Source organism: Hoplias malabaricus, chromosome 5 (assembly GCF_029633855.1).
Source record: "Hoplias malabaricus isolate fHopMal1 chromosome 5, fHopMal1.hap1, whole genome shotgun sequence".
NCBI classification, from domain to species: Eukaryota; Metazoa; Chordata; class Actinopteri; order Characiformes; family Erythrinidae; genus Hoplias; species Hoplias malabaricus.
Window position 1 is genome coordinate 22175601 of NC_089804.1, and position 144179 is coordinate 22319779.

At 41.2% G+C, this 144179-nt stretch overlaps 8 protein-coding genes across 14 annotated transcripts in view; 4 read left to right on the plus strand and 4 right to left on the minus strand.

Moving 5' to 3' along the window:
• Window positions 1-2064: 2064 nt before the first annotated feature.
• Window positions 2065-19630, plus strand: raf1b (Raf-1 proto-oncogene, serine/threonine kinase b). 5 transcript variants are annotated; one of them, XM_066670777.1, is made up of 18 exons: window positions 4289-4578; window positions 7293-7378; window positions 9520-9743; window positions 10055-10170; window positions 10250-10352; window positions 10520-10677; window positions 11590-11682; window positions 13295-13448; window positions 13581-13605; window positions 13707-13813; window positions 14053-14170; window positions 14331-14415; window positions 14617-14793; window positions 15615-15661; window positions 16051-16166; window positions 16819-16950; window positions 17480-17614; window positions 17927-19630. In XM_066670777.1, exons 3-18 carry the CDS (start codon window positions 9543-9545, stop codon window positions 18065-18067), a joined length of 1908 nt encoding a protein of 635 aa, XP_066526874.1. In that variant the 5' UTR covers window positions 4289-4578; window positions 7293-7378; window positions 9520-9542; the 3' UTR covers window positions 18068-19630. The 5 variants fall into 5 exon arrangements, with proteins under 5 accessions (XP_066526876.1, XP_066526874.1, XP_066526873.1 ...); XM_066670776.1 differs by having other exon boundaries at window positions 4289-4574; XM_066670779.1 differs by lacking the exons at window positions 4289-4578; window positions 7293-7378 and adding an exon at window positions 2065-2189.
• Window positions 19631-20791: 1161 nt separating this feature from the next.
• Window positions 20792-26949, minus strand: mkrn2 (makorin, ring finger protein, 2). The gene is made up of 8 exons (XM_066670783.1): window positions 26825-26949; window positions 25496-25624; window positions 25232-25389; window positions 24697-25019; window positions 23973-24187; window positions 23602-23712; window positions 21915-22059; window positions 20792-21743 (listed from the first exon to the last, which is right to left on the minus strand). The coding sequence occupies exons 1-8, from the start codon at window positions 26848-26850 to the stop codon at window positions 21594-21596; spliced, it is 1257 nt and encodes a 418-aa protein (XP_066526880.1). The 5' UTR covers window positions 26851-26949; the 3' UTR covers window positions 20792-21593.
• A 477-nt stretch (window positions 26950-27426) lies between these two features.
• mkrn2os.1 (MKRN2 opposite strand, tandem duplicate 1) lies at window positions 27427-31735 on the plus strand. Of its 2 annotated transcripts, XR_010802613.1 has the most exons (5): window positions 27427-27748; window positions 27823-27869; window positions 29026-29188; window positions 29506-30387; window positions 31617-31735. XR_010802613.1 is itself a non-coding variant. In XM_066670784.1 (4 exons), exons 1-4 carry the CDS (start codon window positions 27495-27497, stop codon window positions 29729-29731), a joined length of 690 nt encoding a protein of 229 aa, XP_066526881.1. In that variant the 5' UTR covers window positions 27427-27494; the 3' UTR covers window positions 29732-30845. The 2 variants fall into 2 exon arrangements, 1 of the variants encoding a protein (XP_066526881.1); XM_066670784.1 differs by lacking the exon at window positions 31617-31735 and having other exon boundaries at window positions 29506-30845.
• mkrn2os.2 (MKRN2 opposite strand, tandem duplicate 2) lies at window positions 31553-33212 on the plus strand. Its single transcript, XM_066670785.1, has 4 exons — window positions 31553-31755; window positions 31826-31875; window positions 32172-32340; window positions 32774-33212. The coding sequence occupies exons 1-4, from the start codon at window positions 31553-31555 to the stop codon at window positions 33030-33032; spliced, it is 681 nt and encodes a 226-aa protein (XP_066526882.1). The 3' UTR covers window positions 33033-33212.
• A 282-nt stretch (window positions 33213-33494) lies between these two features.
• tsen2 (TSEN2 tRNA splicing endonuclease subunit) lies at window positions 33495-40059 on the minus strand. 2 transcript variants are annotated; one of them, XM_066670780.1, is made up of 12 exons: window positions 39968-40059; window positions 39220-39410; window positions 38996-39062; window positions 38848-38887; window positions 36857-37433; window positions 36377-36451; window positions 35697-35747; window positions 35446-35584; window positions 34876-34912; window positions 34434-34545; window positions 34179-34268; window positions 33495-34080 (listed from the first exon to the last, which is right to left on the minus strand). In XM_066670780.1, the coding sequence occupies exons 2-12, from the start codon at window positions 39403-39405 to the stop codon at window positions 34021-34023; spliced, it is 1434 nt and encodes a 477-aa protein (XP_066526877.1). In that variant the 5' UTR covers window positions 39406-39410; window positions 39968-40059; the 3' UTR covers window positions 33495-34020. The 2 variants fall into 2 exon arrangements, with proteins under 2 accessions (XP_066526877.1, XP_066526878.1); XM_066670781.1 differs by having other exon boundaries at window positions 39220-39407; window positions 39968-40052.
• Window positions 40060-46710: 6651 nt separating this feature from the next.
• Window positions 46711-75345, minus strand: pparg (peroxisome proliferator-activated receptor gamma). Its single transcript, XM_066673083.1, has 7 exons — window positions 75205-75345; window positions 65459-65962; window positions 64364-64533; window positions 59879-60017; window positions 54120-54319; window positions 50531-51014; window positions 46711-48599 (listed from the first exon to the last, which is right to left on the minus strand). The coding sequence occupies exons 2-7, from the start codon at window positions 65958-65960 to the stop codon at window positions 48352-48354; spliced, it is 1743 nt and encodes a 580-aa protein (XP_066529180.1). The 5' UTR covers window positions 65961-65962; window positions 75205-75345; the 3' UTR covers window positions 46711-48351.
• A 14807-nt stretch (window positions 75346-90152) lies between these two features.
• syn2b (synapsin IIb) overlaps window positions 90153-144179 on the minus strand; it is an 80546-nt gene continuing 26519 nt past the window's right edge. The window contains exons 2-13 of the mRNA XM_066670334.1: window positions 131884-131941; window positions 129655-129746; window positions 126012-126168; window positions 125227-125316; window positions 113170-113232; window positions 112670-112812; window positions 112258-112332; window positions 110766-110868; window positions 103111-103263; window positions 102274-102340; window positions 94529-95204; window positions 90153-93989 (exon numbers count right to left, since the gene is read on the minus strand). Coding sequence (XP_066526431.1) covers window positions 93860-93989; window positions 94529-95204; window positions 102274-102340; window positions 103111-103263; window positions 110766-110868; window positions 112258-112332; window positions 112670-112812; window positions 113170-113232; window positions 125227-125316; window positions 126012-126168; window positions 129655-129746; window positions 131884-131941 — 1807 coding nt within the window. The 3' untranslated portion in view covers window positions 90153-93859. The remainder of the gene's footprint in view (window positions 93990-94528; window positions 95205-102273; window positions 102341-103110; window positions 103264-110765; window positions 110869-112257; window positions 112333-112669; window positions 112813-113169; window positions 113233-125226; window positions 125317-126011; window positions 126169-129654; window positions 129747-131883; window positions 131942-144179) is intronic.
• On the plus strand, window positions 115566-125219 carry LOC136696171 (metalloproteinase inhibitor 4-like). The gene is made up of 5 exons (XM_066670335.1): window positions 115566-115807; window positions 119726-119823; window positions 121641-121755; window positions 121932-122056; window positions 122154-125219. The coding sequence occupies exons 1-5, from the start codon at window positions 115684-115686 to the stop codon at window positions 122349-122351; spliced, it is 660 nt and encodes a 219-aa protein (XP_066526432.1). The 5' UTR covers window positions 115566-115683; the 3' UTR covers window positions 122352-125219.

Genomic DNA, 144179 nt, shown 5'->3' on the forward strand with positions numbered 1-144179 from the left:
ATATAAATATAGTTTACCTCTTCCACTACGCAACACTTAAATTTGGCATTTTTAATCACGGTGTTTAATGTGGCGGAGAATCAGTAAAATGTGCCATAACCTTTGCATAGTCTACTAATTGTTATGTATTTTGTCCAATATTTTACATCCAGTTCAGACCTTTATTCGTGTATTAATTCATCATCTGTAACCACTCTGTTCTGGTCAGGGTTGGGTTGGGTCCAGATCCTACCTGGAATTATTGGACCCAAGGTACGTGCTGGAACAGGGCACCAGTCCATCACAGGGCATTACACACACACAACTAGTCACCAAAAAAAGAAAGAGCATTAGGAAAATGTCTTTCTATATTTTTAACACTGAATATCTAAGTGTTTGCAGTCTTTATGTGTCTTTTTCATATACGGTTCGGACAATAATTATTATTATTATTATATTTCGAGTGTATAATATATTATATTATATAATATATTTCGAGCCAATCCCAGCGCAGGAGGGGCGGGGACTGTCTAAAAACGGGTGGGGAATAAAACACGCCTCGATGAGGTTCTATTCAAAACAAATGGAAACGTAAACAAACGTCCCTTAAAGGCGGCGCTGTTGTTGTGTTGGATGTTTCTCGGTGTCTTTACATTTTGATGATGCGAGTTTATCTGAGGGAATAAAGCTAATGAAAAAATGATAGGTGATTTAAAAAATTGTAGGTGACTGTATTTGACAGAATTCACTGCTGTGTGCTGGATGCTCCTCAGTCTCAGAAAACCTCGGTTCTGTTAGGTTTTCCCACCTACTAAATTATTCATGTGAAATGTTGGAGCCTCTAGGATGATGTTCTTTAATAAATGATGATTACTCTGCGCTTTAAATCCCTGAAACTTTTTACTAGCGTCAAAAGTGAATCATTTATTATAATGCCCTTGTGCGCATGCGCGTATTTACAAGCACAGCGAGAGAGTGTGAGAGAGAAATATTCAGCAAAATACATGATAAAAAAGAAGCAACGACAATGAAAGAGAGGTGGAAGAGAAGAGGAGAGAAAGAGAAAAGCAGAGAGAAAAGAGAAAGGAGGAGATGAGAAAGTGAAAGGAAGATGAGGAGAGAGGGGATCATCTTACTGATGGGGCAGAATGTTTCAGCATTAGATCAATAAAGCTGGAGCTGGTGTCATCCACTGAAGGTGGCTTTGCACATTCAGGTTTTCTTTACTTCAGCTCATTGAAAATATTACAGTGAAACAAAACAGCCTCCTTAAGACAATGCATACAGTACTGGGCTAGAATTAAAATGTCCAATGGTTTTGAATATTTGAACCTCTAGTATACAGAGAGTATGAACTAACAATCAGCAGACCCCATCATGAGGAATTTACCCTGAGGAAAAAATGTAGGTTTCTTGCTTAAAATCGCTTAAGAGACAGAATTCACCGAAAATAATAGGAACAGCATCAGGCAAAAAGAGGATAAACAGGAGGGACATTTCAGCACTGGGCTCAGCATGAGATTTTATTGAGATTTCCACTCAAATTCCAGAGGAGACAGGGGAGATAAGGCTCTTTTTCTCAGGAAAAATATCTGAGCAGCACAAGACACATCTCCACCATCTCTCCATCTGATGTCTTCCAGGAGAAACTACAGACATATTAAAGAGGAACTACACAGGTCTCTTCTTTATATTTTCTTTACTATTGGATCTATTAGAGTCCCCTGTACATCAGTGGTCTTTCTAAGTGTCTGCTTTGCTGCTTTTGTAACTGAAGCAAGCTTGTGGGAACGCCTTAAATCTCAGTAGTGAGGATGTCATCCTCTCTCTCTCTCTCTCTCTCTCTCTCTCTCTCTCTCTCTCTCTCTCTCTCTCTCTCTCTCTCTCTCTCTCCCCGCCCTGATCATGTGAGCTGTGTGTGCATTAGTGATGTCCTGGGACTTGGTGAGAAGGCTTTCATTTACCTGTGATGACATGTACCTTCATCTATCTGCTCTGTGGAAGGCCATGCCTTAAGTATTTTTACCAACAAGCAACTTAGCCTTTCTCGCTCCGAGCTGCTGAAACGTTAAGAAAACTCATTTCGTTTGAGTTATAGTTCATCAGTCTGTAATTCCATGGAGTATAATGAGGACTATATCTGATTCCCTGCTCTCTTTTTTTGAGCTGGGACTATTGTGGACTGCTTCACTTGACCCTGCTTGCTTCTGGTAGGTGATATTTTAATGGGATGTTATATCAATATGCATTAAAGAAGATTAAAGATGCACTCATTTGCTTTTGATTAATTAAATCTTTGGTTGTGATTGGTGATTAAACATACTATCAATATTAATTTGGTAAAATGATTTTCCCCCAGTTTAATTAGAGAAAAACATGTGAGTTTTGCATAGTACCTCAGCTGTTATTCTATTTAAAATATCTTTTTCTGAAAATAATTGTTACCAATGGACTCTGAACTAGAAACTTGAATTAAGCAGAGCACTGTAATATTTGTCTTGTATTGGATCAAACACAAAAGCCAGTAGCTTTAGTTATAATAAAGATATTAGACAAAAAGAAGACTGATAACATGTTTATTATAGTTGTAAAATGATAATGGCATCCATTCAGAATTAAAATATTTTTATTTTTATGTTTTTGATGTATTTATAATTTATTTTTTAATTGTAATTCAGTTGAAATGCTAAAATTGTGCTCCTGTATTTAACTGTGGAACTCAAACAAAAATATCACTGTAAATGTCCACATTCTTGTAAATGTGAAATGTGGCATTATAAAGATTTAAGAGAATTAATTTATGCACTAAATCTGAGCTGCATGGCCATGGTGGAGATGTCGGTCAATGGCCAGCTGATGGCACTATTAACTCTAACTAATTTTTTATTTATTTTTTATTTTTTGCCTGGACACACAAAAATGATTTTAATATGAAAAAAAAAGTAATTGAATTTTATATGAAAACACAATTTAACTGGAGTTCAAGACACTGGGAGGAGAACAGAAATGACCAGTTATATCAGCTAATAGGTGTAACTGCATCGGAAGCCCATTCTTGTCAAGTAGAGGAGATAAGAAATAGGGGAAATTCAGTATTTTTGCACTTCTGTTTTTTTTTTCCAGTACTGTATCATAATATTGTCTTAGCCTTTCTGAGTACTGACTACATAATGAATGAGAATGCAATCTTGCAAACCACTGCACATTTAAACACTCCATTATTGTACCTTTTATTGCTCGATTTAATACAAAATAGTGCCAAATGTATTCACTCACCCATTCAAATTATTGAATTCATGTGTTGCAATCACTTCCATGGGGTGGCATTGTGGTGCAACAGGTAATGTCGCTGTCAGAGAGCTCCAGGTGCTCTGGGTGACTGTCTGTGAGGGGTTTCCCTGTGTCTTCCCGTATCTCTGTGGGTTTCCTCCACATGTAAGTGGACCGGCAGCTCTAAAGTGTCTGTGGGTGTGAGTGAATGTGTTAGTGTTTGTCACCCTGAGAAGGACTGGTGCCCCCTCCAGGGTGTGTACAGACGGCTTCTACAAACATTTGGTGACAGAACTATTTGCTCTCAGGAGCTCAGTGAATTCCAGCATGGTTACCATGAAAGGATTCCACCTGTGCACAAGTCCAGTCGTAAAACCTACTTGCTATTAAATATTCCAAAGTCAACTTTCAGTGGCATTATAACAAAGTGAAAGTAATTAGGAACGACAGCAAATCAGCCACAAAGTGGTAGGCCAGGTGAAAGATGACAGAGCAGGGTCAGCGTATGCTTGATCAGAATGTTTTTGTTGTTGTGGTTTGCCTGCTTGGCCACTGGAGGTCGTCTTGGCTAATGCACTCATACATGAGTGAGGATTTGTTAAGCGTGACATCTGGAGGGTGTTCCACAAAGCAGGATTTCCTTGTTACCACAAAATTTTAGCCCAAACTCAAGTCTGCCCAATGGGAACAGAACTGAGGGAGATTCCTATTGGTCAGTCTGCAACGTTAGGATTAAGGTAGCTGGTTAACTGAGAAATTCTGCTTTGTGGAATACCCCCCCCCCCTAGTGGCTAGTTAGGTGATCTTCAATAGCAGACCGGCATTCTGATAAATTTGCCTAGATCAACTTTTATTAAACGTCAACACAACATGCCAAATTCCAGGGGATGTCCAGAATGAATTTATTATGATTTTAAACGTCATAAAATATGTTTAATTTGATGTACACAATGCCACAAGCAGAGAAAGGGAGAAAGTTAATTTCCCACAGTTCCCTGCTTTACTGAAGCAGAGTTTAAAATAATGGCATTCTCCAGAGCAGTGGCGTCACTCCGTGTGGTCATAGAGGAGTTGCTGAATTTAGGGATAGTTTTTCTTCTGTTTTCCTGTGCTGCCAACATCACACGCCCCCAAATAAGCTTTACGGTCACTTTAATTCTCACAGAGGTTTGCAATGACGAGCTGCCTTCAGCTCTGAACCCTCAGCAGCGTTTCTGCTGCAGCTGATGTTTTCTTGCTTTTTTTTTTTTTGCATTGGACGCGTAAAACCACACCAGAAATGAGTCTGCATGCATGATTCCTCTACGGGTGCATCTCACTGGAAGGTAGGTAAGGAACTCATAAATGTCTTACACAAGAAGTGCATCTTTCTTACAGCAGAAGATAAACCGCATGCATTTTCTCCTCGACACCTGTGACACATAAAGCAACTCTAGAGTGTATGGTTTTACTAAAAGTAAACTGATAGCCTTCACAGATACAGTGCTCTAGTATTTACGTTTAGAAAATGCCAGTAAAATCATTACTGTAGGTTTTTCACATGAAGGTACATAGAAATGTCCTCTTACGTTATTCTAATTTAAGTTTCCCAGGCTTCTTTTACGAACTTTACGTTCCACCTTAACCGGAGGCGCAGAGTCTTTAACGCCTGGCTTTTTAGTCATTCATTCCTTTTCACCTCAAATGCTGAAACAACTGCATTAATTTCTCGTCTTATACTTCAGTTTCTTGTTCATACTTTGTGTTCCACTTTAAATGCTACGTCAAAACTGCACGCTTTATGATGAACTTGAGAATTTGACTGGCGCACCATCGGTTAGTGCTGCACCATTTAAGGTGGAATTCAAGTGAAAACTTAAAAAAAAAACCCTGACTTGTCACTGCACCATTTTTAAGGTGTAATTCAAGTGAAAAGTTGAAAAAGTCTGAATAGCCATGGCACCACTTAAGGTGGAACGGAAAGTTCCCAAGCGAACGTTTCTAGTTCTCAGTGTTTAGTGAATAAACCTTGTGCTCAACGGTCGGTAGTGCGGACGGTTATAATTTGTTTTAATGGCGACCGTTAAAAAGGCGAGTACAGTCGTTTTCCAAACGTATTGGGTATATGTATATAACATTTATGAGTATAACTATATTTATAGAACTTTTTTAAGGAACTGATATTGCTTTATATTTTTCATCGTGCCATATGTGATATATTGTGTGTGTGTATATATATATATATATATATATATATATATATATATAGATGTTTAATATTTTTACATTTGCAGAAAATAAATTAATGTTTAAGTCCACTCCCTGGTGTTGAAGCCCTTATTTTTCCTTTAAAATATCAATAGACATATAGTTTGACCCGAGGTGTCCAAGCATTCTGACCTCAGTTTCATTTAAAAGCTCTGATTGTTGGGAAGTAGATTGGACCCAATGTGCTGAAGGCACAAAATGCAGCAATGTACTTGCAAAAGAGTCCCCCCCCCCCTTAACTTCCCCTGAGGTTTCAGGTATTATTCTACTTATAACTACTAGGAAGTAGAGCAAACATTAACTATTTTAGCCCTTGGCATGACGCCTAATGTTGAAGTGGTCTGAAAGCTAATGGGGGCATTAATGTGGTAGAATGGGATTGTGTAAGACAGAGCTTTGTTCTGAGGTTTATCAGGGTTAGTATTGTCAGCTGTGAATGAGCAGGACTCAGCATGCAGACCCTTTGTTGTTGGCTTTATTTTCACTCAGAGGTCAGTAAAAATTTACATTTGGTCACTGTCACAACTTCCAGGAAAAGCAAACACCAACCCAAATGTTTAATGTTAATGGATGCAATTTTATTTCCTCTAAAATTGGTCACATTTCCATTGCTCCCTTCTACATTTACTACATTATTTTAGACAAAGACAAAAAAAACACATCACTATGAAGAATACATAATACTTTTGCTAACACCTAGAGGCCTGGATATATTGAAGGTTATATCCAGAATGATGATGAATAGATAAATGGAAATGAATAATATATAGTAGATAATATAATCCCCCCCCCCCTCTATAGTTACTATTTTGAAGATACTTGTCTTTCATTGGACAGCGGAGCTAAGCGGGTTCATTCAGGGACTCCAGAGTAGTTTGTTTCTTCACATTATGTGAAGGGGTGGCACGGTGGCGCAGCAGATCTGAAGCGAAATTATGCTATCTCAGCCCTTCTTAATCAGATGTTATTTCACAGTCTTGGTTCTTTATTTGTCTCTGAGATTTCAGATTGAACATCTCCATCTGTCCTCTGCTGTCAGCATTGGACAGAAGAGTCCGGTCCTAGTGAGAACCGCTGAATCAGTGCCACCTCAGGATTTTCTGTGGCTTTTATTGTTTACAAATGGAGAGTGAGTAGAGTACATAGTGTACATTTAAGCAGATCTTTTCTGCTTATCCTTAAGCCTCTGTTGTTGCAGAACGTGGAATTGGCCTGGACTAAACATGAGTGGAGCCTGTAAGCTGACTGTATCCAAATGTTTGTAGACATCACTTACAGTGAGTGAATTCAGTGTCTTTATGCTGTGCTAACTGCTGAGTCACCAATGCCAAGGGTGTGCTAGAGGGGTGTAAAGACCCCTAGCGGTGGCCTGTGAATCAGTGATCCTTGGCATGATAGAGCTCAATTCAATACTCCTCTCCAGTTCATACCAAACGTATGTGATCTAGGACTAATCTTCCAACACGACTAGGATTGGTTAGAGTGCTCATTTGCATATTGCATCCTCCTGCATGAGTCAATATCATGATAATAATTAGAAAGCGCAGTATTGTGCAACTTTGTAGTTGTCTGATACAGTAGAAATCATGCAATGTTCTGATTTTGGTTACAGTTTTAAGACAAAACATTTCTTATAACACGTGATATCATTCAAGGTCTGAAGCCAGCAGTGGAAACAAGGAATGAATAACTTCCTTCTAAAACTGCACTATGCCCAGAGAAAACATTCAGCAGGCGCTAAAAACATTTCCCCTCGTGCACAAACTGAAGTGAAGATTTTCTCTTTATTTCACCAGAAATCTGCTGGGTCAGATTTATCGTTTAAAGCCCTGACTCTCAGTGGAAGCACAAGCTGATGGAAAGATCAACACTGTGCCTTTTGGTGAGTGTACAGACCAGCTGAGCAAGTTTTATAAAGAATGATGCATCAGCTGTGGATCTGCAGGCTGCAGGGAAATTAACTATACAGTTGTGCTTATCATGGCCTCTCTTTCATTGAAGAGTGTGTTTGTGGTATATTGTAATATGTATAAAAACTGCATTGGTGAATCAATAATCAGAGTAATTTTACCTGGAAAAATATCAGTTTGTTGGTTTGTTTTTGTTGAAGTTCCTGAACACACCTCAAGGTTGTAACATTCATGGGTTTAATTCTTTGATTTCATTTCCCATACAAAATTGTCCTTCTGCCTTTAAATGGTGCATCAGTCACATTCTGGAATCATGATGTTGCAGCAGAGACATGTGAATGTTTTATTGTAAAAAATATGCTGTTAATTATGAAACAACACTTAATATTATTCAGAATGTGTGATCAATATTATTGTATAAAATGCTATATATTTCAGCTATATATCTTTATTGCAGTAAAGGAAACAGACATCGAATTCTGCAGATTTCTTTTTTGTTTTTGCTCATCTGAGTACAGAAAAAATTGAAAGTGTAAGAAAGAAACCTTCACTGCACACCGAAACATCTAGAAAACATTCTAGCCCTTTGTTTTCACTTATCAGATATTACCATGCTATTTTAACCATCTCTACCTGATAACAATCACCTTATCAACTTTTCTCGTCAAGCTCGTGGCAGCCACTTGATGATTAAGCGCTCTTTCATTGCTCTGCACTTTTTACACAACTGCAAGGTGACACGACTGGATTAATACTTCACTTTCAGACAGGAGCGCTTATAGACCTGTAGAGGGAAGGATTTGAGTTGGGAAGGGTTTTGTGTGTATTGTTAAAACCTGATTTCAGTGTGACCCCTAAAGTGGGTTTTGTGGGTTTTGATACATCAAAGTTGGTTAATGAGGACCTTTATTTTAGACAGATATTTACCAACCTCCTGAGGCAGCGAACACATTTGCACTAAATGTAACTCATTCAAGCCCATGTTTTTGAATTTAGAGACTAGGGATGCGCCGATCCGATATTCAGTATCGGTATCGGTCCGATTCTGGCCTAAATTGCTGGATCGGATATTGGAAAGGGACAAAACATGCAATCCGATCCATTAAATATATAAAAAAATATTTTTTTGGGGGGGTGAAATTTGCAACATGCCGTAAGCCAATGCAGCACTTTTACATAGGACCGGCAGGCATCACATGATAGGCAGATTGTTGTGAGAGGCCTGTAAACATGTCAGCAGTGTGGAGTTACTTCACAGTCAACGAAGAAAACAGCAAGACCGCCGAGTGTAATTTGTGTAATGCTACTGTCTCACGAGGTGGTAGCAGTGTTGGGAACTTTTACACCACGAACATGATTAAACAGATACACCACGGAAAGGAGTACACGGAATTTATCAAGGCCTCGAATACTAAGACGAAATCAACAAACGCTGCTGGAAAACATTTTTTTTTCAAAGCAATTATTTTTTCGGAAAGTGGAATTAGTGTGTGTGTGTGTGTGTGAAACAGAGAGAAATTCCTAATCATGCATGAGTTAGAAGCCAGTTCCAGGGAGTGCTCTGTAAAAAGACACAGATGATAATTAAAACAACAAATTCTCTGTTTTCAATGCCCCTTTTAAAACCATGGAGAGCATTGCACCGCCACATTATTTAGACATTATTATCTATACTTTGTCTCACCATAAACTATGCTGCAAAAACGTTGGGCACTTGCTGTGGAAAAAAACAAACACTTTTGGTTCCCTAATGAACCTTAAAGTGAGCAAAAATAACTATAAATGTCTGCATGGTGTGTGTGTGTTTTTGCAGAATGTATTGTCAATTTGAGCCAGTTTGGATCTGTTTCTCTTTTTTTTTTTTAAGTATTACGGAGCTAGCCCTTGGCAGGTCTCTGGGTAGTGAATGTATAAGTAGCTGTAACGTCTTTTTTTCCATGCTGTTTTCATATTTACACAATTAGTTTTTGTTCATACCTTCTGCTGTTTTCCGTCCAGTTCCCGTCATTTGTTTTAAAGTGAGAAGCAGTGGAATCACAGGCTTGAATTTGTAGTGAGTTTATCTCACTTTCATTGGTGGCATTTATTTAGGACATGATTGTATCTTGTACAGATTGAGGTCTGCTGTCCAGTCTAATGGAGCACTTTCAGGGGGCCTGGAAGACCCTGAGTAATGGGTTTGGACTGAAAGACTCTGTTTTTGACGACACCTGCATTTCTCCCACCATCTCCAAGAGCTTCCCTTATCAGAGACGCTCATCAGACGATGGAAAAATTCCAGATTCCTCCAAAGCAAGCACGATCCGTGTCTATCTCCCAAACAAGCAGCGCACTGTGGTGAGTTGGGAAATAGTCTGCACATTTTGTACTGATGCAACTTATTGATATGAGTGTAATCAGTGATTTGAGCCACTCTAGGGCACACCCACTGTGGACACAACCTGAGCATGAAATGAAAGGTGGAGGCTCCAGAAGAGCTGAACACACGTTAACCTCAGTGTAAAGACTTGACTAGAGTGGTACAGAAGCTCCTTCAGCTTCTAATGGTTGCATTCTTTGCCTTATAGTAAACAAAGGAGAAACTGTGTGAATTAATCACTAATTGACATTTCTTTTTATGAGGCTTTGAGATTGTTTGTGTTCCTCAGGTGAATGTGAGACCAGGTATGACTCTGCACAGCTGTTTATTAAAAGCTCTTAAAGTGCGAGGGCTTCAGCCAGAGTGCTGTGCTGTATTCAGGCTCCATCCAGAACAGCCCAGAAGGTAAAATGACTATGTTTACAAGATGTTTCTTTGCCATATCTGATGCTCGGGTATCAATTACTTATTTTCTTAATTTTAGCAAGAAGTCCCGTATGGACTGGAACACTGATTCTACCTCACTCATCGGAGAGGAGCTGGTGGTTGAAGTTTTAGATCACGTTCCTTTGACCACACACAATTTTGTAAGTTTTTTTTGAAGCACGTACATGAACATTATAAGGCTATATGTGTGTGTATATGTGTAAATGTGGGGTATTTGTGTTGATCCATTCTTCATGAACGTTTCACAAAATGCAAAGAATCTTTCCTGTGTTTCACTTTTCTAAAAGAAACTGTCAACACTTCACAGGTACGCAAAACATTTCTGAAGCTGGCTTTTTGTGACATATGCCAGAAGTTTCTCTTGCATGGCTTCAGATGTCAGACGTGTGGATACAAATTCCACGAACACTGCAGCACAAAGGTCCCCACCATGTGTGTTGACTGGAGCAACATTCGCCAGCTCCTGTAAGTTTGGGGTTTGTTCTAATGACGAGGGAAACTGAGATGTTTTACGCTGTGAAATCGGCATCCTGTGGTCAAAATTATATATATGATTCTGAATTAGGGTCCTTTATTAAAAGCTAGGGCATGAATATACATCTGAGAAATAATTCGATAAAGAGAGATTTAATTAGACTTCATCTACATTTACACAGAGCCATATGTAAAGTTTCCCATAGGAGCATAGAACACTCTGCCTTGGATCATACACATTTATTCACATTATCACTGTAGATCAGCGTCTGAGAGCGTTCAGAAACGGCTGAAGTGTGCTCATGCTTATATGACCTCTGAGTTAAACGCATACCTACAGAGTTTATTATTAGGAATAAAATTCTGATGTGGTCTGTGTGTGCTACTGTGTTGTAGCAGTTTCAGACTGTTGATGCTTGAACCTATCAGCCATGTGCATGTGTTTTGCATAGAGACTCAACTATTTCTGTCATATACTGAGTTTGCAGATCCCTATCAAATGTGAAATTATGAAAATTATGAAAATAAGCTTGGCCTGACACAATGGACTATTCTTCAGACGATGAAGTCACTGGCTTCTTCTGTTCATGCTAAAATCCTGTTTAAAGCGCCATTATAACATACAGTAATGGAGGTGTGTGTGTGTATAAAGCAATACATTAATTTTCAATCAATGTCTTTTATTATCGATTTAATGATCATGTAAAAGTATCATAAACTGTAGCCGTATCAGTTTCTTTACTGTGATGCAGAATGAAGTAATATACTGCTGTGCAAGTCGTTTACATTTTTGCTAATTTATATTCAAGATGATACATTTTAATCCATGATTTTAAGTAACCCTTATAGCCCCAAAGGCTTGTAAATGTGAACATCCTTTTCATCTTTCTCTTCCTCCCTCAGGCAGTTCCCCACTCCTGGAGAAAGTGGAGCTCCATCCCTCCCTCCTCTCTCCTCTCGACGCATGCGAGATTCTTTGTCCAGATTTCCTGCCAGGTTTGTGCCCGTTTCCTCTTTTCCTCAAAACCAACAACACTTTTTCTACTGATCCTGGATGTTTTGCGATATGAAGAGCAATCAAACATTTTTTAAACATTTCTTGAATTAAACGTTATGGACCTACTTTAAATGAAGCAACAGAAATTCATAAATGGACACAAGCTCTCAGGTTGGAGCTCATTTGGGAGAATTTAAATGAATAAAATGGAGTGGTCGGATGATCTGGTGAGTTTGGATAGGGAAATGAATACCTCGCATAGTGAAACAAAGACACACTATATCTCTTAGGCATAGCAGTGAATAGCGCCCTCTTGTGGAGCAGGTTTTAAAGTAAGAGTATGTCTGTGAGTGAGTGAGTGAAGCGAAGGAATTTCCATTTGGTGCATCATGTGTAAAATGCAGTGCCTGGCCAAAAGTTTGTGGACACATTCTCAACAAGCATTATGTTTGAAATCATGGGCATTCATCAGGAGTTGGTCTCACTTTTGGTGCAGCAACAGTCTCTGCTGCTTTGAGAAGGCTTTACACCAGAAGCTGGGACATCTATGAATTTGATGGCAGCTCCGAATGAAGCTCCGTGATTTTAGAGAACACAGTTCCACAGATTCACAGCCCTGGGGCTCTTGAAACCTCTCTAGCCGACTCTTGGCTAGAGCATAGTCTAATGGTCAAAAACATGAATTTGTTTATAGTGCAGTCATGACCGATCAGAAAGAAGGTTCACTATATGGGCAAATGTTTGTAGACAGAAACTCGCCCATTGTTTTTCCTGAAGTCATGACTAGTAATAGGGCTTTGGGGGTGTTTGTGAGCAGCAGGTTGCAGATACAAGAACATATGCAGTGTGGATATTAACAGTACAGAGGTGACAGGGACTTCTGAAACTTCTTCTGGAAAGGAGGCGCGATATTTCTCAGGGGTGTGTCTGTTAAACCAGAAATAGCTGCTTGGAAGTTATTCACAGTGGCCATTACTGAGCGCATCAGGCAGTAGAAAATGCATTAGCACAAATTAAAGGGATTTTATCTTCCATGCTACAGATCCTGAAGATCTGACGTCCTCCAGAAGGCCTATTAAAGCTATTCCATTATACGTGTGTCAGATAATTTGTAGAATAAACTCTATATGTCTAAAAGTTTGTAGCCACCTGCTCATACAATATATATCTCCTGAAATTAAGAGTATTATGGGTTGTTTGTCCAACTGTGTTACATTAACAGCTTCTATTCTGAGAAAGCGTTACAGTAGATGATGCAAAATTGCTTTGAGGCCCTGGAGGCAAGCGCTTCTCAATAAGAGAGTTAGTGATGTCTAGTACTGATGGTGGATGGTGTTCCACTGCTCCACAGGTCAATACTTGGGATACTTTGCCCTGGGCTTTATGACCTTAAGCTTATGTGCAGCTGCTCTAGAGCTCCATTTAATCTGTCTGGGTTTTTTTTTATTTTTTTTTTATTCCCACTGAATGTGACATTATAAATATGTTAGAAATGGCATTAACATGAATTTAATCTCAACTTTATTCTCTAATAAACAAGTACTTTTGAATGTATAGTGTATTTTACATAGGAACCTTATTTGAATAAATTTTTTCCCCGTTCTATTTCAGCACTCATCACAGACACTCCACTCCTCACGCCTTCAACTACATCACTCCAGTCCCTCCACCTGAAGGGTCACTCTCTCAGAAACAGCGCTCCACCTCCACCCCAAATGTGCACATGGTCAGCACCACACTGAATGTAGATGGCCTCACTGCTGAGGTACTTCCCTGGATGGATTTTCCATCATACGGACCCTTTAAAACCCCAATTATAGAACAAAACGCATCAAATACTAATCAGTAATGAGCTCTAAATACATGTTAACGTACATGGTATTTGTTTTATTCACAGGATTCTTTAAAAATGCAAGACTCAGGTGAGAGGTTTATATAAATTTTTTAAATGAGCATTTTTATATTTCGAATGAGAAGTCTGGTTGTCACGTCTTTTAATGTGGTCTCTGACTCTTCCGCACAGGGAGCCCCCACAACCTCAGTCCCACAGGGTGGTCTCAGTCCAAAACCCCAGCTCCTGTCCACAGAGAGAGAGCACCTTCATCCAACACTCAGGAAAAAACCAGAATTGTGAGTCTAAATGCTTTAGCAGTTCTTTTTCTGATCTTTAAAGTGTGGGGGTTTTTTTTAAGCATGAAAATACAGGTCCCGGTCCTGGTCCATTCAAACAGCTCAGAACAAACACCTTCACTATAGGTCAAAAATATCATTTTCAGTGCTTTCCATGTTTTAATTTCAGAAGTTTGTTTATAGTTTGAAATGTAACAAATGTCTGTATAATTTATTGTCTTATCTAATGTCTCTCTCAGCGTCCCAGGGAGAAGAGGGACTCCAGTTATTACTGGGAGATTGATGCCAGTGAGGTGGTTCTCCTCTCTAGGATCGGATCCGGTTCATTTGGAACCGTCTATAAAGGGAAGTGGCACGGTGAGTTCCTGACCTTTTCAGACAAATGACTACAAAGAATCCCCAAAGGCTACAAAGAATTGGACCCCAGTGGAGATTATTGAATCCTCCTCGACCCCTCACTTGATTCTCAGTGGAGCAGTTTTTTTTGTTTGTTCATTAATAAATGCTCCACTTTCAGGTGATGTTGCTGTGAAGATTTTAAAGGTGACAGATCCTACCCCTGAGCAGTTCCAGGCCTTTCGCAACGAAGTGGCAGTGCTCAGGTGAGGGGAAAAAAATAAAGAGAAAGAGATGATGAGGATGTATTTTTAAATGAAAAATGAATTGGGAAAGAGTTGGAGTGACCCCAGTAGCATTTTGTTAATAATGTACACGGGGGACAGAATAAACCCCTGGTCAAAACCCCTGGTTAGATATTTTAGATAAATCCAGTGTTTCATAACTCTCTAATCTATCTACTGCAGAAAGACAAGGCATGTGAACATCCTGCTGTTTATGGGCTACATGACCAAAGAAAAACTGGCCATCGTGACCCAATGGTGTGACGGCAGCAGTCTCTACAAACACCTTCACGTCCAGGACACAAACCTGCAGATGTTCCAGCTCATAGACATCGCCCGGCAGACTGCACAGGGCATGGAGTGAGTTTGAGGGGCTTTAGAACAATAAAACACATCAGAGCTGTTAGAAATGCCATCACTGCTATGAGAAGACCTCGTACCTTTCTGACACCAGTTGTGCCTTATATATATATGGTTTGAAATGTCGTATTTAAGTTGAGGTACTCTGAGGTAGCCTTGACACACAGTCTAAATACACTTTGTTTTGTTGTTCTACAACTTGACGCTGATCAGAATAAGTATTTATTCAGGGTTATGAAGGTTTATGGTGGTGCTCCTTAAAGCTTATGTACATTTCCCGTAGCCTTATAAATGATGATCTACAGGAAAGTGATAAATGCTCTCCTGTAATATTGCCGTTTCAGAGAATGCCGTTTTCTACCCTGTCCCATAACGATTAGTTCTATTTAAACCTGAGCTTGGCTGCATGAATATTCATCAGAGTGAGTTCAGCGCACTCTGAGAGTCACTGTACAAGTTAATGAGCCCAAGAGCCATCGCTCAGTACGCCTCACTCATTTTTAATTTATTTATTTTTTAAATCATCTGTCTGAAGCATTCACGCTTGTCATAACAGTTTACATCTGGCCTTTTTCTGTCCCATCAACAGCTGAATTCACCTATTTTTAGATATGGGACAAGAGTTCACTGAGGCTCTAAATAGGGGGTGTTTCGTATGTAAACATGGAAGCAGTTTTTTTGTCAGTGCTCTGCTTGTGGTTAAAAAGGACCCATCTGATGGGAATTTTGCACAATGCATAAAAAAAAAAACATGGCTTTGCAGAAAAGAGCAACTGTGTTTCAAGGTTCACAATGCTTTTGTTTTTCTTTTTTTCTTCTAGTTATTTGCACGCAAAGAATATCATCCACCGGGACATGAAGTCCAACAGTATCCTTGAAAAACAGAGTGTATATAAAAGGGTTGTGTAATGTAGTAATTTGTTTAAAATAATAATAATATGCATTTATACACCTTTACATCCCTCTATCTCTCTCTTAGCTTTGGGAATCATGTGCAGCTCCTCCACACTTCTCTGTGGAGAGTATAGACAATGTCCACACCTTAAAATGTGGTTGAATTCACTAATTATTAGTGGTGACTACAATCCTTTGAAAATGAAGTATAAAATAGCTTCACAGCTTCAGTGTCAAGCAAAAGAAGCAAAAGTTTGACACCGTAAGATGCTGATAAGACCCGTGAAGTCCAGCCCATCAACAGAACATTTCTAATGCAGTGTATTCTGATCAGATCTAAAGCACCTTAAGAGGACTCCCTAGACATCTTTTTACATGATGCATTAACAGTGAAGATCGGAGACTTTGGCCTAGCTACGGTGAAGACGAGGTGGAGCGGCTCTCATCAAGTGGAGCCATCAGGATCCGTGCTGTGGATGGTACGAACAAGAACATCCCGTTCCTGCAGTAGATGAAGCCATAATCTCAATTCAGATTAAATATGAATGCAATAGGAATAATACATGCAACACCTTTAGAAATGTATTACCATTTTTAATACATAGAAAGATGAACACTTCATTAGTATATAGCCGACGTTGTTGTTTATACATGGGATAAAAATAGAGTTAAGCTTTAAAGAATTAAGATATCAGCATTTTAACAAAACAGTTAAACACCTAAAAAGGAATCAGTGACTAAATAATTTACCTAAAATATACTTAAGTATTTTTTTTTAATATTTGCAAATTTATTATAATCTGTAAACTATCCAGGGGCGGCACTGTGGCGCAGCATGTAGTGTCGCAGTCACACAGCTCCAGGGACCTGGTAGGTGGATTGGCGAGTCAAAAGTGTCCATAGGTGTGAGTAAATGTGTGAGTGTGTGTCGCCCTGTGAAGGACTGGCGCCCCCTCCAGGGTGTGTTCCCGCCTTGCGCCCAATGATTCGTGGTAGGCTCTGGACCCACATTCATGAATGAATGAATGTAAACTATCTAAAGAAATAGAATCCTTCAAAAAACAGATTTAATTAAATGTAAATGTGCGCTAATGACTATGTCATAAACACAGTCTCTGTAATTAACCCCAGGCTCCAGAGGTGATCCGTATGCAGGACAATAATCCGTACAGTTTCCAGTCGGACGTTTATTCCTATGGCATCGTCCTGTATGAGCTGATGACCGGAGAACTGCCCTATTCCATGGTTGCGAACAGAGACCAGGTAATCTCACAGAACTCTAAAACAACAATGAGAATCATGTACTGAAAACCACTGAAATACCACTGTTATTTTACACACGGTCAGTTTCTGATCTTAATATTAGCATTATAATAATTGCACATGTATGTACAGTTCGACAGGTTTTTTGTTGCTTGTCTCTTTGATTATAAATGAGCACATCCTTTACAGAATCTGTGTGTAACTGGGCCGTCACTCTGGAGCCCTGGCTCTAAATTTAGGTCATATCCCAGAGTCGAGTCAGACTTTGAGACCACACTGAGGCCTCAGCTCAGTTCAGTTGTTTGCCACAGAGTGGACTCCCTCGCAAATTCCAGCAGAAAAACCACAAACTCATGGCCCTGGCCTTGCTCTCATTGTTCCCCTGAAGCCCAGGGGAGGGGGCAGAGGTTTTGGCAAAGAAACCGTTTTCCCCTCACTGCTTTCTGGTGAAGATTAGCCATAATCTGAGTATAAACATTAAATTAACTGGATTTGTTTAATGGAATACTCTTCTCTCTCTGTCTCCTAGATCATATACATGGTAGGAAGAGGATATTTATCTCCAGACCTCAGCAAACTCTACAAAAACTGCCCCAAAGCCATGAAGAGGCTGGTGGCCGACTGCATCAAGAAATCTAAAGACGACAGGCCACTGTTCCCTCAAGTAACCATCCTCATCTTCTCTGATTTAGTGACATGAACACTGGAAAAACCTGCCTGGTTTGTTTTAGCGCCATCTTAAATGGCCATTCCAGCCTATCACTAGTGGGCCTTATGTGTGCAGCTCACTACACCACGCAGCATGCATTATACAAATGCATTTTCTTGCTATAAACATTTTTAATGTTTAGTATCAGTCAGAAATGACCTCTTTTACAAATCAATCAGCAAAAATACCCCGTCTAATTCTGTGAGACTGAAAAAACGTAGCATATCATCGCTGTCAAACTTACACCTCATTCTTCATTTCCTTCAGATTCTGGCGTCTATCGAGCTGCTACAGCACTCTCTTCCCAAAATCAACCGCAGTGCCTCAGAACCATCCCTCCACAGAGTCTCTCACACTGGGGACTTCAACGTCTCCACACTGACGTCCACCAGACTCAACGTCTTCTAACCTGGACACTCCTCATACTCCCGAGCCAAAGTGCCACAGCTATGACTCTCTCTCTCTCTCTGGAAACTCCTATTACGTTCAGTCACACTTCATTGGCTTTGTTTCATTCTGAACCACAGTTTAGAGTTCAGACTGAAGAATTTTCTCAGGCTTGGTGGCAGGGGTGGAAATACAGCTTGTGCCTTGATTCTCAAAAAAACAGGGCTTTAAAGATGCGCCTTGTACCAGTTCTCGTCTGAAACATCAATTTCATGAAGAAAAACTTTAAGGGTGGCCTATGTTTTGCTTTGTTGGGACAGAACGGAGAGAGGGGCCCGAACGTTTGTGTGTGGTGGTGGGGGGGTGTAACGAGGATATTTTAGGATTAAATAGATTCATATTCTCAAATCAGTCTTCTGCCAGTATGTAAACAACCCTCAGTGGAAGACAGACTGTCTACAGTGCAGACTCCACATGAGGGGGTTAGTTTTATAGCGTCCCAATGAATACCATCACTGATGTAGTCCTGTTTCATACAGTGATTAGTTAAAAAGTAACTATAGATATCATGTAAATAATACTTATTGAAATTCACTCTCATGCTCTGTGCATTACAAATAAAGCCTTTTATTTTGACGCAGATATTTCCATGTATTTAAGAAATGAATTCCGATTCAAGCAACCCAGGATTGTTTTTAGTTAATGTTTCTGAAACATTTCAGTGACTGTTACAGCTACTTCCTCTCTGTTACTGTGAACTGGATTTAGACGAGTTCTTCATTCTTCAGATGATTAGGCTTACGGTTGTGCGCCACTCTCCACTTGAGCATGTTTCTGGATTCACTGAGCAGAAGTTTGTAGAAGACACTAGCTCATGCTTTTCAGAATTTCAGGTACTGATGGTGGTTGGTTTTGGATCCCAGCATCTCCCATAGGTACTGGACGGAGCTCATGCCTCAACACAGTCCCACTGCATCGAAGCCCAATGCTAAGTGGCTTTTCCTCCCCTCGTGCTGACACTCCGCCTTGACCATCCTGACTTTAGGCTCATGTGCAGCTGCTCTAGTGTCCCATTGCATTTGATGCCGTCATTTTATAGTAAACGAATTCACCAATTAATAAGGGCTGTCTACAGAGGTTTGGACGATACAGTGTCGCGTAATCGTTTAGTCTTTATCAGTGATAATGATGCACTTTTCTTTTTAAATCTTCATCTCTGTACTTTAAAAGTCTACAATGTAGCAAGCTGTATATTTTTTTGTAAGTGCCAACTCCATGGCCGTTCGCATTTGAAGGTGTAGATGTACAGTTCAAATTGACGTTTTTATCAAGTCTATGTACAGTCCAGAAGGACGTTTATTAGAAATGGTGTTAAGTCTAGAAGCCTTTGTGGCATTGGTTATTGGATTTGTTCTGATTTTCTGAGGCTGTAACTATTCTTAAAATCCAAGATGAGAAGATATGGCTGAATGTTAGTGCAGTTATTGAGGATGTTCATCTATTTTTTGAGTGGTTATTTTGTTAGCCAAACGGCTAACACACACTTAAAAGACTTAATGCTTTGTATTTTAATAAAACTAAATTAAACACATGGTGTCGTCGGAGATCTGTTTCTTCTTTTCTTTTTGCGTGTTTTGCAGCAGGTGTCTGCCACCTTGTGGCTGCTGTAAAAACTACATGTATTCTGATGCTTAAACTTTTCTGGTTGTGGTAAGAATCCATAACGTGTGACTATGAATATTTATAAGTATGGGTGGAGGACATGGCAAAAAAAATTGCTTGCTATTTACAGGAGTTAAATAAATTGTATCCCAATAATGCCAGCTCTACAGAAGATGGCAACTTTTAAGTTGAGGCCATTTCTATTTATCGGTTTACTGCAAGGTTTAGACAGGGAGTGGCTGACCTTTTCATTGTTTTTAATTATTTTACAGAAATAAAAATGTGTTGTGCTGCGAGGGAAGAATTCTCTCAGCTCCACTGACCACACAGGAGCAGTGTAGTGCTACAATCACAGACTAGATTTATCCATTGCTCTGCATACTTTGCCCCTTCCATTCTCTTCTTCTAATGTTCATATTATAGCTGATAAGCATATATTCTCCACAAATGTACATATTTAAAAAGAAAAAAAAAAATCATTCATTCATTGTCTGTAACACTTATCCAGTTTAGGGTCGCAGTGGGTCCAGAGCCTACCTGGAATCACTGGGCGCAAGGCGGGAACACACCCTGGAGGGGGCGCCAGTACTTCACAGGGCAACACACACACTCACACATTCATACACACACACACACACCTACGTACCCAGAGGAAACCCACGCAGACACAGGGAGAACACACCACACTCCTCACAGTCACCCGGAGGAAACCCACGCAAACACAGAGAGAACACACCATACTCCTCACAGTCACCCGGAGGAAAGCCACGCAGACACAGGGAGAACACACCACACTCCTCACAGACAGTCACCCGGAGGAAACCCATGCAGACACGGGGAGAACACACCACACTCCTCACAGACAGTCACCCGGAGTGGGAATCAAACCCACAACCTCCAGGACCCTGCAGCTGTGTGACTGCGACACCTACCTGCTGCACCACCGTGCCGCCCAGAAAAAAAAATGTAATTTAACACAAACCTTTACATATATTTGTGACTATCCCAAGGTTAGAATACGATTAGGAAACAGAGCTCACAGCAGAAGAATCACATGCATTCTGTCAGCTCCAATTTGACACTTCTATGACTCAAACAGCTACTCACTCACTGCTAGTTTATTAAAATCTCACCAGTGTCACTCAACAAGACAAAGTCAGAACAAAAGAATATGGTTCTTATCAGGTGCCTTCAGCTTGGTGTACACCAGATGGACAGAGCTCGGTTCTAATCTTCCTGTGTTCAGGACGACGATACCATATCTAAACAGTCCTAAAAACATTTACCAAAGTTCATAGGTAAGGAATGAGCACTTACAAGAAATGGATCTTTTTTCTTTTTTTCCAATATTGCATTTTCTCCACAAAAATAGTAGAAGTTGTGTCTTCGTAAACTGGACTAAGTGCAACAATTACAGTATGTTTTGCTTTTTTTTCCTTTATACTTTTTTTAAATACACAATATTTGTTATACACACACTACTCAAGTGCATTCATGATGTCCCAGGTCTCTTTTTCTTTTCTTTTTTTTTTCCTTTTCTCCATGATACATGTTTTCTTTGGACGCATTAAAAAATCTCGGGATCCTAACACGTATCATGAAAACATAGCAGCTTACAGAAACAATACATGTGCCTTTAAATATAGTCTCACTCATCATACGACAGGTCGCTCCACAAAAATGTACCACAGGTAAAAATTTAGTTTTAGGGTTTTTTTGTTTTGTCTTGTTTTAAGAAAACCTCAAAGCATAAAGAGAAAAAGCTTTACCAGTGAGTACATTTTTATTGCCCAGATAATGTACACAGTCACCAAAGATATGAACCCCTGGTTACCCGAGGTCAGCCTATAGATGTGGATGTGTGTGTGTGTGTGTGTGAGAGAGATCAGTGGGATGCCGAGGTTCCGCTTTCCTCTCCAGCTGCAGACAGCTGCATGAAGAGTTCTCCAAGTTCGTTGACCTCATCTTCAAACTGTGGAACTCCACGGTGCTCACGTTCCTCAATGAAGTCCCACAGCCGAACGGAATTAAGGAACTGAAGGGGAAAAGGAACAGTTTTTTAAGTAAATACGTCTTCTGAAAGTATAATACCGCCCCCCGCTGACATCTCACCTGCGTGAGGACAGGGAGAAGACACTACAGAATAAGAGTCTCTAATACAGTGGTCAGTAAGTTCTAAGAGAGTCATTTTGGAGAAGAAAGTTACCCTAACGTTTCCCTCTGAGCTGAGCTGTTTTCGAGGTTTGTCTGGTTCGGCTCTGGTTCCGTCAGGGTAGGCATGCATGTAGAAACACTTCCCTCCAAACGGACACGTTCCTCTCCCCTGGTCAAAGTACTTGCAGGGCTTCTTGCTGCAAAAAAAAACCAGGACAAAAGAGTCTTTGATGAGAATACTGGGTGAATATGTTTGAGAGAAAGTTCCACATGGCGCTCCTTATAAAAAAAATAAACTTGTTCTTTTAGAAGAAAACGTTTTAAACAAGTGGGGAAACAATAAGTGATAGGAGCAGAGTTACAGCATTGAGGCTCTAATTCACAACACTGAAGGAAATATGGGCTTCTTTGATTCATCACAGGGATGACAAATCTATCTCAGAATAAACACTAAATCATTATTTTTGATGACAGGCTTTTTACAACTGTGGCTTAAGCAAAGCAGACTTTTAAGTTATTTCAAGCTTTAACGGGATCAAAAGCAGTTCACCAGTAGCACTGTGGGGAAGCCTATGGCTGACTTCTAAAGGCAGGACTGGTGGTTGACCTTTGGGTTTCTATTTAAGTGAGTGTGTAATAATCATGTCGCTTTCACCTCACTGCACGAGGAGGGTGTAACTGAACAAGACCATGGAGAACTGCCCCCATTTTCATTATTATACACAACACTGAGATCAGACTCCACAGATCTGCAACACTTAATGGATCTCCGTGAATATATCACATTATTTTAGTTACTGACATATATAAGTATGAATTAAAATGAAAATAGCAGCTTAATTTGCTTTAAAACTGACAATTTTATTAAATTGACGGAAAAACCCGAGCTCGCTACGGAAATTCTTGAATGCAACCGTGACGTCACTGGTGGACAACAGCTGAACAACACCGCAGTAAAACACCGTTATGACTGACTGTTATGACAGTATCTAGCTAAATAACCAACATTATTCATGACAATAGCCTAGCAATAAGCTAAACTCAGATTTAGAGGTACCGTTATTCTTGTAAATGTGATCGAAGTCGAACTCGAATTCATCCGACACTATAAACCTCCGTAATGCAGCTACGCAGCCGAGTATAATCTGAGCCACCGAGTTTAGCAAGTCAAGCTAACGTTAACTAACACCAACTAAAACAGGCGAAGTGAGTGTCCTTACCCTGTTTACCTCCATGTTACAGAGGCTCTTGAACACCTTTCGTTGGTGTCCTTACATGCCCATATTGTTGGAAAAGCGCCAGTGAAATGAGCTACAGATAACGGAGTGAGCGGATGGTCCTTTCCAAAGTGCCCGTTTAAAATTGACAAATTTAGTCCATTTTCTGGATATTTTGGGATCTTTGGGCCATTTGTGCACAGATGTCCCACTGTACATTGAATGATTGCAGCCAAAAACAACACACCTTTTCATCATTTTTCATTAAATTAAGTGCAGCTTCTAGAGTTGTTGTCCACCATCTACGTCACAGACAAGACGCCTATTAGAGTTTCCCAACTCTAATAGGGGGGGGGGACCAACGGTCTTTTAAACCTTATTCCTTGAATTAGTAAGAAATAACATGTTTTCTAACTATCAATAAACACAAGTTAGGAACTCAAATTCCACTGTATTTATTTGTTTGACACTTTCATAGAGCTGCTGCTTAGCCTTTAAAAAGATAGAGCTTCGTTTTCTCACCTGACTCCAGATTTGAATTCCTCAATGAGACGATTCTTTTCATCCTGATCTTCCACCCAGTAGATACTGGGAATAACAAACTCAGAGACCACTCTGCACTCTGGACAAGACCTGGACAACACCCAACAATGCATGCTTACACATTAGATAACGCAGAAAGGCTGAGCATTAGACTGCTCTTCAATAAACCATTCCCTTAATTTAAACTTATTTCCCTATTTTTCATTGACTTTTTACTCCATTAAACTTAAACTTTTCAGTGTTGTTTAGTTGTTTTTAAATGATCTTGTAAACCTAATGCAACTTAATTTTTAAAAGCAGTGTAATTGATATAATTACATTCATTTTGTCAGAAAGGCTGGGTTACGTACTTGATAATCTTGTTCTCAAACTGCTTGGCGCAGCGCCACTGTCGAATGCAGTTGAGGCAGTACGTGTGGCAGCAGCTGGAGAGAATCCCAAACCTTCGCTCAGATGGAGATGCCTTCTCGTACACCACCTCCATACAGATACTGCACACTTTATCCTGACTGTGCTGCACCGCAAACGCCTTCTCCATGTCCATCTCAAACGCCATCATACACATCTGCACAGGACAGACCTCGCGCTTAAACAAGCTTCCTTTATATAAACGTAAGACTATAGACATAGAGTCAAACTCTGAATGCTCACGATCAAGTTACTAAGTGAAAATACGTTAACAGAAACCAACATGATACAGCTGTACTAATTACAGTGCTGAGTTAAACCTTAAATATAGCATTTACCATATTTATAACACCAATTAAAATCACTATGGCAACTGATGACTGATACACAGATAGACAGAGATGAGCTGGTATTGGCCCATAATAAAGGCATTACAGTATCAGAGGTATCAGTAGCAAGTCTTCATTGATATTCTGAAAGAAATTTAGATTGTAGACTTGTGCTGAAAGGTTTGGTGATAATTGTGATTGGATTAACACATCTACAGGCGACCTGAAATATCAGATGTACTCTATAATAAAAACTACAGCCCTCGTTAATTTAAAGGCAACTGCAATATAAACAGAATTAGCATTTCAGCCCTAGTTTTCCAGTGTAAACACTCACTTTCTCATGTGCTGCTCTCTGCTCCGGGTCGTGAGGATGCAAAACCTGCAACCTGCAGATCTCACACATGTCCCCATGAAGATACGGGCAGGTGTTTCCAAAGTGACACTGACCAGCAGCAGCATAAGGACAGAGCTGGGGCTGATGGGGAACGTCAGGGAAAGGGCTGGCTGTGGCTGAACTATCCAGTCCTGCTCGGATGGCATCCAGGTAAGAGTGAGGTTTGGCCTGAGAGTTGTCTCTGTAATCCCAGCAGTCCAGAACCTCTGCACTTTCTGCACTGTAAGGCTGGCCTCTGCTCGCTACACTGTCACTGGCTAAAGCTACAAAGAGAATTGACAGAGTGAGAGCGCAGTTAGGACCCAGACACAGCAAGACAACAAGGACGAATAAACACATAATAAACATGACTTAGGTTAGCTCTGTTTTTGTTCATCACTTAGGTAAAGCATCTCTAAAATCACTCTAGTTTGAGAATAGCCTGTCTGTTACATAGAAAATATATGTTATTTAATTAATCGTCGTTTGGCCATACCTCTGTCTCTCAACACTATCGCTTTCTTAGTGTTTCTGCCAGTATTCGATGGAGGTCCGGGTCCTGGCAGAGATGCCCCTGCGCTGCTGCTGCTGCCCCTATTTGTGTGCTCCACAGGAGGACCACCCCCTCGTCCACCTGGTTTGATGTGATCATATCTGTAGTGCATAATAATACAAGATATAAACTGAATATGGAATTTACAATTCATTAACATGCAAGAGATAAGCACTTTAAAATAAAACAAATAAACAGGGTTTCTACCTGCATCGTTCACCATAAGCACAAATCCCTTTCTGGTAAAATTTACATATCGTTGAGGGCTTGCTCGTTGTCGGATCATGGGAGAACATACACCTGTTCCCCTCTCGACAAACGCCATGAATGAAGTATCTACACAGAGGAAGATAAGAAAAGAAATATTAGGAAGATATGTTTCGTTTGCTGACAATGATGTGGTGACAAACTGGTAAACAGTCAGCCATCCAACATCAAGTAAACCGTGTAGGATGCTTTCATTAATATTATTGTGTAAAAGAATGCTGACATTTCATTGTCTCTTCCTCTCGTGTACATCATGAGCAAATATGTGACCTCCAGTTAAGACTGTTTGACAAAACAAGAGCCAACGCAGACACAACCGTCATTCTCAGTCCTACACTGACACAGGTGGAGTAGTAGTTGCATGTTAACTTTTTGCGTTGGTACAAAAATTTCAGACCTAGCTGTGTTGCTGGAATTCTTAACCCGCTCATTGCCCCAGATGGACACTGGTGGATCCTGTGACCACTCATGAGGACTCCCGGGTGACTAACACACTCTGAAGAACTACTGTTCCAGCAGCACTGCTGTGTCTGATCCACTCGTACCAGCGCAACACACACTAACACATCACCACCACGTCTGTGCCACTACAGTGATGAGAATGATCCACAAACCAAAACATACCTGCTGTGTAGGGGTCCTGGAGTACAGGGTGAAAGGGAGCTAAGGAATGGTCTGTAACTAAATATCAAAACATACGTGTGTCGACTACAAACGGATCCGGTTCATCACTGAAATGAAAGACGAAGCTTTCTGATGAGATCCTGGCCAAGTTGACACTATATGTTGTACCTCAATAATAATAATAATTTAATTTAAATAAACAGTGAATAATTTGAAAGGCCTCTACATTGCTGATAAACTCACACTCACAAAAAACGTCTTCTTCAGCTTCTTAAAATGCTTAAAGTTAAATATATCTCATCAAATCTGCAGCAGCATTTAAGGTGGAACGGAACATTTCCAAAGAGCAGACAATACAGGTTTATCTAAATATATAAATCGATTTATTTTTTTTAAATAAAAAGTCAATGATATAAGCAGTACAGTTGTGTTTACCCTTTGATTTAGTAAAACAGTATATTTATGAAGCCGTTTGTAAAACGAATCAAAACAGTGTCGAATTTTGAGGGAACGCAGAGCGCTAACCGGCTGCAGCTAACACCGCTCTGAAAAGCGTCAAAGTCAACGGTGACACGTTCACAGACGCGTCCAACTCCTTCTCCCTCTGCTCTTTATACCGTTATTATATTTACCCAGCTCTTTTACCTGCAAGTGACTTGCTTCGTAGACATTTCTCATCTCTAATTTGCGCAGTTTATGTTTTATTGCCCTCTCTTACGTTCGTGTGTTACACCTAAATATCTCCGTACATTCAAAAGCGCTTTGGTTCCCCGCAGGCGTTGCCAGAATATTCGATAACAATTAATACCGCGATATTCACAACATTGTGTCCCGAGCACTTTCGGGACATAAATCATCATTTATACTGTCCTCTATGGTTGTGATTATAAAGCCTCATTACTTCTAAGTAGGTTCTTCGAGATAACATTTGTAAAAGCTTATTTCATCAGACTCTGTGCGTCATTACCTGTTTATTTTGTTGTCAAACAAAACGGGATTTTTCAGATTTGCCAAATAATTTAATCTAATACTTCAACTGGGACACACACTAAAACACTCGCGAAAGGACAATATTAACAAGGAGACAGTAAAACAGAAGAGCACAAAATCATAATAAACATCAGTTAATGTTGCTCCATTTTCTCATAATTTACTTATTAACTATGGTTGCGTTTTCAGTCTCTAGGCCACCGTAGCTTTCTATACACATGTGCAGGTAAACACGCATGAGTGTTTAGAATCGACACTCGAGGAACCGAGGAATCGAATCATTTTGTGAAGCACTCCCAGTCACTAGGGCTGGACTGGACTTCAGATGGACAGAACAGTGGTGAAGTTCAGTCACTGTGGCAGAGATATTTTTAATTTTTCAGACCAAACGACCAAGTTATCATCATTCTGTCAACAAAAACAAACTGGTGCTCGGAGAAACACGTGTCCAGTTTGTAACGAGTCTCTTGCTTTTGGACTTTTAGACGCACCTGTGTCGCTTCCATATCCTTTTACAAACGGACACACAGCTCCGTGCTCGTTCCTTCTAGGAGCAAACGACGGACCTCAGTTTTTAGGGTGAGTTTAATGAGCATTTTATTCAAGAAATATTTGTAATTATACATTATTTAATATCTTTTTTTATTTTCAAGGGAATGGAACGATACCGAGTTACACGTTGGAGTCTCAAACTCAAATGGTAAAGTTACAGCACCTTTTCAATAAAGTAGTAGCAACAATAACCTGCAGACAATTTGAATAATACTATTTTATCGAGCACCCATTGTGTCTGTATTAAACACACATCTTGTCTAGTCTCCACAGAAAAGCTTTAAACAACCCTGTAGCAGCGGCCCATGAGCCAAATACCAACAAACCCAATGCCAAGTATAGGATAAAGGGGCATAAATCCCCCAGCATTGCAGCAGGGGCAGTAGTGCTGTCTCGACTAATGGAACAGCATCTAATAACTTAGATATGAATTAGTATGGTAATATGTACCTGACCTTACTAATATTCTTGAGGGTGAATGCCATCAGATCCTCACAGCAATGTAAAGCCTTCTCACAATTGTAGAAGCAGTTGCTGCAGCAACAAGGAGGCACACTGCCTGTAAATACCATTAATTTCAGAAGTTGGATGAAAGGGCGGCACGGTGGTGCAGCAGGTAGGTGTCGCAGTCACACAGCTCCAGGAACCTGGAGGTTGTGGGTTCGATTCCTGCTCTGGGTGACCGTCTGTGAGGAGTGTGGTGTGTTCTCCTTGTGTCTGTGTGGGTTTCCTCCGGGTGACTGTCTGTGAGGAGTGTGGTGTGTTCTCTCAGTGTCTGCGTGGATTCCCTCTGGGTGACTGTCTGTGAGGAGTGTGGTGTGTTCTCCTTGTGTCTGTGTGGGTTTCCTCCGGGTGACTGTCTGTGAGGAGTGTGGTGTGTTCTCTCAGTGTCTGCGTGGATTCCCTCTGGGTGACTGTCTGTGAGGAGTGTGGTGTGTTCTCTCAGTGTCTGCGTGGATTCCCTCTGGGTGACTGTCTGTGAGGAGTGTGGTGTGTTCTCCCTGTGTCTGCGTGGGTTTCCTCCGGGTGCTCCTGTTTCCTCCCACAGTCCAAAAAAAATACACGTTGGTGGGTGGATTGGCGACTCAAAAGTGTCCGTAGGTGTGAGTGTGTGAATGAATATGTGTGTTGCTCTGTGAAGGACTGGTGCCCCCTCCAGGGTGTAATCCCACCTTGCGCCCAATGATTCCAGGTAGGCTCTGGACCCACCACTACTCTGAACTGGATAAGGGTTACAGATAACGAATGAATGAACATCACATTTTGTTCAGGTGAAATATAAAATATATATTGTGTTCTTATAGGTTTGGTCTATAACTACACTCTGTCAGGAATGCAGATGGATCAATGTGGATGGGAACAGTGTGTGTGTATACAGCTGGTCCCACCGTGGAGAGACTCCCTCATAGCTTCTTGGGATAAGGAACTGCAGCTATTTTCAGCACTTTCAGAATGGACTCCAGAGAGGTGGGTGAATTATTTTACGAGTTAACTTAAATGAATTATATGACCAATATATAGGTTGTATAATAGTTATCTAAATGTGTCGGGCAATTTGCCATGGTTCAAATCAACCCTGTCCTGACAGCCTAATGCTAAGGTCCCCAGCACTGTAGTAATATTAGTGTCTGACCACTTTAAGCTCTGCAAGCTGTCAAATCCACACAGACATGATCCAGCATCTAATATGAAGCTTTCACGGAACAAAAGAGGCTTTTACTGTAGGAAAAGGGGACAAAATCCCTATGGATTATTTGATGTAAAAATGTATTTTTGCTTTACAGGTTCCATGAGGAGAGGGAGTTTGGATCTTGTTGTTATGGTTTTGCACTGACTTTCATAAATCACATGCGAGCACTGGACAATAAGGTCTCCCTTAGCAGGAATGAATTCACCACTTCACAAGTTCTTCCCAGAATGAAACGTGCCTCAATGTACATCAAGGTGTATGAAGAAATACTTCAGAGTGGCTTTTACACCATTGAAAAAAATGAGATATCTTCAATTTAGTCAGAATTTCAATTAATTAAAAAAAAGTACCTGGTGGTTAGGGAACTGAGTGTGTAATCGGAAGGTTGCCAGTTCGATCCCCAGAGCCGGTCATGACTGAAGTGCCCTTGAGCAAGGCATTGCTGCCCAGTCACCTTGGATAGGGCTGCCCACTGTTCTGGGAATGTGTGCTCACTGCCCCCTAGTGTTCACAAGTGTGTGTGTGAATGTGTTTTGCACTGCATGTACTGGGTTAAATGCAGAGAACAAATTCCTCTGTGTGCAAGCAGAGTGGTCAATAAAGTGATTTATTCATTCATTCATTATCTGTAACCGCTTATCCAGTTCAGGGTCGCGGTGGGTCCAGAGCCTACCTGGAATCAAGGCGGGAACACACCCTGGAGGGGGCGCCAGTCCTTCACAGAGCAACACAGACACACACATTCACTCAGACACTCACACCTACGGACACTTTTGAGTCACCAATCCAACTACCAACGTGTTTTTTTTTATTTTTGACTGTGGGAGGAAACTGGAGCACCCGGAGGAAACCCACGCAGACACAGGGAGAACACACCACACTCCTCACAGACAGTCACCCGGAGGAAACCCACTCAGACACAGGGAGAACACACCACACTCCTCACAGACAGTCACCCGGAGCGGGAATCAATAAAGTAATTCTATTTCTAATTCTAAAAATGTTTTTTTTTCATATTAAAAATAAAATTGAAATAAGTAACTGCATCTCATTTCAGAGAATGTTAAATTGTGTACTACTTGAGTAAAAATGATAATGCAAAATAACTTACATGATTATGACAAGCAATAACTGCTCAGAACATTTGAAAACTTGCTATGAAAATGACTACATCATCCTGCTTCTTGCCTCCATATCTGAGAACTACTGTTAAGATTTTATGCTTGAATAAACAGTTGGGTGTCTTGATATATCCATATGTGTGAACCTAAACACCCTCTTTTCTTTTTGTGAAGATATGCCCCATCTCCTCACTGACAATACGCTACGCCATACATACGGCTGACAGCATTGTCCACAGACACACCCAGTGTAATTAGATTTGGTTATCTGATCACTAACCATTCTGCCTTTTGTTTCACTCAGATAAACCATTTTCTTACAATAAATACTCTTGTTAAACACACAGAAAAAGGTTTATTTGAACAATTTTTAATGTTTTATATTGTTAAAAAATGTGCAGCAATCACAAAACAAATGAAAACTCTGTGACAGCAGTTTGAGAACAGATGCTACAACCTCTGGCAACACCTTGCTTTCTAAGTATAACATTTTCAAAATAAATTCATTCATAGCCATTACACTTTGAACTTGGTGTCCCCAAACATTAAGATGTATTTTCATATTAAATATACCAGTCTTAAGTTGGGATGTGCATTAAAGCTAGAGAAGTTATAGATAAGCTAGAGATATTGGGCTGTGAAGTGTTAAATGAAGTAGGATTCAGTCGCATTGTTTTATTGTGCTTGTTTTATACTGAACGGTAGAAATGGTAGAAGTTCTACCAGAACATTCTAGACAGGAGGGAGAAACCCAGATCTTCACAGAGGCTGAAGCAATGTTTGTTGTGACATGTCATTTGCACATGCATAAGCATTAAGGAATGTTAAAAAGAACAAACGGTTTCTGTGAAAACGGACACTACTCTTCCATAGGTGTAGGGTTAGCTGACACCTGATAGGCTCGTAACAAATGACCAGTGGACGTCAGACTGTTGAAAACACACCTGTTGGCCTCCACTGCATCCGGACCCTGGCTGCCAGAATGAAGCAGGAAGCTGAGGAGAGAAGTGTTCTCCCTCGATGGATAAGAGTGTGATTAAATTCAGCCACTGTAACAAGGACATCTTTTGTTTCTTTGTCCCAGAGCAATGCCCTGAATGTGGTGTAAGCTTCAGCGGCAGGAGGCTGGAGGAAGCCCCCATCAGTGTGCCTGACCCCTTCTCCAACGGACACAAAGCTCCATGTGCCTTTCTCGTTGCCCCAACAGAAGACAACATCCTCAGGTATGGAATGAGTACGACCAGTTCAGAGTTAAACCAGAGTGATGCGTGAAATTGTACCTTTTTCTTTCAGAGAATTTGATGGCGGGTCAGATCTACACACTGGAATCACTGACACAAAGGGTATGTCTGTCTGTCTTGAAGATTCTTCTACAACATTTTGAGACTCGTTTAACAGTCAGCATCCAGCAAAACTGATTTTTAAAATGGTCCGAATGTTAAAAATATACTTAATACCTTTTTGAAAAAACAAAATAATTATTTTTCTAATTAATGTCGTAACTACAATGTAATATACACTAGCATTCTGTGTTCCAGACAGGTGTCTAAGATAATCCCAGAGAATCTATTTTAAAATAAATACTTCTACATAACTATGGAACAAATGTATAAAACTATTTTCCTTAATTGTTTTTAAGGTGTGGTTTATAACTACACCAAAACAGGGGTCCGCAGAGACCATCAAGGATGGGAGCGGTGCATTAGTGTGCCCTTAGTTCAGCCAGACATGTACAACCTCATCAATCAGTGGGACCGGTATCTGGAGAAATTTTCCGCTGCTCAGATGTGGGATCCACTGTGGAAAAAGTAGGTCTATATCTGTTACATTGAGGGTCAATGGACATGTTTAAGATGGTGACTGGGGAGGTCCGATCTTCATCTGAAAGGAATACGCCAACATTTAAATTTCTAAGCTCTGTTCTCAGTTATGGCAATCATTTAGAAGTATGGGGTTGTTATTTCTCAAGCTCATCCACTTTTTGCTGCACGTTCAACAGTCTGAATTAAGGCAGAAATAGCTGTCGTACTCGTGCAAATTTGTCTTTATTTTGCATCTTCTTTAGACGTCATACATTACTTTATTTTGAAGCAGCATGTAGCTACTTTTCTAAGTATTGTGTATTTCTTCCTCCAAACATCTCCTGTGGCTTTATGAATCACTGATGACTCTGATTTTTAACCGAAAAACAAACTCATCATCATTCAGAGGCTCTTTGTTTTTTCAATCCGTCCTCTGCAGCTTTGATGAAGAGAACCACAACTGCTACAGCTACACCCTGATGTTCATTAACTGCGTCCTGGCCACACAGTCAAAACGAGCCCTCAGCAAAGACGAGTTCACACAGACTTTCATCCTGCCACGGGTCAAAAGGGCATCAAAGTACAGCATGTTGTATCGGGAGATCTCCCAGAACCACTTCTACATCGTGGACAGTCCGAAGAGAGACTCGCGTGAAGGTCAGAGTGATGAAGAGGAAGAAGGAAAGAGCAAGTCCTGAACTGGTGTTCCTCGTCTAAGAAAGTTTGTTTTTATATAACGATAAGTACATTAATCCGTCTCACGTAGGACGATACGTTTAAGCTCAAGAACTGCCTACAGCAGGAGCGGTGAACTCAGGGCTAGAGACCAGCACAAGCGGGGTTTCCATTCAAAGGAGCAGATTTAAAGAAAATCTCTGAAAAGCCAGTAAATAAACGTCTATAAGCGTCTAGTTTGGACAAATGGACATGTTTGAGTCTTTATTTGGTAAGTTTTGACAGTCTTATGTGAGTTGTACATGGCTGTGTTCCTAACATTTCATAGATATCAGGCAGAATGAGCAGTGGCCCATTCAATAACAGCTGTAGCCACTAATTTACTTTCATTTACTAAAATGAATGCTATCAGAAGGAAAAGAAAAATGTCAATTTCTTTTCAAATCAAACTACCTCCACGCATAAAGAAACTATGACGTTTAGGCCTTTTTCCCTGTTGTTATTTTAATGTGCATGTTCAAAAACAAACCTTTGTCGGGTTTGGTGGTTTATCTGTGGTAATCCCGAAATATGCAGGTACCCAGCCGTACAGGACTCACAGGCTCCCTACCAGTATTTATTAAATGTTGTTTTCTCCATTGTAAGGTCTACTGCTGGATCTTGTGTTTCAATAAACTATTATTTGTCTTTACGTCTATATGTCTACACACCCTTCTTTCTTTGTGTGACAATACCCCCCCGCCTTCGTATTGACAATGAACTAAGCCCATTACATAAGGCCCACTGCATTGTCTGAGGCTGCACCCTGTCTAATTAGATTCGTCGACTGGACCACTATCGTTTTACCTATTGTTTTCTGTTGGTAATCCAAGTTTAGCCCTAGCTTAAATAAACAGCCATTATCAGATGAAACAAACACAAGGAAACTGAATTACTCAATTACACTCGGGGTGTTTTTTAACATCCAAATATATTCCGCACAGCAACTTACTGGTAAACAAGCAAAATGTTCTAAATTTCATCCTGCTCTGTTCGTTCCCGTGAAGATATCCACCTGCTTACAATAAGCTCCTGTAACAAAATCCAACCACAAAAGCAAAGGCCAAGTCAGAAAGACAGGTCAGATATAAATATATTAATGAACCCTAAGAGCGAGGGAAATATCTGACCTGAACTCTGACCCTTTTCAAAAACTCTGGTGAGGACACCTCCTCTTTCTTCAGATCTGAGGGTGTGATTATGTAACACAGCATCAGCTCCTGCAAAGAAAACCAAAAGTCAGAATATGAGCACTAGAACCTTCTGGAAAACTACTCATCCAGCTGTTCTTCAGCTGTGCCCCATCTTTCCCCCTTCGCTGCAACGCTTAATTTTATACACACTGTGTGTTTGGTTGAAGCTCTCTGCTGAAGATACGCTCTTACCTTTGAGACATTACCAGTAATTCTGCTCAAAGCAGCAAAAGACCTCCAGGTAAAGGGTCTCAGAGCAGCACCTTGGAATGACTCATCAACTCTCTCCACCACAACCGAGTAGCTGCAAATAACAATAGAAGCAGTTGTAGTAACTTGCACATGTCTCCAAAATGTTGATTAATAAATGTCTGTAGCTTTAAATCACATCAATCCATTTTCTATAACACTTTGCAAATGTGATAATTCAATGATCAAGGACACAGTCCAGAATGGATTCACTGTTTTCTATTCAGGTGGTTTGTTGATTTTGTTTGGACTGTTTTTTTTTATTCAGGTTTTTGATTTCAACCTCTTCTTCCACTCTAGGCCTAATACACTGACACAGACCCATTTATCCACTATTTCGTTCCATGTTGTTCATGTAAAGCTGAGATAAAAGAGTAACACTAACCTTGCATGATAAAACGGCGGTCCTTTCCGATAGAGCGCTGTTGAAGAAACCAAAATATTTAAGACAAGGCTAGTACTGCCTCTGGAACAAAGACACAAGTAACTCTACACTACTCCGGACACGAGAGTAGCGTGTCCGAAGTGTGGCCGAGAAGCAATGACTTCAGTCTCGTGCTCTTCAAGTTCACTGCCAAGAGTCAGTTTCCTGGCCTTGACATTCAAACAGTGGGGGAACAGGTAAGGGGATCAAGGAAAGCAATGCTTAATCCATCTAAATAATTTACCCATCATCCTCCAGTGATATCGGAAATTCTCTCGCTGTGATTGCAATCGGGTGTGGAGTTTGACATCAAGAAATGAGACACAACTGTCCAATTCCTCTGATGACAAGTTTCCCAATTCGGGTCGCTTCGCCCTGTGTTTTGTAAACATCCACTAGGAAATTTGGAAGGGCTTTTGGAAGGCCCTTTATTTACATTTTAACAGATCCAAGGATCCTATTTATTTTTCATGGGAAGCATTAGTTTTCCTGGCATGTCAGAAGTGGAACATCAGAAATGTGCTTTCTTACTTAAATCTGTCCCATATTTAATCCCAGATTTGGGAACCCAGCCTTTACTACGGAAATAGTGATAGGCTGCGTAGGTGATCTCAAAGTTGGGCTGAACTGATCGAAACAGTCTCCAAGCTTGAAGCACTGACAGGGGTTCCTGGGGAAAAAAAAAAGTTAAAATATATAATTTCTAATTTAACCATCTGGAAAATATGACATGACCATCTATAGAGCTTGTGTGTTCTCTTTATGACACGTGGAAAACTTACCCCATCGTAGTAAATTGATAAGCATCCTAAAGCATAAACCAGAAAGAAAGCCTAGAAGATAAAAGAGCATGAGTGATTAGTAATGAAAGAAAACACTCCCCTGATAAGTCACACTAAAGCTCAGTAGCCTTTTTTCTGTTAGTCTATGTGGGTGGGAATAGGTTCACTTAGGAATTTTTTGTGAATTGCACTGTCACTGCCAATGTTTTAAACTTATGATAGCTTTTTACCATCACTTAACACCAGTGCATTTGACTGGAAGGTAAAAACTACACCAGGGTCAGTAAATAACCGAACATAACATTTCTGACCGTTTGCCATGACCCTCAGAATACACCCTTGGGTAAATTCTATCTGTAATGAATTAGGTTTTATTCTTATTCATCAACTGGAGTATTAAAGTCAGCACGTTTATCCTTCAGGGAGGCCTGTGTTAATATTGGCTTGTGGCAGAAGGGGGCACGGACAAGCCACAGCTGAACATTTTCACAGCTTCATCTACTGTTTGTACTGGCTCTACGTGTTGAATTCCCTTTATTAAATCCAGCTGTGACAATACGGTTTACTTGAGGTATTTATCATGTCCTGATCTGAGTAGTAGTAGGCCACTGCAGTAGGGCCTTATACAAGATACAGCTGTACATAATGAATGCATATTAAAATGAAAGCATGTGCGTTACCTCTTCATAACTGAGCTGTAGGTATTCCATCATGTTAAAGGGGTTGATTCTGCAAACAAGCTTGGCTGTACTGACCTTGAACACAGGAAAGAATTAAACATGAAGTGCATGTGTGTTTGATAAATGAATGGAATCTAAAACTTAGTCCAATTAATACAGCTGTGAATTTGCTTTGCCAGTTATTTTTGTCATTTGCTCAATTAAGAATGAAACAAAATATGGATTTACCTAATAATGGATGCCCCAATCTGACCCTTAGAAGGCAGAGTTATCACCTCCAACAAAAAAAAGCATGGTGCATTTTTTACTTAACTATTTCTCACTCATAGCTCGCAGTTTATTATCATATCTGTTAATTATGTAATTACATTTTAAAAAGTACTGTAAATGTACGATAATGAATCTAGAATTCAGAGGTTTAAGATCAACCCCTTCATCATTCTGGCATCTCCTATTTTTTGTATGCTTGTATATATTTACCCTGGACTCATCATCCTGTTCTGGATCCCCACAGCTTCCTTCACAGGGTTCCTCCACCAGAACATATCCATGAGCTACAGACGACCTATTGTTTTCTGGATCAAACTTGGACAGGACACTCATAATCTGGCTTTCTTCCAGTTTACATCCACAGTGCACAATCCAGTCATCATGTCGTTTGCATTTCACCTTGGCAAGCGCATTCGGATCGACCTGCTCAGGTTCTTGAGGATAGAGTTTAGCTAGAGGATCATACAGAGGATCTCCTTGCCTACGTGTTTTCAAGGCTTCAGAGCTGTCTGAGTGCTTCCCTTCCTCATTCTGACCATTTCCAGTCGCTACAAAATCCATTGACTGCTCCTGATTTAAACAATCTAAAGATGGAGCCTTTGATGCTCCCAAATCTGGACTTTCCTTTTCTCTAAATTGTTCTTCATTTTCATGCTCTTCAGTTGGTTCTTGTCTTATATCCAGATCAACTGGACGTGTTAACTTTTCCAAAACTTGATCGACAACCTCTTCATCTAATCCCTGAGCCAGAAGAGCAGAGCGGGCCATTCTCACATGTTTCTGATATCTAAAACAGAAGAAAGATTGCATGTTTAAATTGACTGCACAGTTTAAAATGGCAGCATGGGCATTCATTCATTCATTATCTGTAACCGCTTATCCAGTTCAGGGTCGCGGTGGGTCCATTGGGCGCAAGGCAGGAATACACACTGGAGGGGGCGCCAGTCCTTCACAGGGCAACACACACACTCACACATTCACTCACACACACACACACCTACGGACACTTTTTGAATCGCCAATCCACCTACCAATGTGTGCTTTTGGACTGTGGGAGGAAACCGGAGCACCCAGAGGAAACCCACACAGACACAGAGAGAACACACCACACTCCTCACAGACAGTCACCCAGAGGAAACCCACGCAGACACAGGGAGAACACACCAAACTCCTCACAGACAGTCAACCGGAGGAAACCCACGCAGACACAGGGAGAACACACCACACTCCTCACAGACAGTCAACCGGAGGAAACCCACGCAGACACAGAAAGAACACACCACACTCCTCACAGACAGTCACCCGGAGGAAACCCACGCAGACACAGGGAGAACACACCACACTCCTCACAGACAGTCAACCGGAGGAAACCCACGCAGACACAGGGAGAACACACCACACTCCTCACAGACAGTCAACCGGAGGAAACCCACGCAGACACAGGGAGAACACACCACACTCCTCACAGACAGTCACCCGGAGGAAATCCACGCAGACACAGGGAGAACACGCCATACTCTTCACAGACAGTCACCCGGAGGAAACCCACACAGACACAGGGAGAACACTCCACACTCCTCACAGACAGTCAACCAGAGGAAACCCACGCAGACACAGGGAGAACACACCACACTCCTCACAGACAGTCAACCGGAGGAAACCCACGCAGACACAGAAAGAACACACCACACTCCTCACAGACAGTCACCCAGAGGAAAGCCACGCAGACACAGGGAGAACACACCACACTCCTCACAGACAGTCAACCGGAGGAAATCCACGCAGACACAGGGAGAACACACCACACTCCTCACAGACAGTCACCCGGAGGAAATCCACGCAGACACAGGGAGAACACACCACACTCCTCACAGACAGTCACCCCGGAATCGAACCCACAACCTCCAGGTCCCTGGAGCTGTGTGACTGTGACATTACCTGCTGCACCACCATGCCGCCCTAGCATGGGCATATTATAGATATTATCCTGGTTAATAATTTTTGGCAAGTTATAACAATCACAGTATATTTTTCTCTTAGTTTAGTAACTTGCAAGCGAGCATCTTCACTGGACTGCTCAATATGCCAATTCTATCATATCAGCTAACAGATATTCACACAATTATAGCACCTAGCAGCAAAGGTGAATAAAATATATATATAAAAAAGCAATCATAATTAAGAGGCTTCAAATGACCTACCTTGATAAGGTGATAACAGGAAAATATTTTTCACCTGCGTCTAGATATAGAGAATAATAAAAAAAAATTGGCATTTTATTATATTGTATTTTAACATACAATTATAAGCATAGTTTGTCAGGATGAAACCATGCCCAATAACACCCACATTCATATCGTTCTGAAATACTGTGCTCTGGTCTGCTTCTCGACATAATTCCCTTTCCAAAGTAACCCTATAAGAGACACAAAAGGCAAAGGAAAAATGTAAATTTAAAAAAGGTATATGACTATGATATGTTTATTTTTGAATATGAAACAAGACATGTTAAATAGAAAGGAATTTATTATTATAAAACAATTAAAAAGTAAAGCAAAAATATACCAGCTCACCTGTCCATACAGGGCTTGAATGTGGTTTGGTTCTTGGACAACAACATGTTGATTAATAATTTCAGCTTTGTAAACAAGGTTTATCTGAGGTGGAGAAGACTCTTCATTAATTGGAACAGGGAGTGGGCTCTCAAAGGTTTCATAAACTTTTGGCCTTCTTTTTGGGGCCTGGAACACAGCTTCCATCTCTGCTAGGAAATATTAATAATAGTAATAATAATAATAATGAATATAGGTATGAAATAGAATTTGAATGGTAGTTAAAAAGTTTACAAGGAGTAATTTCTTCAGTAATTCACATGTTGTTCTGTCCTGTCCTGTCCACTCAGCCATAGTCCCATTTACCTCCTATTCTTTGGGATATATCTTAACAACCCTTCTAATGAAAATTTAAGTTTAATTAAATTTGTAAAACTGAAGTTCAAATTTTATAGTTATATTTTAGATTATAACACAAGAAACATCACAGAAAGCTAAATGAGAATTTATATATATTAAATATTATATATATTAGCCATTATGCATTTATTAAGCGACGTTTTCCCAACTGAAATTAGGTTGGATTCTGCTGAACTATTTAAGGTGGAACGGATAATTCCAGTAAAACATCCAGCTAACGATATCCTCACCGAAAACCGCTATTGAAATACTTTCAGCAGAGAATTTACGAACAACTTTAAACACAATTTCTATACTTTTCTCTCGTATAAGCGGTAGTAAAACCCCAATTTAAGCTCCTTTAACTTACTTCATCTCATGCTAGGCTAATCTTCACTGCGTTGTTACAGTCAACACAGACCGGGTTCCTGAGCTCAACTTGGTTCCTGTCTACACCACGTGGCCAAAACTATTTGGACACACACTTTGCCAACGTCTGAAATTAAAGGTGTCACTCCGTTGTTTGTATGAAGTTTTGCTGCTGTAGTAAAATTTCATACTCTTTTATGGTATTCATCCAAAAGTGAAAATGCTAGATTATTGTAAGTTCACTTGTTTTTTTTATTTGTTATCTTATTTATTAGGGGTTATTTGTGTGTGTGTGTGTGTGTGTGTGTGTGTGTGTGTGTGTGTGTGTGTGTGTGGAAATTAAGTAAACCATGTCCATTTATTCAAATATGTCCAAATATCCTACTCTACTCACAAGCTTCATGCATAAAACCCAGATAAAAACTTTAGCAAACCTTTAATCTTCTATTAAATCAATAAAAAACATCTCTTTTCATTAAAATATACATTTTCTGTTTTTCCCAATGCCTTAAATATTATTTAGATGTAACCTTAAACCTTTCCATTCATTCATTCATTCATTCATGCAGATCTATCTCCCTGTCTGTATTTCCACGCACACTTCCAAAGCTCCCCTTCAGCTCAAAAGCCCTTTTTGCAATTGGTTGTTAGGTTTATGACATAATAAACACTAGCTGTCTAAATCCTGTCTTTCAAGACTGGCTTCGGAAGACTGCAGTTTCAAAGAGGAAATACTTAGCCATGTCTTTGACTACTTATATAATTCTTAAACTCTCTTCAAACTTCTAGACACACAGACATGTTTACAAGGTAAAAACAAACAAACAAACAATACATTTGCTTTAAAAATGCATAAAGCAGACAGAAAAGCCTTTTTTTGCTGTTGTTCACATTATCACTCTTAGTCAGAATAGTTTCATTTACTCATTTCCAGTAAAATGGGATGGACTTTTGTGAAGCTGAGTATCTTCACACTCATTCCTCTACTGCTTCTCAAGTTTATTTTTGAGGAAAGAATCATGTTTTTCCTTAGTTTCCATTTTAATCACTTATATTTAGTACCAAAGTTTTTGTTTTTTCTAGCTTTGTTTTCTGGTGTTGGTTCAGTTCTGGATGCTTCAATCAATCAATCATTCAATCAGGATTTTTTATATCAACTTACAAATCCTACAAATATAATACACAGTGCAGTGCAAAATGATACCAGACAAAAATATATAAAGCAGTGCTGTAAAACAATGAAATAAAATATTAACACAATTAACAATTAACACAATTAAACAATTAAAACAATACACAACATAGTAATGAGTTTAAAAATGGGACAACAATAAGTTAATGATAAAATATGATCAAAACCCTACTAGAATAGTTTGGTATATCACTTATTAGCTTTAGCGTTTTATTTTAGTCTACAAGGTTCTGAATAGAACAGACCAGAGCCGTTTAGTGAGATGTCCAACTGGAGGTCCAGAGTATGTAAGGTTCCAGGGTATGTGCCGATATAGGTCTCTGTTAGAATGACTAATCATTGAAGGTTAAAATGGGGTATGAATTCTGCATTCACAAAAATCTTCCTGAAATGTTATCTTGCAGCACCAGTCTTAGAAAATATATGGTTTTAAAACACAACTTGAGTGGAGCTGTGAAAATCTTACATCAGCCAGTAGGGGGAATTCTTTACCAGTAAGGCCTTGGAGAAGTGAAGTATCATAGAGGGCATCATGTCCAACACCAGTCTTTTACAAATATCACAGAGAAAGGATAATGTTGCTACATAAAAACAAACAGACTCAATATGAGAGTGTGCAAATAGCATAAGAAATATATTTGTCCATTTTCATACATTTTCAAATTAATTTCATAATTGTGATTTACATTTATACATCAACAATGCCTAGTTATTCCCCCAGTACTGAGAACTCTGAAATAAAACCTGCACTGTAAATAAACTGTAAATTGTAAATAATAAACTGTAAACTGTAAATAAATGTGTAAATAAACTGTAAATTGTAAATAATAAACTGTAAACTGTAAATAAATATGCAAATAAACTGTAAATTGTAAATAATAAACTGTAGACTTTAAATAAATGTGTAAATAAACTGTAAATTGTAAATAATAAACTGTAAACTGTAAATAAATGTGTAAATAAACTGTAAATTGTAAATAATAAACTGTAAACTGTAAATAAATGTGTAAATACATGTGTAAATAAACTGTAAATTGTAAATAATAAACTGTAAACTGTAAATAAATGTGTAAATAAATGTGTAAATAAACTGTAAATTGTAAATAGATGTATGATTATTAATAAAACATAAATAATAAATAAACATTATTAAATATTATCACACATTATACTGTATTATTATTTTCATTATAAATTAAGAAAACTAAATGAAAGTAAATGTGTAAAGTTTAATGATGAAATATAATGGACAAATGCAATTTTCACTTAATTATTTTTCACATAACATCAACATCTTCTTTGGCACTATTCAGAACCCTGAAAAACCTCACTGATAATAATGAGTAAAGTCTAATTAGAAAATACATTTGATAATCACACTTTCAGTGCAAATAAACACAAATAAATATTTAAAATCAACAGAACTTTGTTTGTTTACCATCCACCAAAGCCTCAAAACGCCTGATTAAATGTTTGGCCGTGGATGTGGACGACAAGCCAGAAAGCTTGTTTTTGTGGAGGTGCACTGAAGCCAAACCTACGAGTGAATTTGTGCAATGAGTGACCGCAACGATTCTCCGCTGGTCAGAGCTGAGAGGACAAAGTTCTGCAGACAGCCAGAAACTAAAAAAAGGCTTTGAAACTGGAGTTTCTGAGAAGTGTCGCTGGTGGAAATTAGACTCGCTCAGAGAGAAGAACGGGCTCCAAACAAGCTCTTGACTCACAGTTCATCCCTTCACTTTCTAAGAAGAACCTATAGTCTCAGGAATCTTGTCTGTCCATCCTCTTCTATATTTAGCATGCTGAAAAAAAATGTTGAAAATATTTACCATGTTGGCATGCACACATACACACACACACACACACACACACACACACACACACAACAACAACACACAAATAAGTATTTATATAGAAACAGGTAGTGAGATATTACATTGTTTTAATGTTTATATGTATCTGAGTGTATCTATGCGTATACAGGACCTACATGTATATGAATATGTAAATATATATTCACTAAGTTAATATAAATATGAACGAAATATTCCATAAGTAATCTATGGAATAAAATCTTATTTGTAACAATATAAAAGTATCTATATGTGAATATTCACAAGCTGTCGTGAAGAACACAAGCATAAGCGCGGTACACCCATAGAGTTCAGTTCTTTTTTTATTTAGAAGCTTGTCTGCAGACACTGAGGTGAACACTGTGCCCACTTCAGCGAGACAGTGCTGACGATAATAAAACCTTGTTAAATGGCACTAAGGTGATAAGTATTTCTTATGAGTGTTCAATGAAATGAAGCGTTTATGTTTGTTTTTTTCCATTGTGGTTACTTTTATAAGCTTGTTCAGTTTAGTGTGAAACCACTGTGTGGTTAGTTACAATCAGTTGTGGACAGAACAGAAGCACAAGCATGTGGCTCTGACTGACACACTATTTATAACACTGTATTTTGTCAAAAAAAAGAAAGAAAGAAAAGAAAACATCTGCATTTCCTGCAAAGTGTGGAACGGAAGGATATAGTTCTAGTGTTCAGCTCAAAAATCAATTGCAGAACAGCATCTAGTCACATTTTTACAGGAAACAATATTTAAATGAAATAAAAGCGAGCTGCAGTTGATATGATTTTTATAATTTATTTGATGATTCACTTGGGGCATGAAACTGGACCTAAATATGAATTAAACTCAATAAATACGTAGTAAAATAGCTGTAAAATGGGCAATGATTTATAGAAACAAGAAGGTTGTATTAATTGTGTATGTTTGTGTATTGTTTCTGTTTTTGGGAAAATCGAATATGTTCTTAATGTAAAGCAAATATATTGTTTCTAATTCTTAATTACAGAATGTGCTCAGGGTATTACACTTCAGAGCAGAGGTCTCCAAATTGTAGTGTTTGCACTGCTCATCCAGCTTCATCTTCAGCAATGAAGGGTGTTATATGGGTTTTTGTCTTATGTGGAGTTGCAGCTTCTACTGTTCTGATTCTGGAACGTTCCTGTGGGGATCTGATGGCCAAGGGCTACAAACGTACACGTGTCGTCTATAAGAGTTAGAGACAGATCTGAATACACAGCAGCAGGTGTTTTGCTTCAGACATCAGATGAACACCCTGAAATTCACGTGCCACATCTAAACACTCTACGCAGATGGGAGCTGCTGTGTTTGAGGAACCACAAAACACACGAAACACACAAAAGCTTTCCCTAAACCCAGTGCTATCTTTGGCCTCCTTCCTTCAAGAGCGTTTGAAGCAGGAAAATGTATTTTTTGAAATTGTTTGGCAGCGTCCACTGAGAATCTTGGCAGGGGCTGGTCACCGGAGACTTGGTAGTAACAAAGTAAGGATATGCTGACATGGCACAAAAGCACATTTAATCATCATCATCAAAACAGGCAGCAGAGCAGAGTCCAGGACGAGTCCAAGCCAAAGTCTTTAGCTCTGTCTATTCTTCTGGCCTTCAGAGAGAGAGAGAGAGAGAGAGAGAGAGAGAGAGAGAGAGACTTTCTTTCTAAAAGCAGCTTTAATGAAACAATCTCAGCTGTAGGACTTTCTCCTGTGCTTTTGCTAGTTACAGACTCCTGTTATTGGCCTAAGGTTAATTTTGGACCATCAGTAGACACCTGACAATAGAATTCCACAGAGTTCATCACATAATCTGCAGTAGCTCCAGATCTGTGGCTGATTCCCTTCACCTTGAAAATGCTCTTGATGTGTTTCTGTCTCACACCTGAGTCAAGAACATGAAAAGCCTGGGAAACAACCTGTGTCTGGAAGTGGCAGAAAAAGATAAACAGTGCTCAAACTGGACTGAATTCCACAGACTTCTGAGTACGTCATTGTTTGACTGACAGGTCAGTGCTCCGCCCAGAAATGTGCTTTATTTTGTACCTTGTGTTGCAAGCTTCACAATCCACAGGTTCAGTCAGCTTCTCATTCAGAGTTACTTACAGAAATGAAGGGTATTAATAGGAAGTTTTATTAGTAGATATAGACTTCCTTATTTGGACATGTCACTGACATCAACGGTGGCGTGGTGGTGGCACTAGAGGTAGGAACATAGCCACATAGATCCTGTGTGTCCTGGATTCAATCCTAAGGCCAATGCTGTGGTGGAAGTCACTTTGGTGTAACTCTCTGTGAGGAGGTTGGTGGGTCCTCCCTGTGTCTGCATAGGTTTCCCCCCCAAAGTCCAAAAACACAATTTGGGCGGTGGTGTATCTGGTGTGAGTGTGTGATGCCCTGTGAAGGACTGTACCCTCTCCAGTGTGTTTCTCCCTTTTGCCCAATGCTCCTCCTGAACAAAGTGAAAGCCTAAAGATCTTCAGAAACCAAGCTGCCAAATTTAAAGAGTGTGCTTAAGGGGTATGTTCTCTTCTATTGCACAAAAACGAAAGCCAATGCTGATTTGTAACTAAGCTTTGACTTTCACTGGATGACCACAAAAATTCCCATTATGTTTCTCAGTCTTACTGTAATACCCAGTGTGGTCATTGTGTGTTTAGAAATCAATAAAGCCTCCACTAGGTGCCAGAAGCCTCCTTGTCCATCTTACAGCTGGAAATGAAATCTTATGAGCGGGAGATATGCATCAGCTCTGGGAGCAGCACAGTTCAGATTTTGCAATCACACAAACAGGGTGTGTTTCCAGTTTTCTGAGAGACACGCAATATCGTGGTGATGTAATGCCTGAGAAACGGCTTGCGTGCAACAGGCTCAGTGTTCTGTCCCATTTCTGTAGGAAGACAGTGAAAAAAACATGGGACGTGTGAGGGAGGATGTAAAGAGACATTAAGGAGATGGTAAAGAGATGAATGACACACCACACTAAAACCAAACCTGTATTTTTACTCTAGGGGTTTGTTCAGTTGGTTACATGACACCTATATGACCCTTTAATAACTAACATTTACATCTTAAGTGTCACTTAACAAGTCCTAATAGTTGCTTTAGAGAATTTTAGCCCCGAAAAACCTTTAACAACTGACATGTTGGAATAAGACTTCATATATATTTCTGTAACTCTACGCCAGTTCTCATAAAAACTCCAGGGCTGCTTTAAAGTTTTTCATTCTCTAAATTTCTTACAAGAAGTCCATTTAAAGGTGTTCTAGGAAATGTACTGTATTTTACATGCACTCCAATCCGGAGTGTCTTTTCAAACAGGTTTCCTCAGGCACAAATTGCACTTGTGCTGATGCCAGTGCTTTAATAAATACGCTTTATCATGTTCTTCATTCGTTAGTTTACTGACACAAGTTACAACATTAAATAAAATCACCTTTAACTGAATTTTCTTTAATTGAAATATTGAATAACAGTTTTTAGATGTGAAATAACTCAATAATCTTATTGGCTTGTAACTCACTCACTCACTCACTTACTGAATCATGTTCAGTATCTGCTCCACCAGAGGGTGCTGTTCAGTAACTCGCATCAAAAACAGTGTCCTTGTTTTTAGAGAAAGTCAGTCAGGGCAAGTGTATCTTGAAAATATTTATTTACATTTTTATTAAACATTTTCAAGTGTAAAACATCTTTGATGAAACTATGTAAAAATCTGTCGTATTTACATACATTTCTAAGAATCAAAAAATTAAAGCTCTGAAATATATAATTCCTTTATTTTGAGAACAATAAAAAATGAAAAAAAAAAAGACATTCTCTTATGTACAAAACTGTCACAGATAACACTTTTTTTGTTGTTTATTTAGAAAAGATTTTTAAAATTTAAGACCTGGGATCATTCATTACTCCTCCAGAGTAACTATCTTTAGAAAACTACTACACTATCAAAGATTTCTGCTGCAAACAGTGAACAACCAGGACAAGGCGCACAGCCCCAAAATTCCCATTTCATGTCCGGTGACTGCGGGCAGAGCCCTCCAGGTGTGTGTGCGTATTTTTTGCTTAAAATACAGAATGTATTTGTGCTGTTTCTTTATAAAACAATCCCATTGAAGTTGTTGCTGCCAAATGGATGACACTAGGTTCTTTTCTCTCTGTCGACGGAGGCTCAGTTCCTTCACAGAAAGAGAGAAAAAAAACAACAAAGCCCTGAAAACCAAAAAACACACTGCAAAAAACGATATCTCCGCACGTGATGTGCCTCTTTATTCTTGTCAGTATCTTTAATAAATCTCATTATAAGTTTAATAAAAAAGAAGGGGGGGTTTAAAAGGTTTAAATCTCTACCTGGTGAAAGGTTCTTAAGTCACTCCTGGGTACTTTCACGTCTTTTCAATAAATAATACTTCAAACAAGACAAATGCTGATTGTGGATTATTTGCCATTCACCGAACTGAAAATGCAAGCAGCGTTTGTTAAAGACACTATTTATAAATGTTTAAATTATTTCTACCAACTGTAACTCCCATGAGATGAAAACTAACAAGCGATTTTTAGTCACTGAATGAACCGGTTTATTGTCGCTGTCCAATTGAAAACACGTATCTCAATTTTTAGCGGTTTTCACTTTTTTACACGTGTAAAATGTGGCCGTTAATCTATGTCTTTTCATAGCGGCTAATATCAAAATGTTCAACGAAAAGCAGATAAAACACAGCTTCTTTAACAAGTAACTCCCCCTCCCCCGTTCTCCTGGTACTGTTCAAGTGTCTGTGCTAAAATTAACAACTGATTTACGTGAAATATTAGACCACTATCATCATCACCATCATTTTTGTTGCTGAATCCTTTCATGGTAATATTAGACCAGCGTGGCTATAATTAATCTCAATAAAGTATAGTATATCTCAATAAGTACAGTAATGACAGACTCTGCTTTTGCTAAAACATGAATTCATAACACACGGAGGTCACAGGGAGGTCACACAGAGGTGGACGGGGGTCGTTGGAATTCACGAAAAGAAATCCGCAATATCAACATCTGCTGTCAATATCGATATTTTTAACTTTCTGAGCTGTAATGGGTATAAATCGCGTTATCTGTGGCTTACTTTTTACTGTTCTCTCTCAGAAATATAGTCTTTTCCTGTTCCTGAAAAGTTATCTCTTCTGAGATACGTGTTTTTAACCGGACAGTGACGTTATGTAAAACGTGTAATATCTGTTCACAATCTTATAATGAGAAATATAAGACACACTGCATAGATTGAAGATATTTTCACTAATTAAGACCATTTTTTGCAGTGCCATCTCTGCTAAAAGCAACCTAAGCCTAGTACAGGTCTCTCATGATCTCCTGGAGCAGAGGATGTAAATACAGGTCCATCTCCGAATCTTTCATCAGCTGCATCCAGTGGACATGGTGAGACACCAGCTGCCGGAGGTCCGTCATTTTCTGCAGCACTTTTGCAAAAAGATGCAGCGAGTCTGGGTGGTTCATCTTCAGGTGGAGCTCCATAGAGTGGAGGACGTTCTCCTGCAGCTCCTCGATGGGCTTCACGTTCAGCAAACCTGGACGATCTGTGGAGATCAGCAAAGGAGTGTTTAGATCTTGAGAAAGTATTTCAACTATCCCTTGCATGTTATATACATTAATTATTTACAGGAAATCTTTGGGGCAGCTGCTGACAAGCCTGAGGTCACCATGCCCTACATGGGCCAGAGGGGTATAACGCAGTGGAACTGTGTTCTCTGATGTGTTCCAAAACCTTTGGGATGAGTCGGAGTGGTGGTTGTGATCCAAAACTAGACTGTCAGGATAAATGTCACAACCCAAAGCCGCCTCGCACAAGTAAAGGCACAACGTTTTTTAATCCTTTAAACCCTTCCTTTAAACATCTTAATCTCATTCTGAATAATCAAAGTTCAAGGGTTAGATGCTATTAAATGGTCATGGTATGGTAACCAATAAATGCAGATGATAACCACAAGGGTTTTGAAGACATTGTGTTAATGATGAGGCAACATACGGTAATGATAATGTCTGATCTATGGTCGATATCAGACCAACATAAACCTGACACAGTTCTACGGCAGATGTTTATTCCAGGGCGAAGGAAAGACCCGTGTCATGAGTCACAAGTCGGTGGTGCGTTTTAGAAGAAAATGGTTTGAGGCAGATGTTATCAGCTGCATTTACCAAACGTATTTTCTAGATCAGCAACAGCACCTTTGTGAAAACATTTTGAAAGTCTTTGGTAACCTCAGTCTGTGGCAGATAAATGTGGGTGGCCTCATTCGAAAGAACCCCAGAGGAAAGAAAAAAAAATAGAAAGAAATCTCCCTAACATCTCTGTAGACTCTCCTTAATACCTCTGCACTTCCACCTTCATAATTCTGTAGTTCCTGCTTAACATTCCAGTGTTGCCTCCTTGAACACTGAGGTCAGATGAAGAGACAGTCGAAACTTTAGCTTGTGTTTCCTGCTGCTTAAATATTTCCCCTGAGTTTAAGTTGAGGTCTCAGTAAAATTTCACACTGGGATCAGTGCAGAGATAATAAGTTCTTCCATTTCATTTGGTGCTGTAAACAATTTTAGAAATGTATCTGGACACGAGTGTCTGATGTCTCCTTTTTGTCTGAAGCTGTTTCTCCCAAATGGTTTTAAACGGATCACCATTTAGTCTCCTGAGACATCAACAAGCAACTTTTGAGCAAAAAGCATTTCCTCTGGGACTGATGTGCAATGTCAACATTTACTAGCCTCAAACTCCGTGGAGCTGTTGAGTAATCTCTAATAGAGCTGATTATGGTGTTTCTAATATGGTATAACATTCTGTCATCCAGAAAACTTAATGTGAGTATATCACAAGACCAAAAAACAAAAAAAAAAAACAAATGCCCTACTGAAGCATACCCAGTGTAACATCATTAAATACCATTGGAGCGGTAGCTCCTGTACTAAATGTAAGTGGCTTCATTTGAATATGTTTTTAAGGGTCATTAAAGCCAACTATCAACATGTACTGGCATGTGGTGTGACGAGAGGCTTGGTGAGGTGATGATCACATGGCTGACCAAATGACACTCAACGGGAAAAAGAACAAAGCAGTTTGACCTGACTCCTGCATTTTCCTCTCTGTCATGTGGCTACATTTCTTCTCGAATTTCAGCACCTACTGTCATGAGTTAATGCTTCCTCCAGTCTTAATAGTGAATGTATTGCTAATTTAATAACTTCCCCTGCTTATCCACCTTTTCTTTTTAAACATAAGGTAATTATATTTAAAGACAACACTGTTCTGAAGACAACACTGTAAGCCGTAACAGAGTTGTGATGATTTAACCACAGCCACAAGTGTAAGTGATGTCAGATACTGATATTGGATGTTTAGTTCTGGATCATAAATGGCACTCATAACAGACAAGTGGCAGTGACATTATATTCTGTATCACATAACCCTGGTTAACCACAAAGTGACTAAACCTGCGCTGAGAGACAGATGACCCACCTCCACTGAGGATGATTACAGCAAGGAAGAGTGCCATGTCGCTGTCGTCCAGCTCCAGCATGTTGAATTTGACAGAGAACTCAAACTTGGGTTCCATCAGCTCCCCGAAGGGCTTACGAAGGCTCTTGAGGAACTCGCGGGTCATGAAGATCTGGCCATACGAGATGAGGGTGCCGTCCTTGTTCATGAGGGGCGCCATCATGATGATGAGCACCTCTATGACGCCATACTTCAGCAGGGTGACCTGGTCGTTCAGGTCCAGGCTCACGAAGCCCGGGATGCTCTTGGCGAATTCGGTGACCTCACTGACGGCCTCGGCGGAACGTGATTGGCAGCTGTGGAAGAAGCGCAGCTCCACCTCGCTCTGCAGCTCTGACTGAATGGCCGCCAGGCTCGAGTGTCTCTGCTCCTGGCGGGGAAGCTGTCGACAGTTGATGAACTGCTGCCCCTCCACCAACGATTTCATGTCATGGATGACGAACGGCTGCAGGGTAAAAGAGGGTGTTAGGACAGGTGTTTGTCACAAAAGATTTGTGAGCCTCTAGAGATTTTAGAGTTAAAAAAAAGTCAAACGTTAATGTTTAATTCTTACAGAGTAAAATGAGCTTTTTATACATTCTACCCCTTTTTTCACAAGTGAACTGCTTTTGTCTAAACACCACAAGGATCAATCACCACAGCAGTGTTCTCCCCCTGTGTAAACAGACCTGTTCAGAACGCCCGCTTTCAGCACCTGTTCCTTTAAATGGTAATGAGCTGCACACAGTTCGCCCCGACCCCGAGTGCACAGCAGTGAGGAGCAGAAGCACTGTTTTTTTAAGCTATTTTTACTCTGTTCTCTTTTTCTCAGTTTTTACTCAGTGCTCTAATTTCTCAGTGCTCAGTGTGTCTGTTTTCTCCTCTCACATAAACATGGATCCAGCGCTGTGATTGGGGAATCTCAGAGAAGGGGGTGGGGCAAATCTAAAGTCTCTGTAGTCTACATAGAAAGGGGAGTAAAATCAGAATGGCCTGTTTTAACCCATGATGTAGGCTGTCTGCTGCTCTTTTTTCAAAATTTAATGGGTTGGTAGACTCTCTATATCCTTACATTTCTATGCAGTGAAAAAGTGTTTTTGAGTACGAAACATATCACGTTACTATAGCTTCACTGTTTCACTGTTTAGCTCTGAAAGGCATGGAGTGTTTGAGTCAGCCAAGGGCCAATAAGTGCAGTAGGTGTCCTTATTAACCTGGAAGCTAAGTGCTTTATCTCTTAGTGTAGAGTCTTATTATTGTAAACTGATTTATTTTTGCTACCACCAGCACAAATGCATTAATAAGCTTTTGTTACAACAGACACACCATGTCCTTCCTCTGTCAACACCCTCCAAAATGTGAGGGTTACAACCTGATATTCATATTCAGGGAGTGGATTATTTGTTTAAAATGATGTCTGGGAAGTCTACTCCAGGTGTTTACTCTTATATTACGACAGAAAAATATGTTCCAATTATCTGAAACCCCAAGGTGACATATTTCATCTCAAACAAACACCTCTGGACAGACCAAACTGTAAAAACTCCTGCAGGAGTTGACATGCCTGTATTTCTTTATATGAAACATATAAATCCGAATTAGGAATTGTCCTAAAGAGATAAATGGATTGGAGCCAGTTACAATAAAAGCTATTTTCTGAAGGAAAGCTTGACTGAGCCAAGCCTACTGTTTGGAAATACATTGGCAAGAACATGCTCTAATGTTAGGGAAAGATTTGTCTATATTTTTCCTCCTTGGTTTTATAGCATATATCAGGGCTTTCATAAATATTGCCACATTCTCGAGGCAAGCAGATGTTTGGTATCTTTCGGCCCGTATCTAAGTCTATTCTAGTCAAAACAGCCATCGAGCGGCCTTGGTAACATCTCCGTCCAGAGAAGCATGAAGCAATATTTTTAGTTTGCCGTATATCCTCTTCAAATTTATTTTGTGTATTTTCAAGTTCAAATGACCCAAAGTTTATATCTATACTTATATAACTTGTTTAAATCATAAATAATTAAATGAAATAGTTTGTAATTAGAAAAAAAGCAGAGAAATGCTGGAAAAAGCTCTCTCAACAGTTTCTCATTTAAAAATACCATTAGCAGTCACCTATATCAGATATGTTTGCTTATCAACATCTATAAGTCAGTGGCTCTAAAAAGAGCTGAATGATTCAGAGGTGTGTTTGCTAAACTAAGATGATATTTCCTGTTTCTTTGTTTTTTTTTCTCAACACATTTGATTTTGTTAGATTAGTAAAACATAGCTTTTGTTTAGTGTTTCTGCGCTGCCAAGAAACCACTCTCCTTCCACCGTGCCTTTCTACAGTCTCTAATATTGCACTTTCATATCACTGACCTATTAACAACAGGCCTGTTTCCACAGTTTTAGCTGTACACAAATCATTATATTGACATAGATTTGTAACATATATGTTCAAATGACATTAATATGTTTATATATCATTGCAAAATTGTATATGCTGTTAAAGTGCAGCGGCTAGCACGGCTATGCGCTACTTAGTCTAGCTAGGCTAGCTTCTCGTCTTTGGATCTCCATAAAGTACAAGACAAGCAGTAATATCATTACTACTGTAAGTGGCTCTGAATTAGGGCGTCTGCTGAAGGCCATAAACACAAACAATGTCTAAGGTTAAAATCACAGAAAGTTTCATGCTGTCGAAATTGAGGTATTCTTGTCATTTGTAGCTGATAACTCGCAATCAAAAAAGTACGGGAGTTCAAGAAAGTGCATCTGCTGTCATGAGACCTGCATGAGTTAGAAACCTGAATTTCTTCCTTTCATCTTCCGAGAGCAAACTGTTCCTGAAAGCTCCGCATGCCGTCTGGTAACTACTGCACATAACTGTTCACATACCTGCATTATCTACAACCTCGTGGGGCATACCGTATGTTCTCAGTGTAGGTATGAGGTAAAATACATAAAATTTATTATATACTTTTTCTATGTAGTCACCAATATATCAATATATCTCTTAGATCTAACAATTAGGTTTTAAACTTCACTGAAAATGTATAGCATGCCTTATCATCATAAAATCACTCTCCACTGAGAAGTTCATCAGATTTGGGAGCAGGAAAAAAAAATCCTTCACAATTGAGTCCATGTTGTAGGGTGGAAGACTAATGTCCTTGAGTCCACAGTCACACACAGAAGAGTGCTGTGTCTTCAACCGAATTGTGTTACTGAAAATGGTTTAGTTTTCCTAGGTGTATCAACAAAATGGCGGAAGGACTAACACAAATATATAATTCTACTCATTGCTAGGTTTCCAGATGACTAGTGTAAAGTCCACTGCATTTCATATAACACACTGGAGGATTCTGCCAATTTGTCACGCATTTCATAATAAAAACAACACTTCCATTTGGTTTATATGTTAGATTTCAGTAACACTAAGCATGTCCACTTCCTTTTTAAATCCCCATCAAGTGGCAATCTCTATGTTCTATTTGTTAAAATTGGAAATTCAACTTTTGTGATAATCATATTTTTGTGGAAATCATGGTACATAGAAAGGCAGTATTAAAAAAAACACACTCACTGCATTGTCACTGGTCTTCCCTGAGAGGATAGCCCTGGCCTTGGCCTTGGTCAGGGGGAAGTTTTTGAGATACGACTCGTAGAGGAGTTTGGCAAGGGTCCTCAGGTCAGCCGCCTCTGGGTGCATGTGATCCATATCAGTGGAGAACTCTGCCAAGAGCTTCTCCTTCTCTGCCTGTGGCATGCGGCCAAAGCGAATGGCTGGGAAACAAGCAAACAGGCCAAAACATTACAAGAAAGGTCCCATGAAAATCCCAATATCCACTATGTTCACGGTCACTTCTAACAGGCGCACTCTGGGGATGAGTGGGTGGGATGTGAAAAAATGGGGAGTTTGTTTTTTAACTGCGTGGGTACGTTGATGGATATCACTGTGACTCGAGCCTGTTTCCTGCATGCAAATATATTCAGCTCCTTTAGGGGTTTTCAGCACTTGAAAATAGGTCACTCCACGCTATTACATAATAATCAGATCATAATTATTTGCTCTGACTTCAGAAAAAAAAAACTGAGGACTGTTATTGAACTTATAAAGCAACAATGGTCCTCACTTCTGACTTGTTGATGTACCACAGGAACAGAGGGAGGCACTGAGCAGTGTTTGTTTATTTGAGCTTGAGTTTAAGTTTATAACTAGTAGCTTCCAGCTGAAATCCAAACCTTGTAGAGCTCAAATAAACAAATGTTTATCAAATAAACACTGTGCTCTAAAGCACTCTAAATTCCGGCAGTTTTAGACTTTAAGCTTTGATATTGAAAATTGTGTTAATTATCAGATTTTGTGATCACGGCGGGCCTGGTGAGCTGTCACCACAGAAACCGCCAGAGAGAGCTCAATTTGATGAGTGAAGTCATCTGTGTGAACACACAAGGAGGATTAAGTTTCCTCATGGTCGAAACTGCAACGTCATGATAATTGCGTAACAGCTACTGAAAGGCCTCAATGAAGACTTCATTAAGGTGGACTAAGTCACATGGTTCATGACTCACTATCAGGTGAAATGAGTTTATACAGCCTCTAATTCAACAGCTCTGCTCACGCAACACCTGGCTCAGCTCCTCTTTATCATTTCAGTGTACTGAGTCCAGCAGCTCTTTGATCACCATGTCCAAAAAAAAAAATCTGGGAATTTTATGTCCTCTTTTTTGTAAACCTTTTAAATTCACTTTCGCACAGTAACACAGATCCACATTTAACATTGGTGAGAGCAAGAAAATATATTATGATTAAATGCCAGCAACAAGCTATTATTTTTTCCCCCCAAATAAATATTACATATAACTATTACATCTTCAGTTCCACCCCAGCAACCAACACTGTGAGGATGAGGACAAGCATGTTCCACAAGATGTCAGCCACTGCTTCTTTTCGTACAGCTGCTAACATCTGCCCTGAGTGCCCAGATCAGTCACATCAGCTCTGCAGCTGTGCAGTGTGATGAGTGGAGGTAAGGGCCGTCCTACCCATCCAGTCGTGTTCTCTTAGGACCCCTCTCTTTAGTTTTGTATTGTTAAATCTCCATTATACTGTTTCTGGTGTAGCGCTTAAAGTACGTATCTGTGTAATTAATATGTACATAGTTAATGTGCTGGTGATGATTTGTTTGTGTAGCGTATAATTTAGCAAAGTCTTTCCTTTTGTATACATTGTTGAACTAATTATAGATTTGAATGAATATACAAAGAGAATGCTTGGATGTAAAAAAGAAACAAAAAGAAACAATATAAAATATAATGTCAGCCCTTAGACAAACTGTAATGAAGTTTGATAATGTTTGAGCAAATTGTTTGTTTCTTCAGCCACAAAAATGACCATTTTGCAGAAATGAAAATCTGCCCAAAAAGGGTCTACACTTTCCAAATAACAATTTATAATATTTAATATATACTGGTGTAAAAATAATTTTTAACCCTTATCCACTTCAGGGTCACGGTGGATCCAGAGCCTACCTGGAATCATTGGGCGCAAGGCAGGAACACACCCTGGAGGGGGCGCCAGTCCTTCACAGGGCAACACACACACTCACACACTCACACCTACGGACACTTTTGAGTCTCCAATCCACCTACCAACGTGTGTTTTTGGACTGTAGGAGGAAACCGGAGCACCCGGAGGAAACCCACGCAGACACAGGGAGAACACACCACACTCCTCACAGACAGTCACCCGGAGCGGGAATCGAACCCACGGGAATGGAAGCCTCCAGATCCCTGGAGCTGTGTGACTGCGACACCTACCTGCTGCACCACCGTGCCGCCCTAACTGAATTATGTATATAGTATAAACATTATAGGCCAAATGGTATAATATCAATCATACAAACATTACTCCCTCTACTAATTGTTGTTATTTCTCATTGCACTGACTATGACAGTGCTCTTTACAACGCTCCTAAACTTTGTTTACTTTCAGAAGGACGTTGCATGTAGAGACACAGTCAAAGAAAAATGTCAAAAGCCTGTAATCTGGGTCTACCCCACACTGGATGAGGATAATGCCTAGAGGCAGAAAACGTTTGAAAAGGTGACGCGAGACGAGTGAAACTTATATAACTTCTCTCTCTCTCTCTATATATATATAAATATATAATAAATATATAAATTTTTTTAATGGATGCATGGAGGGGGATTCTTGGCTACATTTTTTCCTCCTCATGTGCCTGGTCTTGTTGAGAAGCCTTTTTTGTTGTGTGTGATTTGTTTTTTGATTAATATCCATCACACCTTCAGTAAACCCGCCACACCACACTCCTACTGTAAACTTTGGCACTGAGCCAAGGGCAGTGACACCGCGCATTTCAGCACCTCCATGAATCATTGATAAAAAAGAAAGCCGGCTTTAAGCCTGACCAGATTTCAGCCAATCAGGGTGAGCTGGAACGCTGCGAGAGGCACGAGGGGAGGGAAAACAATGACGGCCAATCAGAGGCCTCCAGGGCCAGATAAAGAAAAACTCGGATGACCCCAGAGAGAAACACAGGCAAATCGAGTGGAGAAAGAAATTCAAGGCGCCTAAAAAGAGACGACAATCTCAGAGTGGCATGGATCACATTCCTCTCACAGAAAAAAGACATGTAGGATGACTTTTACTTTTACATGTACTGTGCCATTCTGTTGCAGCACTAGAGACACTGGGTCCCAAAGTTTGTGGACACATCTGTCCCTCTGTCTCCACTCTAATGGGAAGTGATTATTACCCTCTACCACTTAGGAGCATCCTTTATTCTACTGGTCAGTGCTTTACTCTGGAGACTACACAAGCTGTGTACATGTGCACTGCCAGCATTGGGTGCACCTAGGGCTGGACGATAATTCAATATTAATATATATCGCAATATCATATCAGAAATAAGAAATATCATGATATAAATTTTGGTCATATCATTCAGCCCCAGGGCGGCATGGTGGTGCAGCAGGTAGTGTCGCAGTCACACAGCTCCAGGGACCTGGAGGTTGTGGGTTCGATTCCCGCTCTGGGTGACTGTCTGTGAGGAGTTGGTGTGTTCTCCCTGTGTCCGCGTGGGTTTCCTCCGGGTGCTCCGGTTTCTTCCCATAGTCTAAAAACATACGTTGGTAGGTGGATTGGCGACTCAAAAGTGTCCGTAGGTGTGAGTGAATGTGTGTGTGTGTTGCCCTGTGAAGGACTGGCTCCAGGGTGTATTCCCGCCTTGTGCCCAATGATTCCAGGTAGGCTCTGGACCCACCGTGACCCTGAACTGGATAAGCGGTTACAGATAACGAATGAATGAATGAATTCAGCCCCAGGTCCACCTAAAAGTATCAGAAGCCCCATATCCGAAGGAGTGTCAACAAACATATATATATATATATATATATATATATATATATATATATATTGGATCCCAAGCAACACCTTTATTGAAACATTTATAATAATGAATCAAATATGACTTCCTCCTTCAAGGGCACAGTGGTTGGTAACCAGCCATTTAATCATCTTGTGGCACGTACAGCTTTTGGAAAATACCCAACAATATCAGACACCACATACCAAAGCTTCTGTAATTCTTTCCATAACAGTGCAATCGCTCTGAGCATGGGGCAGTGGTGTTCTCTGGAGTAATGGAGTGCCAATATTATTTTAAAAAAACAGATATGGGATCTAATAGAAAGAATTCTGTGTCAAACCCTGACCTCACCAATGGTTATGTGGTTGAAAGCCAACAAACCCAATTTCTATAGTCGAGGTAATAACTGCAGAAATTCCTTATTAATACTTTTCACCTGGTGTATTTACAGTGACATTATCTCTCTATCAAAATCTATTCATTTTTTGGGCAAGGGATCATCCTAAAAGTGTCCGACTCAAACGTTATTAAAAGTTTTCTCACAAATCAAATTCAGGAAACCTTGTTCATCACGTATTTTTGGACAGTCACGACTCTGCAAAAAAAAAAACTGCTCTGTTCAGAATGAAAACTTTCACTGTTGCTCTTTCTGCAGTGCACCTGCCAAATCCCCTCCTGTAGCAGTGCCATAACCGTCTCAAGAGCAAGATTTTCCAGTTTAAAGACAAGGTACACACCCCTCCTGACGACACGTCTTAAAGGTGAGAGGAAATTACAGTTGCTTCGGGGTGGATACCTGAGGATGGAATGTTATGAATTTTTGTTCTCTGCCTGGTTAAGGCAGAAGGAAGGTAAACAGCTAACGTACTTCTTGTTTTATTGTTGCATTATCACATATAATTATTATTCTCAATGTCAGTGGAGATTCCAGTGGTCGTATGATGTATTTGCATAAAGCCTGCTGGTTATTACAGAGAAAGAGAGGTTTGTTAGTGTCGCAACAACACTGCCCCAAACAACAGACAGCTCGGGGACGTACAACACCCTACAACAGAAAGAGTGCTAGGGCAAGACTCCTAACCCTGCTTTAGTCTGTTGCATGATCATTAAGGGTGTCTGTGTTACAGGAGATGGAACATGGATAGATGGAAACAAAAAGGAAATACAGCTTATTAAATTAGCTATGTATAAAGCTGCAAAGGTACGCAATAGCTAAGGCATTTTCTAAAGATAATACAGGCTAGTTTTAGGCTTTAAACTGTAGCACTTGTTGTAATAGTAATGGTGGTTTTAAAGGAAGAATTAATGAAGCCTTGATAGCACAGAGACACTGTTTTGAGGTTGCAGGGGTGCGAATGTGGGTGTTACTTTTCAGGGGAAGTGCACGTTTGAATGCTGCATGCTTTCTGGCAGCAATGCCACACTCACCATGCAGGTGGAGACCGCAAAGAGGAAGCAACCGAGCAAAAAGGCAAGACACTGCTGCCTCAGAGGACACAAACCAAGAGTCTGCCTTCAGCAGCTCGACTGCAAACTGTTTCTCTGAAACAGCAGGGTCTTTCCCAGGCTGCACTTTAAAGGGATGCATCAAACGGAAAATATAGTGTCAATAAAGCTTAATGGAAATTAGAGGCCTGAAGAAATCACTTACTGCGAAGACTGACTGGAGAACTTAGGTTTTTATTGGTAGGAATGGGAAGGACAGTTGGCTATAAACCTAAAATCAGTTGATGATCATGAATTTGTGTACAGCGGTTACATTCTGTTGCCCTGCGCCTTTTAAGATGGAGCCACACATTTTAACACAAACTGGCCATTAATGCTAACCTCTTCATGCCTTTGATGGACTTAGTTCAGAGTAGAGGCCGCCCTCTCACATTTAATCAATTCGAGTAATCATAACAATAAAAATCATTAAATTTTTAGCAGAATTATTGAAATGGATTCTCACCATTGTGTGACATCCCCACCATCAGGCACTTCTGGAAGCGACAGTATTGGCATTTGTTGCGGCTTTTCTTGTGGATGCGGCAGTGGAGGTCACAGTGGTCGTAGACTAATTTTAGGCGAATCGTTCTGCGAAAGAATCCCTGAAAACGAAAAAACTAAATGTTAGAATGGATTCCCGACATCTCCGGTGTGTAGAATTTTTCCAGCAATTCTCAAAACATTTCTGTTTAAATCAGTCAATGAGATGTAAACAAGTCATTCAGAGTAATGTAAAATACAGTGAAATTACATCCAATTTATTTAAGTCCAAGTTTTTGGAGACTATTTCACACTTCAGTGTCCTGCATGTAACTCATTACCAATGTTGGCCTTAAATAAGAAGCTCATTTAATATGAAAACCTAATAAATAGTATTTAATTTAAAGCAGGCAGTGCACATATTCATGAACAAGTTTTTTCAAAAACTAGGCCTCTGTGGGGTGAAGTGTGTATATTTACGAGGAAAGCTGACTGAAATTAATAATCAGTTATATTCATTTGTCAAGAAATTGAGACAACCCTAGTTTAATCTGTAAACCTTATCATTTTAATTCCTCTTCCACTTTGCTCATTGTGACTGGAATGACAGCTCTCAGACGTGTTTAAGAAACGTGTTAAAAGACATAAACCTAGTTCCTCAAAAATATCTGTCAATCTGCTGAGAGCAGAATTTAAATGAGCAATTAAAACGAGAACTAAGATTTATATCGCTGTGCTATCACTCACTCTCACGAAGGCAAAAATATTTTTTATTTTTTTTCTTGCTTATGGTTTAACCCCACAAGCTGAGCTTAGCACTCAGTACACATTTGGTTACAACACCTAGGTCATTATTCACCCAAAGATAAGCCCAGGCCTCTCGATAGGCAGAGCTTATCTTTATAATAAACCATTAGGAGACAAGAGTATTGCTGGATTTGGACTTTGGCCAGAAATCTGACCTTAGTGGTATTTTATTTCTTCTCACGTTGTCATTAATAAACCCAGACGGCTTTGTAGCTTTAAGCTATGAGTCAACAACAAAGAAATACAGCTGTCAAACAATGTACAGAAACAGAAGAGCTTCCAGTAATTATTCTAAACTATTAAGAGTTTCCAAACTTTTCAGAAATAAAAACCTTAGGCAAGAGAAACTGATAGAAATAAGAATGTTCAATATTTACAGCTCAACATTTAATTTACTCTCCACAACCACAAGTCTAGTCCGCAAGTCTCCTTGCCTTACAACATCCTCCCCGCTAAGATTTAGGCCAGCACCTTCAAACAGTGTTCAAAGCATGCACTAATTTTCTTTGAGGAGCTTTTTGGAGGCTTCAAGCATCTGGTTCGACTCACCACCACTGTGTTCTGTCAATTCTGTCAATACCTATTACATCAAAATGTTCTGAAGTAATCTGGATATGGCGACATGGCAAAGATTCGTGGAAACCCCCTTTAACATTCATGCATTGGGGGCACCGATAAGCACACCAGTGAAACTAGAACATGACTTAATGCTGAAGCCACAAACACCTGCTTTGTCAATGAACTTTCAATTGATACGATGATTGATTATATGCTTTAATATCATTACAGATAACACAGATTGCCGTTTTAGCTCAACAGCTTACATGTAGGAAAGAAGCACTACAAACACAAAGAGGATGTTTTCCATGTACTTTCTGTACCCCATCTGTCACTTTGTGGTTAATTTTAGCAGCACTTTGGATATAAATAGTCATAGGATGTCGGGGGATAAAACTAAGGCTCCACCCAAAAATGGCTTTTGTATTTTAGAACAATTAGAGCTTTAACCCGTTTGGCTGGACATAACCTCAGGCGTTGTTAGTTGACGTGACAGAATAGACCTGAGTTGTAAATGTGGATGAGGTTTGTTGTATCAATAGAAATATTCCACTCGTTTCAACCTTCCCGTTCTTAGAAGACGTCTCAGCAGGGAAGGGGTGTTTGTTTTGCAATTTTACAGCATCGTCCCTTTACAATGGCATGGAGTCATTTTTTTTTAAAAGGGGAACCATACGACCGAAGACTTTGAAAAGACTTTTAAAAGACTAAAATCTGACACGCTCACATCTAAAGTGAGTTTTATTGACAGACCTGTTAAGACCTGTTAATGGTTGAATTTATTGGAAACTCAAGACGAGAAAAAGCCTTATGACAGGTCTCCTGAGCGTGTTACAGTAAACAATCGAGACGACGGGAGCATGCTGCAACTCTAGCAATGCTCACGTGATTTTATTCAGACATTGAGTATTTGTTTGTAGGGAAATCGCTTGAAAAACTTGGTAAATGTTTAACTGATTCAAGGAAAATTATGCTATTTTACATCAACATTTCTACTGTCAGCAGCCAAATAAAAAGCAGCACTTTCCTCATTTGAATTGGAGTTAAGCGTAATTTTATTGCAGTTCCGGATCATACAATGCTCGATGCCAAGTCCAAAAAGGTATATTTCCAATATGTAGAAGTGCCCACATGTTGTGCTTTCTAAAGGAATGGAACAGTTGGAATTGGAGTGATGTTTGTGATTCCGAACTAATCATCCAACATCAGTATTTAACGTCAATAAAACTCTAACAACTGGCATCAGATCCTTACAGAAGTGTTCTAAAATCTAGTGTAAAGCCTTGTGAGAATAAGGAGGAGAAAACAGTTTATCCATGGGTGGCATGTTTGTGAGAACTCCTGTCATTATCTGTGAGAAGTTTGGTGTGTTCTCCCTGTGTCTGCATGGGTTTCCTACCACAGTCTTTAAACATATTCTGTCAATAGGTAATAAGTGAGTGTCAATAGGTGTAAGTGAGCGAGTGAAAGTGTGAGGGTAGACTGGTGCCCTGTCCAGTGTGTGTTCCTGCTCCAGACCCACCACAACTGTCCCTGAAGAGGAGACATTGGTTACAGAAATGAATGAATGAATAACTCCCTGTGTTTCAAAAACATATGTTAAATGAGGATGTGTCTACGTAAGTTTTAGTGTGAAAACAATGCAGGAGAAAAGTTCAGACATCAAGCAAAGTCTGCATTTTAAAGCTAAGGAGAAAATGGTGTCAATTCGATTTTTCACTGAACCATTCCTTTAAGGTGTATCACGAAAAACCACCACCCACCCACCTGCCCACTGACTTCGAGAAAAGTTGAGTCTGAAGAGCACGTGGGTTGGAAATGTATCTCGCAAGTCTGGGTCGCCCACTCACATGATTATTCTTATTCAGAGACACATCTTTCTGCCCATACATATTTCTTTGTGTGGAAACTTGTACGGGGTTTTGTGGTTCATGTGACAGACAGGAAAGATAGCCAGACACCTTTTGACCTCATCTACATGTCTGGGTGCAAATTGAAACCTTTTTTTTGACGGGAAGGAGTTAGTGAGTGTTTGGGCATTCGTGCGTCTTGTGTGATATTCTCGAGTCTTATTCTGGGTGTGGATTTTATATCAGCCTAGGAATGGCACAGTCAGGGACTTTACGCTTTCTTTGAACCACAAACAGGAAACCATCACACGATCATTAATAACATAGCGAATTTATCCATTGTTATAAGAGTCTAAACCTTCACTATTTCCTAAATTAAATGAGCTCTGTTTTCATACAGTTATATTTAGTGCTCCAAAAAACTGTCCTAGTCTCTCCTCCTCAGCTTTAAGAGCAGGGTTCGCCAAATTAATAATTTGTAAGATAATAAAATAATTTTATAAGCTGAGAAAATGAACCAACTGAAATCAACCATGAATTATTAATTAATTTATTCATTTATTCATTCATAAATTCATTTTCTGCTTCTGCTTCTTCATCCTATTCATGGTTCTACCCGAAAACACCGGCAGAGCATCGGTCCATCATAGGACATCACGCACTCACACCTATGGACGTATTTATACGGCCAATCCACCTACTAACATGTGTTTTTGGATTGTGGGAGGGAACCGGAGCACTCATAGAAAACCCATGTAAACATGGGGAGAACATGTAAATGAAGCCGGGATGAACCCCGGGGCTGTGACAGAGACACTACTTGTTGCACCATTTGAGTCATATTTTGAATAAATTGTGCAAAGCATTACGGTTCTTCATAATTAATAATTACAAGAAAATAATGTAATATTTCCTACCAAACTATGAGTCACGACCAATGCTGTGTTTATTTTCATATCGTGTACTTTCCATTGGCTACAGATTTAAATCTACTTTATTTTTAGAATCACGCATGATTGGTTTTCAGTTCTATATACAGTTCTGAGAAAATAGCGTAACCTAACAATCTATATAATCTATTAATTTATTGCAAACTCACAGAGAAAACCTGCACATCTGATCTGATCTGATCTAAACACCCAAACACAACCATCCATAGATGTCTGTGATGTATATGATGTCTGTGAGGAAGCAGGCTGTGTTTTACTTTCATTAAAGTGAGTGATTATTTCAGGAAGTGGTGTAAACTGTACCTTGCAGCCCTCGCAGGCGTGGACGCCGTAGTGAAATCCGGAGGCTTTGTCTCCACACACTCGGCACTCGATGTTTAACACAGATCCGGGGACCTCTTCATGAAGCTTTGAGAAGGACACACTACTTTCTGCAAACTGTGGAGGAGACTCGGGCTCAAGTTTAATCGAACCTGGATAAAATGAACAATAACAGAGCTTTAACAGTCTGAATACAGGATAAAAATTGTGAACTTAAACCATAGCCTTTACCTTTAACCCTTTATTACATTTGCGTTATGTTTAATTAATTGAGTATTATTTTATATAATCAGCAATGCAGTTAATCACTTTTACGTTAGATTTCAATTCCGTATTGGGAGAATATTTTCAAAAAAAAAGCTTTAAAAAAACGTTTACGCAAAGTTTCATCAAACTTAGGACTGATGCTTTCCATTAAATTGTTTAATCAAAGTCATTTAAGAGGAAATAACTTGTTTTAAAGCAAGTTAAAACAGACCAAATCTTAATATCGACTGTCACAGTAAAACACAGGTCTGTTTCTAAGATAAGGGCAGGAGGGCAAATAAGATCTGCCACCGAACGATGGAAAAAAACCCACATGAAATCTGATCAAACGGGTGAACAGTGTATTCAGACCAGATTTAAATCAGGCCTGAAACCACGCAGTGTGGCTAGATTCCAACTGAAAGAAAACTGTCAGATTGTGTTGCCGCGGGACGTGTCCTACTCAAATTAGACATTAAGAGAAATTGGACCTGAGCTGCCTGTCTGAACGAGGCTGTGCAAGTGTGATTTAACAAAACAAAATGATTAGAAACTACTAAACAATAATAACCACGATTCACAGTGTTAAAAATACTCCAAATCTGACTGTTACTTCAGTGGCTGACTTTCTGGCAAGAGATTAGGTCTAGATCTGGACTAGAGAGCATTAAAAAAAAGACCAGAGATGAATTTACACTGATTAACTGCATCCAGATGTGTAGATTTGATCAACGACAGCAGTTTACACAAATAGAAGACAGACACAAGCTGCTCGGAGGAGAGTTAGGGTTACACCGATATCTTTAATGTTTAAATGAGTGTAGTGCATACTTGGTGGTTCTTGAATTCTCAAGTTGTTCTCCTGAGTTCTGTAGTTGTGATCTTGCGCTCTATAGCCATTCTCTTGGCCTCTATAACTGCTCTCTGGTGCTCTATAACTGTTTTCTGGTGCTCTATAACTGTTCTCCTGGGTTCTGTAGCTGCCCTCCTGGGTTCTGTAGCTGCCCTCCTGGGTTCTGTAGCTGTGCTCCTGTGTTCTGTAGCTGTGCTCTGGGGATCTATAGTTGTTCTCATGTGCTCTGTAGTTGCTTTCCTGGGCTCTGTAGTTGCTCTCCTGGGCTCTATAGCTGCACATATGCGTTAGGTCCATCATGTGTGTCATTTCACTCTGAGGAGGGCTGGGATCGTAGTCGATCTGTTGAGAGATTGTTGCGTAGTCCAGCGTGGAGAACGGCTTCATGTCGAGAGAGTGAGAGCTATCGTCCAGTTCCTCCAACTCCAGAGTGCTCAGGCCAAATCCCATGGGCCAGGAAAATGTCTGTGTGTCCACCATAGCTGTAAAAAAAAAAGAGAGAGAGAGAGAGAGAGAGAGAGAGAGAGAGAGAGAGAGAGAGAGACAGTAATTTAGAACCAGGCAAAAGGCAATTCAGTTTCACAATCGTACACAAGTCGTACTGGCTAAGCCTGACCCTGCACAAGATGTGGGTTGCAGGCATTAGGCCTGTCACAATAGCCATTGTTTTGTGGACCATATATTGTCCCAGAATATAACTGTGATAACTGTGAAAATATCCTAAATCATTAAAACATAAATAAAATAACCAAATCAAACAGTGAGGAAACAGAGAGAAAACCTGAGAACAGAACAGAGCAAGAGATTAAAATATTTGTGACATTCATTCTTATGTAAACAATTTCACAGGTAAACACAATGGGCGATACTAAGGTCAACAATGAATACTCGGCCCAAATGTGGCCCAACTGCGGTTTCCAATTTGGCCTTGAATGACAGCATTGACTCAGGGTGAGTCTGGCTACCTCACCTCAGATCACAGGTCCATCTTCTATCAGCCCAATGTCAGGTGTGGTGCATCAAATTGCTAGTCGGCCCAAATCCGACCCACACAACATGAGCCGCAACACAAATCATGCCTGGCTCATTATAGTTGGCGCATTTCTGGCCCAAAAATATAAATTCGCCAGCGTCGTAGCTGAGCTGTAAGTGTGAAACGTAAATGAGGTTTGGCTCAAAGGTGTCTGCTATCTGGGTTCTATTTGTGGTGCTGCTGTATGAGTAACTCTTAATCAAGCTGATGTTAAAATGCACTGAAAAAGATAACATTGAAGTCTCAACACCAATAAAGAGATAAAAACAACTAATGTAAGCAACTTTCCACGATTCTTTTTAAACAGCTCATCGGGTAAAGCAGACTCCATCTACACTCCTTTACTCGAGTAAAAGTAAAAAAGCAAGAGTAGCAACTCAAAATGCTCCTCAAGTCCTTTGTGAGTGTGTAATTCCTCAGAACATACAGCATCTATCAGCACCGGAAATGAAATGTGTGCCACTACTCTTCTCTTTCTGGATAATTTACTCTAAAATTAATAATCAAAGCCATGAAATCAGTTTTGTGACCCAAACAGAAACATCACAGTAACAACACACCACCACACTACGCACAATAACAACACACGCCATCACACTACACACAGTAACAACACACACCATCACACTACACACAGTAACACAACACACCATCACACTACACACAGTAACAACACACACCATCACACTACACACAGTAACAGAACACACTATCACACTACACACAGTAACACAACACACCACCACACTACGCACAATAACAACACACACCATCACACTACAAACAGTAACACAACACGCCATCACACTACACACAGTAACAACACACACCATCACACTACACACAGTAACACAACACACCACCACACTACGCACAATAACAACACACACCATCACACTACACACAGTAACACAACACGCCATCACACTACACACAGTAACAACACACACCATCACACTACACACAGCAACAACACACACCATCACACTACACACAGTAACAACACACTCTCACACTACACACAGTAACACAACACACCACCACACTATGCACAATAACAACACACACCATCACACTACACACAGTAACACAACACACCATCACACTACACACAGTAACAACACACGCCATCACACTACACACAGTAACAACACACACCATCACACTACACACAGTAACACAACACAACATCACACTACACACAGTAACAACACACACCATCACACTACACACAGTAACAACACACACCATCACACTACACACAGTAACACACCACACCATCACACTACACACAGTAACACAACACGCCATCACACTACACACAGTAACACAACACGCCATCACACTACACACAGTAACAGAACACACTATCACACTACACACAGTAACACAACACACCACCACACTACGCACAATAACAACACACACCATCACACTACACACAGTAACACAACACACCATCACACTACACACAGCAACAACACACACCATCACACTACACACAGTAACACAACACACCATCACACTACACACAGTAACACAACACACCACCACACTATGCACAATAACAACACACACCATCACACTACACACAGTAACACAACACACCATCACACTACACACAGTAACACAACACATCATCACACTACACACAGTAACACAACACGCCATCACACTAAACACAGTAACAACACACACCATCACACTACACACAGCAACAACACACACCATCACACTACACACAGTAACAACACACACCATCACACTACACACTGTAACACCACACACCATCACACTACACACAGTAACACAACACACCACCACACTACGCTCAATAACAACACACACCATCACACTACACACAGTAACACAACACACCATCACACTACACACAGTAACACAACACATCATCACACTACACACAGTAACAACACACACCATCACACTACACACAGTAACAACACACACCATCACACTACACACAGCAACAACACACACCATCACACTACACACAGTAACAACACACACCATCACACTACACACAGTAACACAACACACCATCACACTACACACAGCAACAACACACACCAACACACTACACACAGTAACAACACACACCACCACACTACACACAGTAACAACACACTCTCACACTACACACAGTAACAACACACACCATCACACTACACACAGTAACAACACACACCGTCACACTACACACAGTAACAACACACTCTCACACTACACACAGTAACAACACACACCACCACACTACACACAGTAACAACACACTCTCACACTGCACATAGTAACAACACACACCATCACACTACACACAGTAACACACCACACACCATCACACTACACACAGTAACAACACACACCATCACACTACACACAGTAACACAACACACCACCACACTACACACAGTAACACAACACACACCATCACACTACACACAGCAACACAACACATCATCACACTACACACTACACACAGTAACAACACACACCATCACACTACACACAGTAACAACACACACCATCACACTACACATAGTAACACACCACACACCATCACACTACACATAGTAACACACCACACACTACACACAGTAACAACACACACCATCACACTACACATAGTAACACACCACACACCATCACACTACACACAGTAACACCACACACCATCACACTACACATAGTAACACACCACACACCATCACACTACACACAGTAACAACACACACCATCACACTACACATAGTAACACACCACACACCATCACACTACACATAGTAACACACCACACACCATCACACTACACACAGTAACAACACACACCACCACACTACACACAGTAACAACACACACCAACACACTACACACAGTAACAACACACACCATCACACTACACACAGTAACAACACACACCACCACACTACACACAGTAACAACACACACCACCACACTACACACAGTAACAACACACACCACCACACTTCACACAGTAACAACACACTCTCACACTGCACATAGTAACAACACACACCATCACACTACACACAGTAACACACCACACACCATCACACTACACACAGTAACACACCACACACCATCACACTACACACAGTAACAACACATCATCACACTACACACAGTAACAACACACACCATCACACTACACACAGTAACAACACACCACCACACTACACACAGTAACACAACACACCATCACACTACACACAGTAACACAACACACACCATCACACTACACACAGCAACACAACACACCATCACACTACACACAGTAACACAACACACACCATCACACTACACACAGTAACAACACACACCATCACACTACACACAGTAACAACACATCATCACACTACACACAGCAACACAACACATCATCACACTACACACTACACACAGTAACACCACACACTACACACGGTAACACAACACACCCTCACACTACACACAGTAACAACACACACCATCACACTACACACAGTAACACCATCACACTACACACAGCAACACCACACACCATCACACTACACACAGTAACACCACACACCATCACACTACACACAGCAACACCACACACCATCACACTACACACAGTAACACAACACACTATCACACTACACACAGTAACAACACACACCATCACACTACACACAGTAACAACACACACCACCACACTACACACAGTAACACACCACACACCATCACACTACACACAGTAACACAACACACTATCACACTACACACAGCAACAACACACACCATCACACTATACACAGCAACACAACACATCATCACACTACACACTACACACAGTAACACCACACACCATCACACTACACACAGCAACACCACACACCATCACACTACACACAGCAACACAACACATCATCACACTACACACAGTAACAACACACACCATCACACTACACACTGTAACACCACACACCATTACACTACACACAGTAACACAACACACCATCACACTACACACAGCAACACAACACATCATCACACTACACACAGTAACACAACACATCATCACACTACACACAGCAACACAACACATCATCACACTACACACAGTAACACCACACACCATCACACTACACACAGCAACAACACACACCATCACACTACACACAGCAACAACACACACTATCACACTACACACAGTAACACAACACAATATCACACTACACACAGCAATAACACACACACACCATCACACTTCACACAGTAACACAACACACACTATCACACAGTAACACGACACACTATCACACTACACAGAGTAACACAACACACCATCACACTACACAGAGTAACAACACACACCATCACACTACACACAGTAACAATACACTTCACACAGTAACAGCACACACCATCACATTACACACAGCAACAACACACACTATCACACTACACACAGCAACATCACACTTCACACAACAATGATACACCTCCACATTACGCAGGAAATATAATGAGACCAAATATGAACCAAGGAAATGGAACTGAGAAACAAGCAAAAAATATAATAACAAATAAACGTACCTACGAACACACAACCTATAATTAACTAATAAACTTAACAGTTAAATCCTGTACTTAAAGCTGGAGTAGTTGATTTGTCTTTTCTTTGCATCTTGTTAGCATTCGTAATGGTAAATGCTCTGATAAATAATATACAAAGAATGCTCTGATAAACAAAATTATTTCTTTTCTATATGTGCACAGGACTGTAAAAAAACCATGCTCAATCATTTCATTCAAACCAAAAGTGATGTTTTTTCTGCCTGCCTACATCACCCTGCCCTCAGTGCAGACACTCGCTACAGATAAACAAAGAGGAGAAGGGTGGAGGTAGAGGGCTTTCAACAAAAAGAAGGTGGATAAAGACACAGGGCAAACTCGAGTGAAGGAGTCATGAGGGAGATGGACTCTGTTTGAAGGTGATGTTTTGTGCACCTTTCTCTCAGCGTTCCTGTGTTTTAGAGGAGTGTGTTTGGAACAAGGGCTGAATGTAGGAGGTGGGACTTTTTCGGTCAAGTCTTGTTCCAAAACATGCTTACACTTACTGGTAGCTACAAAATTACCGACTCAAGCTTTAAGCACTCACTACTCTTCTCTGCAAACAACACATTCACAAGCACCGACAATGGAACTGAGGCCCAGGAACAGAGTGTTACTATGGTGTTACTGTCCCTCACAGCCTTGCTGGGTTTCAGAGTTGAGATTGTGAGATTTCCATTCTGTGATTGTTCTTCGAGAACAGCCAAAGTGTGAGACTGAAACAAAGTTTGAATAACACTCTAAAATCAGAAGTCTCAAGGGAGAAGAATTTGTCTTGAGTGTGAAAACCACTTTCAGCATGAACACCACTTTTAAACCAAAAGCAAAATCCCACCATGCTTATTTATACAGGGCAAAGGAGTGGTTCTTCTGCTTCTTCTTTTGGTTTTTAACTAATTCAGTTACAGCTATTAATCCTGAGACTTATTCGCCAAAGATGATCAGAGAAGAAGTGTCACCCACAAACAGGTTTAAGAGTGAATTGTTCCATGATTCTGTGAAATTTTATATTTTATCATTGTTTATTAGCATTGTTCCTCTATGAGACGTTATGTAATACACTGTGGGTAAAATACTGTGGCCTGAGGGTAATATGGTTCAGTTGTAAATTAAAGTGAGGTAAAAAGTGACACACCAAAAACCAATTACTAATAAACATATGATAATGAGGGGTTAAACATGGTGTCATTCACTGTTGCTTTAATGGAAGTCAATGGAGCCATATCTTTTCTAACCAAGTCATTCTGGGTTATTTACACAAGCTCACGTACCGTTACATGATAGATGTGTTCAAACAATTAAAATAGAGCTATAAAATGCTCTCAAACTTTATTTGTGATTGTGCTTATAACAGAGAAGTATCCATACTACATTATAAAATGTTGTAGAATTAAAAGCCATAACACAAGTGTTCTCTGTGGTTTATGAAGAACTAAAGCTCGATTTGGCAAGAGCATGAATGAACTAACAATCAGTTTATTGCCCTAAATCTCTGTATCGACCTGTACATAGACAGCAAGGTTTTACATAATCAAGGTCGGTGATTGTGTAAAGGCTGAGATTCTAAAGCCAGTACTCTGGAAATGTATGTTCGCTTTTTCACCTGGGACTAGTTTCCCAAAGCTTCCTCCTGCATTTAATTTTACCTACATGGGAACTTATTTTGAGGATATTGTGAGACTAATAATAGATGAATGTGTGCTTCGTACGTGGGTAAAGGCTAATGAGAACAACTATGAGAGTCAAACTGGGTCCAAAGTGGTGCCCACTAAATACTCCATAAATAGCAAAAATAGTTGAAATGATTCCCAGTGATTTTCCAAAAATACCCATAGGCTACAAACATCCTCAAATCAATGGCTTATTTTTTCCCTTCTCACCTGAATGGAATGCCAATGAATGAATGGAATCTCCTCAGAACTACCTGCCACTACCAATTGTTTCGAAACGAGCGCATTGCTTTTTTTCTGGAAACTCAAGGCAGTGAAGGGTTTTCTATTATTAGCAGATCCTCGACCCTCTGTCCCTAATGCGTCCATTCTGAAATGTGGTAAACATGTTGCTTGCAACAGCCCTTTTGCTCCAGTTGGAAAGAAGAGGGTGATATTGAGAGTCAGACATTTTTTGGTTTGGTGAGACATCGCCTCCTTTCACTCCTCTGGCTTTTTTTTTCTTTTCTTTTGGTTGATGACTAATGTCACATTCTGGTAAAAATCACTGGCGAATCATGTGATAAGGACGGCGGAGGCACCGTATCATGAGTTTACAGCTCCATAATAATGTACTGCAATAGCTGAGCCACATTTTAAAGATTGAACAGTAATGATAATCATCATAACAAAGACATGATGTACTAAGTATTGTAGGTGAACAAGCACATGAAAAAAAAAAAAGCTGAAAACACGTGAACACTTTGCACTGAATGAAATCCAAGACCAGTGTTCTCTAAGCATATTACTATAATGGTAACTCATAACGTTAACAGACTTTAACTGATGTGGATAAGTAAAAGCCACATTAAACTGTGGTGTTCATGTCGTCTCTCAGATTACTGGAGCACACATTCTCTGCACAAAGCTTACAAAACTCCAAAACATGACAACCGATCAAAGTTAATGCCCTTTATTTGAACAAAGGACAAGAAACGCAAACAAACACAATGTGGGCCAGCCTTAAATGGACACTACGAAACTGTCCAGTCAAGTCTAGGCTCGCAAAGTACACAGGACGGTTTTACACTCTGCTTTGAGCTCCGTCTACTCAGGTGTCTGTATATCATCACTGTCTGAACAAACCCCTCCAGTTTTGCTTGTTTTTATATGGACTGACTAAGGCTTATTCTGAGGAAAACTACTGTTTATCATAGTTTTACTTTCACTTTAATTGCACCAGTATTAATGACTAACAGCCTCGCACATATTTCACCTCCTGTATCACTAAAAAACAGTTATCAGGAGTTCCGAGCAGCTGTTTCTGTCCAAATAAATCATACATAAGGATAACCACGCTGAACGTGAACTGAGCAAAACCGCATTAAAATACAATACAATGCCTTTTGCCAAGAGTTGCTTTGGAGCCGTGGTATTGTGCTCTGTGGAGGGATAGAGCACCAACTTATAAATATGTCATGAGTTGGAGAACCAATCTTCCAAACATCAGTACCTGACCTCACTAACGTTTATGTGGCCGAATGACATCGAATCCTCACAGAAATGGCCTAACGTCAAGTGTAAATCCATCCCATGAGAAGCAGAAATAATGGTTGCTACAGTAAAAAAGGGGCTAACCAGCGTTCTGCTCCTGGACTGAACTCTGAGAGAAGCTCTGACTCTGTTGATGTGAGAAAGTGAAGGAAAAGTGTTTCTTGTGGACTGTGATGTGAAATCCTTTCCACAGGGACGTATTGCAACAAGAACATAATGTTTTCCATTGATATTTCCTCACAGCTACAGTGGTCAAGCCAAAGAGAAGAAGTGGGAAAAAAAACTTTCACATTTAGTTGAAATTTCACTTCTGAGGATTATTTTGAAAGAATTTTCTCATTAATGTGGCATTTGCTTTGAACAAAAATGTAATTATTGACGCTGCCAGTTGGACACCATGTCTCCTTGTGAAATTTGTAGTATTTCTGCTGTCACCTTTTAATTACGCAAGAAAAAACGTTTAATTTATGGGTTTGATCAATTAAATAAACCCAGCTACTGTTAAAATAGGAAGAAGAATGTGTTTTAATGATTCACATCAAAACAAAACCCTGTGTAACACAAACACTTTACCGAAATAACTTTAACTTTCAGTATAAATCAATGGAATAAGGTTTTATTCCGAATCATTATACGATTTCACCATGGTTTAAAAGAATGATGAACAGCTCAGTAGAAATGCCTGATCATTTAAATCTCAGGTTTGTGAACGTTGTGCTTACAGTAGCTCACTTTTAAGCTTTTAACCTGCTCAGTCTTTAACGTCAAGTCACTGAAGACTGATAAAACAGACCTGCTGATTTCTAATAAAATACCTCCCTGTTCCTTACGTCCTCAGCTTCGAGAAGAAACCCCGAGAAAGTTTACTCACCAATCCGTCAGAGTCTCATTTTTCTGAGCGTGTGGTGGAGTGTGGACCTGAGAACGTTCTACGTCCTTTCAGAGACGTGCGGAAAGTCTACGGTGCAGAGAGAGAGAGAGGGGGGCGATCACCAGACAAACACAAGAAGAACCGGACCGTCCACATTCAACGGCATCTTCACATTCATCTTGACTCGTAGATAAGCCCCACACACAAACACCGTGGAACACACACACACTGCTTGTTCCTTACAAGAAAAACGTGCATACCGACCTCACGTTCTCAGCACAGAGGAACGGAACTGCTAAACTAGGACAATGCAACGTTCATGTAATTGTTTCCAAAAATGTATCTGCTTAGTTCTGTCTTCGAAATCTTCCTTGTAATTAAATATTTCCATAGCCCTCAATATTACAAAGATATGCAAGTTCCAAGGCAATTGAAAACATTAGCTACGTGTCAGATGTTCTAGATATAGATGTGTCTAGATGAGAGATAAATGACATACAATAAAATACGATAAAAACAAAACAAAAACATTTTCTAAAGCTGTGAGGACAGATCCTTCTGTCTCTATTTGTGATATTTTCCATTTTTCATAATTGAATCACTCCAGCTTCTTTTTAGATTGTATGCCAATTAAAAGCAGATATGGTACAATAGACATTCATTTACATTTAAACTTTTGCTTCTACAAAGTTAGCATTGTGCAGATAAAAGGATATATTCTGGTTCTTGTTGCTGACAGACTCTGTAATCTGCCACTTTATGATATTCAGCGTTCTAGTACAAACAGTGATAATGATAAGCTCCTCACGATAACAACAGCGCAGCATCGTATTGCTCAATTCTCTACTAATTGGTAGAAGTTAGAAGCAGATAAATGTGGAAGAGACAAATGACAGGAAGGATGTCACAAACAAATAAACACCAGAGCTCTGCAGACGAGCTGGGTTTCAATCTCCTTTATTGAGCACTTTCTGAAAAAATAAATAAAAGAGAAAGAAATGCCTTTTCTCAGAAAAATGGAGAGCACTCTTTTAGATGTTGTGGCGAGACACTTTCATCGGAAAAGGACGCGACCTCGAGGCTGTGTTACAGAGAGAGAGAGAGAGAGAGAGAGAGAGAGAGAGAGAGAGAGAAAGAAAACGAGAAAGAGAGAGAAAATGTGACTTCCTGACCTCAGAGCTGCCAGCAAACCCAGGCTCCAACTCCTGCCCTCTTGCTTTGAGCCAGACAATAAGGTGTCTTCCTCCCACTTGGCTGGAACTGAAATTACTCAGAGAGTACTGAACTTACTCAGAGAGTACTGAATTTACTAGGAGAGTACTCATCACTTTGAAGCAGGAATTCTACCCCGTGACTCGCAGACCACACTCTGCAGAGAGGCAGGTATTATTCAAACGTGGCACGCGTGAACCCTGATTTTTAAAGCTGATTTTTAGAGAAATCCTGAGCAGACGTTTCACTTTAGCTCATGTACACAGTTATATCTGAAGGTAATTTAAATTAACAACCTTTACGTAGCCTTTTCTGATAATTATTCAGTAAAGTGTGTATTGCAACATCAGTCTAAAATCTCTTTCATGAGGGAAATATATTCTTCAAATCAGTTACATTTAGCGCATAGATAAGTGTGTCATCATTTCTCAAGGTGATCCCAAACTTTTGCACATGGCACAGAGCGCTTAATGTTTCAAACTAATTAAGGGAATTCATTGAAAATATTTCTCTATTTTTTGTTTTTAGAGAACTTCAACACACACACACACACACACACACACAAACACAGTGTTAATTTTAATAATGTAGTGAGTGGATAAAAATCTCTCCATTGTTTTTCCTTCGAATGTAAATCTGCTCCTGATTGGTGTTTGGCAAAAAGAATTTTTTCACATTCTGTTTCACTGTTACTGAAAAAAAAACCTTTTTTTTGGACCTCCAGACAGAGAACACACACTTCCAGGTTTTGAAATGAAACACTCGAATGCATTTTTAGACTTCCAGATGATGTGTTCTGATGAGTTCAGCGCATTAAATTAAGGACACATGATGTCTTCGTAAACATGTCGTACGATTCTTTCCTTTTTTAGAAAAGCAAAAAAAAAAAAAAAAACATATCAGATTTCTAGGTGAAATGTTCTATAAACCTCCCCTGGGCCCAAGTGACTCAAGTTGAAAGAAGGAGAAGATGATGAAATTGGATGAAATAAAATAACCCCAAGATTTATTAATCCTGATTTCTAAAACAAACTATAGCAAAAGCCCCAGGTTATATGACATGAAAGTGTTTGACTGAATACTACTAATGTTTGCGAAATGAAGACTGAATTAAATGTACTGAATTTCAAATGAGCCTTTCATATGTGTGTGTGTGTGTGTGTGTAATTTCTCCTCACTCCAATAATTTAATGTGGAAATTATAAAAACCCAAAATTTACAGTTTGAAAAAACATAATTATTATTCAGTCGATATTATTTCACTCTTGTTTATTTGATTTTTGGATTTTGTGTCAGCCATTTTAACCGTAAAAAGTCAAAAGCTGTAAAAATTCATTCTGTAAGATTCAGGGTTTTTTTTCTTTATATCAGGGACGCAAAGGAAAAGCAGCAGAGCATTGAAAGCAAAAAAATTGAGGACTAGAGACAGATAGGTTACTCAATCAGACAGACTAAAGAGATACGTGCTGTTCAGGATGGACCTGATAATAACAATAATGTTTAATTAACTACTAATCAAGCACAATAAAACACACTGTAAAAATAATAGGCTATTTTAATCCTGTGCTGCTATAAATTCAACTATAAATAACTACAGTTTAATCACATCCCTTAAAACAAACATTATATCTATGGACACATGCTCGTCAAATATTTCTTCTGAAATGAAGAATATTAATCGGGAATTTGTTCCTATTTTGGTGCTGCAACCTATTCTACTCCTCTGAAAAATCTTCATGTGTTGAAACATTGCTGTGAAGATCTGATGACAGCCACAAGAGCATTAGTGAGGTCCAGTACTGATGATAGACAATTTGTTTTGGATCTCACACTCCACTCCAACTCATCCCAAAGTTCCAATATTCCATAGAAACACACAAAACCACTGCTCAGGGGGTGCCCAGGGTGGCTGCATACCCCTCTGTCAGTGTACATAATGACCTTAGGCAAGTGTGAAGCTCTTCATATCGATTGAATTCTTTTTCGATGTGTGCACCGTAATGTAGATAAGTTCAGTAATTATTAAGGGTGTCTACAAACATTTGGACACATTGTGTCTTTCGAGGAAAATCTATCTGAAACAATGAGAAACAACCTGTTCAGTTAAGAGCACACGTCTAGACAAGCCTAGTTTAGCCAGTCTTCGGTAATTAGCCCCTACACACCCTGCTAGCTTGCTAATCACAGCTAGCTTTAAAAGGCTTATCTCCTAAACAAAGCTATAGCTGGCTGTTAGATAAAAATAAACGGTGATCCTCAGAAGTTACTTATTCATTTAAAAGGGTGTAATCGGTGATTACGTGAATAATTGTTGGAGTGGTCCCTCTTTACGGCTAAAACTCATTTATTATTAACATAATTATCAGTGTTGAAATATGACTCTTTGTCCTGAGAGATTGAGTCAAACTGATCTGACTGATGATGTATTCTGGGCCAAATTAGCACCATTTAGAGAAACAGAGATAGGTGGAGATGTATTAATTATACTTTAAAAATACATACAATGATAAAAACAATATAAATATATAAAATATAAAAAGTCCCATCATGGGATGAATTAAATGGCTGATAAGGAACGCAAAAACCCTGAAAATGTGGCTGTTTACTGGGTGATGTGTTGGATTTTAGGCTGTGTTAATAGTATTCAACCGTCCACGTGTTTCTGTGTATAAACAGTCATCTTAAAATGAGTTTTGTGTGCTTTTTGATGCAGTGAAGGACTTTCTGAATAGCTAATCTGTAAAAATGACCTGTTCGATAAAGCGTATCTTCTTCAACACCTTCCATTGTAGGCTATTATATCTTTTTAGCTTTAGGTATTAATTAATTTATTTATTTAATTGCAAACATATCTCAAAATTACAACTAAAATTCCAGGGAAATCAAATTCTAAGAAGAAAAATGTACTTGCGCATTGTAAATAAAATTGTGTTGTAGACATAGTGACATCTACTTCCTGTCACAAGCACTGTACAAAATTCTGCATCAGTTTGTTTACAATGAACCATTTCACATCAAATTACTCTGAATGACTTTGTCTGAAATAGTAAATTACACAGATATTATTGTTAAAGAAATCGTTGGAAATCAAGTTTAAATAATTACAGACTATTTCATAGACTATTTTCTGCTACATGTGTAACGCAGTGTAAATTTCAAAAATAATCAGCAGACAAAATAAAAATAAATAGATTATGTGCAATCTATTACTTTCCAGCACTGAGAGCATGGTGTAATACCGCTGTCAGTTTTACAGACCACAGCAAGCTTCAAAAATACTTCAACCCTAAACCAAGACGTGATAAACCAATGATGTTGGCTAAAAAAAAAAATCACTCACCCCAAAAGCCCCCAGCCCTAGACTGGAGATCAAAGACCGAGACTGAATCTGTCGAGGACACTCAGGACGCGTTCACTGAACTTTTGACTCTGGAAAATGAGCAGGCGAGTGGCTATTTCTGCGGTTTTACCAAATTTAACAGGAACTGAATTTTTCCCCCCCGGTTTTCACATTTGAAGGCCTCAGCAAAAGTGCAGACAGCTAACCATCATGTGGTCCTGCTGTGAGGTGTTAGGCTAGCCAGATGACTTCCTGTTGCTTCACTCAAACTGAGAGCCTTTCTGGTTGCACTTCTCTTTAGAGAAAGCAAAACTAGCCTGAGCACTTCTTCCTATGGATGAATTTATATAGTAAAAGCTGACGTAAAATTAGCTTTCCCTGCACTGTCTGCAAAACTGCTGAGCTGTTGCATTTGCAATCACAAGGACTGGAGTCTTGTCAAAATCATTTGGTGTTTTTCTTTCCACTTAATGTATTATTGTATGTCCACTTTAAGGTGCACTCCTTGCTGATACAATTTGACTAATTTCAGTAGTCTGGAGCAGCTGCACATGAGCCTGAAGGTAACCAGCTTTGCCAACTTCCATCATCCATTCCTGGTCTCACTAATGCTCTTAATTCCACCATCAAATCCTCACAGCAAATGTTCAAATATGAACAGTAATGCCTTCCTAGTGAAACAGAAGGTGTTACAGTTTCAGAACAAGTATAAAATAATAAGAGCAAGTGTGTGTGTGCATCTATTGATATCAAGACCAAAGCTTTACTAGTTACTTATGGATATCTTCATTAATGCAAACTATTTGCAAAATAAGTCTCAGAAAAAAAGGTAGAGTAGAGGTACATTATTGTCACTGAAGTTATAAACAGTTTAAACGTACCTTTAAAGGTACAGCAGTGGTGTTTCCTAAAGGTACATTACATTCTCTTCTCCACAAGGATTATAATAATAATAAAAACAAGAATTATAATAGAATAAGGTACAATATAATAATAATGTAGCATACCTTTTTTTGGAGAGTCAGTCTATCTATCTATCTATCTATCTATCTATCTATCTATATATCTATCTATCTATCTATCTATCTATCTATCTCTCTCTCTCTCTCTCTCTCTATCTCTCTATCTCTCTCTCTCTCTATCTATCTATCTATATAAAATATTAATTTACACATTAATGTATGAGTCCAGGACACTTACTTTCTAACAGCTTAATACTGATATTCTCACAACTGTCACAGTTTCTGTATCAGGCACTAACTTCAGAATCTAACAGCATTTGACTACAAAGCATCTTCACACATAAACCACACACAGATCACACACACACATGCATACACATGCATACACACACACACACACATATATATATACAGGCTGACAGTCTAACTCCTCCAGAGTTTCATTACATGACTAATCATGATCTCGTGCTCACTTTCCAACCTAAAGCCCTGGAGAAAACATTAAAAAGAAGGGGTTTGTACCTCTGGGGTGAAGTGAATGCTGCACAGAAATTCGAAAACTTCTCACTGTACGATTCTTTTGCAGAGGGGCACTCCAATAACAAATAATATCCGCAACCAATAACGTCTCTTGGCGAGCGTCTTTGAACGCCAGGATCTTTATTGTGCAGCTCCTTGGGAATTCAGACTTGCACAATATCTAAGGACATGAACTTTCGCACAATTGCTTTTAATAGGAATGAGTTAAATGTTGATGAGTCTCCAGGGGCTTTGCCGTGCTTCCTCAGCGGATGAGGAAGGGCTTTAAGCGCTGTCAAGGCCTCGTACCCACCGAGGAGGGGTCTTCCCTGTTCTTCGAGGTGGACAGGAAAAAGGAGTGGGTGGGTGGGGGATTCACATTCTGACCAAAGCCATGTGGCCATTCTGCCCCTGGCCAGGCTCCTTGAGAAAGGTCAGTTTACTGAATGATTAACATGACGTTCCCTAAGCTCTGTGACTGTGTTTACTATCATTTCTGACACTGTAAACCATGTACAAACATCGTACTCCGATGAACTTTGCTCTTATGTACCATTATGGATTACTTTCCTATGTCAAACATTTTGGTAACCCCAGTGGTCCTGCTACGATAATCTGTAGAAACCTTTCTAATCCGTCACACACAAAACTCTGACAACATTTTGGTACGAATTTCTCAGCAGGAACAAGTGAACACATTTGTAAATTTTAGTTTTCTAATTATTTGCTGATTTTCACATGCACTAAATCTTCCGAATTTTAAAGGTACTCCTTATAATGAAAGAACCAGGTCAGTTCTGAGGTGGTTCTGTGGTAGCTCTAATCTCCACAGGAAAGTATGAAATATACTGGAATATACTGGAAAAGCAGCACAAGGGCAGAATCTCTCCATTCCCAATGCCAAACTTGGCCTAGGGGTGTATAAACCCCCTAATATTAGTTTGTGGGGCAGTGGAACTCTACATCCAGTATATTTGGGATGAGCCTGAGGGGTGGCTGTGATCCAGAAGTAACCAACATCAGCACCTGACCCCACTAGTATTCTCCAGCTTCTACATTCAAAATGTATCCACGTTTCTCTCACACACACACACACACACACACACACACACACACACACACACACAGTGGGAGAGAGAAAAGTGTTTGATGTATAGTGTGCTGGATACTCCACACTTCACTGACTGGGCAATAAAGCCATTACACAGAGAACATACAGTTAATCTTCAGACGGTTCATAAATCTCAGCCGCAAATGGCTTTAAAACACACACACACACACACAGCTTTCCTAAATCACACACTTATTTTTTGTTGGATGGAAACATTTTACATTAAAGTTTGGAGACGCAACACAAACTCAGCACAAATATCACTTCAAAAATGTTGAGGACGATTTTTCCACAAAACTGGGCAACGTTAGAGATGCTGAAATAAGTAAACCAGCCAAGAAACAAAATCAGTAGATCTGTCCCGGTACTGAGATGGAGCACCACTAAACTCAGAGACAAACTCTACATCGATGACAGAACACAAATAGTTGTTTAACAAAGAGTTACAGTGTAATTTAATAATCAAAAAATGCAAAAGATTGTACACAGTTGCTCATGTTACATATAGTGCTTTCTTAAGTGGAAATAAATTCTTTACCTCCTCTAAGGAACATTCTGCAATTGTTGGGGCAGTTTCTACTAAATCTGTTGGAAAATATAAAAAATCTAAAGAACAGGCCATTTTTTGTTGTTTTTTTTCCTCATAAAACTGAAGTACGTATCAAACTGATAGAACATGTTTAGTGCCAAATAAATGACACAGTATAAAACCAGGTGATTTTTCTGTTCTGTTTTACGAAACCTCAGAGAGCGTCTTGAAGAATCGCATCACCGACGCCTACAGTGAACCCACCGAAAATCTTCAAGAAACCGATTTAGAACAAAGCTGAGAGATACGCTCCCACATTCTGCCTTTTAACCAGCACACGATCACAGAGTCAAAGACAATGAGCTTATTTCTCAGAGGATGAAGACCTTTAACACGGGATTAAAATTAGATACACAAAGGATGAGTAAAAAAAAAGAGCCTGTTTACCTGTGGGTTGTGTGCAGCAGAATGTGGAAAACTCAGTGGTCAAACAAGAGCAATGCAAACAGGCTTCATGCATATCACTGCACCTTACGTTTATGACAACAAAACAAAGTCCAGCGCATAGTATGTTGATTATATAACATCTTCAAACACTGTACGCTCTCACACATACACACCTGCATAAACGCATCACTTCTACGGGGACCATATGCCACTCTCAAAACGTGTATTTTATAGTGTCGGAAAAATAAGCTGAAAAGAATGTTCTCTTTTGTTTTTCTACTTCTTTTGAGAACAGTAGCTCTAACGTATATTTTGTCAGACCTCATCAAGGTACAGTTTAGAAATAAGGCACAGAGAACATGCGCAAGGCCTTGTGTCACTTCAAAATCATACATTATAAAAAAAGCTACAAGCCCTGAATAACTTACATCTTCCTCCTCTTGAGGTAAAAGAAAGAAGAGTTCAGTCTCCAAATGCAGAAATGACCCTTGGTATTAAAAAGTGAATCAAACCTAAATTTCATAATTCGGAAAGCCGTCATCGGATCCTTTAAATAGTAGGTGAACTTGTGTGTCATAAGATGGTGACTTTTGTAGCCAAACCTTTTTTAAAACTGTGCCACGATTAGTGAAGGTTCAGTGCCCTTTAATATAAGCCTTTATGCTAATTACACACGATCATACCATATGACAATATTATTATAGAAACTGGTAGCAGGAAATGTGTGTGTGTTTGTGTGAGTGTGTTAGTTATATTTGCTACATCTAATGAGCGTCTGAGACCAGATGGAAACACACATACCCCCCACACACATTCCTACACAACCCTGTTCTTTAATGATGAACTAAATTCAGAAGACCAGAATATAACCAATACGGTAGAAAAACGGCACCATAAAAGATGGAACGGAAAACAGAACTTGACATTAAGAATGACCCCAGCAACCTTTAAACAAAAATGACGAAATTAAGTGAGTCTTTCAACCGGTTCTTACAAAATTATCTGAACTATAAAACAGAATATTGAAAGTGACACTTGCTCTGGACACTGTACTCATCCTACTCTGTTTCATACACTGACATTTGCCGGAAATTCGCCCTCGCCTGTAAGTAAGATGCTGGTTTGTTTGTAGGGCACTTATGGGTAGCTGTATTTGCAATGACAGGAATACACGAGACGATTATATTAGTTTATCGTTTCACGCGGGAGGGAAAATGGCTTGAAATAAGCAGCTAAATCCAGTGCTACAGCTAAGTTACTGTAGACAGTTAGCAATTGACAAGCTATGATTTAGCAGCACTAGTTAATCTCAACCCAACTCAGTTTGACCTACTTTTCAAACCTGACGCGCACGTTTATGTAATATACAGCCAAGGTGTGTTGGAAATATTAATAAATAATACATAGTAATTTTTAGTTATAGTTACATGTACTTCAGCAATATTTAAAGCATAATTTCATGGACAATGTTTTACAAATAAAAATAAATAAACAATGAAAATGGCTGTTGTTAAAACCCCTCGCTCCTCTCTCTGTGTTTGCGTGTGTGTGTGTGTGTGTATGTATGTGTGTGTATGTTGGCTTGTGTGGTAAATCATTCTCAGCGCTGCAGTGACACTGACGTCGTAGTGGTAGAGCTGGACAATATTGCCAACATTTCTATCACACTATTTTTCTTCATTTCAGTCAATACGATATAACACCGATATGGATACGAAGAGTAAACAGCAGAGGTGACATCACCATCAAACAAAAACCTCTAAGTTTTTCAATATTAATATTTTTAAACTAACTTTAAAATTGAGTGGAATGAACTTATGGCACTCAATTACACACAATTTTCTTTTTGCTCCATCTTGTAAATGCAAAGTAGCTCATCTGTTGCTGCAGTTTTTGTTGGTCCTCCTTGAGTCCTACATCAGTGGACACAGGATATTGCCCACAGGAAGCTATTGGCTGAATATTTTTGGTTGGTGGACTATTCTCAGTCTCGCTGTGACACTGAGGTATCTAAAACCTTCAGCCGCACTGCTCTGTCTGTTCACCACTTACCAGCACAACACACACTAACACACAATCATAATGTCAGTATCACTGCAGAGCTGAGAATGATCCACCACCCAGATCATTCCATCTGTGGTGGCCCTGAACATAGAACAAGACGGGGAAATGGTGCTATGAAAGTATGCAGAACATTGTAGAACTGCCAAGTGGTACAAGACTATAACCACCTCCTGGTTTCTTCACCCACTGTCCACAGTAGCACTTTGTTAGATAAACAATTACAGACTGAAGTCCATCTGTTGCTCTGCATACTTTGTTAGCCCCCTTTTCATCTTGTTTTTTAACGGTCAGAATAGAGTAGGTATGAGTTTGGATCATCCAACACCCAACACTGACAAGGTGGTGGTGGTGGTGGTGGTGTTAGTGTACGTTGCACTAGTGCGAGTGGATCAGACACAGCAGTGCTGCTGGAGTTTTTAAACAGTGTCCACACACTGTCCACTCTGTTAGACATACCTATTGCATTGGTCCACTCGTTAGTTGTCCTCTAGTCCTTCATCAGTGGTCCGTGGACAGTGTTGGCTGGATATTTTTAGCTGACAGACCATTCTCAGTCCAGCATTGAACTGAGGAGTTTACAGATTCCAGCCTCACTTCTTTGTCTGATTCCCTCGCACCAACACAACACACACTAACACACGACCATAATGTCAGTGTCACTGCAGCACTGACAATGACCCATCACCCATATCCTACCTGCTCTGTGGTGGTCCTGTTGGGTCTCCTGAAGCCTGAGGGAAGCTCAGGGAATGGACAGTGAGTGTAGAAACAAGGAGGTGGTCATAATGTTATTGCTGATTGGTGTATAGTGAGTGGAGCTGATAAAATGGAGTATGAGTGTACAGGTGTGTGTACATACACACACACACACACACACACACACATATATATATATATATATATATATATATATATATATATATATATATATATATATATATACACACACACACACACACACACACACACACACACGTGTGTACAGTACGAATTTGGTATGGTATATTTAGACAATGTTCCATTACGTTCTACCAGTTACTCATTACCTCAGCTTAACTCCTCCAGTCATAGTTTATACGTTTTTTATTTTTAATTAGCATTATTACACCGTTTGGAGATTACCTCAATATTCCTTTAACTCTGTCACATATAGTCCCCCCAAATCTTTAAATAGTGGAGCTCGCTCGCTAGGGCGTGTTAGAATGATTTAAAATTGATTTTAAAATGATTTTCTGTGGTGAGTGGCACTTGTCTCTCTGGCTTCAACTCCCTCAGATCTGTTCATAGATGATTTACTTGGAAGCTGTTGTAAACTGCTGAGTCATGTACGAACGGTAATGATTATGTACAGGATAAGAATACTTTAACAATAATGTAATAGCATATTTTTCTGGTGTAATTTTAAATGACCACTTTATAAACCCACTTTTCTTAGGCTGTGGAATATCTTTAAAACTTACCACTTTAAACCTGGGCTCGCGTGACTCGGACTGAACACTAAAATACATGTATTTGATAATTATAAAGTTATAAGTAAGATGTTCACGAACTTCAACTTGGCCCATTCGAACTCTCCGGTCCACCTTATCTGCTGCAGCAGTTCCATTCTCGCTCGTGAGGCGCCAGAATGGAACTGCAGGACCATTTAAGGTGGAACGGAGAATTCGTATGAGAAGTTTCCTTTCATGGGAAAACGCTAATAATTCAATGAATAGCAAATGCAATGCAGCTATCACAGCTCATACGAAGGTCACAGCCTTTATTTTAAAGCCAACTTTCTCTTAATTCTCCACAGAATAACCCCATACAACTCACCTGAACGCGTCTCTTGCCCTGAACGCGTCTTTTTCTCGTTGCTTCTCGCCTGAGCTGAAGCTGAAGCAAACCCTTCTCTTGCAGAGCTTCTCGTATAACACGACTCCTCCTGTGTGTCCGTTGTGACGGAAAATGAATTCAAAGTTAAAATCTTAAAGTATTTTAATTGGGGTAAAGAATCTCTTGAGAGAGACCTCTACACTTCCACACACTTCCCTGCGTTAATAACACTTCAGTGTGCGGCCACTCACAGATGCTCAATGCTTTGAAAGCTTTCCCCTCCCATTGAGGAGAAAGGGAAAGGCCTATCTCCTGCTTCCAAAACAATCAGGTGGGCACTATCTCAGTATCTCTATTAAAAATTAGATATCACTCATTTTTACAAAATTCCTGTGTAATTCAGCCACTTAAATCCAAGGCTATCCAGAGTGGTTTGATATTGCTTTAATATTGTGTTTTCACAATTGTGGAGGTAGTAACCTGACGTTACATTGTTGCTGTACCTTGTGATGTCACAGTTTTCAGTTCCTAGTGCCATTTGAAAAAGCTATGAATCTATAAAAAACATTCACGGTGTTTTTATTATATTAATTTACATTAAAAGCAATAGTGGATCAACAGGTGATAGTCACTACCACCTAGCTCCATGTTCCTGAGCTCCTGGGTCAATACTTGCTCTAGGTCACTGTTTCTGAGGAGTCAGAGGTATGTTGTCCCTGTCTCAGCGTGATCCAATTTCCTCCCACAGTCCAAATACACAACTTTCCACTGGTGTGGGTGTGTTTGTGATGCCCTGTGATGGACTGGCTCCCTGTGCAGGGTCTGTACCTGACTTGCAATCAATGATTAAGGCAGGTTTTGAACCCAACACAACACTGGACCTCATTAAACTGTTAGAGAATATTAATGAATTAATGCTTTCCCAGTCCACCAGTGGATCTACAAGTGTGTACGTCTTTGTTATTTTATAGGATAACTGTCTACAAGAATATTAAACTGTGTGGAAATTAGTGTTTAAACCAGACATTTTTGGGTGTGTTTTTTTCTCCATGATTTTTACATTTTTTTTATATAGAACTTAAAAATAAGAGCGATGGGCTGCAATAACTAAACATGATCTGTGTAATTACCTAAGACCTCAAAGGCCAGTCAGGGACTGAATGAACCGTGGAAGCAAGTATAAATTTGTACTATGCCATACATCTACATCTGTGAGTTATATATATACAGTGTAAAGCTGAAACATATGCAAGTCTCTCTGGGTCTTCTGCATAAAAGACCACAACCGGTTCCTGACCACAGAGCTGGCATTGGCCGTATCTCATGCAAAAGTAAACTAATGATATTTATAAACAAGTGTTAACAATTGTAACTATATGAATAAAGCATGTGAACGTTGATGCAATGAATCTATGAATAATTTGAAGAGTTTGAGGTGAGGACATGTGAACATGCGCAAGCATTCGTCCCTTAACCATATCTGTTATGACTATATCACTGAGCGAGTGTCTGTTATGGACAGTGACATGTTAATGATTGTAAAGTGTGTGTGTGTGTGCATGTCAAATAGTCTCTTAAAGATAAATAATAACTTACTGGATAGTCTTTGTGAAAGAGAGTGACGTGAACAATTTGAGAGCGGTTTGAGTGCAATAATCTGCTCTAGATGAACACACTCCAGTCAGAACTGTTCACAGCGGTGGTGAAATTAACCAGACGTCTGAAGCCTCTAGAAGTTTCCCACAGAATGTTATTACATGAAATCTTTATGAATATGTCTGAGACATTGATTTACATTTATGTTGTTTAGTGGCTTTTTGGTCTGAAACCTCTTTACTTTGCAGAGAGTTATTTTTAAGGAATTTGTAGTAAAATCTGTAAAGAAAAGGTATTTATTCAGATTTGCTGCTGTTTTACCATCGTCAGCTTTACACATAAAACACAGTAATGCGGTGACATTCACTGGTGTTTGGGAAGAGTAGATAATCTACTGTATTTGGGCTGAAGACATGATCCCACCCGGTTCTATCACCTCGACTGTAAAGAACTGTGAGTTGGTACGTTTCTCAGCAATAAACTGATTAGCATCAGACCACACTGAATGACTGTCTGCACCCCACTGATTGTATTAGACACAAATTTTGAAAACTCAGTGGAAGTCCCCTTTAAGTTCAGAGTACAGTCATGTGCCTAATGTAGGTGTATGACAGCTCACAGTGGGACCTGAGAGGTAGGTGTCTCTCATGCAAGAAATGGTGTTGGTAATTTCAGTACCAGCTTAAATAATACATAGCTGTGATTGATGACTGATGCTCTGTGCTTCCACAGATTTAAGATTCCACTTTGAGTTACTAGCGATTAAATTGTGCCTATTGGAAAATGGATAAACCTTTTTTAAAATGTATTTTCAGCAGAAGGAAACTAATTAGAAAAACACACACTATGTGATTCAATACAAACGTACAAGAAGTAAATATTAAAATATTACGTAATTATACATTTATTTGGCTTAGTAATATATATATAAACAAAAATAAAACAACTGAATTTGTGTGTTGATGTGTTGCACAGGTGAGAGCAATGCTGCTGGAGTATTTAAACACCTCAGAGAAACTACTGGACTCAGAATTGTCCAGCAGCCAAAAATACCCAACCACAGCTAACAGCATCCTGTGACCACCGATGAAGGACCAGACCAAAGCAAACTGAGAAACAGAAGATGAGCTATAGTCTCTCACTCTGACAAAATAGATGAGAGAAAGCGAGAGACCGAGAGAAAGACAGAGAGAGAGAGAGAGAGAGAGAGAGAGCAACACAAAAATATTATACAAAGGAAAAAATGATTCCTAACAAAATTTGAACGTACTTGAATCATGAACTCCAGAAAGTGCAAAAGCATCTAACGTTGAACGTTGGAGGATTGGTGGCAAATCTCATTAGAAGATTAGGCACATCAACATTTAAAAATGTTATTTCTATTAGTTGAAGCATTTGTTCAAACGTCTCTGTAAGTTCCAGTGATTTTCCAGTCACTGAAAAAACTGTAAAGTGACTAGAATGAAATCAGTGAAGATTTTCTTGCGTGAAGTGAGTTACTTGCTGGTAACCGAACATATTCGCAGGTGTCTTCTACAGCTTGTGCTTTTATGAGTGCTTATTTTTTCCCCTTACCCATGAGAGGCTTTTAGCTTCTGAGAAGTAGATTTATGCCACTTTGTGGTGCCTTTGAGGTGAGTACAAGCACAAAGGGCAAAAACACACACAATAGCAATAGCACACTTTAATGACTTTTCTCACACTTAAAAGCAGACACTTCGCAGACTGTATTTTCAGACTCTCGTTTTCTCAGAGACACGTATATAGAGTTGGTCTTTGATGATGCTTTTAATTTGTAGTAACTTTGCTTCAGTGAGAAATTGGCCTAAAGACACCACACGGGCAGAAATACGGGGACACGTCCTCACCAAACGTTCCTTTTAGGCCTTAATCAGTGAGTTCCAACTTTACTGCAGTACAACCTCTACTCGTCTGGGAAGGATGGAGCACATTGAGGATGGAGCGCCTTCGTTTTTGAGGGACACAGGGCCTGGGGGCTTTATACATTGCATTTCTTCACATGGCGACTTCAAGCTCATATGCAGTTTTTCAAAAATGCTGAATTTCATTGAATTAATGTTTGTCTACACATTTCTACGCATTGTGTGTGAACACAGTTGGACCCCTGTGTCCATGGGTGCAGCTTAAAGCCGTTGAATTCCCTGATTACTCAACATTTTGGATTACAGAGTGTGATAATGATCAAACTCTATTCCACAAATTTATTATTAATTTAACCTCAATCTCTTACTGAGCAAAGTTCTTTTGTTTGGTGGTTTATATAAGGATTTACAGACAATTCTAAAAACATCTGGATTTCTCCAGATTTAAGATAACGACTTTCTGACTGATCTGAAAGATGCACACGTTCTTTCTTTCTCTCTGTTAGAGCAGGTTTCTCTACTGAAATCACTCAGTGCCCCCTGCTGGGAGTTCTCCTCCATGTCCTCCACCTCCACACTTTCAGAGCCCACCTATCAAACTAAGATTTTGGACTGTCACCTGAAATAAACCAGTCCAAACCCGAGGCCAGGTTCGAAGCCAGGATCTCAGACCCTCCCAGCCACGTTACAGCCAAGAAGCAACAAGCACATACAAGTCACCAGTAAATCAGTGGAATGAAGTACCACATATTTATTGAGACCTGTACAGAGAGAACACCTGTCACCAGGGGTCATGCAAAGCAGTTTCACTGAGAACGAGAGAACACAGCGTGAACAACATGACGGCAGGAAGAGGAGACTCACAGCGGAAACTCCTGAAACTCCTGAGATGCTGAACATACAGCACAGTACGATATGTAGGGATCACTACATGGCACTCATCAATAAATCGACACACGTGCCGGACCCAAGCCACACCACGGACACCAGGCATTCCACTCAAACGCCACGACTGCATGAAAACTGACCCGTCCAAGCACTGCATACTGGAGGAATCTCGATGGGAAAGTGCTTGTACGACTGTCTGCAAAAGTCTGGGCGCCCCGGCTCCAACGACATGTTTTGTTGGTTCTCCTTGAGTGACGGTAAATGACAGTAATGACGAGCTACTAGACTGAATTCAAGGAGCATCACTTCTGTATTGACACTCTGAGGCCTGGATGTGTCAGAGATTCTGAACTAAAGTTATTTTAAACAGGGATTCCCCCATGTGGGGGACCCGCTGCATGGAGCAGAAACTGGTTGACGTAAGGACAAAAAAAACTGTGTTGCTCTTAGTAGTAGACATGTTCTTAAGTGTTGTGGTGGTAAAAAGGACTGGAGTTCAATTCAGATTACTGGTCTGTCAGCTTTGAAGGAAGCCTGGGAACACACAGTTTAAATTTGAAATGGTATTGGTTACATTTACATTATTATTTATTACATTTGTTTTACAGTGTACAAGTAATATTTTGCTTGCTGAATAAAGATAAAACTGAGATTATACTATTTGGGAATAGCATTGAGAGACAAAGATTGGCTACGTATCTGGACTCGAGAGCCCTCAAATCTAAAGAACTGGCTCGCAACCTTGGTGTATTAATGGACTCAGATCTCAGTTTTAGTAGTCATATTAAAGCGGTTACTAGATCAGCATTTTACCATCTTAAGAACATCAGTAAGATTAGAGATTTTCTGACTAAACCAGACCTGGAGAAACTTATCCATGCTTTTATTTCTAGCAGGATTGATTACTGTAATGGTCTCTTAGCTGGACTTCCAAAAAAGACCATTAAACATCTTCAGCTGATTCAAAATGCAGCTGCCAGAGTTCTCACTCGGAGCAAGAGAAGAGATCATATCACCCCCATCCTCAAATCCTTACACTGGATACCAGTCTGTTACAGAATAGACTTTAAGGTGTTATTACTGGTTTATAAATGTTTAAATGGGGTAGGACCAGCGTATTTATCAGATCTGCTACAGAGATATGAGCCGAGCAGAGATCTCAGATCTTTAGGAACTAGTCAGTTAGTCCTGCCTCGGGTCAAAATTAAACATGGAGAGGCAGCGTTTAGCTACTATGCCACTTTTAAATGGAACCAGCTGTCTGAGAATATTAGAAGTGCCCCAACGTTAGACACATTTAAATCAAGACTTAAAACACTCCTGTTTGAGCAGGCTTACAGCTCAGTTTAAAATATTCTGCACTTTTCTGTAACGGCATTTTATTTCTTTTATTTCTTTTCATTTATTGTCATTTTAAATTGTTTTAATCATTTTAATCATTTTACTCTTTTTATGTAATTGTCTTATTGGAATTTATGATTTTACTCTGGCTTTTAATGTAATTTCTTTTTCTGTAAAGCACTTTGAATTGCTTCTGTATGAAAGGTGCTCTATAAATAAACTTGCCTTGCCTTGCCTTGCCTTGCCTTTAAAGCCCTATTTCTCTTTATTTTCTAACCTCCACATACAGGGAGAAAAGGAAATACAACATAAAATGTGACCTAAGCAAAAGATATGGCACCCTTTGTGTATTTTCTATATATTTTTTTGGTTCCACAATATGTGCCTAAGTTTGATTTTCACTCACCAAAAAAGAACATCACCAAAGCATGTCATATGACCCAGTGGGGGTTTAAAACTTTTGAACAAGAATGCATGAAGGTCTTGTCGAGGTAAATGTGGAACTAATGTCTCATCGGCTAATAGATACAAACAGATCAACTAGATATACACAGACGAGAAAAATCTACTCACACACATATTCATCTTTGGGTAAATTAAACACTTCCACGATAAGGCTACAACACCGAGGGTTAATGGACGATTCTCTCGATTGCCTCGATTTCCATTTTCCTCCTAACCATGCATCTGAACACCAAAGAAAGCTCCTTCTCTTCCTCCTACTCACACAGAGGGCAATGTTTCAGACCAGAGAGAATCAACAGGTTAAATACCAACAGCTCGCCGGAACAATCACTGCTTTGTCACTCTCCACTTGCTCATCGACATTCAGACATTTACAGCAGAGTTAGGAGGAGGGAACACTGTACACAGCTACATGGAGTTAACCTTGGACCAGGACACACTTCAATAAGATCGAGTCCGCAACCTTGAGCCTTGAGGGGCTCGCTAGTCAGAGAAGAGGCTGGCGAAAGACTTCCGCAAGTTTCGGATGGTCTCAGCTTTGGCTTCGTCCTCGTTGCTGGAGCGGAACGTCTCACCAAAGGCGTTGAAGGCATTGGTCAGGGACTGGGATTTACTGGAAAAGAGGAAAGAGAGTCTGTGATGGACCTGCACTGGACCCAGGATTTCCTGGAGCAGAGATGTGCACCGTTAGGGTGAACCCCATTTCAACCCATAGCCCTGCCACTTAGCCCTACCACTCAGTTTTGCCAAGGGGTGAGGGGTCTCAGTTCTTGTTGGGAAAGAGGTGTAGGGCCGAGGGAGGGCTATATACCATTCCCCATGGGGATTTTTCAGGGGCACATTTCAAACAAATGCCATGTAAATCACTGGAAAGATCTGGCACAAGCGACCAAACAAAGCCACAAATATTGATATTTCCCCTTTAAAAACTATGCGTATTATCTTAGTTTTTAAGTACAATAAGCAAAAAACATCACTAATATCTTGACAATGTCTCACAATTTCCAGTTCCACCTTAAATCGCAAAGCAATTAGATTCTAGCACCTCTGGCTACTGCATCTTTTAAGGTGGAACCAGACGGTCCACTGAAGACCTAATCTAGATTAAAACACGCTTTAAAGACATGAGAGGTGTGTGAAGAAAGCCCTTACTTCAAGAAAGGATGGGAAGATTTCTGTTGCGGTGGAGGCTGTTCCTCTACTGGAGCCGGGGCAGGGGCATTGGCCGGAGCTGGGGCAGGGGCAGGGGTAGAGGAGGTGTTGGAGGAGGGTGATTCAGACGGGGCCACTCTCTGGGCTGGAGCCTCCTCCTGGGCTTGGTCTTTGGGCGCAGGTTTGGGATGGAGCTGGGGTTTGGCCGGGGATTGGGGTTTGGCCGGGGACTGGGGTTTGGCCGGGGACAGGGGTTTGGCCGGGGACTGGGGCTTGGAGGCCGCTTTGGCTGGGGACTGGACCTGTGAATCTGACTGAGCTTCAGCTTTGGCTGGAGCCTGCTCTGTGGTGTTAGACTGGACTTTAGGGTGAGCTTTGGCTGGGGGTGGGGTCTGGGGCTTTGGCTGGATCTGAGGCTTGGAGTTTCGACGCACCGGAGGAACAGGCTTTGGGGGAAGGGGCTTGGGAGGCTGGGGTTTGGGGGGCAGTTCTGATGGCTTTCCTGGAGCTGGAGCAGGAGATCCCTGAACCTGGGGCTTGGGTTGCTGTGTGGTGGGAGGAGGAGCTGAGGAAGGAGCCGCTTTTGGCTTGGGTTCCGAGACTGGAGCACTAGGGGCCGGCTCAGCTGGTGGCTCTTGACTCTTAGCTTGTGACTCTTGGGCTTTCGCTGGGGCCCCTAGGTTTAGTACAAAAGAGACTCATCACATTACAACATTGCATTTCAGAGCAATTTTAAAACATTTTAAATCCAGCACCAAGTTACTTTATGACGTTCAAATCAGTCATAGCAAAGAAGACCCCCAAGTCTGGCCAAAGTAAAAGGTTCAAGTAGAGGGTCTCATCCACAGAGGTATGAACTCACCACACTGTAAATGCTGTTAAAGGTTCTCAAATTTGAAAACTGACTCGTCTTTTATTTTACAGTGCAGCGGGAAGCTCTTTTATTTTCATCAGAAGACAAAATAAACTCAGGAGAAAGGTTTCAGGCTTCCAAAAGGAAAGGATATAAAGAAAAAGTGTCCTGGAGGAGACCATCATGCAAAATAACACAAAGTAAACACATGCATCACCTCAAAATGTGAAAGAATTTTTTCAATTCTGTCCTCAACCTCCTCATCTAGTTCTCAACAAAAATATAAATATGAAATCTCACAGATGTGTCAGAATGTGGTTAAATGGATAAAGGGAAACATGCAGAATGGCCGTGTAAAGAGTTGGTGTACATGAAACATTATTCATTCATTCATTCATTCATTCATTCATTCGTTCGTTGTATGCGCTTATCTGTTTCAGGGTGGCGGTGGGTCCGGAGCCTACCCGGAATCACTGGGCACAAAGCAGGAACACACCCTGGAGGGGGCGCCAGTCCTTCACAGGGCGACACACACATTCACACCTATGGACACTTTTGAGTCACCAATCCACCTACCAACGTGTGTTTTTAGATTGTAGGAGGAAACAGGAGCACCCGGAGGAAACCCACGCAGACACAGGGAGAACACTACACTCCTCACAGACATTCACCAGGAGGAAATGCACGCAGACACAGGGAGAACACACCACACTCCTCACAGACAGTCACCCGGAGGAAACCCACGCAGACACAGGGAGAACACTACACTCCACACAGACAGTCACCCGGAGGAAACCCACGCAGACACAGGGAGAACACACCACACTCCTCACAGACAGTCACCCGGAGGAAACGCACGTGGACACAGGGAGAACACACCACACTCCTCACAGACAGTCACCCGGAGGAAACCCACGCGGACACAGAGAGAACACACCACACTCCTCACAGACAGTCACCCGGAGGAAACCCACGCAGACACAGGGAGAACACACCACACTCCTCACAGACAGTCACCCGGAGGAAACCCACGCGGACACAGAGAGAACACACCACACTCCTCACAGACAGTCACCCGAAGGAAACCCACGCAGACACAGGGAGAACACACCACACTCCTCACAGACAGTCACCCGGAGGAAACCCACGTGGACACAGGGAGAACACAACACTCCTCACAGACAGTCACCCGGAGGAAACCCACGCAGACACAGGGAGAACACACCACACTCCTCCCAGACAGTCACCGGGAGGAAACGCACGTGGACACAGGGAGAACACCACACTCCTCACAGACAGTCACCCGGAGGAAACGCACGTGGACACAGGGAGAACACAACACACTCCTCACAGACAGTCACCCGGAGGAAACGCACGTGGACACAGGGAGAACACTACACTCCACACAGACAGTCACCCGGAGGAAACCCACGCAGACACAGGGAGAACACACCACACTCCTCACAGACAGTCACCCGGAGGAAATGCACGCAGACACAGGGAGAACACACCACACTCCTCACAGACAGTCACCCGGAGGAAACCCACGCAGACACAGGGAGAACACTACACTCCACACAGACAGTCACCCGGAGGAAACCCACGCAGACACAGGGAGAACACACCACACTCCTCACAGACAGTCACCCGGAGGAAACGCACGTGGACACAGGGAGAACACACCACACTCCTCACAGACAGTCACCCGGAGGAAACCCACGCGGACACAGAGAGAACACACCACACTCCTCACAGACAGTCACCCGGAGGAAACGCACGTGGACACAGGGAGAACACACCACACTCCTCACAGACAGTCACCCGGAGGAAACCCACGCGGACACAGAGAGAACACACCACACTCCTCACAGACAGTCACCCGGAGGAAACCCACGCAGACACAGGGAGAACACACCACACTCCTCACAGACAGTCACCCGGAGGAAACCCACGCGGACACAGAGAGAACACACCACACTCCTCACAGACAGTCACCCGAAGGAAACCCACGCAGACACAGGGAGAACACACCACACTCCTCACAGACAGTCACCCGGAGGAAACCCACGTGGACACAGGGAGAACACAACACTCCTCACAGACAGTCACCCGGAGGAAACCCACGCAGACACAGGGAGAACACACCACACTCCTCCCAGACAGTCACCGGGAGGAAACGCACGTGGACACAGGGAGAACACCACACTCCTCACAGACAGTCACCCGGAGGAAACGCACGTGGACACAGGGAGAACACAACACACTCCTCACAGACAGTCACCCGGAGGAAACGCACGTGGACACAGGGAGAACACTACACTCCACACAGACAGTCACCCGGAGGAAACCCACGCAGACACAGGGAGAACACACCACACTCCTCACAGACAGTCACCCGGAGGAAATGCACGCAGACACAGGGAGAACACACCACACTCCTCACAGACAGTCACCCGGAGGAAACCCACGCAGACACAGGGAGAACACTACACTCCACACAGACAGTCACCCGGAGGAAACCCACGCAGACACAGGGAGAACACACCACACTCCTCACAGACAGTCACCCGGAGGAAACGCACGTGGACACAGGGAGAACACACCACACTCCTCACAGACAGTCACCCGGAGGAAACCCACGCGGACACAGAGAGAACACACCACACTCCTCACAGACAGTCACCCGGAGGAAACCCACGCAGACACAGGGAGAACACACCACACTCCTCACAGACAGTCACCCGGAGGAAACCCACGCGGACACAGAGAGAACACACCACACTCCTCACAGACAGTCACCCGAAGGAAACCCACGCAGACACAGGGAGAACACACCACACTCCTCACAGACAGTCACCCGGAGGAAACCCACGTGGACACAGGGAGAACACAACACTCCTCACAGACAGTCACCCGGAGGAAACCCACGCAGACACAGGGAGAACACACCACACTCCTCCCAGACAGTCACCGGGAGGAAACGCACGTGGACACAGGGAGAACACCACACTCCTCACAGACAGTCACCCGGAGGAAACGCACGTGGACACAGGGAGAACACAACACACTCCTCACAGACAGTCACCCGGAGGAAACGCACGTGGACACAGGGAGAACACTACACTCCACACAGACAGTCACCCGGAGGAAACCCACGCAGACACAGGGAGAACACACCACACTCCTCACAGACAGTCACCCGGAGGAAACGCACGTGGACACAGGGAGAACACACCACACTCCTCACAGACAGTCACCCGGAGGAAACCCACGCAGACACAGAGAGAACACACCACACTCCTCACAGACAGTCACCCGGAGGAAACCCACGCAGACACAGGGAGAACACACCACACTCCTCACAGACAGTCACCCGGAGGAAACCCACGTGGACACAGGGAGAACACAACACTCCTCACAGATAGTCACCCGGAGGAAACCCACGCAGACACAGGGAGAACACACCACACTCCTCCCAGACAGTCACCGGGAGGAAACGCACGTGGACACAGGGAGAACACCACACTCCTCACAGACAGTCACCCGGAGGAAACCCACGCAGACACAGGGAGAACACACCACACTCCTCACAGACAGTCACCCGGAGGAAACCCACTCGGACACAGGGAGAACAAAACACTCCTCACAGACAGTCACCCGGAGGAAACCCACGCAGACACAGGAAGAACACACCAAACTCCTCACAGACAGTCACCCGGAGGAAACCCACGCGGACACAGGGAGAACACAACACTCCTCACAGACAGTCACCCGGAGGAAACCCACGCAGACACAGGGAGAACACACCACACTCCTCCCAGACAGTCACCCGGAGGAAACGCACGTGGACACAGGGAGAACACCACGCTCCTCACAGACAGTCACCTGGAGGAAACCTACGCAGACACAGAGAGAACACACCACACTCCTCACAGACAGTCACCCGGAGGAAACCCACGCAGACACAGGGAGAACACACCACACTCCTCACAGACAGTCACTCGAAGGAAACCCACGCAGACACAGGGAGAACACACCACACTCCTCACAGACAGTCACCCAGAGGAAACCCACGCAGACACAGGGAGAACACACCACACTCCTCACAGACAGTCACCCGGAGGAAACCCACGCAGACACAGGGAGAACACACCACACTCCTCACAGACAGTCACCCGGAGGAAACCCACGCAGACACAGGGAGAACACACCACACTCCTCCCAGACAGTCACCGGGAGGAAACGCACGTGGACACAGGGAGAACACCACACTCCTCACAGACAGTCACCTGGAGGAAACTCACGCAGACACAGAGAGAACACACCACACTCCTCACAGACAGTCACCCGGAGGAAACCCACGCAGACACAGGGAGAACACACCACACTCCTCACAGACAGTCACCCGGAGGAAACCCACTCGGACACAGGGAGAACAAAACACTCCTCACAGACAGTCACCCGGAGGAAACCCACGCAGACACAGGAAGAACACACCAAACTCCTCACAGACAGTCACCCGGAGGAAACCCACGCGGACACAGGGAGAACACAACACTCCTCACAGACAGTCACCCGGAGGAAACCCACGCAGACACAGGGAGAACACACCACACTCCTCCCAGACAGTCACCCGGAGGAAACGCACGTGGACACAGGGAGAACACCACGCTCCTCACAGACAGTCACCTGGAGGAAACCTACGCAGACACAGAGAGAACACACCACACTCCTCACAGACAGTCACCCGGAGGAAACCCACGCAGACACAGGGAGAACACACCACACTCCTCACAGACAGTCACTCGAAGGAAACCCACGCAGACACAGTGGTCATTCTCATCAACAAAACTGATGATTTTCGTAACTGTTTGTTTGTTCCCATGCAGCATGTTATAAAGGCTTATGTGGGTCTTATGAATATTTTCCCTCTTGATTCTGTAAACTATAAAGTCATATCTGTCATTAAACATCTCATGCCACTGGGAGATACTGCAGTATACATTACTTTATAAAAGTTACACAGTGATAATGTATGGATTATGGAGTCCCTATGTGAGTTCAAATAAAGGGTTTACAATACTTTAAATGATGGAAATAAAATTTCATACAGTAACACAATATGTAGGTCTTGTAAAGGGGAGCTTTATTACTTTGGACATGAGGGGGATAAAACTAGGGTCTGTATCAGAAAGCACTCAAAGTCTTTGTCCAAATCTTCAGCTCAAGTACTGGATTTAAAGAGACAGTAACATTCAGTAATTTATTTTTTAATCTTGAAAGCAGCTTTGTAAGTAAAATCAATTACGTAAAGCACAAGCATCATTATTAAACTCTCAGAAGATGAAAAACAGGCAGACAATATTTTTAAAGCTCAGAAAAATCAATGCACAAATAACATTCAAAGTAATTTCAAAGCAAAAGACCTTTCTCTGATTCTTCTCTCCACTCTTTGGTAAAAGATCATGCAAAATATCTTCAGAAATAACATTTATCTCTTGTTAACATGCATCATAGGTTCACACACAAGTGCAAGGCATGGTGTATAGCTTTTTAAAGCACAAGGAGCTCAGAGAAATGATAAACCGATAATAAACAACTAAAGAAACTTCTCTATTGTTTAGATTTGATCTGAAACATGATTGATTAGAAATACGAGTGGTGTTTTTCTCTGTTGTTATGGAAGGTCTAGGCTGAAGAAATGCATCAACATAAACAATATAAAGTGTAGAGTTTAAAGGAAGCCAGATCTTACTCTTAGGAAAAACCCAGAAGCCTTCAGCCCAAAAATATTCGAAGCCACCTTAAAAATTAATGCTATTCCCCTGTCTCTCAAGAGTCATCTGCTGATGTGTTAACACCACCTTCCAGACCACATTCACACACAACCATGCATACTGCAGTTCTCTATTAAAATCTCAGCAATGAAAAACTGATACATTCCAAATCTGCACATCTTTCATGCAACAGCTACTTAAACATCAGTATCACACACCTGAAACACACTCGCGCACACAGCACTGCACAAAGCCAGAGACCGCCCTTCAGTGTTTCATTGCCAGATAAAACGGCCAGTACATTCATTCATTACCTGTAACCCTTATCCAGTTCAGGGTCGTGGTGGCTCCAGAGCCTACCTGGAATTACTGGGCGCAAGGCAGGAATACACCCTGGAGGGGGCGCCAGTCCTTCACAGGGCAACACACACACTCACACACTCACTCCCACTCCTCACAGACAGTCACCCGGAGGAAACCCACACAGACACAGAGAGAACACACCACACTCCTCACATACAGTCACCCGGAGGAAACCCATGCAGACACAGAGAGAACACACCACACTGCACACTGATGTAACTTGTACCGAATCATTGGAAAATTATTGGAAGAGTGGCCTCAGGTTTAGCACGGTGCTATATAAATGCAGATAAATGTTTTAGCATGCACAAAATATCCGTCCAATCTTAGTATTGTCACCAGGCGATCAGAAATCATCCAAAATAATCATCAGTACTGAGAAAGTACCACAAACTTGCAGGTTACATTCAGCCATGAGGACTAGAGCAGCACCGGACCTGGCGTAGGCACAAACAGCATTGGGTTTCAGTGTAAACCTCCAACACACACAAGTTACAAGTAATCGGAAAAAAGCTGAGAGAAGCGTATGGACAAACGTGGACATCTGAGCGCTGCATAGAGACGAGACAGAGTCAACACCAAGTCAATCACTGCTTAAGAGCTCAAACCAAGCTTAACCCAAACTGTAGGGTTTTTATTTTCACTGCATCTGAACGTGTGTCTGGCCTTTGTTTTGTGGATGGATCACATTTTCTGGACTTGTTTTGCTCCTGGAGCAACTCCATTACAGTCGAGAATATACTGTAAACAACCTTGAGGAGGGGCGCGCTGCAACGGGGTCTTGTTGGGGTCAGACTGGCCTTCCTTCACAGCAGCACTCTGTAGACACACACACACACACAAAGAAATACACACAGAGAATACAACATGTAGAAAAGCAATGCTGTTTCATTTGAACTCCAGATATACACCTTAGACCCCGGAGGTTGTAGGCAGCTCTTATAACAAATACTTTCACCCATTGCTGAGGCAGGAATTAATAAAGCGCCGACAGATGGGAATGTTCCCGTACATTTTTAAGTCGTTCACATGCCTTAAAGTCTTCGGAAGTGATGTCACAAGCAGGGCACCGTATTGCACACACACTGCTTTCATAATCTCCACACACAAGCCCTGCTTAAAATAATCAATCAATCAGTGAATGTTGACCAGTCAAGGACAGATATTAATGAAAAATCAGCCTTCTACAGAGCCCTAGGAAAAGCCATCCCAAAGGCTCTATTATTCCTGCTACAACTCAGTTGAGCATCACAGTAATTAAAATAATATATTAGAACTGTAACTGTAGTGTTGTTTAAATCACGTTCCCACATATTTAGCTGCTCCCATGCCTTAAATAACTTTCTAAAGTATTGCCACACTTTCATTTTATTATGAGTGGGTGTCAGTATGAAGCAGGGATATAAAATGGAAGAGCATGTACACCAGGTGGCGCCACTGGACCTGAACCCACTCCAGGAGCTGCATTAACATGCTTCAGGGCTGTGAATGCAGAGACTCTGGAGGAGACCATTTCCCCCTGACTTCACAGAGTTAAAGTTAACCTTAGGTGTGTTGTGTGCTGGTATGAAGCTCTCCGAGGGCGTTACCTGTGGTTGCTGGACAGCAGTGAGGGGTCTCTGTTGTGGGCGAGCTTGTGGGCGGCTGAACACTTGGTTCATTTTGGCCAGAACAACCTCGGCTATCAGCTGCCGGTCTTCAGCCTGGTGCTCTCCGATCAGCTGCATGGAGGAACCCACCACCTGGACAAAAATAATATATTGGCCTTCAGTGTTCATACAGGCTACACATACGGCAATAAATGGACACCTGCTCGTATCAATTTGGTGAATAGTGAAGAGCCACCCCCTAATGATGGCGTGGGGGTTTCATTGTATTCAGTCACAAGAGCATTAGGAAAGTCAGGTGCTGATGATGGCTTTAAATGTCTATGAGAGCCTTTAGAGTTTATAAAATGTCTGCTCTCTTTTGACCATGTGACTGTCTCTGAATCCTCATTGACCTCGATCTAGATCTGACCGTGACTCTGGAAGCTTCTCATAGATCACATCATTCAGAGAAGGTCAAGGCTCAAAAGCACTGGACAGGACATCTCTCTCTCTCTCTCTCTCTCTCTCTCTCTCTCTCTCTCTCTCTCATCTTTCACTCTTTCCCTTCCCTCTTTGACTCTCCATCATTTTCGTCCTCTCTCTCTCTCCCTCCCTCTCTCTTTCTCTCTCTCTCTCTCCTTCTCTCCCTCTCTATCTTTCACTCTTCAACATCCCTCTTTTACTCTCCATCATTTTTGTCCTCTCTCTCTCTCTCTCTCTCTCCTTCTCCCCCCTCTCTCTCCCTATCTTTCACTCTTCACCATCCCTCTTTTACTCTCCATCATTTTTGTCCTCTCTCTCTCTCTCTCTCTCTCTCTCTCTCTCTCTCTCTCTCTCTCTCTTTCTCCCCCCTCTCTCTCCCTATCTTTCACTCTTCACCTTCCCTCTTTCACTCTCCATCATTTTCATCCTCTCTCTCTCTCTCTCTCTCTCTCTCTCTCTCTCTCTCTCTCTCTCTCTCTCTCTCTCTCCTTCTCTCCCCCCTCTCACTCTCCCTATCTTTCACTCTTCACCTTCCCTCTTTTATTCTCCATCATTTTCGTCCTCTCTCTCTCTCTCTCTCTCTCTCTCTCTCTCTCTCTCTCTCTCTCTCCCCCGTCTCTCTCCCCCGTCTCTCTCCATCATTTTCATCCTCTCTCTCTCTCTCTCTCTCCTCTCCCCATCTTTCACTCTTCACCTTCCCTCTTTCACTCTCCACCATTTTCATCCTCTCTCTCTCTCTCTCTCCTTCTCTCCCCCCTCTCACTCTCCCTATCTTTCACTCTTCACCTTCCCTCTTTGACTCTCCATCATTTTCGTCCTCTCTCTCTCTCCCTCCCTCTCTCTTTCTCTCTCCCTCTCTATCTTTCACTCTTCACCTTCCCTCTTTTACTCTCCATTATTTTTGTCCTCTCTCTCTCTCTCTCTCTATCTCTCTCTCTCCTTCTCTCCCCCCCTCTCTCCCTATCTTTCACTCTTCACCTTCCCTCTTTCACTCTCCATCATTTTCATCCTCTCTCTCTCTCTCTCCTTCTCTCCCCGTCTCTCTCCCTATCTTTCACTCTCCATCATTTTCATCCTCTCTCTCTCTCCTTCTCTCCCCCCTCTCACTCTCCCTATCTTTCACTCTTCACCTTCCCTCTTTCACTCTCCATCATTTTCATCCTCTCTCTCTCTCTCTCTCTCTCTCTCCCTCTCTTTCTCCCCCTCATTCTCTCTCTTTCTCTCTCTCTCTCTCTCTAAAATCTTTCACTCTTTACCTTCCCTCTCTTACTCTCCATCATTTTTGTCCTCTCTCTCTCTCTCTCTCTCTCCTTCTCTCCCCCCTCTCTCTCCCTATTTTTCACTCTTCACCTTCCCTCTTTCACTCTCCATCATTTTCATCCCCTCTCTCTCTCTCTCACCCTCTCTTTCTCCCCCTCACTCTCTCTCTCTCTTTCTCTCTCTCTCTCTCTCTCTCTCTCTCTAAAATCTTTCACTCTTTACCTTCCCTCTCGTACTCTCCATCATTTTTGTCCTCTCTCTCTCTCTCTCTCTCTCTCTCTCTCTGAGGATGTTATATAAGAAACATAAGCAGTAGCAGGAGTCCTCCTCCAAAGTCTACAATCATTCCTGTCTCTTCTCCTCTCTCTAGTCTCTGACCATGCTATGAATAGTGTTTCCACTTCAGTAAATAAGACTGCAAGGGCAAAGCAAGAAACAAATGCAAACCATATCTAATTTGTCTATCGTTGCATCTGCTCCACGAGTAAACATTACTGTGAAGGAGTATTAATTAGAAATCGTAAGGATCTGGTAAATTAAGCCTTCAGTGTCTGGACCTTGATGTGTGAAGACAAACAATTCATTTACATATGATTTTCTCAGGCTTAAAAAATGGCTGAACTAGTGAGAACATCCCCAATATGGCAGCTGTTATAAAGTATTCTTTGAATACAGTGGTTAGTACGTATTGAAAGTGGCCTGAGGTGAGCAGAGGTTCTCTGTGTGGGCCAGTAACTATAGCACAAACTGAGATGCACTTTCTATCAGATCCAGCATTAACTCTTTCAGCAGTGTGTGCTACAGTAGCTCTTCTGTCAGATTGTATCACAAGGGCCAGCCTTTGCTCCAGGTAAAGCTTTGGGTGCACAAGACTCTGATTCGCAGTCCTTCCCTGGACCCCCTTTGGCAGGTTCTAACCACTGTACACTAGGAACACGAAACGAGGTCTGCCATTTTAGAGATGTTCTAAGCAAAACATTATAACCAATCCATTGTGGTCCTCATAAAAATGACTGAGATGCTTACTCCTGCTTCTAACATCAACTTCAAAAATGTACTGGTCATTTGCTGCCTGATATATGCCTGACAGATGTCATTGTAACCAGTGTAACTCTCTGTGGTCTTAATCTTGTGGATTATCAGTGTACATTAATTCATTCATTCATTGAATGATAACCCTTATCCAGTTCAGGGTCACGGTGGTTCCGGAGCCTACCTGGAATCATTGGGCGCAAGGCAGGAATACACCCTGGAGGGGGCGCCAGTCCTTCACAGGGCAACACACACACATTCACTCACACACTCACACCTACGGACACTTTGAGTCACCAATCCACCTACCAACGTGTGTTTCTGGAGCGTGGGAGGAAACCGGAGCACCCGGAGGAAACCCACGCAGACAAAGGGAGCACACACCACACTCCTCACAGACAGTCACCCGGAGGAAACCCACGCAGACACAGAGAGAACACACCACACTCCTCACAGACAGTCACCCGGAGGACACCCACACGGACACAGGGAGAACACACCACACTCCTCACTGACAGTCACCCGGAGGAAACCTACGCAGACACAGGGAGAACACACCACACTCCTCACAGACAGTCACCCAGAGGAAATCCACGCAGACACAGAGAGAACACACCACACTCCTCACAGACAGTCACCCGGAGGAAACCCATGCAGACACAGGGAGAACACACCACACTCCAGACAGATAGTCACCCGGAGGAAACCCACGCAGACACAGAGAGAACACACCACACTCCTCACAGACAGTCACCCGGAGGAAACCCACGCAGACACAGAGAGAACACACCACACTCCTCACAGACAGTCACCCGGAGGAAACCCATGCAGACACAGGGAGAACACACCACACTCCTCACAGATAGTCACCCGGAGGAAACCCACGCAGACACAGAGAGAACACACCACACTCCTCACAGACAGTCACCCGGAGGAAACCCGTGCAGACACAGGGAGAACACACCACATTCCTCACAGACAGTCACCCGGAGGAAACCCACGCAGACACAGGGAGAACACACCACACTCCTCACAGACAGTCACCCGGAGGAAACCCACGCAGACACAGGGAGAACACACCACACTCCTCACAGTCACCCGGAGTGGGATTTGAACCCACAACCTCCAGGTCCCTGGAGCTGTGTGACTACAACACCTACCTGCTGCACCACCGTGCCCCTCAGTGTACATTAAGAAAGAAAAAAACAAAAACAATTTTGACTGTATTTTGTAACTGAAAAACTTAATAGGTCAATAATATAATAAATCACCAACATTACGTCATATACAAAATGGCCCACATTTTTCAGTTCTTCACTCAAATGACCTGAGAATTAGAGGCAGAGTCTCAATAAGATAATTGCGGCCAACTGGACAAAGTCCAAAGTGGATGGCTGCACCAAGCAATGTGAACCATTGGAGGCAGTTGCCATGGAAACATGGAGCATCCACGAGGCTGATGATGAAGCTGAACATCGACATGGCGATCATCTCCACAGCAAAACGTTTAGGGGATGGCTTTCAGCGCCGTAACCCATCCAAAGATGAATGAGCGGAGCTGCTGTAATGTTATTTTACGAAGACAGCTGCTGTGTTTATCTGGTGGAGGAGATAATGGAGGGGCTGTGGGATTTGGCTGCTTTGTCACTGCGGTGTTCCAAAAGGAAGAAACGGGGGGAAAAAGAGGAAAATCACGGCCACATCCCATCGGAACGCAAATCTAATTGCCATCTCTTTCACCACAGCACAGTTCAGTACAATCTGATCCAGCCTGAAGGAGGGGCAGGAGTTCTGAGACAAACCATTCCCTAATTGTCATTGTACCCTTCCATTCAAATCCGCTCTTTTTTCCCAGGATGAGGAATGACACTGGTCATCATGAGGTTCAGTTAAACCTCTTATTTTCAGATGCCAAGAGGTCAGCATGGTCATAGCTCCAAAATAAGCTTGACAACTTGTGTGACCAAAAATGGAAGGCTTTGGCTTCTTTTCCACTGCATTACGACAACGATAATCTCCATAAAACGATGATTTGTGACAGAGCTGGCATCAAAGCTTAATATTTCAGATCCATATTTGGAATTCTTTCGTTTGGATCCTGTACTAATATTAATTTGATTAAATGTATTATTATTATTTTTTATTTATGCAATTATCCATACACAAATAAGCCATTTGAATTTTGAATAAAATGCATAAAACTCAATCAAAGCTATTTTAGGTCATTTGTTCAGTACAGTGTCCCTGTCACTGCGCTCAGGCATTGGGATCCATTTATACCACAGGGACAGCGCCCCCTGTCGGGCCACATCTACACCACCTCCAGCAGCCACCCAATCTTTCTTTGGAGGTTCCCGGCCAGGTCCAAACCAATGGATTTGCATATCTCTGATCTCTAACCCTGGCTCCCGACAGCCAGAAATAATTACCGACAGGTTAATTGGTCAGCGTCCGACCAATAAGAAGAGACATCAGCTTATCATTCTACCCAGAGGAGTAGTCTCTCTTCACATCCCTGTGTGTGGCACATGGGAGAATCAACATCATGACGTCAATAACCACCACTGAGGTGATGGGGCAGTGTGTGTGTTTGTGTGTTTGTGTGTGTGTGTGTGTGTGTGTTTGTTTCCACAAATTAATTTTGCATTTGCATTTCTCTCTCTCTCTCTCTCTCTCTCTCTCTCTCTCTCTCTCTTTCCCTTTCTCTCTTTCTCTCTCTCTGTCTCTCTCTCTCTCTCTTTCCCTTTCTCTCTCTCTCTCTCTTTCCCTTTCTCTCTCTCTCTCTCTGTCTCTCTCTCTCTCTCTCTCTCTCCCCCTCTCTCTAACACACACACACACACACACCGCTGAAGTGTCACATTTGTGCCGAGGTGATGAAAGTGAGCAGAAACCAAGTCTAGAAATTGATTTCCACACGATTCTTCCCAACAAATGATGCCCATATGTTCTTTTTCTTCTTAAGTGTTTTTGTGTCCTACAAAACTCCACTGTTCTCTCCCACTCTGTGGTCCCTGGTGGGAAACATTCTTGAAATTACCAGCAAAAAACAGGCAATTGTTTTGCATAAAGTTAGAGTCCAAAGATGCTGTTAAAAGGAGCAGGTTCCTGTGCTAACACTCAGCACTTGGAGACGCAGACTGTTCTGCTGATATGTTACAGTTATGCTGTTAGGTTTTTTCTGTAATAAAGCCATTTTACATACTACATACTGTAATAAGAAGTGGTTAAAATCACCATTTGGTCATGAATTAAACTCCTACAGTTTTCAGAATTACAGATTTATAAGACAAAAAAAATTCTATTGGCTTAAAAGTCTCTTGTAACTACTAATATGTAACTACATCTTTACCTTCATTAAGTCTGCGCAGATCAATGAATATGTGATGAGTACACACCCCACAGGCAGACTAGATCTGTGATGTATGACCCCGTGTTTGTCTGAATAACACCATTTGAGACTGTCAGTGGTACACTTGCTCAGGCATGGCTCTTTTTACAAATACGACGCATGGACATTCTAACAACGTTACACTAACAGAGCTGTATTTATAATGTATAATACAGTAATAATATATATAAATAAATATGCTTTATATACCTTGATTTTCTGTGTTGGCGCTGTACTGTTGGAACCCACACAGACACAGAGAGCACTCACCAAACTCTTTATAGAGAGTGACATGAAGTCAGGACTCAACTCACGTGCAAAGGACCTGGATGTATTTGGCAGCTAAACTATACGCAGTGGTATACATTCATTCATTCATTCATTCATTATCTGTAACCCTTATCCAGGTCGCGATGAGTCTAGAACCTACCTAGAATCATTGGGTGCAAGGCGGGAATACACCCTGGAGGGCGCGCCAGTCCTTCTCAGGGTGACACACACTCACACATTCACTCACACCTCCGGACACTTTTGAATTGTCAATCCACCTGTGTGTTTTTGGACCGTCGAAGGAAACCGGAGCACCCAGAGGAAACCCACGCAGATACAGAGAACACACCACACTCCTCACAGACAGTCACACAGAGGAAACCCACACGCCACCGTGCTGCCCTAGTTAAATAAAACGTTGATATTACAGGATGTAATGAGTAATAAAATCCACAGAGAGTTTATTTGAAATTACGTTTGGTGGCTACCTGCAAGCTAATATTAACAAAGAGATTTACTTGCTTTTGTCACAAAAATGTTGTGGCCCAGAAAATAAACCGCAGCCAGTAATGGAACAGCCTTGAATCAGCTATGCGTCATCGGTGGTTTACTGTCTAAGAACTCTTACAGAATAAACCAGGCCCCAAAAAAATCCCCACTTAATTGCAACGTGTTTATTATAAGTTTTTATAATTTTGTCCCTCAGAAACCATTGTAAAAACACGCCCCCAATGTCTGCATCCTGGCGACAATTGTGCCCCATCACTGTGGTATACGCTCTTCTTATTCCACCCGCCTCCAGAACATAAAACCACAGACTCTTACCACATTCACTCATAGCCTTCGGAGCCATAGCTTTAGCCTAATATAAACACTACAGATGACACACAGATAAATGTTTGCAGTAAGCTTTTTTTATGTTCTTGTGTTTCAGCAGCGTGCCGTCTAGCTCCTGAAGTTTCATTTTTCTTGTGTAAGCTTATTAAACATCACTGTTATTCATCAACACACTTCAGAAATTCATTTCACTGTTATTCTCCACATTATTCAAGGAAGCTTGAGATGAAGTCGGAGTAATGTATGGTGAATATATTCAGGAAGTTATTGCTGTGCTGCGGTGGTAATAACAGAGGAACAAATGGTCAGAATTAAACTCAACATGGTCCCAAATCTCTGCTTGTGGTCATATCTCTGGATTAACCCACTGTGTCATCACTCTCACCTCGGTGATGTAGTCTTTCTCGTCTTTTCCGTGTATGGCTTTAACTGCGCAGATGTCCAGGCCTCCGAAAATCTCAGAACAGGCATCAACCCACAGCTTGTATCTATGAGGAGAAAAGGATTATAAGGCAGTGGAAGGTGACACTCTGTTTACAAATGGTTTGCATTCCCTGCTTCTGCCTGGATTATAGAATGAATTTTACTGCATTTAAAACTCAGTACAATCTAATTATTAAGAGTACCAATACACTTTAAAGTACTTTTCTGTAACATAAATAAACATTCTCTCACTCTTTTGTCATTTATGGTAAGTGTTGCATAGTATTGAAAACAATGAAATAAAAAATCCCCTAAAAATGTGGTATATACACACTACATTTACGATCACTAACATTTTAAAGCATTGAATCCGAACCTGACATTTACTTGTGGATACAGTATTATCCTCAAGAACAGAACAAATCGATGAACATGCTTCTGAAGCCCTTTTTCCTGAAGGAACTAATAACGAATACATTTACGTTCATTCATTGTCTGTAAGCACTTATCCAGTTCAGGGTCGTGGTGGGTCCGGAGCCTACTAACAATCATTGGGTGCAAGGCAGGAACACACCCTGGAGTGGTCACCGGTCCTTTGACAGGGCGACACACACTCGTACATTCACTCACACCTACGGACACTTTTGAGTCGCCAATCCACCTACCAACGTGTGTTGGTAGGACCGTGAGAGGAAACCGGAGCACCCGGAGGAAACCCACACGGACACAGGGAGAACACACCACACTCCTCACAGACAGTCACCAGGAGGAAACCCACGCAGACACAGGGAGAACACACCACACTCCTCACAGACAGGTACCCGGACGAAACCCACGCAGACACAGGGAGAACACACCACACTCCTCACAGACAGTCACCCGGAGGAATTAGCCTCTGATGCCCCTTCTCCGTTTTGAATAAAATGACTGTTGTCAATTTGAATTCTACACAACATTTATCATAAAATAGCAGGAGAATGGTTGAATTTTTATTTACAATTAAATATTATAGAAAAAAACTATTTAAATCCCAAACCAAAACTAATTAGAATATGTACATACCACTCACCTTCTGTCAAAATGATTAACTTTTATGTTTTTTGCTTTGAATTCACATGAAATTATCCCCCATCTTGATTTTCCTTTGATATTTAATCATACATGTATTTTAAACACAACCAAATCATCAATATTTCTCTGTGGCTCTTAGATAAATCTAGATAAATGTCAACAACATTACTCTCAGACATGTGAGTAGTGAGATATTTATCCAGCACGGTCCAGGTGTGCTTTTGGCATTCGTTCCAACCATGTGCTGCACCCAATTAAACCCAATCAAACGACCATCACTCCTGAGTCAGGTGCATGATCTCCAGCTTTGAGGGTGTTTACATCTGTGCTCATATAAAGCCTTAAGCTTCTGAACACCAGATGGCTCTTGTGAAAACACTCACTTCTCAGTCATTGCGACTTGCTCCAGCATCGCAGAACCAGTGTTGGACTTCCAGTTCCCGGAAATGGACGTCCTCCTGGGGAACAGAGGGTTAAATTAAATGTTACAGTGAGTTAATAAAAGAAAGAGATGCCTGTCAAATGTCTGCTGCCTAAGGTTCTTAGAGTGAAAATATTTCACATCTGGTGAACATCGGAAGAAACTAGTTAGCCATACTCCACTAATCTGTGGGGTACCTTTACATTACCCAAAGTTAACAAGCTCAACAGCGCCCCCTATTGTAAACTACTTTACTGCAGTCAGTTTGTTCCCACTGCATATGCATTCAATCCAAATTCCTCATGAATAAACCCAGGATGCTACAGTTATCTCATTCTCTGCCAGAAGCCAGTGGACTTCTTGTGGGCACCCACATGTAAGCCTTGTAGTCGCTACCGATCTTCTGGACCCTGATGTCGTATTTGGCGTCAATGAAGGACTCTGTGGTGGTGTACGTCTGAGTGATGGCCACCACACTGGCAATGTCCTGGAAGTCACTGTGATTGTCTACTTTCACCTGAAGAAATAGAAGCAGATGCATCTTAGTCATCGCAGCTACTCCATTTTCTGACAACATTAATCCTGTGCAAAAACACACGTTGCAGGTGGATTGGCGACTCGAAAGTGTCCGTAGGTGTGAGTGTGTGAGTGAATGTGTGTGTGTCTGTGTTGCCCTGTGCGGGTGTATTCCCGCCTTGCGCCCGATGATTCCAGGTAGGCTCTGGACCCCCCGCGACCCTAAATTGGATAAGCGGTTACAGATAATGGATGGATGGATGGATGGATTAATCCTGTGCATATATGTGTTATATCCCTGTTTCAACATGCTACATTCCAGCAGTGCATACAAGAACCAGGACTCAGAGCTCCTCACCTTCCCCATGCCGGAGTGCGCATGTCCGATCTTCACCACCACTGGGAATGCAGGCATGGAAATCTGCGAAAACAGAAGTGGAATCATCTCATAAATCAGAAAAATCCAAAGCCGGTTCCCACTGGGAATGTGTTTTGTTTTTAATGGGAGAGTGACTTGTTTGGTTTGCTGTTGGTGCCTGGCGTCACATTTCCAAATTCTCACTTCAGCTCAGTGTTAAACTACAACACCACAAATCATCAACACTACACGGCCAAAAGTTTGGGGACATCTGTTCACGCAACATTTCTTCAAGAAAGAGTTTTACAAGGCCTTACACTAGATAGTGGAACATTGCTGTGAGAATTTGCTTGCATTTAGCCACAGTACCAAGGTCTGGTACTGAAACGGATGCTTTATTCTGGGTCACAAACCGCACTCCACTCCATCTCATACTAATGTATTGCTCCATCACTCTAGAGAGCACAGCACCACAGGCTAATGTTAGTGTTCTTCATAAGCTCTAGCCCACACTTGGCTTAGACTCCTAATCACATCAGATTCACTCAGTGAAATGCGCTGTTCATTATTTTTATAAAATTCAGAGGATGTTTCCTCAACATTTGCAGCTCTCAGATGTATCTGCACATTGGAGAAAGGTCCTGTGTGTGTACACAGCTCTGATTCTCTCTGTGCATCACTGGCTGAGCCACGAGAACTGGTATCTGGAGGCATCTGGAGGTTAGACGTTCAAACAGCACTGAATCAGTGGACGCTGATATGACCAGGATGCAAATCTATTTAGAAGTAGAACTCTACATAATAGAGCTCCACCGTGTGCCTTTATCTGACCATGCCCTGTGTTGGTGTGGTTGTTTATGGCTGGTAAATATTAGCTTTGGAAATCCATTAGACAAGCAGCAGGAACTTCCATAACTGTTCAGAGCTATCAGTGCTGTACACATCCTGCCGAAGTTCTTAGTTTTCTGCGTCATTTATTAAACTTCTCACAAAGGCACTGTCCTTTCAACACGCAGTGGATCTCCAAGCCAATGACATCAAATATGATTCATACATGAATTATGTACGCACTCCTTCTGTGGTTCATGATCAAACATATCAGCACAGGGTGGGGACAGGCACATGACTTTAAGAACTATAAAATAAATGTATCGCTTTAATCACACATCAGATAAACAACAAAGCTTGGTTAACAAAGAGCAACGACTGGAAAACACACACAAGCAGTTTATGATCATGCTCCTTAGAAAGTTAAATTTATATCCATTTACACAGTATTACCAGTGTCACTGTGGCCACTACGCAGGGTTTCGTGGCCCTGTCCCTGTTTAATAGTGGCAATTGATATTTTATGGACTGTAATTGTAAAGACACCCACCGGACTCCGTTATTATATTGTAACACAGGAAACAGGTAAATATTACTTTAATTCCCTCCCAGTTCATTAAAAAGATACCACCTCCAAACATTAGTGGGCTGTCTGTCCTCGTCTGCAAAACATTTTGTAGTAATAATAATAATTTTCATTTATTCATGTTCTGTGACTTATCAGTGTTGTGATCAGTGTCATGCCGAAGCATCCCAGCGGATCTCTCATACACTCAAACCTGTGGAGAATTTCAAAACTGGAGCATGTGGAGGAAACCTGCACAGACACTGGGAGAACACACCACATCCTCAAAGCGGGTGACCCGAGGATTGAACCCAGGACACTGAGACCCTGGAGAAGGCCGACACACTACTCAAACTAGTTGAGTTTCTGGGAAGTTCATGTATGCTACAAAAACCTTTCAGTGGATGCTACTTTACAAACACATAGGTGTATTATTAAACTACACATTTAATACAGATTCTTTTTAGATGGTTTTGGGCTAAGAATCATTTATCTGTATACATTCTAAAACATATCTATTTATAATCTTTGATGAAACTCTACAAGACCATGTCCATGAGAATCTACACTACCTTTATTAAGTTTATTAATTAAATGTAAAACAAAAAGCTCTGTTTATTACTGTATTATGGTGCAAGTCTGTTCTAATGAATGACTCCAGTGTTATTGTGTGTTTTAAGGAGGAGAATCAAATGTACTACAGAGAAAAAAAGTTTGCTCTGGCTCCTATGACATTTGCACAGTGGCATGTTTTGAGATTTTGTATTAAATTATCATAATTAATTACTGTAGTATCACCCTCGCTTCCCTGTGTTAACTGTGTTTCTCAGCTCTCATAGAGTACACTCTGGAGGAGGGGCTATGCTTTGAGGGGTGTTTGAGGGGCGGTCCTCCTTCCCAGTCAAAGATGAGTGCTACATAAGAGGTTTTTACAGCTTGAGAGAGAGAGAGAGAGAGAGAGAGAGAGAGAGAGAGAGAGAGAGAGAGAGAGAGAGCTGAAGGGCGTTGTATAAAAGTGTCACAGTGAGGGTTAGAGAAAGAGAGAGAGGTTTTTTCTCTGAGTTACTCCTGTGTCCCTTGCCCTGTGGAGATCTCTTGTGTCTGAGACGGAGTGTGTGAGCATGGCTGAGTGTGTGTTGCTGAGGCTGCTGGTTCTGTTGGCCTTGAGCCTGACGCAGCGAGGAGCAGAGGGATGCACCTGCCAGCCGGCACATCCACAAGAGCACTTCTGCCAGTCTGAGATAGGTATGTGTTAGTCAACATAATAATAATAATAATAATAATAATAATAATAATAATAGTGCAGTGACTTATGGTACAGTGGTATATTTACAGACATATGCAAAATTGGAACATGGTCAGATGACATGTTTTTTTTTCTAATTGTTTTCAATGTTATTGTCTAAAAATAGAAGCCCATAAGTGTTTTTAATATTCATTTTTAAATCTAGCAATTTCTACACAAACAAAACTAAACAAAACAAAAGTTATGCATAAGGTCTATTTTGTTATGTATTTTGTTTGGAAAATACTACACACACACACACACATATGTACATATTATTCTCATTAATGTTGTGTATAGTACATATGGCTTCTAAATAAGCAGTAGTAGAGGATGTTTGCTTATTTTTACTTTTTTTATTCTTTATATTTCCTTTGAATGTTTTCATACAACAATATAAAAGTGGAATCAGAACTGAGCAGAAGTTTGAGGTCTCTGTGGAGACACAGGTCAAATCTGGACTTTAAAGGGTGCATGCCACGGATAACAATTACTTTTAAAATAAAGTTTGACGTAGCATGTGGATACTGCTGAAGTTTCAGAAAGTACATATTACATAGTCCATATAGGGACACTATGCTGCAGAGCACCCCATTCTGACTCTATTTGTGATGTAACAAAAACAAAAATGTTCACAAATTCAGCCAATAGCAGTGTAGCACCTCCCATACCACGCTAAAGTCACCAAAACAGTCTGTTCACTCCTTAGGGATAAAGTGAAAATTGAAAAGATAGGATTGTTTGGGAGAAACACTCTAGAAGCGCATTATGCTCAATGCCAAGTGTGGGCTAGAGGGGTTTAATTCTCCTAGCACTGAGCTGTGGAGAAGAGGACCTGTGTTCTGTGGAGTGATTGGGTTACATCCAACACCCAATACCCAACACCAGCAGACATTCACCGCAATGTTCCAATGTCTGGTAAACCCTTTACACAAGGCTAGAAGCTGTTACTGTAGCAAAGAGGAACACACGTCTTATTAATGTACTTCAATTCAGAGGAAGCACTGGATGAGCAGGTGTCAATTACCTTTGATTTTACAGATTAACAGCGCTGACAGTCCTCCACCGTTTATAAACATATAGAAATATGGGTCAAAATGGACTCATGTTAGTTTTGTTTTGAATTAGATATTTTTTAGAAGGTTTGGGAGTTGTCTTCTGTGCAAAATGTGCTTTTTTCATCCAGTTTCAGTGGATTTTTAAAAATATTCTCGTTCAAATTCACTATAAATCAACTTTAAAACTCTTTCTTTACTTTCCCAAAGTCAGAGTAAAGTTCTAGGTCAGAGCTTTTTGGAGAATGCTGAGATGAAATGTGTTTGAAAACAATGTCCAACTTCGCTGCTTGAAATCTCCGTCCTCTGTTTCTCTTGCTGCCAAAACAAACAGGACGGTCTGTGTCCTCACTCAGAACCAAGAGAAAGAGAGAGATCTGCCTTTAGTTTGGAGGGAGAGACCGTTAACCTCCATTTCATTCTCACAAGACAACAAACGTTTTTAAAGCACTTTTACACACACTTTGTTGAGTGTAAACCAATTCAAATTCGATGTTTTTGACTTGTCCAAAAGCTTTTGTCCCTTATGAACACATTTCATATTTTCATAACTGGACCAGTGTCTTATGACTAGACTCACACACCAGAAACTCAAGACTAGACTTAGACTCATAACCTGGAGAGTTGAGATTAGACCCAGAGTCATATCCCTGATTAGACTTGGACTCATATGAATGAGTGAAAATACAGAGACTAGAGTAAGACTCAAGCAGGTTTAACACTGCCGCAGACAACTTCAAACATCAGAATGAAATACTGGGAGCTGTGTTGTGCTATCTTCGTCTCGTTAGCCTGGTGTGAGGTGGTCAGGACAGTGGTCTTTATGTCTTGGCTGCAGACAGTGACCACTCAAGACCCCCTGTATTCTCCAAATCGGTCTGCAGCTAAAACTCATTTATCATTTACTTAAACTCTTCATTTCCCTTTTTTTGTCGTCATTGTTAGATGCATAAATCTACTACGACAGTGAACAAAATGCCAAGGGACAATTACAGACTTGGCCCCTATTTCACCCATAGCATGAAGCACAGACGCTTGTTAGCGCTGAAAATGGACCCAAATTGGACACTGCTCACACGGCTGAATTCAGGCACTGAAATAGTGACAGTGTGGGGAGATTCGCCAGTTTGGCTTTTTCTGCCAGTTCCTCCACACAGGAGCGTATGGTCTGTCCATTACAGTCTAACCATTTCCCATAAGAACCTACAACCTAATGTCCATCCATCTGCTCTGAGCTAAAGGCAACATGAGTTCCTAATAGAACAGCTATGTGAATTCATCTGCAGCAGATTAGCTTGGGAAAAGATTGAAAGCAAAACAGAATTTGGAATGGAACAAGTCGGTGGGTTGGAATGTATTTGATTTTCCCTGTTTTAGATTTTAAAACATGTCTAACACATGTATTTAATTCAAATTAATTGTGAATCAAAACCTGTGGGGTGTAGTGTAAAGTCTCTTTATTATTGCTTGCACATTATTCTAATAAATCTGATTATTATTAATACAATTCATACAATGTTTTACAACCAAATTTATTTTGACAACAAAATATTTAAGTTTTATATTCATTTTTGGGGATAATTTCACACTGCATCAAAACGTAATGAAGAAGACTCAAAAGACTCAGTGATAAATGGGAACAGATGCTCCCTCCATTCCACATTGGAACACAGTTCTAGGTCTTAATGGAACATTACTGGAAACCCCATAAACGTTCTCCCTGTTCACACAGCTGTGAGGAGCGAGGAGCGGAAGCTCTGGTTTTTAGCCGTTTTTGCTCAGTTCTCTTTCTTCTCTGTTTTCACTCAGTTCCCTTATTTCTCTGTGCTTCTGGTGTTTGTTTTATTCAGTCGTGGCTCATTTTATCTTTATTTTTTGACCACGAAACACTGACTGGTTGGTCTTGTTTCACAGTGTGTAGGTTGGTGGGCTCCAGATCACCAAATGAATGAGCACAAGCACTGATCACTGTGAATATGTCCCCTTTGTGGGTGTTTGTGTTGTCTCCTCTAAAGTCACATGTAAAATCGACCAAGAAACGCGGCTTAGTTCCGGTTCCAGCACGAAGATCTTATCATCACAGATACTGGCTATTGTTCTTGCATCTCTAATTTAACACTCCTCCCTGAAGCCCAGAAGTAGGCCCTGTATGTCCAGGCTCTGTTGACGGTCCAGCTGGGCTGTTATGAAAGACTTTGCCTCTCCTTTTCGAAGGGTGTGAAAGTTGGTCCATGAGCTGGAGACGGGCCACAGGCCTCACACAGGGCCGTCCAGCCAGCTGCCTTTAGCTCGCTGCGCTTTTGTTCTAAAACACCCAGGCATGGAATGGCAAAAATGAGCTTGTGATGACAGACAAATTCCTTCAGCATTTGTACAGATCATCCCCATAACACCTCTCCCACGTAACCCCGCTCAGCATCACAGCTAGCACCCTGCCAACACTCTGCTAGCCTCACATTAGCATTTACAAATCAGTCTCGGCCTAAAAGTTTTTCTCAAATTTGTCTCCGCCGGTGTTTCTTCAGAGCTCTGTCTTGGAGGTTCCTCTCCTTTTTTGGCAAAGCATCACTAGATGTTATTACATTTCGGGGAGGATTAGATGGCTGCCCTTAGAACATGAGCGAGGTCTGGTTCTGATGTTGGATGATTAGTTCTGGCACTCCAGCTCATCCCAAAGACATTGGATGGTGCTCTATCACTCCAGGGAATGCAGCCCAAAACTGGACAGTGTTTTCCACATAAGATGGTGTAGAAATAGAGAAATATATTTAAGTGATGTTTACATCTGAGTGCTTCTACATCACTTTCTTCTCTTCTGAGCAGTGATCCGGGCTAAAATATCTGGAGAGAAGATAGTATCTCCAAGCAACAGCTCCTCACCCTATCAGAAGATGATTCAGTATGAGATTAAACTGATCAAGGTGAGTAGACCTAGTGACACTGTAGTGAAACTTTCTCCTCACCTCCTAAGTTCATTCTTAGAAACTGGTAGCATTTTCTCTCAGGGCGGCCATTTTACTCCACTCAAAAACACCAGCAGCTTTCTTTTGTGTCTTTAGCCATTTCTAAGTAAGGTCTTCTCTCCACATCCTTTCAGATTCATAGCTTTGAGGTGTTATTCTTAAAGTGGATGGGATGGAAACAAGCAGCTGTGGGTTTGTTCAGAATCTGCTGTGAGACGGAGCTTAGTTTCTCTCAAAGTTAAAAGCAGTAAATGCTGTTTATCGAGACTCCAGGTCTTGCGTGGTTCTTAAGAGTCTTGTAATTTTTTAAACAAGTGTAAAGTGGCTTATCCTACATTCAGTTTCTTAAGAAATATCTCCTAAAAATGAACAGCTCTGACTTTAGGTTAATTCTGAAATGAAACAAATGAAGGGCTCACATCGCCGCACAGTACTGTACTAAATGTACTAAAAGAATGCTATCCATTGCTGCCTTTCTGTCCTCCATCTTACCCTCGAGTCCTCCTGTGTGGAACTGCAGAACAATGAAAAATGGGGCTTGTCTCTACTGGAGCCATTATGTTAAGTGAAGACGACAGTGAGTGCCTTGGGCTTTATCGGATATTAATAAATAATACAAGACATTTGCTCAGAGACTTGGATTCTCTGCTTTCATCAGTTCTGCAGCTTCAAGGGAGACCTCCAGGCAACACATTGAGCCTGAGTGGTAAAACAAATGCAGCAAAAATCAACAAGCTGCTGAGAACCAGTGCCTTCGAATGTAAATCAAATAAAGCTTTGTACCTTGTGGCGGAGATGTGAGTATCTCACTAGAAACAGAGCTCTGTGATTCCCTTCTTTACACTCATTCCATCAGCGGCTACAACGAACAAAATTGACTCCAGAGGCGGAATATGATCAGCTTCAGACACAAATTACAGCCTCAAGTTTGAATTTTAGAATCAACACATTTTCAGAATCAGTCCAATCTCATCCAATGTCTACAGTTCAATAATGTCATTTGTTGTTTTTTTACAGATGATACGTTGATTCTAATTGTTATTGATACTGACACCGATAAAGAAAGCTTGAACAACAAGGAAAGATGTTTCAACTAAATTAAATTCAATTAAACTCGCCAGTGGAATAGTTGCTAGTGAGTCTGTTACTGAGGATAAATGCTGTGCTTTATTTATTTAAGCTAGTTTTAAGAATATTTATAAAAAAATAATAAAATAATAATCCCACCACCCCTTTTAGGCCCTTTTTCCAAAGCTCCCACTCCCTCAAAGCACACACAAAAAATACGCTACAGCTGGAGGAATCCCAGAGTGTGTTTAAGACAAGATTACAGCATCATCTTCCATTTCTTTGTGTGATTAGGAGTGTGAGCTGTTGTAGGGAGTGGTCTGCCATTGTTATGAAACTGGCATTTGGTTCATTGATTGTTGTTGGGATTGTAAAGATTATTGTAAAAAATATATATATATAAATAAATGTTTCTAAAATTAATCATACACTCCAGTGTTAATTTCATTATGATCATTAAAAAAGTAGGTTTTCATACTGAAGTTACTCATCTAATAAAAAATAAACAAAAATTTATACAGTGTGCAGTTTCTGGTCAGATTTGTTACATCATTGGATCCCACTTCTTCTTTAAATATCCCCTTCAGTTTCTACTGATATCAGCCCAGTGCTAATTTCACAACTGTCTGTTTTTATTTGTAGTGACCTCTTAACTGTAGATCTTTGCTGTAAATGTTATTTTTTGTCCCTGTCTTTTGTTTTCGTAGATGTTTAAAGGGTTTGATAAACTGAAGGACATTCAGTACGTCTACACACCAGTCTTTTCCTCTTTGTGCGGTGTTAAACTGGATGCAAGCAACAAGGTTCAATACTTACTTTCAGGTAGGGTGTCTTTCCTACAAGGCTTTGTGTGTTATACACTATATCTGTAACAAAACAGGAAGCAGTGATACCAAACTACCGAATGGCACTGTGTGTAGGTGATACGTTTCATTTCAGCTGTTTACACTCTGATGTTTTTACTTGAATCATGTGTTTTTTTGGGTTTTCTGTGGCAGGAAACATGTGGAGTGAAGGGAAAGTCTCAGTCGGACTCTGTGACTTCATCGAACCATGGGACAACCTCTCTCTCGCTCAGAAGAAGAATCTTAACTACAGATACCAAATGGGCTGCGACTGCACGGTGCGCTGTATATTCTAATCTTTTCTAATAACGAGAATATGTTACATTTTTAAATTCTACCAAATCGCTTATTGATTTGAAATGAATTTATCTGCAGATTTCAACCTGTTACACTGCCCCCTGCTGTTCGGCTGCGGAGAACGAGTGTCTGTGGACCGACTGGCTCCTGGATAACAAGCGTAGTCGAGAGCAGGCGAGGCAGTTCGCCTGCATCAAGCGTAGTGATGGCTCCTGCAGCTGGTACCGAGGGAGCAGCTCTCCTGACAATGACCTCATGGATACTGCTGACCCCTGAGGCCTGGAGAAACCAGGAGAAAGCATTGCCCACTGGGAGACCACTGTGAAAAGTGGCTGGTTTTCTATTGGTCTGTACAGCTGTATTGTTAGTGCATCTGCACTCTGTAAAAACAGTGATGTTTTAACTTGGAAAAGGACTCCATTTTATGTTACGTGAACTTTGGTAACACTTTTCTGGAAGTGTTCATTCATGAGGCCACATGGCACTTTCAAAAGCCTTTCAGGACAATGGGCATATAAAGGTTTATTCCAAAAACATCAGCTGTCATAAACCTTTCTTGAGTGAATTTATCTAACTGTTTATGCAGATTTATGTCAGGTGTGATGGCAGGCCTATGCCTACTGCATGTGTAATGGAGTCTTATGAATGAACACCTACATTAAAACGTGACCTGAGCTTCTAGTAATAATCTAACAGAGCAGAACACACAGATTCTCTTTTGTCAGCTCATTATTAGAGGTTCACTTAACTCAAAGATTTTAAAGGGTGCCTGGTACCAACATTTTTAAAGTTAAAACATCAACTTTTTGGCAGTGTGTTTAAAGGAATGTTGAGGTGAAGGAGGGGCCACTGGAATTGAATGTGAGAGTGTTTATTTGCTGTGTATTTCACCACCGAGGGAACTCTTCCTGAATTATTGCAATTCACTTTCAAATAACTGTCCCTTTTCACCTGTAAAACCCAATATCAGATCGGAATACTGGAGGGAATACTTGTCCTTTCCAGATGGAGGAGGAATGTTTTTAGGAAATAGTCCACATTTTCATTTATCACTGTCCAATAAAATACAATCATCTTATTAGAACACTGTGTGAAAATGTGCACCAATAGAAATATATTTTTAGAATTTATTATTTTTTTTTTTGTAAAACAATGCAGAGCATTAAGTTTACCTCCTTAGATTTGTTCAGTTAAATATTATGGTAACTGCAGTGTTTAAAATATTGAAGCCCACTGACAAACACCTACATAAACATTTATACTCATGTATTTTAATGAAGGCAATATCATATCCTATAGACTGCATTTGATGATTTGGGAACTGACGTCATGTTTAAAAACTCTAGTCTCTGTCTATGATCTACACAGTCAGGTGCTGTAACCGGAGCAGGTGTAATATTCGCTGGAAACACTGGGGACATGCTCCTTCCATTCTCTGAAATGGCTAATTTTGCCCCCACCATGTTTCGAATGTTTATTCTGAAAATATTTAGAGAAATGTTTCCTGCAGACACCTGTCCAAACAGTCTGCTCCTCTCCAATAAGGCCATCACAACAACGAGCATGTATACATACATAACACCTAACAAAACGTACTATAGAACACTTTTAAAGATTTAAAAGACAGAGTTTCCCAGCTATTGTGGCATTTACCCTTTTTGTTTCTGGGGCATGCTTTTGCTGCCACACGGTTTTACACTGTTTAGACGCTTGACCAGGGCCTGTTATTAATAAATGATATTACATATATATTATATTCCTAGTGACAGGATCAGAAAATGTCCACATTCTTGTCCTCAGCCTTTTTCAAAAGTGCTTATGCATTTCACCAAAAAGCTGTCCGTGCTCCACATATAGAAGTAGACTATGTGTTTATAAATGTTTGTGTAGGTCTATGTTGGTGGTCGGTGGGGCCTGGTGGTTACGGAACTGGGCGTGTAACCGGAAGGTTGCTGGTTCGATCCCATGACTGAAGTGTCCTTGAGCAAGGCTAGGGCCGCCCACTGCTCCGGGCATGTGTGTTCACTGCCCCCTAGTCTAGTGTGTAAAGGTGTGTTTCACTGCACGGATTGGGCTAAACGTGAAGAACATGTGAGTGGCCAAAAAAGTGATTCGAATTCTAATGTAGGTGACATATTCGTACGAACACTGCCCTTTTAGTCTGAAGAAATACATTTTCTTTTGTCAGATATTTGGAGATTTTTTAAAATTAGTTTCAGATGTGTGCATATTTATAAATGTACGTTTTCTGTCTTATGAGAATGTATATATTTGTGTGGTAGGAATGCTACTCCATTTTTTGCAAGTGCTCTTTCATTGCCTGCCACTGAAACACTGTTAAAGAACTTCCCTCGACGGAGAAAGATTTTCTGAATGTTTCTGGAATCCTGCAAAGCTAGTTAACCCAATGCTCTCAATTTTCAAAGTCGTTCTGATGTGTTTTAAGTCTGTTTTCCTGTTATTTACATTTTTGTCATGGAAAATGCAGTATTCCCGTATCCTCTTTAGCGACGTGTTTTGTGGACTACTGAAGTCTCAAGCCAATGTAATATACTTCTTGTGCCAAAAAAGCTAATATTGTGTGTACTGCTTTAACAAATGTGATAGAAACTGTGTTTGAAGTTCCTGTTTCTAATAGCTACATATATACAAACTGTTCTGGTAACACTTTACTTAACGTTACAACTAGAACGTTTAACACATATCGAATAATACATGTTTCCACACAAATATATCCTGGAATATAGCTGTAAAGACATTTCAAGGATAAGAAATTGTGTTTAAATTTGTTACAATCACTTGAAACATAAACAATCCTATAAGACAATAAATGAATAATTATAATTAACTTAAGAAAACAAAGCATTAAGGTCATAAAAACGTGTTGTATATACATTGAGTACAGTGTTACCAGTATTTCTATATGAATGTGTACATGTGTTTTTTTGCCATGCATTGTATTCCAATTCAGTGTACCAAAAATGTATCTCCTGAAATGAAGTTGCCTCAAACTTCCGCTTCTGCTCTCGAACATGACTTTGCAGCTTCATTTATGTTATTAGAAAAAAACCTCTGTTGGTTTAGAATAGATGGTGCCACGTTAAGGAAGTGGTTATTTTGAAATAAACGATCCTGAGTTGGTCAATCTTACCATGTCCTTGTAGTTTGGGTAGAAGGTTTGCTCAATAAGAGGAAACTTCTCGGGCCCCAGCTTCTTACATGTACTTATCAGCTGAGCAAACTGCAGGAAAAAAAGGCATCTGTAGTGAAATATACTCTAAACATTTAAAATGTACAAAGACATCAAAGGCTTCCTCAAGACTACAGCCACTAGAACTGACAGTCTGCAGAAACTACATAATGATTTATTGATGGGAACGGTCTCCAAAGCAGTTCACTAATGTCAATTAACCCGCTTCTATCAGATCAATAAATCAGCTGCTGGAAATATAGCTACAGCTGTCTAAGTATTGACCAAATCATCAGGAAATTTCAGTCCCAGTGATGTCACAGTCATCCATACCAAGGTAGTATGGCCTTTTCTGTCCCTCTTCATTCATCACGTGACTAGAAATTTGGGATGTTTATTAAAAATGTAACAGACCTTGGCAGTAAGTGTTCTCCTCCAGTAAGTGTGTTGAACTCCAGTGATGCTGTATTTTATCTGAGAGTTTATCCTCTCAACTTCAGCATTGTTTATTGTTGAAAAAGTAGCTAATGTATTCAATTATCAGTGATTAAAGATTGAGGAGAATATTGGTCCTACTCAAATATCTCAAATCACTTGATAGATGGACACGTCTAGGAGTGGCCAGTAGGAAAAATGTTTTAAGAATATACATTTATTACTGTGCATTTGCGTCAATATTTATAAACAATTATCTACGAAGACTGAGACTCTTCCTTCTAAACATCTTCAGAACAGGGGGAACTCACGGCCCATGGCTTGTCACAGAGGTTGTAGATGGACTCCAGGGAATTGACGCTGGGAATCCCGGCATACTGCAGTCCGATGATCATGTTGCGGAAGTCTTCGTTCTGGGTCATACTGAACGCATGCTGCCGCACCAACACAAAGTCTGGCCTAAAGGACCTGCAGGACAAGGACCACAGCCAGAAGACAGAAGCATGGGATTCATTTATGAGAATGATTTCAGACTTACAGCTCAATAATCATGCACATTCTATTCTGATCTTACCATCACGTAAACACTCATACATGTTAATACAGGACTAGAGATGTTTATTTAATATGTAGTTGTTGAAGGGGAAGGGAAAATATTGGAGAAAATTAAATATATGATATGGTGGTGCAGCAGGTAGTGTCGCTGTCACACAGCCCCATGGTCCTGGGGTGGGGTGTCCTCCCTGTGTCAATGTGGGTTTCCTCCAGGTGACTATCTGTGAGGAGTGTGGTGTGTTCTCCCGGTGTCTCTGTGGGTTTCCTCCTGGTGACTGTCTGTGAGGAGTGTGGTGTGTTCTCCCTGTGTCTCTGTGGGTTTCCTCCTGGTGACTGTCTGTGAGGAGTATGGTGTGTTCTCCCTGTGTCTCTGTGGGTTTCCTCCTGGTGACTGTCTGTGAGGAGTGTGGTTTGTTCTCCCTGTGTCTGCATGGATTTCCTCCGGGTGACTGTCTGTGAGGAGTGTGGTGTGTTCTCCCTGTGTCTGCATGGATTTCCTCCGGGTGACTGTCTGTGAGGAGTGTGGTGTGTTCTCCCTGTGTCTGTGTGGGTTTCCTCCGGGTGACTGTCTGTGAGGAGTGTGGTGTGTTCTCTCTATGTCTGCGTGGGTTATGGCACATTTTGTCAGCAAAGACATTTACTTGTCAGCACAAATCTCACGACATCAGATTTCACCAGATGTGTGCAATGAGACACTGCAATTTACTTTGGGATCAATAAAATTTTTGTCTTTTATCATATCCTTTACTCTAGGCTACATTTGTAACAGGAATATAAATGTGGCGTATCTGCCTTAACAAATGATGCAAATATTTAAAGTTACTCATTTCCCAAAGGCCTGATTTCTCAGCATATTTTCAAGGACCTCTTCACATAATGGAGAGATTTTCTATGTATATAACGCAACACTGATCCAGAAGAAAAGAGCAGGGACAGAAAAGAGGGACATGGAGATGGAGAGAGCAAATGAAAAGGCACTGTGACAGAGAGGGAGCGAGAGAGAATTAAAAAGCACCATGAGAGAGATAGAGAGGGAAGACAGTGGGGAGAAGAAGAGTGAGAGAGAGAAAGAGAAGAGAAAGACAGAGAGGGAGAAAGAGGGATGGAGATGGAGAGAGATTAAGCGAGTGTCAGAGAGAGCGGAGAGAAAGAAAAAGTGAGGGAGGGAATGAAGGAGAGAAAGAGCTAGGGGAGTCTTCTCAGGTCAGTGAGAGAGTGATGGTGATATGAGATGGCTCCTGTTGGTTCTTCTTTTGTGTGAGTGGACGAGTGAGAGTAAACACTAGCCTCAGTTTGATTAACACCAAGTCTCTGCGTGTGTGGAATTTCAATGAAGCTTAATAGGAGCCTGAGAGAGGAAAACCCCACACAACCGGGGCTTTATTTTCCTATGTGTGCACTCAGAGAAAGACCCTAAACACCAATCAGTAACTAAATACGATTAAATTAGTGCTTTTAAAGAAAAGTATTTAATCCCCATTCACTGCTCTTGGCTTGTTTTCTCAAAGTAACAGAAGTTGACATCCAAAAAAGTAGCATACAATATTCCTGGAAGTGATTCTTCATTATACTTACATTTAGTTCTGCAAGTACAACTTCATCAGTTTGTAGTCCCTGAACGAACCACTTTATGATCCATAGAGTGGGTCCTTCACATAGGAGCTGCCATGTTTAAAACACGTTTCTCACACACCTCCAGACCACTAGGTGTCAGTGCCCGTGTGGGCGGCCTGCCCTACGGAACACAAATTGGTCCCTCCAAGAACTACACTTAATGTGCGTGGTACTACGTGGAAAATAATATGAAAAATAACCACTTTGATGAACATGTGTTTGCTGAAATTGGCTGATAATAAAAATAGCTTATTGAACAATGAAATACAAGCCCAAATCTACTCCAAATACACAAATAAACACTAATCTCTGAGTAATGGGTGTGGGGTTTAGAGGGTTAAACGGTGTAGGGTACAGTAAAGCATTGAGAGATCTTTATATGAGCGTTGCCAGGAGATGTGACCCAGAGATGACCCTACACTTCCATTCATAGTCCTCGGTATTTGGGTGCCCAAGGGACTGGAGGAAAAACGTGCGACATGACACACACACACGCGCGCGCGCGCGCGCAAATGCAAACACACACACAAAAAGCACATGCTGACACGTGTACGTCCACATGTGACACATGACAGAACTGACTGTGGGAAAATCTTCCTTTACACATTTGCTTATCGTTACGTCTCATATCCTGCACAAAACTGACTCAGAGATAACTGCTCAATGCTACATGAATAAAACACTAACAGTTTTAGCAGCACTTTGGTCCATAAGGCCACATAAACTCTACATAAGCCTTTTATAACAAAGGACATAAGCCAACATGAACATCTATAAAGACCTAATCCAACAAACATCAGTTTCTAGGGTGTAACTCACTAAAGTGGTCTTAATATCACCTTTATAGATGAGTATGATGGTTTACGTCAGGAGTCAGCAGTCGTGAAAAGCTTACGTAGGTGTCATGTGGCCTCCTGAACAAGGACCTAGGTTCACTGCACCAGTGCAGAAGCACAAAGCACACATCAGTCTCCATGTCTTTTTCTCTTATTCCTTAAACAGGCTCCTTTCAATATGTGAATTGTTCAGGGTTCTGCAAAGTTGATCTGCTGAGTGCTGATGGTTAAAGAGGCTACTCTCGAGCTTTGATGTGGTCATGAAGCCTCTATTTTTAGCTGCAGAAACTGTGCATGAGCAGCATTTCTCAGAACAGACAGCTTAAATAGCGTGAGAATATATAATGCATAAAGTGCTCCAGCTGTTTTCAAGGATTATACCTTTCTTGTTCTGTATTGTTTCAGGTTACAATTTAGTAAATTTCCTGAGCCTGTGTGGCTATATTTATCACAACAGCAGGATGGTCTCTAGTGCAGTGCTGTCTGAGGGCTCGAATACACCTACGGACACTTTTGAGTCGCAAATTCACCTACCAGCGTGTGTTTTTGGGCTGTCTGAGGAAACCCACGCAGACACAGAGAGAACACACCACACCCCGGGGTTTGATTTCCTCCGGGTGATTGTCTGTGAGGAGTGTGGTGTGTTCTCCCTGTGTCTGCGTGGGTTTCCTCCGGGTGACTGTCTGTGAGGAGTGTGGTGTGTTCTCCCTGTGTCTGCGTGGGTTTCCTCCGGGTGACTGTCTGTGAGGAGTGTGGTGTGTTTTCCCTGTGTCTGCGGGAATCGAACCCACAACCTCTAGGTTCCTGGAGCTGTGTGACTGCGACACCTACCTGCTGCCGCCCTCATCAAAGTCAGTCAGTTCCAATTTCTTTACAGACAAAATTGCTATTGGAACATTTCTGTTCAGTTTCTTGAGTACAAAATGTTGAAGAACCTAAGACAACATACCGGACAACTTTGGTCCCATTCCTGATCACCTGCATGTCCACACTGCAGGATCCATTAGAGTGTGACACAAGGTTGATTTCAGAGAATTCAGCCTGAAATAAATATAAATAAAGATATTTAGTGCAGTCAGAATTGGACTTTCAAAACCATTCCTTTCTTTGAGGCTATTTTGACAACAGATTTCCAAATTACCCACAAGCTCATGTGGGTTTATTTATCACAGCAGCATGACTTTCCCTCAATCAGTGCAGTCTGTTTGGCCTTGCGCTACACAAACTGAGATTTCCTTAAGTTTTCACAATATTACGTACAATCATGGAACCCTCGCCTGTTACCAACCACCTGCTGAATGTGGAATGATTGCAAAGTGTGAATTAAAAGAAAGCCTTTGTGGTTTATATCGTAGAAGTCTTTGTCCTTTTTAACAAACGTTGCCCTGAGAACAAAACAACCATCCCACCAACTTCATATAACTTGTTTCACAGCTCGGTTTATGAGATGGGAACTACTCACAGCCCACAACATGTAATTTAACCAACCACAGGTTTAATAGATCAGCTTTTTTTAATATTGAAGTCTGGGTAACAGTTCCAGGCCCATTTCAGAGATGTCTTTCGGAGTTTTTCATTAACTCCTCTGTGGAAAACACATTGGAAAAGCAGAGGTATAAATCTGTTGGTGTGTTCTGATATAATTACGATGACTCTGCTGGTCGACAGCGATGGCGGAAGCTCAATCATTGAGGGGTGGTCCATGAGGGCAGTGGGGGTTATCATCTGTGCATCATGCCATTTATTCTGACCACACTACTTCATAATTACCATCAGTGCCTTGGGCATGGGCTCACAAGGCTCTTTAAAGGGTACAGGTCACTGACAAGAGATCAGTTCACCAGCTGGATGTATTTAATAATAGGAATCCTGCAACGTAACACGAACATGAACATGCTATAAACATGTCATCAAAGATGTCGTACTGGTGCTGTCAGTATAACCAAACATATGTACGCACCTGAATATCACACCTGTTTGTGCACTGAGGCACAGTCCTGCTGTCAGAAGGCGCTTTTCCAAAATCATGGTGTTGGGGACCTGTCAGGATTCTGTGATATTTGCAGCTATATTAGCGTCACTACACCCCTTTTACCTGGACTGAGGTTCCTTAAGTGTCAGCACTAGGGTATACCAAGCTACAGTATCTTTGTATGCTGTTACATTCCATTCCATGGGAGCTACACCAGCAGGGACCACTATTCTCCATCCACCAAACTTTACTCTGGCCCCTAAGTTTGTTCCTGACCCAGCTTCTTGTTGGAGGTATATGTAACATTTGTACATTTGTTTGTTCAAATGTGTGGTTCACCTTGTGTTATATAATATACCCACGGTAAAAGCACTGTGGCTGATAGCTGTATTTGGATCTATAGGGACATTTTGTCAATATACACTCAGATTTCTGCTTTATGGCCTTTTAACACTTTATGGCCTTGTTCGTGAGCAGATTAAACACGCAGTTCTGTGTAAATCCATAACACTGATAAAAAAAAAAAACCTCTTGGAAGACAGACACATACAAACACACCAGAGTCACCAGCTGAGGGAGAACGCTGGTGTTAAATACACACACAAGGGTTGTGCAGATCTCTCTGGATTACACATCACCAGAGCCCAGAGAGAGAGTGATTAGCCTCAGTGCTGCTGGAGGAATTAATGCCCACCAGATAATTCACAGAGGCAATATCACCCCTTCTTATTAACCTGATTAGGCGCGGTTAATTTTTGCTGCTGCAGCAAAATCTACAGAAACTGGAGCAGCACCATGCTTGAAAATGCTTTAATCTACTGATATTTAGATCGTGACATCTGATTGTCTCTCCAAACTAGAGGAGAACAGGCCGATAATGAGCGCTGCTCGCTCCTATCAATCAGGTTTAAGGCCTTGTTTACACAAGTAGCTCAAATCTGACTTTGTATCTGAACAGAGCAGGGCATATTGTCTGCAATCTGAACAGCAAAAAGCCACATGTATATATATACGTGTGTGTGTGTGTGTGTGTGTGTGTGAGAAAGAGAGAGAGAGAGAGAGAGAGAGAGAGAGAGAGAGAGTATAGTGCTTCGTGTACCAGTACTATTACCATTAATGTTTCTACATCAGCAAATACAACTATACTCAATCTATACTAATGGCATTTTGGCTCAGTCTAAAAAGAGAAATGCTGAGACCACATACCTGCTCCACACGGATGTCATATTCTCCTTGGATCTTTTTGCCACGAAAGAGTTTGGCCCTGGAAAAGAAAAGAAAAACAATTAAATCAAAATTAATCATCAACTCATCTGACAACAACAGTGGCTCTCCATGCCCAGTGCCAAGTGTTGACTAGATGGGTATAAAGCCCTCAAGCATTGGGCTATGTGGTAGTGGACCTGTATTCTCCACTAGCAGAAACACACCATCAAATAACTTTAAGATGGTTTGGATTCAGGCAAATTCTCAATTTTCATTATTATTTCAGAGGAAACACTGGGCTTCATGGGTGTCTAGAAATATTTCCCATGGAGCAGTCCATGGAGAATTCAGCTTAATGTAGAAGGTATTATCAGCCCCTGAAAAGCAAGAATGAGAGAGAGAGAGAGAGAGAGAGAGAGAGAGAGAGAGAGAGAGAGTCCGTCTTTTCACGGCTCGACGCTGATAAAAGCGGGCCATATTTCACAACAAGCTCAAGGGGAGATTCGTATCACGTCCTTTAGAGTCCAGAGACATGTTGATAATTGGAGCTGCATGAAAATAAGCCTCCTCTGAGACGTGAATGGACTTCTGCAGCTGTCAGAAACCAGGTGCTAGCGCACAGGACAGAGTCTGGATAAACAATGCTGCCATCTCCTGGAAGTCTGCTGAAACGTCTCCATTTAAGGCCTCCAGGGTCTAATATTCACCTAATTTACCTCATTCAGATTTATATTATATCTCACATCTGATTAATAAACTTTGAGAATTCCAGGCGGCAAAGTGTATCTTAAGGTAGAATGGTTAAAAATGAAAAAGAAACACGAAATTGTAGCCTAAAGGCTCAAATCTACTGCTGAGTTACAGTACTGTTACTGCAGTGCTGAGGTTGGCTTCTTTTTAAATGTTTAATTCCACCTTAAATGATGCAGCATGTAATTTGAAGACTAACTTTAACTTGCATAATTTAAGAACATGTCCCATTTGTAGCCTAAATACTAACATTTAAAGGTGAAATACTAACATATTCCATTCCACCTTAAATACTACAGCATTTAAGGTTGGGGGGAGGCTTTCTACTGACGTGCAGACTGACCAATTAAATGTTTACAGAGAAGGTTATCGACCAATAACGGTAGCGCTACAGTCAGACCGTCCAATCAGAAGATTTTAGGCTAGTTCACCACGCCCCCTTCTCACTCAAGCGAACCAAACGGAGTAGGGGAGAGCGGGACTAGTTTGTGAACGAAACTTCTCGAAATTCTATGTAAGCTCTAGAAAAACAAAATGCCGGACGTTTGTGAAATTCCGGCCAGACATTTTTTTAAGTCTAAAAAAGAGGACATGTCCGGGTAAAAGAGGACGTCTGGTCACCCTAACCTTAAATACTTCAGCATGACTTTGTAGCCTAAAGACACAAAGCTAAGATTAACTTTGTACCACCCCTTCCACTCCATCTCCACTCCAATGACACACTAAATGCTACACTGTTTAATGTGGAACAGAAGTGTAAGAAAACAACTTCAGCTCCCTACATTTTCCCATTTAAAGGGAACATAAAATTTGAAGAAATCTCCTCATCCACTTCATCAAATTTAATTTAGGATGGAGCATAAAATTGATATAAAAACTGATATAAAACAGCAAATACACACTTGGCACTATGCTGCAAAAGCTAAATACTAATTAGTCTACCCTCAGGCAGATTAATTAGAGTCAAAATCTAATTATGGTTTAAGAAAGCAAGTGTTGTTAGTCCATGTTTTTAAAACCATTAATTAACAATGCAACCTTCATTAATCCAGGTTATTTATTTTCTTGTGCAGATTATAGGTCTGTATTAAATCGGTGCAGCTATGAGCCACATTTCACTGTTGGCTGCACCTGTGACTTAGAGTAATTAAATTAAGCCCCTGGCTATAATTCACACTAACCTTCTTTCCAGAATTTAGCATTTTTCAGGGTTGAGCAGTTGGCCGTTAGAAAACCAAGTGACAAATCATTATTGAGATACAGATGTGGTTAAAGACTAAATTAATCAAACCACATAATCACAACATTAATAGCATCAGGGTCAAGAAATATGAAGCAGTTTCAGAATACGAATTAATGAATGAACGAATGAATGGATGAATGAGAAAAACACATTCAGAATGGTTTATTGTAGAGATAATGAATGAATGAGTGAGTTGTGACTTCACATAAATAGTCTAGTTTTATCAAAATCAACAGACGTCCTCTTCAGTATCTAAGAAATGTACAAAGCAAATCATGAGTTTTTGAAGCTCAGAGTTGAACGTCCTACTCATGTACACAGCACCTATATGGGACCATCAGGGAGTTACGTAAGCAATGCATCTGCTTCATTAGGACACATCCAGCTGCAGAGGAGGATACAGGAGATAATCTATGTGGAGCGCACACACACACACACATAAACACACTATTTGGCCGACAGAAAAAAGTCCCTATTTATCATTAATGTATTAAGTTAAATATAACCTTCGTCTGTCTGACTGTTTGTTTATGTATTTCAAAATGATTTATTCCACTCAATAAATAGAAACTCCATTACAGAATTGTAGTGCAGGGAATTCTGGAGATCCCAATACATTCAAACCCCCACAACCTCATCCACAGCCCACACACACCTCCAAAACCCTTTGATTCACACAACACTACACTAACCCTGCGTTTCAACTGGAAGGCTACTCTAATGCCCAGTGAAGGTCTGACCTCACTGACCTCTCTGTCTGCTATCATCAAACACTCAACACACGACAACATCAGGAAAACTGCTCCACTTCATTACATCTATCAAAGAGACAGGCATGAGGAAAACAGTCTAACACCTGCAGAACGATTTACCACCTTCCAAATCGGCACATGTTTCTTCTATACTTTGAGATCTGGACGGATACCTTCTCCTTCATATTGCAAACGCAATAACCTAGGACACATAATAACACAGATAATGGTACATGGTACATTTCTAAAGATACAGGATTGGAGACATGATAATAGAGAGATAGATAAAAGGCTCTGAATGGTCCGACTATGATTTGGGAATAGCTTCACTACACTGTTCTCTTCACAAAATCAGTGAAACTGCTGTCCACTGTTATTTTCTTTGAGAACGGAGCGTTCAGGTACAGATAGTTACCTCTAAGTCCTTCCTTTTACAACATGGCCTTAGCTGGGATATTTTCTCATTGCAATTCAGCAGCCAGAGAATTCATTTTTCAAACAGTTCTTAAAAAACTTCTCTTGTATCTGTCAAAGCACCAGATCTATGAAGGAAGGTAAAATCTTTCATATTTCATTCCAAAAGTTAAAGGGAAGCTCTTCTTTGGAGTGATGTAGCTCCGGCCTGTATCTTGATGAACGTGCGCGATAATAAGGTGATAATAAACAGTTTTGTACAGTTCTCCCATTACTGCACCTACATTAGCTTCATTGCTTTAATCCACAAGCATAAATTATGTGCCATGTACATAATGAACTGCTGAACTGGGTTCAGCTGCGAGGACCTAAATCATAAATACACCTGTCAGTGCTACTATTAAATGTTGCTCTGTTCCTTTTGGCCTCACCCTGGGCACTTTCACCCAGGACTGAAGACAATCCGCAGCAGAAAGGATGACAGGGCATCGCCTCTCATTTTTAAAATGTCCCGGTGTGTGAAGGTGAGCAGCGAAGCAGACAGAGGCAGTGCAGTGGCTGCTGATTTGAATCTGTAATCTCAGAGAGTTTGACCGATCACGACTCAAAGGGCATTACATTTTCTGCTGACAGATGCCATTACTGGTCATTCTCAAATTTGCAGATGCGGCAACATTCCTGCACACTGACCAACACCAGAGAGATGTAAATTCTGTCTCATTGTAAACAAGTTAGAAAAGGTCTATGGGCTTTAAAAACATGATCATGACGTTTTTTGCACAAAATCACTCTCTCAAAGAGATCTCACCAGCTCTGTTCTCACCAGGTTCAGTCCCTTAAAGAACGAGCCGTTTAAGGGCTCTGTCACTTTTATACAAATGAGCTGTTGCTGACCACGCTCCACTCATCAGTAGAGACCCAAGTGGAGATACAATAGCATGCAAAAAGTGAATTTTGCATATGTCCTCTTTAGTGGGCGGTACGGTGGTGCAGCAGGTTAGTGTCGCAGTCACACAGCTCCAGGGTCCTGGAGGTTGTGGGTTCGATTCCTGCTCCCAGTGACTGTCTGTGAGGAGTGTGGTGTGTTCTCTTTGTGTCTGTGTGGGTTTCCTCCGGGTGACTGTCTGTGAGCAGTGTGGTGTGTTCTCTCTGTGTCTGTGTGGGTTTCCTCCGGGTGACTGTCTGTGAGGAGTGTGGTGTGTTCTCTCTGTGTCTGTGTGGGTTTCCTCTGGGTGACTGTCTGTGTGGAGTGTTCTCCCTGTGTCTGTGTGGGTTTCCTCTGGGTGACTGTCTGTGAGCAGTGTGGTGTGTTCTCTCTGTGTCTGTGTGGGTTTCCTCCGGGTGACTGTCTGTGAGGAGTGTGGTGTGTTCTCTCTGTGTCTGTGTGGGTTTCCTCCGGGTGACTGTCTGTGTGGAGTGTGGTGTGTTCTCCCTGTGTCTGTGTGGGTTTCCTCCGGGTGACTGTCTGTGTGGAGTGTGGTGTGTTCTCTCTGTGTCTGTGTGGGTTTGCTCCGGGTGACTGTCTGTGTGGAGTGTGGTGTGTTCTCTCTGTGTCTGTGTGGGTTTGCTCCGGGTGACTGTCTGTGTGGAGTGTGGTGTGTTCTCTCTGTGTCTGTGTGGGTTTCCTCCGGGTGATTGTCTGTGTGGAGTGTGGTGTGTTCTCCCTGTGTCTGTGTGGGTTTCCTCCGGGTGACTGTCTGTGAGGAGTGTGGTGTGTTCTCTCTGTGTCTGTGTGGGTTTCCTCCGGGTGACTGTCTGTGTGGAGTGTGGTGTGTTTTCCCTGTGTCTGTGTGGGTTTCCTCCGGGTGACTGTGTGTGAGCAGTGTGGTGTGTTCTCTCTGTGTCTGTGTGGGTTTCCTCCGGGTGACTGTCTGTGAGCAGTGTGGTGTGTTCTCTCTGTGTCTGTGTGGGTTTCCTCCGGGTGACTGTCTGTGAGGAGTGTGGTGTGTTCTCTCTGTGTCTGTGTGGGTTTCCTCCGGGTGACTGTCTGTGTGGAGTGTGGTGTGTTCTCCCTGTGTCTGTGTGGGTTTCCTCCGGGTGACTGTCTGTGTGGAGTGTGGTGTGTTTTCTCTGTGTCTGTGTGGGTTTGCTCCGGGTGCTCCGATTTCCTCTCAAGGTCCAAAAACACACGTTGGTAGGTGGATTGGTGACTCAAAAGTGTCCGTAGGTGTGAATGTGTGAGTGTGTGTGTTGCACTGTGAAGGACTGGTGCCCCCCCCAGGGTGTATTCCCATACATACTTTTGGATACAATATTATTCCCAAGAACAGTGCAAATCTATCACATGCTTTTGCAGCTTTTCCATCACTTTTTCCTGATGAAATGAATTAAACGTGAAATAATTTGGCGTTGTACATTAACCCCTCTGTGACAGTAAACCCAGTAGTGCACTAGGCCCAGAGCGGCAGGCTGCCATTCCAGCGCCAGAGGAGCAGTTGCGGGTTTGGTGCCTGGCTCAAGGGCATCTCAGACATGGACTGAGGGAGGAGAACAGTACCGCCCCCCAGTTTTCCTACCAGCCGTGGGAATTGAACCAACAACCTATCAGTCCTAAGTCCTCTTCTCTAACCATTAGGCAACGGCTGCCACGTCTGTTGTGTGATGGAACTCATAACGAATAATGTGACAAAAAAGCAGAATATTTTAATTTTGAAATGCAATTATATGTTACACAGAAAGATGCTTTAAATATGATTTGCATCTAACACTTCATTTCACAAGAAGAGCTTTGAGAGCTGTAATATTTGGACAGATTAACTATATTAAACTATATTAACTGGTCTTCTGTGATGTTTCACATTCAGCTACTGATGAAGTTATCATTGACGCTTTTGACCTGATCCTCCCCAGCATTTTTATTTTTTATTTTTTTATTAATGAACTGATTACAGTTTCCAGCACCCTTCAATGTCCCAGCCGGATAAAAAAGAGGAGTATGACAGGGTTTGCTTTTCTGCTCCATTACCTTTTGGTCGCTCTTTAGAAAATGCTGTCAAGCTCTGTGTGCAATTTATGTCGTCAGCTCTAGTGTCTCTTTGAAAAGCTGGAGATTATTCCTCTGGAAAGAGCGAGCATTGAGTAAAGGAAGCGGTCATGCATAGACAAACATGGCATAAAACATCGGGAAGGGGCAAGGACTCTCAAAGTGAAAGAAATACCTTAGAAATGGTAATATATGCTGTTTTATTCAAAAGAGGCTCGGAAGCATGAGATTATGGAGGCTTCATTTCCCTTTCATGATGGCACTCGTTCTTGTAGACGCACCACTTTACCGTGGGCAGCACTGTGTCTCCATTTTGTTGATTTTATATATATATTTTTTAACATCAGCAAAGCGGAAACAAACCTGATTACTACCCTTCATTGATACCCTTCAGAAACTGGATCTCCACAGTTATTTGGACAAATAGGGTACTGAATGTTATTAAAAAACACAGCCTCGGTATTTCTCACCAAACAGTCTGTACAGTCAAAGCTAAACTAATGTTAAACATGGCCACCCACATATGGGGGACCCGCTCTTTGGAGCATAAGGTGGGTCATTACACGGGCTACACAACGATTGGATTTTTCATCCTGTGTGTTTTTTTTTAATAATCAATGATCACATTCCTTAATATTACGTTGTAAAAATTGTATAATGAATAAATACTCTTTTATTTAACAGAAACAATATCAGATTGGGGCGGCACGGTGGCGCAGCAGGTAGTGTCGCACAGCTCCAGGGACCTGGAGGTTGTGGGTTTGATTCCCGCTCTATATGACTGTGAGGAGTGTGGTGTGTTCTCTCTGTGTCTGCGTGGATTTCCTCCGGGTGACTGTCTGTGAGGAGTGTGCTGTGTTCTCCCTGTGTCTGCGTGGGTTTCCTCCAGGTGACTGTCTGTGAGGAGTGTGGTGTGTTCTCCCTGTGTCTACGTGGGTTTCCTCCGGGTGACTGTCTGTGAGGAATGTGGTGTGTTCTCCCTGTGTCTGCGTGGGTTTCCTCCGGGTGACTGTCTGTGAGGAGTGTGGTGTGTTCTCCCTGTGTCTGCGTGGGTTTCCTCCGGGTGACTGTCTGTGAGGAGTGTGGTGTGTTCTCCCTGTGTCTGCGTGGGTTTCCTCCGGGTGACTGTCTGTGAGGAGTGTGGTGTGTTCTCTCTGTGTCTGCATGGGTTTCCTCCGGGTGACTGTTTGTGAGGAGTGTGGTGTGTTCTCTCTGTGTCTGCGTGGGTTTCCTCCGGGTGCTCTGGTTTCCTCCCACAGTTCAAAAACACACATTGGTAGGTGGATTGGCGACTCAAAAGTGTCCGTACGTGTGTGTGTGTGAGTGAATTTGTGGTGCCCTGTGAAGGACTGGCGCCCCCTTCAGGGTGTATTCCCACCTTGTGCCCAGTGATTCCAGGTAGGCTCTGGACCCACCACGACACTGAACTGGATAAGGGTTACAGATAATGAATGAATGAATGAATATCAGATTGGAATTTGAAGGGAATTTGACATTGTAGAGAATACTACACAAACCCTGAGAAACTGAGCGGGCAAAAACATTCATTTGATTTACAGCAAGGTTTAAGATGAAAATGTAAAAAAAAAAAAAACTTTTTCTGTCCAGACTGTATTCCAGAATCCCTCTGAGCGATGGAGGCAATATCATACTCATTTCTGAGCCTCTGAAAAAAAACATATATCCATCTCTGATCCCTGAGTTCAACAGCATTCTTAGTCATATCTGGATACAAATGAGTACAGGCGATATGTGACGATAAATCACATCTAGATTCCGGGAGAAACATCTGGCTTCAAACGGGGCACAGACGGCTGCTGTAGGCAGATCATTATGTTGGTATTTTTTGTCCATTTCAAAAGCAACAAAGCCATGGAGAAAGTAGTAGGACGTTTTGTACATTCACATGTAAACACAGAGTGAACTCATAGAAACCTGTGTTAAAATCTCATTAAATCTCATAAAGTATTACCTCATTGTCACATTTTGTCATATTATACATTCTATATGCAAGTAAAACCAGCACAAACAGTTCTACACTAAATGACCACATCTAAAGCAGCTGCACAGGAGTCCAAAGTTACCATGCCCAATGCCAAGTGCTGGCTAAAGAAATATAAAGGTCCCAGCATTGAGCTGATGAATGGAGAACTTGACTATGGTCCAAAAGGTCAAGATATTTCCCTGTGGCTGATGGCCGAGCACTGCCTGCCCTTGATGTTATAAAATATTTATACATGAATATTCAGCCCAAGGTTATGAATTCCCTGTTGGAGTTTTCTTTTGCAAAATGGAGATGGTATTTTTAGGAGTGATGGCACTAGGAACAACATATACTTAAGCTCTTTATAAATTCCTAAATACTTAAGAAACTGCGTCACTGAAAAACATCTCTAGTCTGTTATGGTGAATAATGTCAAAAAAGTAGAAGGATCTTAATAATGTCCTTTAAGTTGTTTATTGTCTGCGTAGGTTTCCTCCGGGTGACTGTCTGTGAGGAGTGTGGTGTGTTCTCTCTGTGTCTGCGTGGGTTTCCTCCGGGTGACTGTCTGTGAGGAGTGTGGTGTGTTCTCCCTGTGTCTGCGTGGGTTTCCTCCGGGTGACTGTCTGTGAGGAGTGTGGTGTGTTCTCCCTGTGTCTGTGTGGGTTTCCTCCGAGTGACTGTCTGTGAGGAGTGTGGTGTGTTCTCCCTGTGTCTGTGTGTGTTTCCTCCGAGTGACTGTCTGTGAGGAGTGTGGTGTGTTCTCTCTGTGTCTGCGTGGGTTTCCTCCAGGTGACTGTCTGTGAGGAGTGTGGTATGTTCTCTCTGTGTCTGTGTGGGTTTCCTCCGGGTGCTCCGGTTTCCTCCCACAGTCCAAAAACACACGTTGGTAGGTGGATTGGCGACTCAAAAAGTGTCCGTAGGTGTGAGTGTATGAGTGAATGTGTGTGTGTGTGTCTGTGTTGCCCTGTGAAGGACTGGCGCCACCTCCAGGGTGTATTCCCGCCTTGCGCCCAATGATTCCAGGTAGGCTCTGGACCCACCGCAACCCTAAACTGGATAAGGGTTACAGATAATGAATGAATGAATGAAGTTGTTTATTTGGTTTACAGATGGCAGGTGGATCAAGGGAACACGGATATTCTAGAATGACGTGTGGGTCAAAGACTAGGAGTTAAGAAGTCGTCTGGAACGCAGGAAAAACACCACATTTCCAACACTTCAGAACCAGGCCCTTATTTAAGCACTCATGTTCTGATATTCTCCTGCACAGGTTCTTGTCTTTTCTCAATTAACGGAGGAGTGAGAGTGGTCCAAGGACAGGCTAATTAGTCCCCACTAAGAGTCCAGAAACCAGAGAGGAAAAAAATCAATAGCTCAGTTATTATGGCTCCAGTAAGACTAACACTGAGCCACGGCAGAGGCAAAGTCATCCTGAACCTCCTTCTTTTCTGAGGAGACCTGGTCAAACGCATTAGATGTGCGCATCTCTCTTTTTTTAACATGAAATATTCCCTTAAATCAATAATTAGACATTGTCTCCAGTGATTCTTCTTCAGGTATTAAGTCGTCATTATATTCTGGACTAAACCTGTGAGGTTACATTTGTGGGGACCCACTGTATGGAGCATAAACTGGTTTATTCAAGGATGACAAAGCAATCTGGACCTTGCACTTCACAGAGAAACATACAGTCATGTTCTGATGGTAAAATCGACTTATTGCTCCTTTACTCCAGCATTTGTGTGAGTCCTATGCAGCATATTTTCCTATGAAGCATATGCTATTTGCCAGTTCAGATGGCTTTTGAACAGTAACTTTGAAGGGAAAATATGGCTTTGTGTGTGAAAGCAGAGAGGTATTGCCTGCATCCATTTATCTTTGAAGCTTTGTGTGAAGCACATTGTGCGTGTGTTGAACTGCTGCTCGACTAGAGCTCGTGAGCAGAGAGAAAATCAGACTGAAACACCATGAGACTGGCTCTGCTGTCATAAAATGATCAAACTGCTACTCTGCGGATGAAGGCCAACAGAGACACTGACATAGCCTTTAAAAATCTAGATATTACTTCCGTTTGCTGCTATATTCTTTAAATTACTAATTAAATATAATCACACAACCCCATGTGTTTCATTTCATTCGGTTTCATAATTACATTTACATTTCATTTCCATACTATATCAGCTTTATTTATAGTGAAATTTTGGAAGAAAATCAGTGGACTTCCATTTTAAAAAATACCTGTACACCATCTTCCTGACGCTCAAAAGAGAGCGATATCAGGAGGCAGGGACAGAGTCATCGTACCTCACTATGGAAATGCATCAGTCTATAGCAGAGTTGAACCTGAGGGGGCGCTGCAGAGGCAGAACTGACTACTTAACCATTTACAAATATATTTTGGGCGGCACGGTGGTGCACAGGTAGGTGTCGCAGTCACACAGCTCCAGGGTCCTGGAGGTTGTGGGTTTGATTCCCGCTCCGAGTGACTGTCTGTGAGGAGTGTGGTGTGTTCTCCCTGTGTCTGCATGGGTTTCCTTCAGGTGCTCCAGTTTCCTCCCACAGTCCAAAAACACACATTGGTAGGTGGATTGGTGCCTCAAAAGTGTCCGTAGGTGTGAATGTGTGTGTGTGTCTGTGTTGCCCTGTGAAGGACTGGCGCCCCCACCAGGGTGTATTCCCGTCTTGTGCCCAATGATTCCAGGTAGGCTCTGGACCCACCACGACCCTGAATTGGATAAGGGTTACAGATAATGGATGGATGGATATATATTTTCTAATCTTAAGCAAGGCGGATATATTTTATTATTATAAAAACTATAACTGAGCTGGTAATTTAAAAACACTTTAATGCACTTTGTTGTTGGATGGGTTTTGAACTTCATGGCCTTGAATTCTTAATGTTTTCCCAGTGGAGATTTTTCTGAGAGAGCGTCCAGACTATGTGGTCATTCAGCAGGCTCAAATCCAGGCAGAATAGAAGGGTTATCTCTCTAGTGCCTCATTTTCTATATTTTTATTCGTCTGCTGAAAGGAAAAACAACATGTTTGTGTTTTACCTCAGGGCTGAGACCTCTTTTTTTCCCCTTGTTTTGTTTTGTTTGCTTAAAATGGCTGTCTTGGTGGCATCACAATATCTCAGAAAGCCTCTTTCCACCCGCTTGTCATGTGTCCCACTGATTGCAGACTCTTTTTTTTCTGGGATGCATTATGAATGTATTTCCAAGGATAAAATAGGAGAATATCAAGGCAGGAGCTATATTTATCTCTTTTAGCACACATCCTCTCAGAGTTGAGAGATAAATCAAATGTTAGCAAAGCTAGCAATCATGCAGATCATATCAAGCAGTGTGAATTCACATTTGCATTTAGCCACTTCGGCACATCAGTGTTCTCCAACAGATTTTCCAGCTTCTGGAAAAGGAGAATACAGCCAAAATGTAGGATTCAGGCCTGGCAACACAGTAAGAATAACCTCAGGGTTAGCTTACATGTTACGCCTGTTTTGACAGGATCCTTTTCAAAATCACAGCAGCGTGGAGCTCATAGTGATATAAGCGGATGGTTTTGAGCTTCCTGGAGAGAGGCCAAGCATCTTTTCTCTAGCGTTTTAACATGACTATATGTCTAAGAGCTGCTCTATGTTGTAGTATATAATATAACACTTATTTATCCTTGGTTTGTGCTTCACTACAAGGAGTTCTAGACCTCTAAAGTCATGTTTTTATTCACTAGTTGGCATCATAACTTTATTAGGAACAGGGTCTAAGCAGATTTCACTGTTGACAAAATGAACTATGTCTGGAAATAACATATGTGCTAAATAAAAATATTCCATACTCAGTACAAATGGGCATTTTTACCCATGATCAGTGATAGCTCTGTTTCCCAACAGCCAGGAAAAGCACAACAGCACAATAATTTTAGTGCTACAACAGCTTTATACATATTACTGTAAACATGTAATCCGCTTTAGCCTGTATCATTAAAGGTAAATGTTTTAATTCTGTAACGTCCTGACTGTTTTCTTCACCATGTGCTCATGTAGCACATGGCTCTGGTTGTTGTTATTGTCTCTGCCCTAGTCCTGCCTTAGCCCTCTCGTTATTGTCCCCAGGTGTTCCTTGTCAGTGCTCTGTATATATAGTCCCTTTGTTTCAGTGTTCCCTTGTC

Coding starts and splice junctions, on each gene's coding strand:
- raf1b (XM_066670779.1), top strand. CDS start 9,543: ATGGAGCACTTTCAGGGGGCCTGGAAGACCCTGAGTAATGGGTTTGGA. Junction 14,794..15,614: donor CAGACTGCACAGGGCATGGA/GTGAGTTTGAGG, acceptor TTTTTCTTCTAG/TTATTTGCACGCAAAGAATA. Junction 16,167..16,818: donor CAGGATCCGTGCTGTGGATG/GTACGAACAAGA, acceptor AATTAACCCCAG/GCTCCAGAGGTGATCCGTAT.
- mkrn2 (XM_066670783.1), bottom strand. CDS start 26,850: ATGTCTACGAAGCAAGTCACTTGCAG. Junction 25,390..25,495: donor GCTTATGGTGAACGATGCAG/GTAGAAACCCTG, acceptor TATGCACTACAG/ATATGATCACATCAAACCAG. Junction 24,188..24,696: donor AGAGAGCAGCACATGAGAAA/GTGAGTGTTTAC, acceptor TGTCCTGTGCAG/ATGTGTATGATGGCGTTTGA.
- mkrn2os.1 (XM_066670784.1), top strand. CDS start 27,495: ATGGACAGAACAGTGGTGAAGTTCAGTCACTGTGGCAGAGATATTTTT. Junction 27,870..29,025: donor TGGAGTCTCAAACTCAAATG/GTAAAGTTACAG, acceptor GTGTTCTTATAG/GTTTGGTCTATAACTACACT. Junction 29,189..29,505: donor TCAGAATGGACTCCAGAGAG/GTGGGTGAATTA, acceptor TTTGCTTTACAG/GTTCCATGAGGAGAGGGAGT.
- mkrn2os.2 (XM_066670785.1), top strand. CDS start 31,553: ATGGATAAGAGTGTGATTAAATTCAGCCACTGTAACAAGGACATCTTT. Junction 31,756..31,825: donor ACAGAAGACAACATCCTCAG/GTATGGAATGAG, acceptor TTTTTCTTTCAG/AGAATTTGATGGCGGGTCAG. Junction 32,341..32,773: donor TGGGATCCACTGTGGAAAAA/GTAGGTCTATAT, acceptor CGTCCTCTGCAG/CTTTGATGAAGAGAACCACA.
- tsen2 (XM_066670780.1), bottom strand. CDS start 39,405: ATGGAAGCTGTGTTCCAGGCCCCAAAAAGAAGGCCAAAAGTTTATGAA. Junction 38,888..38,995: donor TATTTCAGAACGATATGAAT/GTGGGTGTTATT, acceptor CTCTATATCTAG/ACGCAGGTGAAAAATATTTT. Junction 35,585..35,696: donor TATCAATTTACTACGATGGG/GTAAGTTTTCCA, acceptor TTTTTTCCCCAG/GAACCCCTGTCAGTGCTTCA.
- pparg (XM_066673083.1), bottom strand. CDS start 65,960: ATGGTGGACACACAGACATTTTCCTGGCCCATGGGATTTGGCCTGAGC. Junction 51,015..54,119: donor GGAAGACCAGTGACAATGCA/GTGAGTGTGTTT, acceptor TTTACCCTGCAG/CCGTTCGTCATCCATGACAT. Junction 48,600..50,530: donor TGTAATCATCCTCAGTGGAG/GTGGGTCATCTG, acceptor TGATCTCCACAG/ATCGTCCAGGTTTGCTGAAC.
- LOC136696171 (XM_066670335.1), top strand. CDS start 115,684: ATGGCTGAGTGTGTGTTGCTGAGGCTGCTGGTTCTGTTGGCCTTGAGC. Junction 119,824..121,640: donor ATGAGATTAAACTGATCAAG/GTGAGTAGACCT, acceptor TTGTTTTCGTAG/ATGTTTAAAGGGTTTGATAA. Junction 121,756..121,931: donor GGTTCAATACTTACTTTCAG/GTAGGGTGTCTT, acceptor TTTCTGTGGCAG/GAAACATGTGGAGTGAAGGG.